This window comes from Leiobunum rupestre, chromosome 11 (genome assembly GCF_980474605.1).
Source record: "Leiobunum rupestre chromosome 11, qqLeiRupe1.1.hap1, whole genome shotgun sequence".
Classification (NCBI taxonomy): domain Eukaryota; kingdom Metazoa; phylum Arthropoda; class Arachnida; order Opiliones; family Sclerosomatidae; genus Leiobunum; species Leiobunum rupestre.
Genome location: NC_143394.1, coordinates 33,441,730 through 33,546,957, shown reverse-complemented (window position 1 = coordinate 33,546,957; position 105,228 = coordinate 33,441,730). Strand labels below are relative to the sequence as shown.

Below are 105,228 nucleotides of genomic sequence, written 5' to 3'. Positions count from 1 at the left end.
TCTACTTTATTTATTGGATAATTTACCCAACGAACAAATGTTTTTTGTTTTATTTTTGTTTTTTTCAGATAGACCTACTAATTAGGTAAACTTGATAATTGAATTCTGATCATACGCGACGGTTTATTTATATGGTTTGAACGTCATACAGATAAGAGGGGTCAAAGGTGAAACGTATAAATTTAAATGTTCCGATTAAGCTTTCTTTTATCTGAATTGGTAGATAATACGAAGGTCTATTTTCATTCAAATATATAAACCCATGGATGATATCGCCATTGATGACTTTTTATTGGATTATTTCTACCAATAGGATATTATTAAGTGCGATAAAACCAATCATTACATCTTGGAGCGCAACTTGCTAAAGAAATGGCACAAGCATTTTTTAAAACATATCACAGGTTATTAAACTCATAAGTTACATAAGTTATGATTTATAAACGCTGTAAATATATTTTAAAAACAAATTATAGTATCGATTGTAATTAATTATATTCATAAAAAAATTGCCACACATCTTAACCGACAGAATTGTTTACAAAGCTTGTCCACTTCATTGGTGTGTACCACGTTTTCGCAATATTGTATAATACGATATTAAAATTACGATTAGTTCCCGCCCCCTCCCGTAGATATTTAGTAAGCTGGAACTGAACCCTCGTAAGACTTTAAATTAAAATTGATTTTATATATAAAATGTATGGTTGATTAGTTGGCAACGACACTCCTACACAATTTTACACGGCCACCAGTCCTGAAAATAAGGCATTAAAAGTCGCTAGCTAACTTGGGACTGTGGTGGCGCCTAGGGTTTTAGCCTAGCTAATTATTATTAAATAACCCGGACAAAAAAAGCATTACAAGCAGGGTCAGGGGCGGACTGGCGCCTTTTTTGTGAGGTGGGCACTGTTGACTTGCGGCCCCATGTCGAACTAAAAGGTAATTGTGGTCGCGGCCCCGTCGTATAGCGCCCATCTTCCTACCGGGTCAGTCCGCCCCTGAAAAGGGTACAGTTTATCCAAACGCCGAATAATCGGCGAAATGAAAAAAAAACGCTATCATTTAAGTAATGTTTGCATATTTGGAATAAAAATTAACAGTGATTAACCGATAACAAAAATTTGTCAGCTGTGCCTTCTAGCGGCAAAATTAGCTTCCCCTTAGGTGGCATTTGATAGCCCGTAATGGCGTTATTAAGCACTTTAAAAATCATATCCATGGGCTACTTTATTTTTTGTGTACATTACATTTTTGTTTCCAGAAATTTTTTATCGTATATTTTGCATTGTTAAAGCTTGGTTCCGATTCATTCCAAACAATGATAAAGAACAAGTTAGCCATTGTAACGTTTCCGGGACGAATTGGGGGGGGGGGGACGACAACAATCACAAAAAGAACCAATAAATATGCCACTGTATTCTAAGCTCCGTTCGCACTATACAATTAATTGGCCCACTTAATTGTATCAAACTAATTGTAAGGAAGAAAATTGTATACAATGAACAGGACAATTGTAACAATTGTTCCCACTTTTTCCGTTCACACTTTACAATTATCAGCCTTACAAATAGCTGGATACAATTAAGTGGCCCAATTAATTGTACAGTGTGAACTAGGCTTAATAATTATAAAGTGTGGAATATTTAAAGTATAACAGTAATGTTTCTATTACCGCCTAGGTATTTCCAATTTTAGAATAGACAAATCGTTGTGTAAACAATTATTCGAACGGCCACTTATTAAAAAAATAATAGACAAATCGATGAGAAAACCAAATATTTTCAATGAAGGTTCGCCTCCCGGTGAACGATTTTCGAGGAAAAAACCACGCCATTGCTAAGAGTGATCAAGATTCGCCCTCTACTAGTTTTCAAAATTGAACATCCAAATCCGTCAATCGGGAAGATATTTCTCGACGCCCCGCTATTCGCTTTCAACTGAAAAACTGCCGCGCCGCTAGAGGGATTATCGCTCAAAAGTGAAAGATTAGCCCGTTGATCGGCCGATCTCGCTCACCGCGCCGTGATTTATCAGACAGTGAAAAAAACTATTCTGCGTTCGCCCTGAGCTTGCTCAGTTTATCTCTCTCTCTGAACAAGATCAGCCGACTTTCGAATTTTAAGTGCTCGTTCATTACTAGTTTATTTTCAAATTTGAGCGCTCGTAATTTTTGCCCATCTCTGCTAAAAAGTAAAAACAACCGGCTAGAGATAGAGCGAGCTTTTCGGGACGGGAGAAAGGGGAAGACGCGGGGGTGGAATACTTGTCTAAGAGGGATAAAGGGCCGTGATTGGCCCTTTCGCTTTTAGCACGCCAGTTGCCATAAGTGATTATTTAGTTTTTAAATCTGATAGTGCAACATTCAAGGTATTTATAATTATATTTATTTTCCAAAAATTACTTTGGTATGTTGAGCCTTGGTACAATTATTACATAATTAAAAAGGCTTCAGTAAAATTGCAAATAAATAAAATAGGAGTCGAGATGGAATTTATTTTGGTGATACCGTGATTTCCGTAAATTCTACCCTACATAGCGCTTATTTTTTAGAACTGACAAGGAAACGGTAAAGTAGGACTCCTGAATGAGCTTATATTGTTAGTTAGACTATAGTATATATATTATTTTAAATATTTTGAAAACGACTACCGCAAACTGCGTAAATTACTTGGTATACGTTTATGCTTAGACTTTACTAAATATAAATTACTTGGTATACGTTTATGCTTAGACTATACTAAATATCATGTTAATCCAAATCTGAGATTAATAAAAACGAAGTTGAATTATGATTATTTCATTACGTAACTTCGAATTAATCAATTACTTAAACAAATAGTCGACATTAATATCAAAATTTTAGCATAATGAAAAAGGGACATATATTATACAAAAACAGTTCGCTGAACTGAAAAACCCGTGTTTATTCTTGTAAATGTTAGGAATACTCTTAAAGGGCTATTCCAGCGTTTAAGTTTATTTCCTACCGACTGAAATAATCCGGGACCGCAATGCGCATGCGTGTTAGTTGAAAATTCATCGGTGTTCCTTAAGTCACTTGGGAAAATTAAACAGAACTTGAAACGCTGTTGTGAACTTTCAATATCTGTCCCTTCTTAGCCGTAACATTTACAAGAATAAACACGGGTTTTTCAGTTCAGCGAACTGTTTTTGTATAATTATAACATAAACTAACGCGTACGGCCGAGGTATTAATAAACTAGAAGACGGCATAGCGATAACTTTGTTTTCAAATTTGTACGTTTCAAACAATCTTGAACCGATTCACGCTTTAATCTTTACAAATGGTATGTCTAAGAGAAAACGCAAAAAATATTTTGTTAAATTAATTAGATTCCGAGTTAATTAGAGTTAGAGAAACCACTCAACTTGTGTTAATCTGATTAAATTCGGAGCGAACTTTGATCTTCGTGTTGATCCCCCATTTCCGTGAGGCTATACTGTATAACTATGGACAATATTTATACATAACTATAAAGCTACGTTCACACTTACCCCTAAATTCGCTTCGTTTAGATAACTGGTTTTTAAAACCAACGTGAGAAATCGCTTCGTGTTTGTTCGGGAAGCAACTCGTCCAAAACGGTCCAAGTCGATTCGCTTAGAATCGCTTTCAAAACGACAAGGCGGGGAAGTCAAATTGCTCGTATTTTCTAAAATAATGGGAATAAAATTCTAAATAATGTCAAATAATATTACTATGTGTATAGTAAACATGATTAACTAATGGTTTTGGGATATATTTTAGTATTTTCAAAATTCTAGTTATAATTTGAAATGACGTTAAGCCTTGGCTATAAGCGAACCGGGCTGAAGCGATTTCGCACGTGTGGACTAAGAATTATCGTAGGCGGTCAAAACTGGCATTCAAACCGACCTAAACTGGGTTTTAGGCTCTAGTGTGAACAAGGCTTAATACTGTTCGTGATAACAACTAGCTGAAATTGTTACGCTGTATTTATTATCAACCCCTAGAAATTTCCGTATATAAAACCGGAATATTATTTGACGCATTATGCATTTAAATTCGAATAGGCGCTTAAATAAATCATTATCCCAGGAAATCGCCAAGACGTAATATTTCCGAGAGCCAGGACCTGCAAGCTACTGTGATATATATAGTGCTGGTTGAAATAATGGAAAATTTTCACCTGTAAACCGAAGGTGGTGTTTTTGCCAAGCCTTAATATGTCAAAAAAGCTACCTGCTGCCGTAAAGATTAAACATTTCCATTATTTTAACAAGCACTATATAAACAGTGGCTCGCAAGTCCTGGCTATCTGAAATATTAATTCTTGGCGATTTCCTGGGAGGATGATTCATTGAAGGTTCTATTGTAAATGACCATAAATGCAATCGAATTATAGTTATTTAGTATCCGTAGCTCGATTTATATTTTTGCAGTACTCTTCAAGATTAACCAATATTTTTTGCAAACTTCCGGTTTAATTAGCAATTTATAGCCATTAAACAGCAAATGTTGAAATAACAGCCAAATTGCAGATCTGCTTTTTTTAGTGAAAATTTCATTTTTTTGATCTGCCTTTAACTGTAGCACTATTGTAGACTGGCAGTCGAATAGCATCACATATGCGGGATAATCAAAGCCAATAATTTTTGCGGGTGAACTTCTCGTTTACTGAATAGGCGCTTAAATAAAACATCTTCCCAGAAATTGCCAAGAAGTAATATTTCCGACAGCCAGGACTCATAAGTTATTATTTATATAGTGCTTGTTGAAATATTAGAAAGCTGGAAACTTTCTCGAACGTAACATCAGTTTTTTGCTAAGCCTTAACATGCCAAAAAAGTTACCTGGTTAAAAGGAAACACTTGTTGCATACCGTACTGCAAAAGTAATATGTTTAGTTCTAAAGGAATGAGTTTTCATCTTATTCCAAAAGATAATTTTATACGAAATGAATTAACTCTGCCTCCATGAGAAGATTTAAAATTGCCCGATATTATAAAAATATTACACATAATTATAATTATTTATACCATAAGAGGATGATAATAATAATAATAATATCTTCTTATACTTACTTTTAGTAATATTATATATTTTACCTTAAACTATCTTATCGAAAATTAACATTAGTATGTTCCTTATACACGTGAGCCGATGCGTTTCTTATCGGACGCAAAATTCTCATGAGGGCAAAAACGCGTCTCCAATTGGCTTTTATATGACTTTTTGGCTAGCTGCCATTCTAACCGTTTAACCGACCGACCGGAAATAGCTCCTTCCCAGATGAATTTGGAGAGGGGAGTAAAAACCGAATATCTTTTATTGAAGCGTCCATTAGGGTCCGCGTTGTAGCTAAATTATGAGAAAAGCGATGTAAACAACTGGCTGCTTTTGCAATTCTCGCACAGCCTCTAAACAAATAATGCAGCCTATGCAGCGAAATTACACACTTTCCCGGTTTTATCTAAACTTCGAACGAAACGACCCGCAGTATTATGGGGCGCCAAACCGGAAAAAACTAAATGAGCTTTCTAGAAATATTTTAACATTTATAGCAATATTTTTACATTTCTAGGAATATTTTAACACTTCTAGGAATATTTTAACACTTCTAGGAATATTTTAACACTTCTAGGAATATTTTAACACTTCTAGGAATATTTTAACACTTCTAGGAATATTTTAACACTTCTAGGAATATTTTAACACTTCTAGGAATATTTTAACACTTCTAGGAATATTTTAACACTTCTAGGAATATTTTAACACTTCTAGGAATATTTTCAAACTCTAGGAATATTTTCAAACTCTAGGAATATTTTCAAACTCTAGGAATATTTTCAAATTACCTATCAATTTTAAGAATCCTATATATTTTAATAGACTTTCTATAGATATTTTAAAGCGTTTCCTAGTTATTTTGAGAGAGACGTTTCCTAGTTATTTTGAGAGAGACGTTTCCTATAATATTTTACGGACATACAATATTTTTCGGCAAAACGCCGGAGAGAATGCAGCGCTTGTAGGTTCCAATCGGAGAGTTGAGTGTGAACACTGTAAAGGCGAACTCTGATGGTACTTGTACCGTTGATTGGATGCTACTTGTACCGTTGATTGGATGCTACTTGTACCGTTGATTGGATGCTACTTGTACCGTTGATGGTGTGGTACTTGTACCGTTGATGAGATGGTACTTGTACCGTTGATGGGATGGTTCTTGTACCGTTAATGGGGTGGTACTTGTACCGTTAATGGGGGGTACTTGTACCATTGATGGGATGGTACTTGTACCGTTGATTAGATGGTTCTTGTACCGTTGATGGGATGGTTCTTGTACCGTTGATGGGATGGTACAAGTATCACCCCATTAACGGTACAAGAACCATCCCATCAACGGTACAAGAATCATCCCATCAACGGTACAAGAATCATCCCATCAACGGTACAAGAACCATCCCATCAACGGTACAAGAACCATCCCATCAACGGTACAAGAACCATCCCATCAACGGTACAAGAACCATCCCATCAACGGTACAAGAACCATCTAATCAACGGTACAAGTACCATCCCATCAATGGTACAAGTACCACCCCATTAACGGTACAAGTATCACCCCATTAACGGTACAAGAACCATCCCATCAACGGTACAAGAACCATCCCATCAACGGTACAAGAACCATCCCATCAACGGTACAAGAACCATCCCATCAACGGTACAAGAACCATCCCATCAACGGTACAAGAACCATCTAATCAACGGTACAAGTACCATCCCATCAATGGTACAAGTACCCCCCCATTAACGGTACAAGAACCATCCCATCAACGGTACAAGTACCATCCCATCAACGGTACAAGTACCATCTCATCAACGGTACAAGTACCACCCCATCAACGGTACAAGTACCACCCCATCAACGGTACAAGTACCACCCCATCAACGGTACAAGTACCACCCCATCAACGGTACAAGTACCACCCCATCAACGGTACAAGTACCACCCCATCAACGGTACAAGTACCACCCCATCAACGGTACAAGTACCATCCCATCAACGGTACAAGTACCACACCATCAACGGTACAAGTACCACACCATCAACGGTACAAGTACCATCCTGTCATGTCCCAGGATAGGTAAATATTGAAAGGAACACGAAGCGTAATTGAAGGTTGTTAGATAATATTCTTTATTTAACAGTCCTTTCCGTTATAAATCCAAAACTAAAAAAATACTCATTTTAAAACCCTTTTTTACTTTCAAAACCAAGCGCGCTCTCCCGCGCGGACCAACGTCATATTGCTCGCGACTTTTAATTTGGCTCTTTTTAAAATTCGAATATATTTTATGTAGGATATCACATCTCCCCCCTTTAAGATAATTTTTTTTAATTACGAAAAGAAAATAATTAAACATATAGAAGAATATGAAAATACAAATTAATTTGGTTGATATCTCTTGGGTGGTACTTTTTTGCGTTGTGAGCGTCGTTGGCCCTGGGCTGTTGTCGCGTTCGGACTTTGAGGACGCGGTCTTCTAAAGGGAAATGTATGTTGAGGTGGTCTTCCGCGAGTTTTCGATGGGGTCATGTCGAAAGATGGTATGTGTGGTTGGTTTTCTAAACTTTGGTTGTCGTTTGCGTTTTGTGGACGGAGTTTGGCACGTTGTTGTTGGGGTGTCACGTCGAGCTGTTGAACTGGAAGAAATATGGTTTGGTTTTCCCATTCTTGATCATAGATATTTTGGTAAATATCTTGGTGAGTTGGGGAGTATCGCGTTGGGTCGGTTTTGATTGGTTTCAGCATTGAACAGTTACGATTTAGCCGCTTTCCATTTTGATCCTGAATTGTGATATTTGAGCCGTTTACGTGTACAACCGTCCATGGCTTAGGATCGAAATGGGGTTGAAATTTTGTGCGCTGGTTGTTTTGAGAGAGAACAATTTCGCCGACTTTAATAGAGTGCGGTTTTGAGTGACGCGTGATGTCTGCTTGTGTTTTCATGCTAGTTTTATTTTCAGTATCTCGTTGTCTGGCTTTTTCATCAAATTGGGAAACTGGAATTATAGTTGGCAGGCGAGTGTTCATTGGTCGGTTAAAAAATAAAGTTGCCGGTGACTGTCCGGTTGTAGGATGAGTCGTAGCTCGATAATTGAGAAGGTGATGAGAAAGTGCCGTAGTCCAAGGTCGGTTGTCCAGAAGAGCCGTTCTTATAACTTTTCCAAGTATCGGCATTTGGCGCTCTATTAATCCATTCGCTTGTGGCCAGCGGGGAGTGATTCTCTGGTGTTCAAACCCAAATTCTTTCGCGAAATCGGCAAATTGGTTACTGTTGAAGGGAGGGCCATTGTCACTCTTTACTTTGATTGGAATTCCAAACATAGAGAAAAGATTCTTCAAGCTGTTGATGGTTGAAGTGGCAGTTGTAGATTTTTGAGTTATTGTAATCGGGTACCGACTATATTCGTCGGCGATTACTAGCACATGTTCTCCAGTAGGCGTAGGGCCAAAGAAATCCATCGATACCGAGTGCCATGGATGTTTAGGAAGACAAGTCATAGATAGCGGCTCGTATTGGTTGTTCGGGGTGTTGGATTTGCATGGTATGCAGTTGTCAATAAGCGTCTTGACTCGGTCGTTTAAGTTTGGAAACCATACTTTGTCCCTGAGAGTTTGTTTAGTGCGGACGATACCTGGATGACCCTCGTGAGCAATTGCGATGGCACGATCAATGAGAGATTCTGGAAGAATGATTTGATTTGAACGTAGTAGTGTGTTTTCGTCTTCGGAAATAACATTTCTTTGGAATTTGTACGCATTCCATCTTTTCAAGTCTGATTCATCTGGCTGATAGGTGTTCCATATCTCGTTATTGGTTAATGCTTTGCGGATAGTGTTTAATAGGGGGTCTTTGGCAGTTTCTATTTGAACTTCCGCAAGAGTAATAGCACCGAGACATGATAAGGTAGCAGTTATCAGGCTTTCTACGGGGTCACCAGTATTCTCGATAGGATGTCTCGACATATAATCCATAGGATTTGTTTTCCCTGGGTGGTAGGCTAGTGTGAAATTATATTGCTGAAGACGTAAAAGCCAGCGCTGAATGCGGCTTGAGGCAGAAGAACGAGGATTATTGAAAATTGGGACGAGAGGTTTGAGATCCGTTATGACTTTGAACTGTGATCCGGCGATATATAGGTGGAATTTTTCGCAAGCGAAAGTTATGGCTAGAGCTTCTCGTTCAATTTGAGAATATCGTTGCTCCGTCGGGGTTAGCGCGCGACTGGCAAATTCAACGATATTTTCTTTTCCATTATTATCAGTTTGCTGTAACATAGCACCTAAGCCAACCGGTGAGCCGTCAACTACTATAGTTGACAATTTGTCCTTATCAAAGAATTGAAGGTTGGTGCATTGAGTTAAGTGTTCTTTAATGGTATCCATTGATTTTTGATGGGTGTCTGTTGCAACGCTAATTTCTTGAGGACGATTAAACGTGTCTATTGGTTTCCCTAGCGTTAGCAAAGTAGAAGGAATCTCGTGAAAAACAACCTTAACGTTAAGTAACCGGGTTCAAGAATGTCTAGGGGTATGATATAGGTAAATATATAACGAGAGTACGGGTGCCCAAACGGTTTTATATATTATAAACCAAAATAATAATAACAATACAAATAACAATAAAATACTTAAACACTTAATAATAATAACAATAAGCATGCAAAAAAACACGAAATACGCGGGGGGGGGGGGGGATACGCGGGCTCTCTCTCTTTATAACAATAGTTTGAAGCCTGTGGCTTTCGCTCACCGATTGATGAAACGGTCTGGTGCCGTTCAACGTCGCTCGTTTGGGTCTCCTTAACCCTTTGGCTCTGTCCGCTCTTTAACTCGGCCCACTCTCTGGCTCGATCCGAACTCTGGCTCGATCCGAATTCTGGCTCTGTCCGAACTCTGGCTCTGTCCGATCTCTGGCTCTGTCCGATCTCTGGCTCTGTCCGATCTCCGGCTCTGTCCGATCTCCGGCTCTGTCCGCTCTCCGGCTCTGTCCGCTCTCCGGCTCTTCCGTCACTCAGGACCCTGAGGACTTACTCAGGCCTCTGAGGACTCACTCCATCTCTCTGTCTGACATAAAATCTCTCTAACTCCCTGGTTTTGTTCAGCACCATTTCAGTAGGCGTGGTTTAATTACGGAAACTGACATTTGGTGGCATCTTATTGGAGAGGTTAAAAGGTTAAGGGTAGCTTGGAGTAGGCGGCTTGGCTTGAAGATTATTGGCTGTAGAAGGTTCGTGTATAAAAGTAGAAAGATGAAATCATCTGGTGTCTTTCCCAGGAAGAAGGTCACACGACGGTACCACATGTCGCCACGTGTCTTTCGGGAAGGGTACACGTGGTTGTAGTTTTTATTTTTAAAGGTGGCCGTTTGAAGTAACACTTCTTTCAATAGTTTACTATAGATGCCCGAACGCCGTACAATAGAGAGCGCGCATCTCTAAGTCATTTACGATACGACGCCGAGTATTTAACAATAGAGAGAGAGAGAGAGAGAGAGAGAGGGGTTATAGCGCACAATGGATGAGTCAAGATGTGCGCGCTTTCCCAGCACCGAACGCTGGTTAGGGGAGAGCCACATGTAGAGAGGATACGATATTTTACACGGACAACAATAATACATTTTACAAGAAAAATACTAATGATACCCTTTTACGACTTGGACCCCCGTAAGAAATTGAAAAATATAAAAGGGACTTAAAAACTAAATGTCATAAGTTTTAAATAACACTAATCTAAATAGGAAATATTTTAAATGCAATAAGTTTTAAATAACACTAATCTTTATATAACACTTTTAAAAATGAGCGTTACACTCCTCCCTCCCCAAGACCGAACGTCCTCGTGAGGTGTTAACTATCGCTAGGCAGTCCCTTTCGGTGGTAGAATATTTACGCATACCCGTGCTAAGGGCGCGACTTAAGTAGTGAAGTACCCCTTCTTTTCCGTTGATATTTTGACTTAAAACACCTCCTATTCCGACGTCGGACGCGTCCGTCCTAACCGAAAATGGAAGATCATACCTCGGGGTCATTAGGATAGGGGTCGTCGATAAAGCAGTTTTCAGCAGATTGAAGGCCAGCTCCTGATCAACTTCCCACGCCCACCTAAGAATCCTATCCTTATGCAATAGCCGCGTGACTGGCTCCGCCATTTTCGCGAAACTAGGGATGAATTTGCGATAATACGACGCCATTCCCAAAAATCTCCGAACTTGATTTACATTTCTGGGAGGGGGGGTACTCTCTAATAGATTTTACTTTGTCTGGGTCTACTGCTATTTATTTGGCAGGTTAGCTTTGAGCGCCTGTAATTTGTTAACCAAAGCAGTTAACAAGTGACCCTCGGCAGTATTTGGTTTGGGGTTACCTGCCAATTGGGAGAGTAGGAGCGAGAGAACTATTCTCTCTTAAGTGGGGAAATTTGTTATACCTCTCTTGGCGTTCTAGGGTTTGATATGCTCTAATACAGGAACTACAACTATGGAATTTACCCAAGCTAGGGATGCAGTCTACACAGAAAAAGGCCTCAAAAACAGAATCACTATCCAGATTGCTCATAAACCCAAATTTTCAAAACCAAAAACAAAATCAAACAATGGAAACTCCTCACGGAAACCTTCTAGAATTGGGAAACCCTTTTATAACGATCCCGGACGGACCCCCAGAATGCAACGCTAATTTCTTGAGGACGATTAAACGTGTCTATTGGTTTCCCTAGCGTTAGCAAAGTAGAAGGAATCTCGTGAAAAACAACCTTAACGTTAAGTAACCGGGTTCAAGAATGTCTAGGGGTATGATATAGGTAAATATATAACGAGAGTACGGGTGTCCAAACGGTTTTATATATTATAAACCAAAATAATAATAACAATACAAATAACAATAAAATACTTAAACACTTAATAATAATAACAATAAGCATGCAAAAAAACACGAAATACGCGGGGGGGGGGGGGGGATACGCGGGCTCTCTCTCTTTATAACAATAGTTTGAAGCCTGTGGCTTTCGCTCACCGATTGATGAAACGGTCTGGTGCCGTTCAACGTCGCTCGTTTGGGTCTCCTTAACCCTTTGGCTCTGTCCGCTCTTTAACTCGGCCCACTCTCTGGCTCGATCCGAACTCTGGCTCGATCCGAATTCTGGCTCTGTCCGAACTCTGGCTCTGTCCGATCTCTGGCTCTGTCCGATCTCCGGCTCTGTCCGATCTCCGGCTCTGTCCGCTCTCCGGCTCTTCCGTCACTCAGGACCCTGAGGACTTACTCAGGCCTCTGAGGACTCACTCCATCTCTCTGTCTGACATAAAATCTCTCTAACTCCCTGGTTTTGTTCAGCACCATTTCAGTAGGCGTGGTTTAATTACGGAAACTGACATTTGGTGGCATCTTATTGGAGAGGTTAAAAGGTTAAGGGTAGCTTGGAGTAGGCGGCTTGGCTTGAAGATTATTGGCTGTAGAAGGTTCGTGTATAAAAGTAGAAAGATGAAATCATCTGGTGTCTTTCCCAGGAAGAAGGTCACACGACGGTACCACATGTCGCCACGTGTCTTTCGGGAAGGGTACACGTGGTTGTAGTTTTTATTTTTAAAGGTGGCCGTTTGAAGTAACACTTCTTTCAATAGTTTACTATAGATGCCCGAACGCCGTACAATAGAGAGCGCGCATCTCTAAGTCATTTACGATACGACGCCGAGTATTTAACAATAGAGAGAGAGAGAGAGAGAGAGAGGGGTTATAGCGCACAATGGATGAGTCAAGATGTGCGCGCTTTCCCAGCACCGAACGCTGGTTAGGGGAGAGCCACATGTAGAGAGGATACGATATTTTACACGGACAACAATAATACATTTTACAAGAAAAATACTAATGATACCCTTTTACGACTTGGACCCCCGTAAGAAATTGAAAAATATAAAAGGGACTTAAAAACTAAATGTCATAAGTTTTAAATAACACTAATCTAAATAGGAAATATTTTAAATGCAATAAGTTTTAAATAACACTAATCTTTATATAACACTTTTAAAAATGAGCGTTACACTGTCCAGATCCACTCGATATCTTTCTTAGTGAGATTACGAAGGGGTTCCGTTATTGTTGCATAATTTGGAATGAAGCGCGCGCAATAATTTGATAATCCTAGGAAACTTCTAAGTTCTTGCACATTTTTAGGTGCCGGAAGGATGTTGATAGCTTCGACTTTTTTTGGATCGGGTTTGATGCCCTTCTTTGAGAAGACGAGACCAAAGAATGTGATTTCCGATTGGGCAAATTCACATTTTGCTTCGTTAAGGGTCAACCCGGAGTTTGCGATACGTTGCATCACAATTTCTAGTTTTTTATCATGGTCATTGATGTCTTTTCCTCCTATCAGTATGTCGTCCGATGTATTGATTGTGTTCTTTGTGTTTCCAATAACGTTCTCTATTGCCTTTTGAAAGATTTCAGACGCAGAGTTAACACCGAAGATTAGGCGTTTGTAACGGTAGAGTCCAAGGTGTGTGCTAAAAGTTGTGATGTCTCTTGAAGCTTCGTCAAGTTCTAATTGATGGTATCCTTTGTTGAGGTCTAATTTAGTGAATATGGTCATTCCGATCATGGCGTTGATGATATCCGCGGTCGTTGGGCCTGGGTGGCGCACACGTTGTATAGCTTTGTTGGGCTCACGCATATCGACACAGATACGAATTTGTCCGTTGGGTTTTGGAATTATGACTGGTGGGGAGAGCCACGATGTTGGACCATGAGCAGGCTCGATGATATCGTTTTCAACTAGGTAATTGATTTCGTTTGAGACTTTGTCTCGAAGATGAAAGGGAATACGGTGGTGTTTTATTATTACCGGAGGAGTTGTTTGATCTAAGTAAAGATGTACTTGAGAGGTTTTCAATTTACCAATGCCTTCGAAGATAGTTGGTAATTTTTTTAAAATAGTTTGGTAGACACTCGTTTCAGAGGTTTCATCGGATTTAGTGAAAAGTGTAGAAATACCTTTTAAGAATCCGAGGTTATGTAGAGCTTGTACTCCGATAATGTTAAAGGCTTGTACGTTTTTGTTCAGCACATGGAAAGTAGTGTGCAAATCGACATCGCTGTATGATAGTTTTGCTTGGAATTTTCCTGAGAAGGACAAAGGAGTGACGGAAGCAAAGGGATAAACTTGGATGGAAGTGTGCTGCAGTTCAGGCTGGGGCTGTAGGGAGGAGTACGTTGTATAGTCCAGAATGTTGACGCTTGCACCAGAGTCAAGTAATGCCGAGAAATTGACCCCGTTGATATGGAACGTTCTAGTTAATAGTAGGTATGGTGATTGGTACGATTTATTTGATATTACTCCTATGTATGTAGGTGGTTCAGGTTCTTCAACAGTGTACGAATCACCATAGTCTTGATTGCTAGTGTCAGAGTTATTCGATGGTGCTAGTGTTGCAATGTGCGGTGGAATATGGATGTGTGCATTATTGTATGTCGAGGTTTGTTGTTGAATCATGGAATTACAAACTTTTTGATAATGACCCAGTTTTCCGCAATAAGTACAAACTGTGTTTCTGGCGGGGCATTCAGATCTACCTCTTTGATGCGGAAATGATCCTCCGCAATTAAAACACGAGAGTTGTTGATTCGGTTGTTGAAACGCCGATTGATAGCTCTGAATTGTTTGCTGATCATTTGGATAACGAACCCAACGATTTGTTGGATTTCTAGGGTAAATCTTTTGATTTACGTATTGTAGTGCTGGTGGAGGTCGTTGAGATGGTTCGGGTGAGCTGGAAATTGTTGAAACTGTTTTGTGGGAAGTGGCTGAATTCTTCGGTTAGCGAGTGAGGTAGAAGTGTTCGGAAAGTGGTTTTTTGTGACGGCGTTAAGCCCTGGGATTGTAGTATGTTTCATTTTAGATTCGATCAACTTGGCTTGCTTTTCCGACTCTTCATATGATTTCGCAATTGTTAGAAACTCGTCCAGAGTTATTGCAGGGTTACGTAACCCTTTTCGACGAAGAGCATTGGAGAGGCAAGTGTGTATTAGGTGTCGCAAAATTTCCTGGTTTGGATTCACAAAGTCACACGTAATAGATAGGGCACGAAGTCGGGTTTGATACTCTTCTATGGTTTCGGACTCGAATTGAGTCGCGTCTTGAAAATTTATAACTTCAAAATTTGGGTTTCGGCGAGGAAGTAAATGATTGTTTAAAGCTTGGAGAAGCGCATCATATTCATCTTGGCCCGCAACACCCTGTCCAGCCGGTTGAGGAGCTGGAACAGTCAAAGTGGTGTAAAGATCTTGAATTTCGTCACCACCATAATGTAAGAGAAGTGATCTTTTCCGATGGGGATTAATAACATCAAGAGCATCTAGAAGGATTTCGAATTTCCGCAGCCATTTCTCCCAACGAGGACCGATGTTCTCACGGGATTCCGAAATAAGAAACGGTGGGAAAGAAGGTAATGAAGTCATAATAACTTATCTTGAATTGTTGAAAGAATTATTTGGAGAGATGGTTTGGAAGGATTGCGCTGGGTTCTAGGCCCTCTCCGTCGCCATTGTCATGTCCCAGGATAGGTAAATATTGAAAGGAACACGAAGCGTAATTGAAGGTTGTTAGATAATATTCTTTATTTAACAGTCCTTTCCGTTATAAATCCAAAACTAAAAAATACTCATTTTAAAACCCTTTTTTACTTTCAAAACCAAGCGCGCTCTCCCGCGCGGACCAACGTCATATTGCTCGCGACTTTTAATTTGGCTCTTTTTAAAATTCGAATATATTTTATGTAGGATATCACCCCATTAACGGTACAAGTACCATCCCATCAATGGTACAAGTACCCCCCCATTAACGGTACAAGTACCACCCCATTAACGGTACAAGAACCATCCCATCAACGGTACAAGTACCATCCCATCAACGGTACAAGTACCATCTCATCAACGGTACAAGTACCACCCCATCAACGGTACAAGTACCACCCCATCAACGGTACAAGTACCACCCCATCAACGGTACAAGTACCATCCCATCAACGGTACAAGTACCACACCATCAACGGTACAAGTACCATCTCATCAACGGTACAAGTACCACCCCATCAACGGTACAAGTACCACCCCATCAACGGTACAAGTACCATCCAATCAACGGTACAAGTACCATCAGAGTTCGAATTTACAGTGTTCACACTCAACTCTCCGATTGGAACCTACAAGCGCTGCATTCTCTCCCGCGTTTTGCCGAAAAATATTCTATGTCCGTAAAATATGTATACAAGAACCATCCCATCAACGGTACAAGTACCATCCCATCAACGGTACAAGAACCATCCCATCAACGGTACAAGTACCATCCCATCAACGGTACAAGAACCATCCCATCAACGGTACAAGTACCATCCCATCAATGGTACAAGTAACACCCCATTAACGGTACAAGTACCACCCCATTAACGGTACAAGAACCATCCCATCAACGGTACAAATACCACCCCATTAACGGTACAAGAACCATCCCATCAATGGTACAAGTACCACCCCATTAACGGTACAAGTATCACCCCATTAACGGTACAAGAACCATCCCATCAACGGTACAAATACCATCCCATCAATGGTACAAGTACCACCCCATTAACGGTACAAGTACCACCCCATTAACGGTACAAGAACCATCCCATCAACGGTACAAGAACCATCTCATCAACGGTACAAGTACCATACCATCAACGGTACAAGTACCATCTCATCAACGGTACAAGTACCATCTCATCAACGGTACAAGTACCATCTCATCAACGGTACAAGTACCATCTCATCAACGGTACAAGTACCATCTCATCAACGGTACAAGTACCACCCCATCAACGGTACAAGTACCATCCCATCAACGGTACAAGTACCACACCATCAACGGTACAAGTACCATCCCATCAACGGTACAAGTACCATCCCATCAACGGTACAAGTACCATCCCATCAATGGTACAAGTAACACCGTATTAACGGTACAAGTACCACCCCATTAACGGTACAAGAACCATCACATCAATGGTACAAATACCACCCCATTAACGGTACAAGAACCATCCTATCAACGGTACAAATACCATCCCATCAATGGTACAAGTACCACCCCATTAACGGTACAAGAACCACCCCATTAACGGTACAAGAACCACCCCATCAACGGTAGAAGTACCATCTCATCAACGGTAGAAGTACCATCTCATCAACGGTACAAGTACCATCTCATCAACGGTACAAGTACCATCTCATCAACGGTACAAGTACCATCTCATCCACGGTACAAGTACCACCCCATCAACGGTACAAGTACCACACCATTAACGGTACAAGTATCACCCCATTAACGGTACAAGAACCACCCCATTAACGGTACCCGAAGTTAGTGTTTCGGTTTTTAAGTCAAAAGCATGTGTAACATCTGGCTTATCTCCCGATGCTAATTTTTAAAATTTTTGTTCAGTCATAACATCGAGAGACAGTACAAGTGTTTTACTGGTTGCTTACTAACGGCTACATTGATAGAGGGCCAATGTAGTACCCCTCGTATGGATTATTAGTTATTAATATGTTAGCTCGCGCCAATGAATATCACCAGAAATAACGAAATATTGTACAAATAAACTAATACATCTGAAGTTAAATTGTATGCTTGTTTCTTTTCGGTATTGGAAAACATTATACCAAAATACAAGCTATCGCGGTGGCCACGTATGTTGAGCTCGACATCCTACACTTTTAAGCGCGTGCTATGTACTAAATGGAAAGGTTTAGCGATTCTCTACCGAAAAGTGCTGGCGGCTGATGTAAATTGAGTAATTGGGTTTTGGCTTATTCGGGTACAATGGTTTATTTGAACACTTGAAATATCTCGCTTAAGAGACTGAATTTTAAGTTTCGGGCTCGGTTTTGGGGCTACGGAATTAATCTGTGGGTAGATCGAGGTTTTATTGAAACCATATGTTTGGAACAGACGCGTTCTGTAGTGTGTATTAAATAGCTCTTCTGGCTATAGCTGGCGTTGTCCAATTATTTAATATTTACAGAGTCGAGCTGCCAAACCTTGGCCTGCTTTCCTGGTTGACAAAAAAGGACGGTTCTGTAGTAAACTCGGAATTGGCCGAATTCCCGGTGGCGTAAAAGCTAGTAACGATCTAACGAAGCTTCCAATACCGCCTCGTACGAGACTAAAGGAGCTTATTCGAAGCCAAAATTACGAGCCCGTAACAAAAACCAAGCTGTGCATTCCGAATTTGCTCGTGCAGCGGCAAAAGGGAGGCTACTACGCTTCTAAAACTCCTTCGAAAAAAAGAGATGCTGGTGATCGTTCCAAGTTAGGTAACCCAGATGTGGCTTCAATCTTGAAGGAACTTTCCTCGACTTCCGCTTTTAACGCTGTAAGTTGAATTGGTTTTTGGCTTTCGATGAAATGTTTAAAAAGTTGTTGTCTATTTAATGAAATCGATGTCCTCTTAAGGGTGGATAACGCGTTGGAATGCGAGTGCTGCTTCTGCCCTTATGACTTCGAGTACATGGTTCAGTGTCTGAGTGGGCATCTGTTTTGCTGCTATTGCCTGGAGAGATATGCCAAGGAGTCGGTCTATGGACAAGGAAAGGTATCGTTGATAATTGTCGAAGACATCTTAAGTTCAGTTGGCCGCTTGCTAGGTGCGCGATACCTTGTAGCCCATTTTTGACTTCGTTAAATGTTTAGTACTAATCAGTAATTTAGGTTTCAATGCTGGTAAGGTCTTATCTTTAATTGAATTCTATGGAATTTTTAACTTAAAGGAGGTTCCAAGTAACGTCAATTTTCCCATGCCAGTGCTCTTATCTCTAAATTTCGTCGTTTTACGCTTAAATTCTGTAATTCAGCCGCGCTAAATAAACCTTCGAAGGTGACGTCATTTCCGATTTTTGATTGGTAATTAAACCTTCCCCCATATACCGCAATATTTTCCTAACCATACGAAATTAACTATTAATTAATTTTGAAGATGGTAACGGATTAAGCGCTAGTGTTAGTAGGAGACTTCCCAATGATAATAAGGCGGACAGAGCAGGGGCAAGAGCCAAGCAGTTACATTTTTTTTATTTCTATCAGGTGAATCTCTTTTGCATGACTTCAAATTGCGGTGCTTCGTTTTTAAGAAGTAATTTTATTCTTACCCTAGTTATTTCTCCATTCTGTCTTCGTGTAGCGTCTAAACACTTTTCTGGTTAATTCGTTCGTTACCCCGCTGTCATCACGGCGACACATTTAAGTTAACTATCCCGTCGTACCTTAAGTATGTTTCAGTTAGTCAATAACACCCGACGCCTTAAGTAAAGTAAGTATAATGCTTGTTTTCCACTAGCGCGCGTCATAATGTTATTTTCTTTACGCGCGTAAAAACGTTTGAGCGTTTCAAAGCTGAGAAACGCGTCGTTGCGCGCGCTAGTGGAAAACAAGCATTTGTCTGATACATTCTTTTATCGCAACGCTGTTCTTTTCTTGATAGTCTGTTTCGCTAAAATCATAAGGTGACAAAGGAATGACAGTTATCCTCTATGCGTCCTAAGGCTGTTGAACGAAGGTCAAAATGTTAGCACAGCTAACCTTTTCAGCTGATCAACCAAGGATTAGGGAAAATAGAATTAAGATACGATGAAATTTTGGATTGAGACGTAAAATTAAATATTTCGTTACTGTAGGTAGATAATTTTGAATTGGAGAACCTACGTTTAAGTTAGTATCTTTGGCATTGAACTAACCTAAAAGTAATTTTAAAGGAAAAAGTTTACTCAAACTAAACTAACGATTACGCAATCGATCTTTGACAAACTGTTATTTAAGCAAAACTTTCGGTGTTATCCTTATTTGTATTTTGTTACTTGTATTACAACACCTGTAATCCTGGTTTTGTTTAATTAGATTTGTGAAGAGTTGTTGGTTTACTTTAGAGCTCGCTGTCTTCCAAAAGTTCATTCTTTTCAGGTCAGATTGAGCGTGCTTTGCCAGACTATCTTATTGCCAAATTCGACGAAAGAGTTCAAGAAGAGGTTATTAATATGGCTGGACTGCCGGATTTTTACAAGTGATAAAAATACTTACTTTACCTATTTATGTAAAATAAAAACCGTAATTTGGTTTTTCATAAAAAGGTTTTGCTTGAAACGGGGTTCAATTTGAAAAATTGATATTATTCTGCTTAGGTGCAAAGAATGCAATACCGGAGCGACATTGGATCCCGAAGTAAAGTACTTCCTTTGTCCAAATGCTCGGTCCCAAAAGGTGCGTTTTGATATAGCCGAGCTTACCTCGCAGATTCCTTTATTGTGTCTGCAATACTGTTACAGTTTTTTCCGTTTTGATAACATTCGTTGGCAGAAAGTAATCAGATTTTAGATTTAAATATTTGTAATTCTATCCACGTGCAGGTGTTTTGTAGGTTGTGTGAGGTTGATTATAAGGATCATCTTGGACTGGCTTGCAATGATATAGAGAAGGAAGAGGAAACCGATATTAGGAAAAACTTGTGAGTGATCCTTGAATTTCTTAAAGCTTTAAAAACAAGAACACAAAGTGGTAAACATACTGAGTTTGTAATAAAATTTTAATCTTGAAAAAAAAAGGAGGGTTCGCGCTGCGTGAGCTTTCTACATTCGGTCAAGAGGCGGAATGTATTATGTCGATAAATATTGCATTTTCTCCTTCGAATAAATCTATATGAACTTGTTAATTTACGGTTTTTACACCTATTTTCTCAAAATACCAGTTTATAATTTAACAGCGAGGAAAAGATGTCTGAGGCAAAGATACGAATTTGCCACGCATGCAAATTCAAATACACCAAAGAACCCAACACATGCAACAAGATCACTTGCAGATGTCAACGTACCATGTGTTACATCTGTCGAACACCAGATGTGAGTGTTTTGAGATGTTTTCATATTTCCTCACAATGTGATTTCCGTAAACCTGACTTTCATTGCAGATCGATTACAAGCATTTTTGCCAGGATGTGAGAGATTCAGGCTTACCGTGCAGTAAATGCAACAAATTTTTTTTGTGGTCTCACGCTGACGAAGACGACGAGTTGGCCATAAAAGAGATCAAGAACGAAGCTCGGAAAGCGAGAGCCGAAAAAGGTTAGTTTCCCTGTTGTGACCCGTTCCGGAATTTTCTATCGATCCTTTCTATGTTCTCAATTAATTTTCAGGTTACAATGAAAAGAAGACAATTGGAGTTCCGAAAGATCAAAATATCGATCACCGTGAAAAATATCAGCGTCCGCAATATCCAGGGATGAATTTGGCAGAGCCCCAAGAACAAGTTAATAATTTAGGTGTTGCTAATCCTGCTCATCGACGACACCGTCAAAGGATTCAACCTCCAGTTCTGGCTCCTCCTCCCGTTAGAGCACGGATACTTCTTAGCCCTCAACCAAGAGCTCGGAATCCATCTCGTCTCGCCATTAGAGCTTTAAACCCACCCCTTCTTCCGGTTAGACTTTAGAATCCGGATAGTCGTCCGGTTAGAGCTCCCATTATCCCGCGTTTACAAGCTAGAGCGCTGAATCCGGTTCAAAATATTGAAGCTGTCAATGTAGCACCTCTGTTTCCAAATCATAAGTTTTAGGTATGGAAGTATCAAGTTTAGTTTTTTTTTTCTTTTCTTTTGAAAATAGTCTGCGACGAATATAAGCTGAAACATTTAGTGGACAACATTCTTCGACTAGAAATTAACGCGTTCAATCTAATTAAACGAAATACGAAACTATAGTCTTTTTATTTTATTAACATGCCATTCCCGAAAATTTGCCTTTAGTATGCCTGTAGTTAACTTCTACCGTTAGTACAGGATGACTCTACTAAAATCTTCGATTAGGTGCTCGTAAATTTTTAAGGTATTCAAAGCAAAGCTTTGCGATAAATACATAGCTCTTAAATTAAAATTCAATGCTATACATTGCATTGATAGTGCCTTAACAATTCCCCAAAACTGAGCCCCACTAAACTTTTCCCGTAATTAATTTTCGTCATGGTAAGATCCAATCTGGTTACAACTTCTAACCCGATTGTTTCGCACTTGTTTGCGGAGGTAGTCTACGATGTTCCGGGAATTGATATGGCGGATTAGCTTAAGCTCTCCCATTTTAGTGAATACAAGAACCTGAAACTATTTTATTATGTGTTTTGACTTGTTATAATTGTATAAAATCAATATTTAATATGTTGTCTTTTTCTATACAGGCGGCGGTTTTTTTTTCCAACCCTAAATAGCTTCTTCATTTTGGATTTTACTTTTAGTTTTTGTTTAAATTTCGTAATGTTTTAATGTTTTATATTTTTATTAAAATTCATATTCATACTTTAACAATGTGATTTGATTGCTTCGTGTGGTATAGCAATAGAAACACTAGTGTAGTATTACAGGGAAATGGAAGCTGCAAATGGTTAAGAAAACCAGCTAATTGATTTCACACGATTCGGATATTACTGTCCCAAGCACTGAAATTCCCACCTGGTGTTGCCCTTTCATTGTAAAGAAATGATTCCGGAAGGTTTTCATTACCCGTGCACCACTTAGACTAAAGCCCAGTTCACACTATACAATTAATTGGGCCACTTAAATGTATCCAACTAATTGTAAACAAGAAAATTGCATAGTGTGAACAGAAATAGTTGGAACCATTGTTACAATATTTCTGTTCACACTATACAGTTTTCTTGCTTCCAATTAATTGGATACATTTAAGTGGCCCAATTAATTGTATAGTGTGAACTGAGCTTTAGGGTGTTCAAATGGTTCGAAGCTTTATGTGAACTCGGATTTTATGTCGCAATTGATCTTTTAAGAGTCTTTGCTTCAAAATTTAGTATTACGAAAGAAATCTACTCCATTCCTTAATATTTGCTGTGTTGAATTATACGCCACCAAACCGGCAAAAATTGTATGAATTTTTTATAAAAATAAGATAATTAAAACCTCTATAAAATTATGAAAGACGTCTATAAATGAGTTTCGTTTACTTCTATAAATGTGTTCCGAAAACATCTATGAAAGAGTCGGAGGCATCCAGCGCGCTCGTTCGTTCGCTCGAGAGAGCTCGAGAAAGAAAGACTGAACGCCACTGCATTTACACTGAACGCACCCGAGTGTAGGTTGAATTTATATAGCGCTAGGAATGCGGCAAATAGTCAAGCTTCTGCCGCGGCCTATACGCGGTTTGCGGATCTCATTTTCCTGTTTCCATCGAACACCAAAATAATAAGTTTTTTAACTTTAATGATTTAAATTCATTTTGTCATCGCAGTTTTGAGAAACAGTATTGTGCCACAAGCTTCCACAATTTAATAATTAATGAATTTAGATCAACAATTTAATCAGAAATTCGTATTTCTCATTTTATTAAATTGAAACTAGGAAAAGTACGCAATTTTATTTGTGGGCGGTAACATCGGCAATCGTATATCGTGGTGGGAAGTGGGAACTCCATAGACAACTTGTCCAATTCTGAACGAAAACCAGTCGGTCATGCCCTTAATATTACCTGTCTTCTATCTAGAAGTTATAGAACAAGTTATTCTCTATCAATATTTAAGCTTGTAAGAAATTCATCAACTGCTTTTTTTTTCAAGCGAAATGCGAAATTTTGTTCATTTAGCTTCTTGAAAGTAGCACCTAAATAAGTAATATCGTAAATAGAAGCAATACCAAATATTTTAAAATAGCAAACAAAATAATTACCCTCCTACGCATTGTAACCCGGCCACCTATTACTTGATCACGCACAAGCAACATTGCTTATGTGGTCGAAGGTGGTGCCTTGGGTATAAGCTCTATTTAAAAAAAAAAAGGTTTGCTTAGGCCAGAGAGCCAAATTTCAAATTTCGTGCTTCGAACCATGGACTAAACACATTAATTAGTCCATGGTTTATATTCCGTGTAAAGTAAAATATATACGTCGTTTCAACGTGTTAAGTAAGTATATAAGACACTTATTAAGTCATGTGTTTCACTACACGTAACAGTGCACATATGAACACATCCCACCCACAGCATCCTTAATCCTAATGTTCACTAACGACTTACTTCCACTCATTACACTCGCTCCGTCATATGTTTGCGCTACACAGTTTGATATTTTTAACCCATTTGATAAAAGAATATTAATAATCGCGGAAGATAAAGATTCAGCGTCAAATTTATGTAAATCAACAAAAGACAAAAACCTTTCAAGAACCTCTCCCTTAGTGGTGGTAAATCGAACACAAACACTTAGTTGTTCTACACCGCCTTTGTCCCTAGTTTCGTCAGCAATTATTGCGTAAAAACCACCCGAATCATTAATATCCTGAATAATCATTCTTTGAACAAGTGCACCACTAGTGTTAATAAGCTCGTTTTGTATTGATCCGTGGGTATATTTTGCTACATTTGGCATGCTATCTACTTTTTTCTTTAAGTCAGGTGAAATGCGCTTTAACAATTCTAGGATTTCAATGAAATTTCCACGATTTTGCTGATCGTCGTTCTCCGATCGATGCCCTCTTAACGCGATATCATGTTGAGCGCATGTTAAAACAATTTGCACATGGGCGGATAAAACTTCTCTGTTTCGAATAGTATCTAAACGGTGTTGCTTATTTATCTGTGAAATTATAGCTCCTCGTTTCTTAGACTGTAAAAAATGTATGTACTTCGTTTCCGCTAATTGGTGGGTCGATTTCTCGGAAGTAAAATGTTCGTGAAATTTCTCATTCATATTTTTCCAATTTTTAAAACCTGTTGTGAAATATGTTTTTTTACCCCTGCTTGGAAAATGACGGCAGCAAAAACAGTATACCATATCATTTTCTACAGAATATTCCAAAAAGGGATATTTTACATAATAAATACTATTGAAACTTCGTTTTTGACCTCTAATAATCGTTTGGGGAAATGATAAGAGCCTTGGTTGAACGAGTGGAGAATCCATGTCGATACTAATGTCAGGAATAATTTGAGTTGCATTTAAATCAGATAGAGCAGGAGTTAAATGGTGCACGATACTGCTATTCTCATGGAGTTCTCGGGAATTCCTGGAAGCGACAAATGAAAGTGCAATGTCATTTGAATTGTTTGATTCACTTTCACTAGGAGCTCCTATTAAGATATTATCAATAACTGATTCTTCAATGCCTTCTACAACTTTATCGAAAACATTTTGACTCGTTTGCAACATAGAATGTTTATTTATAACATCGTTCGATTTATTAGTTGAAAGATTACTTTCAACATGAACCCCTATAACGTCCTTCAATAAGCTTATTTTATTGTCAGTACTATTTTGTTTTGGTTCGGATTCTAGCGATTTGTTTTCGTTGTAGGAAAGTTGATTTTTTTAAAGATTCAGTAGTGGTTGGTAAGTCAAGTTTGTTCGCAATTGCATTTAATTGAGTTTGTTCTAAGACTGGAATTGATGTTTTGAAGTACTTATTTAGAGCCCCTTTTTGAGAATTTAAAAATTCTTGACTGGCTTTTCGCGACTTTGGCTTCCGGACGGAAATTTTCTCCCACTCATTTCTACAATTTTTTTTAATTTGTCAATACTTAAATAGTTAAATTTACCGGATATAATTATCTAAAATGTATCTCTAAAATCCTTCTAATTCTCGAGGAATATTTATCTTAGTAAATAATAAGACTAAGTTTCTAAGATATTAGAAAAATAACTAATAATAGTAATTTGCCTTGACAAAGGCGGTTTGGAAAATATATATCTACTAATAGTTAGCTAGCCCTGAAAAATGCTTTTTGGAAAAATTAACTATTAATAGTTAATTAGCCTTTAAAAGGCTGTTGAAATAATTTGAAATAAAATCAAACTATCAACTAGTCATTTAGCTAAGTGTTTATATTTTAAACAAGCGCATTAGGGCTTCTTTAAACCTCGAGGAGGTAGAAGTCCGCTCTTGCTAAAATATTAGAACAGAAAAGACTAAACTACTTATAATTCGAGAAAGACTTTCAAAATATATATCTACTAATAGTTAGCTAGCCTTGAAAAAGGCTGTTTGGAAAAATTAATTATTAATAGTTAATTAGCCTTTAAAAGGCTGTTGAAATAATTTGAAATAAAATTAAACTATCAACTAGTCATTTAGCTAAGTGTTTATATTTTAAACAAGCGCATTAGGGCTTCTTTAAACCTCGAGGAGGTAGAAGTCCGCTCTTGCCAAAATAATAGAACAGAAAGACTAAAAATCGAGGAAGACTTTCAAAATAGACCTGACTCGTTCTGGAGCTCAAGACGAAATGGAAAGAAATGTTAAAAAAAAAGCAGCTTAGCATATTTCGCAAAAGTGGTGAAATCGAAAAACCGCAGATTTTTCTAGGAAGCGAGAAGAGCAAGGTCGTTTTATTGTTGTGGCTATCGTCGCATTTACTTGACCCCCTTCTGAGCTTGTATCCGAGCGTCGGATTCCGAGCATTGACGTGCATGCCCGCTGGGGTATTTCCCGAAATTCCCTCAAGCCCCTTTCTTTTCTTTCAATTGTTCATTAAACTTTCTCTCCATTTCCGCTCCCTTCGCCTCCCGAATCTATCTGTTTATGGTCTACTATCTTTTTGAGTAAACGAATTGATTTTTAAAGATTTTCCCCCCCGAAAAACTTTACTTGGCAATATAAACATAAAGAAATTTCAAATATGTGGCCTCTTAAATATAAATATGTGGCCCCTCTCAGAAATGCAGGGGGGCTAAAGCCCACTTCAGCCCACCCTTAGCGCCGCTACTGGGAACAGAGCGCTGTTATAGCGCGAACAGCACGTGATTAAAGTCCTAAAACGTCACCCCGAAACAAAATTTGGCTCGTTTAAAAATTAATTTCTCGTCATTAAAAAAAGATACAATTTTACGACTGATATTTTTTAGTTTATTTAAACATGATCTTTCAAATAGATCCAAGTTTTACCCAACCTGGACTTTTCCTTTAAGCTTTTTTTTCGGGTATAAAGCGGTTTTTTTATTTATGGCGTACTGTTTTCCGAAAGGTTGTTTGACTTTCAAACGCTAAAAAGGTCTCCATTTCAAGATTTCAAAAGCGATTTATAAATATATTTTTAAACACTTCTTATCTGAGGTCTATTCATTAATTTAATGAAATTGATTATAAGTATATCTTTAACTTTAATATACAATTTCGTAGCGTACGTCCTTCACGGTATACGGACGTTTCGGTGGCTAGGACATTTCGGGTGCCTAGGACATTTCGGGTGCCTAGGACATTTCGGGTGCCTAGGACGTTTCGGGTGCCTAGGACGTTTCGGGTGCCTAGGACGTTTCGGGTGCCTAGGACGTTTCGGTGCCTAGGACGTTTCGGTGCCTAGGACGTTTCGGTGCCTAGGTCGTTTCGGTGCCTAGGTCGTTTCGGTGCCTAGGTCGTTTCGGTGTCTAGGACGTTTCGGTGTTTAGGACGTTTCGGTGTGATTAAATAATAACAAAATTTAAAATAATAACTTTTATTTAAAATTACTTATAAAATAATAAGTGTGTCTAAAAATTAATGTTGTTTGCGACTCCTTTTAAATATCGCATGCACGTTTCCATGTTAAAGGTTTCCGATATGTTTTTTAACCTGTTGGCACAATCTTCGTACTTCCTTCTTTTTTTCGGTCGTTCTCCTGCATCTAGCATGTCGATGGTCATCTGAGATATGGCTTCTTCTTGCTTCAATATTTGAAGAAATTTCCAAATATTTGGATGTGATGCTGACACGTGAGCATTAAAACCACGGTGCCAATCTTTTACGACGTTGTTGGTTTTTTCCGCCCCAGAGGAAATTTCAGAGTAGTGATTCCAGAGCGTTACAGGGAAACGACCTTCTCTTTGTCGCACTCCTTTACGACCAATGAAATTGTCTTCAAAATAATCCCAACACAGGCAATAGAGAGTCAGGAAGAGAATGGGTTAAAGTGATAAAGACTTCTTTTACGTGGTTCTCTGGTACCAAAGCGAGAGATGCTATCATTCGGCATTGTAAAGAAAACTCATCGTCATTTTGGTAGAGTCCCTGGAGGCCTTCTTTCTGTATAACACGATAGACACACTGGCACAAATGAAAGAAACAACAACGTACGTGGACATCTGGGAAGATTTCTTGAATTGCCGATATAGCCGCTAGTTCAAAATCACTCATGGATAAAGTTCTTTGATTTTTCCAAAAACCTTGGTGTAGGAATCTTTATTCTTCTTGGTCATTAAAATGAATACCAAAGGAACCACTGACGAATGTATTTGGCCATGAATAGTGTAAAGTTGATAAAAAAGATTCGGAACAACTTTGAACGTCCCATCAACAAACCAAGAACTTGAGTGTTCTATAATTTCCATTGCATAGGAACTTGAAAACATGATAAACCGATCGGGGTCTTCTTTACCAGAATCAAAAAGTAAAAATGGTTTGCCAGTACTAGTTACTTTGTACTCATCTGGGATCTCTAAAGTACTTAAGGAAAGAGGCAGCGGTAACGGTCTATTCAGCTTTGAACGGTTCCTTCTATGATATTCAAATTTCATATTAAAAACTATATAAAAGGTGCTATAAGATACGCAATACCTTAAACTTCTTTTAATTGCATCTTTTCGAGGAAGATGTACTCTTGAGGACTCCGTCATTTGACTAACTATATTACCCAAGATGGATTGGTTTGTATTTTCTGTGGTAATAGCTTTTCTATTCGTTTCAGCCACTGCAAATTTAGCTTCCATTTCAGAAACTGTCGAACAATGAGTGTGAGCGCACACAAATTTGACAATAATCCCCTGGGCAGTATGCACTCGTGCTTTACATTCAGACTTTCTTGAACGGTCTATGAAAAATTTAATTACACGTAATTTAACAAATGAAACAATTAAAAAATAAAAGTAACTAAACCTTTTCGTCTTTGATTCTTTCTTTCTTTCACGTATTCAAAATTTTCTTCAACCAATTTAGTTCCTCCCCGATTACTACGTAAATACACAGGCATATTTAACAACTGATTTAGTTTAGTAAAATGTATTGCTTTATATAGAGATAATTAAACATTTTTCAGTTAAAAGTAAGGAAAAGATTATATAGAGATAAAAAAACCTTATTTTTAAGTTGAAAGATAACGAAAAAATTATGAAAACCTCCCTCTGAAACCTCCCCCTGAAAAGCATTTTTTTATAATTTGTACACCGAAATGACCTTGGCACGGAAACGTCCTAGACACCGAAACGTCCGGCACCGAAACGACCTAGACACCGAAAGATCCTACACACCGAAACGACCTAGACACCGAAACGACCTAGACTCGTCCTTCACATATATTTTGTAAGATAATTGGGTAGAATTATAGAGAATGGAATCTATTTTAAAAATTACTGCTTCAAAGAGGTAGAAATTGTTTCTTAGTCATATGTTTATGATATTTTTTTACGTCTTATGCATTCTGGTCCTATAGAGAATGAAAATCAAGACATACACTATTGAAAAAATTAATAATACTATCTAGTATTAGACGAAAACTCATTGCGTAATGTGTACCTTTTCATCGCATAATTAAAAAAACAAACAATTAGTGCACTAAAAATAACCAATAAATGCACCGAAAATAACCAATTAATGCACCCAAAATAGACAACTAATGCACAAAAACTAATTAATTAATGCACGCAAAATAATTAATTAATGCACAAAAAATAGCCACTTAATTAATGCACAAAATCTAACTATTTAATGCTCGCCAAATAACCAATTAATGCACCCAAAATAGCCAATTAATGCACCCAAAATAGGCAACTAATGCACAAAAGCTAACTAATTAATGCACCCAAAATAACCAATGACTGCAAACAAAATAACCAATTAATGCACGCAAAATAACGAATTAATTCGCGCAAAATAACCGATTGACACACAAAAAATATGAAATTAATGTACGGAAACTAACCGCTAAATACACAAAAAATTGCTCCTTAATTCACGCAAAATCGCTAATTAATACGGTATAATTTAAATCTAAAACACGTGCTAACTGGTGACATGATCAACGTTTACCAAACGTATTTCGTATACGTTTTAGAAACCTTGATAAAACACGTAATATGTACTTGATGGTGCTACCTGGGCAGCGACCTTTCGCCTTTCTTGGAACTTGGCCCACGTCATGATCCCCCCGTTCTTCCTTGCGGCTCGCGACGCCTTGCGTTCTTTATGGAGGGGGGACGATCTGGCATCACTTTAACCACCGAATGATAAACCCTACGGTACCAGTAGCGGCGCTAAGGGTGGGCTGAAGTGGGCTTTAGCCCCCCTGCATTTCTGAGAGGGGCCACATATTTATATTAAAGGGGCAACAAATTTATAATTAAGAGGCCACATATTTTAATTTATGAATTTTCTTTATCTCTAGAAATTTGTTTTATTGCCTTTCAAAATCAATTTGTTTACTCAATAAGATAGTAGACCATAAACAGATAGATTCGGGAGGACGGGAGCGGAAATTGAGAGAAAGTTGAATGGACAATAGAAAGAAAAGAAAGGAAATTTATGGAAATACCCCGGGCATGTACGTGTCCCCTCCAGGTTGGATACAAGGTCATATAGGGGTCCAGTAAACCCGACGAGAGCCGCAACAAGAAAACGACCTTGCTCTTCTCGCTTCCTGAAAAATGTATAAGGGGTTACTAAATTTGTAAAATGGAGTGAAGCTACACTCCATGGTTGTAAGGGCCACAAAATTCTTAGGGGCCACAAAATAATTAGCCCACCTGTGAAAAAACCTTAGCGCCGCTACTGTACGGTACCGTATAAACGTTTAATAAAGATGGGGAACCAGCCAAAAATTATTGTTTTAGTTTTAAGATTAGATGTAAGTTAGCTTACTGTTGGTGTTAGGTTAGTTTTCAGTTAGTTTTAAGTTTTAGTATGTTTTAATATGTTTGTGTAAATAAACCTTTTTTTATTTCTTAATGTCGACAGTTTCATTAACCTAATTAATTAGACTAATTATCGAATGAAAACTTTTTAAAAAATATTCGGAAAAATACGGTCATTTTCCGGAAAATTTTTTGACTTACAACACTAACATAAATACATTCGTGTTAAAAACATTTAATTTTAAAATTACGATGTCAACGCATTTTTCCCGCAGTTTATTAACATCCAAGCTACTTTTTGCGTGTATTTTGGATTGACTGATTTTGAATTTTGTTGACCCACAAATGTGAAAATACTTCTACAAATTGATCTTTTTGAAGAAAGGAGGTAGTTAGAAAAACTTAATAAATGCTCCAAGTGTCGTACTTAAGATAATTGTGTTACTTACGATAAAATAAATTTCAACTTCAGTATAAAATTATTATTTTATTCATATTTTCATATTGTAAAATGGTATACATGTCTTAAAGCGCGTGAATTTATTTACACCGGAAGCCCTTTTTAAACATCACCGTTTAGCAGGCGATTTCGTATTGGCTAAACAAAGCCGTTAAATACTCACAAATTGCTTATATATCCATAATATCAGAAGTATATATAATCAGAAGTATATAATAAATAAATATTCTTCTTTCAATATTGCTAATGTTATTCGCTTTAAACTAGTACAAAAGTGGACTAATTCGATGCAGGGGGGAGCATCCTTGATTTTGCTAAACTTCATCTGAATTTTTCTGAGTCACTTAGAGAAATGTTTCTACGATATTTACCGCGTGTAGGTCCCCACTGATAGCTAGTTAGGATAGGAATGGCCTTGATATTCACTAATCAATGGAAAGACCAATGTCACTTGACCAGTTTGCAATAAAGCATTTAAAAATGATAACTACCTTTAATCCTTTTTAATCTAATTATCGACTATTTGATAAGGAAAAACGAATATTCGAGAACTTTTTCAAGCTCTATTCCATTCAACGTATCGAATATTCAATTTAGTATTCGATGGGAGTTATTTGGTGTTACCAAAAACCTATTGCAGAGCGATAATATGATTTATAAATATATTATAAATATAAATATGTTCTATATACTTATGATAAAATATATCTCTTGAGAGATTTTATAATGCTAACGTTATTTGCTTTGAAGTAATAGATAAATATATCATATAATGACTAAAGGGAAAATATGGTTTTTAAATAAGTTAACCCTAAACAGTGCAATTTTAGCGGTTTGGAGGGAAATTCGCGGCCATTTAAAATAGCTTAGAGCTTGCTCGGGTACATATATTTCATTTTTCGGACCTGGATGAATACTACGGATATTATATGCTTCTGGAAATATGAATATTTCGTTAAAAGGCGACATGTACAAGGCCGTAATAAAAGTATATTTTTAGAATAGTAGAAAGGCTTTTCATTAATCAAAGTTAATTTTACTAATAAGCCTATATGATTGTCATTAACAAGCATTTGGTTTAGAATCGTTGTTGGTAACCCAAGCGGCTGACTCGGTCGTTTCCGAAACTTGATTAGACGACCTGGTACTACCGTTTGGGTATTCTGGAATAGTTGGCAGTACATTGACCGCTAATAGACTAGACGTTTTGAGGCGATCATCTTTACTTTCCCGCGAGGAGCTGGCTAATTTGGAAGAAATCCCCGTGTACCAGCGCACTAGCAAGGGCCAATGGACTGCACCCAAGGCTTCTCCGTCGGAAAGCGTTTCCGGGAGCGAAGTATTCAGCGTTTCTGGCAACAGGAGGCACAAAGCGCTTGTAGCTAACGCCATACAACTGAATATCAACATTGGAAGTGGACGGGAATACGTGGCCTAACCAAAAGACATTTCGTTCACACTTACGTTTTACCAGAAGTACATGGGGGGGGGGGGGGAGAAAGCCTTGGACTGCGATCGGCAAGTTCTTTAAAGGTAATCTGTCTCCCTGACAGATTCCAATATTGGCCACTGTCTCCTATTTTTGGCGCTACTTAGAGGTTTGTTGTAATAATAATAATAATAATAATAATAATAATAATAATCAGCTAGGCTAATACCCAAGGCACCACCTTAGGCCTAAGTCATCGAGCGACTTTTAATTGTTATGGTCTTTCATATGTTCTTTAAGTAAAAGTGGATATAAAACAGAAAGTCTGGGAGGAAAAGGGTTCGTTAGCTTTCTCAGTGGTTTCCTTCAAAAATGAGGAGCGGTTTCCCCTATACGATGAATGAGCCAATCAGGAACGACTCTGTTACGATTGGCCTATGTCATCTGACGTCCCGGTCAGAGGAAATATTACAGATTGGCGATGCTAGCTAACATAGCGGTAAAACCGTGAACTCCCGAAGACGTTGGTTAATTTATTCATATTTCAAGAATTTTGCCTCCGTTAAGTTCAAGCGTGGTTCAAGTTCGCCAACTAAGTTCCCAAAATAATTAAATAAATCGTTTATTCCCATTCGACCGAAATCCCATTCGACCGAATCCCATTCGACCGAAAGAATTTTAAAATGTAGCCCAATTGGCGGGGTGATTTGGTATTTTATTTATAAGGTATGTACTATCAAAGATCCATGTTTAGGTTAGGTTAGGTTAGGTTAGAGTTGGTTAAGTTTACTATTTCAGTTTTGGTTCAGTTACTTTTCTTGACTAGGTGAATTGATGTATAAATACCCTCCTTTATTAGCTATCCGCTCCATTGCAAACGACTTCAGTAACTAAATTGAAAACATAGCAAAAGCCAATTTATATAGCAGCGTTCGGTCAAATGGGACACATAAAAGCGTTCGGTCGAATGGGACACATAAAAACCGCACGTTTCGGCGGAATTCGGTCGAATGGGACACCTCAAAAACCGCCTTCGGTCGAATGGGATTTCGGTCGAATGGTACTAAAGCAAATAAATGCCACCAGAAGAGTTAGCTCTAACTAAGCCTTGCCAACATGTGAGTTTTCACAAATAGCAGACGCACGTCACGCACCAAATCCAGCCCAAAGACTATATAATCAGGTGGATAAGGAACAGAAGAAGAACTATAATATATCAGCCGATTTACGCAGGTACATGCGAGTAAAGCGCCAATTGTAATGCTCCGCCAAAGAGGGTATGCACAAACTAGGGGCATGCTAGGGGGATCCTCATTTTTGATGGAACAGGGCCACCTAGCATATAGTACCGCTTGTAAGAACCTTGGTCACCGGGTCCTCCCAGACTTTCTGTTTTATATCCACTTTTGCTTTAAGGGACCAATCGCTACCTGAGAGCCAAGGTAAAGCAAATCAAAAACTACCATTTTGAGAAAAATACGTTTAAACCTTAAATAATTGCAATAGTAATCTAATAATTGAAATATACTAAAAAGAAAGTTAAAGCAACATTAAAAATAAGTAATTGGTTAGTCCAATGTAAAAATGCTCCAAAATCACGTACGTCGAATAGATAATCTTTGGGGCTAAGACAAATGCAGAAAAATAATGCTAAGCTCACGCGGTTGGATTTTATTACATGAAAAAAATCCTTCCTTTTGACGGTTTTTAATCATTTCTTTTAGCGTCTATAGGGCTAAGATTCTTACAGACAATCCTCAACAAGAACATATTTTTGAAGATAAAATGGTGTTATTTCGCAACTAATATAGTGCCATTTTGAGTAAAATGCTGAAGTTTAAAAGTATGTCAAGCACGGTGGAAGCTAGAATGCGATGTCCGTCCAAGACTTTTCCCCCTACTTTGTTTTGGTTCTAGCAGAAATAAATACTACGTACCAAATACACAATCTGAGGGCTGAGAAAACTACCAACGGCCCCAACAGCCTGTCGCACAGAAAGTGCCTGCGTGCGAATCACAGTTGGATAGACTTCGGCGCCGAAAAGATAATTCACATTGTACGCCGTTGTTAGCGTCACTCGGCCAATCATTAAAATGAATGTTAGAGCGACGTAGTTACCTGCAATATTTATTCCACATCAGTCATCTATCATGATCATTGATAAGGTTAGTATAATCACTCGTAAGTATGCCTAAGTTTATATAGGACACTTTAGTGCATTCAACTTCATCAGACTACGTGAAGCTAAATAATTGATGGGATGAGTGAACAGTTATATAATTTTGGAAAATACCGTCTATTGCGTCAAAAAAATGATAATTAATTAATTAACAAAGATAAGATTTAAAAACAGTTGCACTAATTTATTTTTAGTACTACAAGTGAGGCATGCCTAAAAAAATCAGTTTGACGAGTCCAGGGTAAGTATAGAACGGGTAATGCCAAGATTACCAACTTGACGTATATAAACAAACGATTTGAGGATTGTTTAGGATCATAATACTAAAAATACGCTATAATGAAGCTTAAAAATAATAATCTACGTTAAATATTTATTGATCACTTTAAAATTTACGCAATCGGCATTTCTAAAATGGATTAATATAACACGAGTAGGAACCTTCATGAATTCAACAGAAAATAGGCGAAGTTCGAAATTCCCGCCGACGATTTAAAGGAAAGTCGTGCTAGTATCTTTCCGCCAAATGTACTACATGTACATATTTTGCCTTTCTTAAGGGGGGAAAACTACAGTGGCCATTGTCTAGTTTCGCGCTATTTCAAGCTGAACTGTTTTATTTTTGTGTTTTAACTTATAAAATTAATATTGATGTGTAGAACAGCTTCTTGTTTAGTGCTTAAAATAATTTTGACAATTTTAAATTTCAAAGTAATTTAATTATTACGTTTTAATTCGGACCCCCGGAGCTAAACAAGTTGGGCAAGCGCCCAAACTACCCTTTAGTTATAGCCTTATATCTCGTTAACTATTAATATTAGAATTATCAAAATTATTTTAAGCACTAGAGGAAGGTTCAGCCTATTAATAAAAATATAATTCGATTGTGTAATTGTTAAAACTAAAACGTTCAGCTTGAACGAAAAAGAGGCTTTTACTATAGTCTTCCCCCTTAACCTGCAACTGAGTATAGTATTTTGTAGAGTCACCAGGTAAGGTTTTTTCGAGTTTACAGGTCTTATAAAAGGCGCCATCGACATATGATACAGTTCCAAATTTGAGGAAACGTTCTGGGTCGCCGCGAGCAGATTTTAATTATGCCTCTAGGTATACTATTCACAACTCAATGATTTCGTCAAACCCCTTGATCAGGTGAAAATCCTTTACGGCATACTTATGAGCAAATGTAACATAATGGTTCATAAGTATGCCGTAATAGCATTCTCTCTAATGAAACCTTGTTCAAACGGATATGACGTAAATTACGTCATCAACTCAATAGAAGGGAAACGGAAGTTACTAGTAAGTGAAGAGGATTTTGAAAACGTGCAGTTTCTCACGCGTTTCCGGCTTTTACAATGATCTATAGCTGCGTTCAGTAACTCTGCAAAAGCTCAACGCTGAGCTCAACGGTCAGCGGTTTTTTACTGAACGGGTTTTTTGGCTTCCGGTTTTGACGTCACGTTGCCCGTCCGTTAAGCAACGAAGTCTGATCGGCCGTAATAGTAGGTAGGGCTCCCAGCTATTTTTTTTTAATATTATAGGAATTATAGGAAATTTCATAGAAAATATAGGAATTTTAGCTAAACATAGGAATTTATAGGAACATTTTAACTAAAAATAGGAAATTATAGGAGTATATTGAAATTATAGAAATTTATAGGAACTCTGGGACGCCAACCGTTGATGTTTTCGGGAGTACCGAACCTAAGCCAGAGCAAACGTTAAGGCTGTTTTCTAATACATTATTTTTTAAATTATAGGAATTTCTAGATATAGCTATAGAAAAACTAGAAAATTTCGAAAAAATAAGAAATTATAGGAACTCTGGGAGTCCTGAGTAGGTTTTTCCGTTGCTCAACGGTCACGTGACGTCGCAGCACAGAGTAAGGCTAGCTGCAAATGCCGCAACAGACGATATTTTATAATATTTACAACAAGCGTAAAAAGCGTTCAAGATCCTACGTCACGTTAGCAACGGTCTCAACGAAAATCATTTTTCACATATTTCGTTGAGAGTTACTGAACGCAGCCCATAGTGCTCTTCTTTTACGAACCTTGAACGCAGCCTATAGCTTAAAGGAGAAGGGTCAAGCGTTAACCAGTTAGATAGCCCATTAAAAACAAAAATTTATAGCGAAAACCGCATCAAAAAATATTGTGTGGTTAATTTTTAATAAAATATAGAAATTTCGGGAAATCGGAAAGCGCGCGTTCCCCGCGACACCTGGTGAGAAATCGGTGAGACAAAAAAGCCACGTAAAAGCGCGCGCTGCTGAAGACGCAAAAAATATGTTTTGCACGCGCGGCGTGTTCCAGTCTAAATTGCGCGATTTTAAAAGTTAGGATAGTTCGCAAATCGCTCATACGGGGTTAGGGGCAGCCCCTAAGATGGCGGCGAAAATTCAAACCCAAACACCTGGCGTTATTTTTCGTTTCAAGCTATTTTTTCAAGACAAAAAAGGTACGTGTTAGTATATTGAACGTCTTGTTGATCTTTTGATACAGAAATAAGGCCATATTTGGAAAAGCTTGGCCGTTCCCCTTTAACTCATACCACGCGATCACGATAATTCGTTTCCATGATAACAGTTTTCAATTGCGCAAGGATTATAAGAATTTGTGAATTTTTGGGTCCACTTATTGTAAGTTCCGTGCGAAACAAGGTCTCATTGAAATGCTCTCTATGAAAATGTTATACAGAGGCATACTTATGAGTGATTATTTTCTACATATTATGAGTAATTACGTTGCATATGATCGTAAAAAGCGACTAACTTTTGAGGCTTTCGGAGCAGCTTATCAAGAAAGTGACTGCGCAAAGAGCGGAGCTTATAACCATAGTCAACCTTCGGCCGAAGCTATTGGCCATACGGTCACCAATGGCGTTAGCCAGCATGTCCATGGCGGAATTGACAGAAATCATCAAAAATGGGTTATCGGACACGGTAGCGGCGTGAACGTATCCACCAGTATAACAGGAGGACAAGAAAACCCTGCGAAATTTTCAAATGAGGAAGACTACTTTGAAGATGGCGCTCGTTACTAGGGGGCTTTCCCGCTCTGCTTCTACATAATAACGGTGGCCCGTTCCCATTAAGATTTCAGAGCACGATTTTCGTCTTGATTTCTGATTTTTAACCGGTTTTTGAGATTTTGGGACAAATTTTCGCTCAGATTTCAAAATTTCTCTAAACATTTATTTTTAGAGTGTACGGGATTTGCAAGAACGTCGGACCCTCGATTTATCATAATGCGCTTTTAAGTAAAAGTGGTGTTTACATTTTTTTAATGTATGTAATTTTTGACGACCTCCTAGACACCGAGGCCTTAGGCGCGCCTATTGGATAATACCAGAATTAGATAGGAAAAGTTACTACAGACTCTGTACTAAATTCTGGAAGCGCAAATGCCTTACAAAAGCGTGGGGGGTAAGCTTCTTTCTCGTTGAAAATTCCACCCCCCTCAAAAGGAGAGAAGATTCTCGATGGACGCTGGGTAACGATACCGCCATCTAACGTGAGCTAACGAAATTAAAATATCGTCTGCTATATCGTACGTTTTACAAGGCTTAGATATTAAGGGTTGTTAGACATGGAAGCGTGGGACTGACTCGACTGAGATGACACCTATTTACCTAAGTTACTAATATATTTAAAACAAGGTGTAAGTTTATTTGTTGAGTCAAGAACCGCGTTATTTAAAACATATGATTCAATATTCTATACATTTTTCATTTATCTTTAATGCCAAAATTCCTAAATACAAATTTACTTACTTCATAATTTAATTCTACGTGATAATTAAGATTGATAATCTTTGAAATATCACAAACTAATGCCCCAACTACCACTGATTATGTATATGTGTATTAACTCTTCATTTTGATGTCAACATTGGTAAATTTGTTAGCTTTTGAATCGTTTTTCTCTGTAATTTCCGACTTAAGAAACCGATTTAAAACTTGGCGAAGGCTTAGTATTATTTGCCGTTTTGTTTACTATTCGCCAATTTTTGATCGAAATTACACGCTACAGACTTATTTTTCGTTTTAGATTTGCTAATTAAATAATAACTATATTGAGTTGATGCATTCTAGGAGGATGGAAATTCATATTCCTAGATGCATCTGTCTCACTTCCTAAGCTGTTAATATATCCATAATAGATCGCAAAGACTTTTCAGCGGTTATATCGGCTGCCATTTTCCCGTGTTTCTATAAATTTCCACCAGGTACCGATCTCGGTCTTACTCGGGGGCCAAAATTGTCATCCCACCTAGTCTTCTCCCCCCCTCTCTCTCTCTCTGGTAAGTCAAATGTGCCCACAATGGGCTATATGGTTCTATGATAACTTCCTCTAATCTAATTCCATATGTAACATAATTACTCATAAGTGTGCCAGAAAGAACTTTTTCTTAATGAGACCTTGTTGCAAGGATATGACGTAATTGACGTCACTTCCCAGTCGATGACGGTTTTATCGTCATCAAAAGTAGTTCTGGCGGGGAGGGAAGGAAGTTAAAACCAGTTTTACGCCAAGATTCGTAAAAATGCATGACGTTAGTCCGTATTTTCTTTGGTGGCTGTGAAACAAGGTCTCATTTAAATTTTTAATACAGAGATTTTAAGCAGAGGCACACTTATGAGTAATTATGCTACATATGCTAATTCTGATAATACGCCACAGCGTCAAACCGAGCGTCCGCCGCGCGCCGTTAGTAAATTAAGGCGGAAAAGCTCCCAGTGTTTTCTAGCGCCATCTTCAGCATAGTCCTTATCACAAAGATACCCAAAGAATCTTACCAAGTAATGATAGTTATAAAAAAGATTCGTCTCAAATTTGGCAAGCGAACCATGGATATGACGCTCTCTCGTCTGTGACATTTGTTTCCACCAGAATTAAGCTGAAATGTCACAAAAAGAACTTTCATTGGCGATAGATAATTTTAGCAACCATCAAACGCGAGGGTCACCTACGGGGACTACGAGGAATTCGGGAGGCAACGTCCTACCGTTGATCCTGGCAATGTCCGCTAAGGTACTCCTAGCTCGTTCCTCCTGGTTGTTGGCGAACAACCAACGCAAAGATTCCGGAATGAAACTGCGCGTGTGTAAAAAGATAAAGTCAGATGTGGTCAAAAGAATCGCGACCATAAGTTTATAATTACATTCCATATATGTGTGTCAATTCCCTATTACTCGCGTGTTCATATTTTTACTGGAGTCATTCCTCGAATGATCACATTTTTAGCTGACATCGGACTAAATCATTACGCCTACTTAGTGGTCTTTGCCTCGTCGTCACAGTGAGCTCTTGTAAAGGGCGCGAGACCGACGCGTTATAACTTGAGTATAAGTTGCGTATTTTGCTCGCTACAGTCGCTTATCTGTCTGAGTATGACGTCAGTGCTACGTTACTCCACCCATAGGAATGGGTAATTAATTCGACTATCTGAACAACACGTGGAACATAATTATATTACTTACGTGGCAACCAACCAACCTGCACAATACTGGTACGGAGAAAATAGGAATTGAAACGAGGAGGTTGAACTTCCGCCAATCAGCGATGTAATACGCGATCCACGGTAGCACGCAACCAAACAGGGAGTACGAAAACAAGTACACGGTGGATACTGTCAATCTCCACGACGAACTAACGTATTCTAACACTGCCAAAGTAAGGTTAGATATTAAATCCGTGTAATACGTACTTTGGAGAATCACGACTTACTGAGTACATACGTGATCATACTCATTGGCAAAGTGGCGAATCCCATAACAACCCTCCCTATGATGAACTCTGTCTGACCGTAAAAGAAATTGGTAGCGACTCCGAAAATGGCGCAGATGAGATGAGTGACCACAATCACGGGACGACGTCCGTAAAGATCAGCTATCGCCCCAAAAAACAGGACACCAGCCGCGCCACCCGCCCAAAATGCTGTATGCGCTGTATAGGCTTTCCAGGAATCGTCGCATACCCAGTCCAACTGCAGTCGTAAAAACGTTAAGATTATTGCACGATCTTTTTAATGAGAGGTCGGCGCACTCTTAGTTTTTTTTACACCTCCTTCGTCAGTTTCCGGCCCGGATTCACTATGCAATTTAGTGCCATCTATATTGGGACCCCAAACTACATTATTTAAGAAAGTATCTAAAACCAATTATTTTATAGTAGAAATCTAATTATTTTATGGTCATAATTTGTGTAATAATATCCTAATATTTAAAAATATACAGGGTGTCTGAAGAATTCGGCATGGACATTTTTCTCGAACATCACTCATACTAAAAATCTGAAATTTTCAGGATATGTTCCTTAGTAATGGACCTCTTTAATCTGCGAATTTCACAAGAATCGGATAATATTTCTCGGATTTGGAAAAAGTATTTTTCACCGGCAGGTGGTAGACAAAAATGTTCAATGACAAAGTTGAAGAGAATACTCTGAAACCTAAGAATACATTTTGTTCTGTGAATTTAGGGGTGTTTGGACCTAGATAATGGGGTCCGAAAAATAACAAGTTGGTACTACCCAAATTCTGCTTTTTGTTTAAAAGTACTTACTTGTTAGTTTTTAACACATCAAAAATAATAAGAAAGGTTATCAAATTTATGTTAAAATTTATTAATTTACAAAAATGGTCCGATTATTCCCCCTTCTGCTGCTATGCAATTCAATCAGAACGCAACAAGTAAGCCTCGTTATAATCATGAACAGCACGCGTTAATTGTCGAGTGGTGTTTTGGTGAAGGTGATCGAAACGCTGCTTTATTAGACGTTTATTTTGAAAGCCCTATCCCAATAACACTCCAAATAAGCATACTGTTCGTCGTGCTGTTTGTGAAAGTGGTGAAGATGATGGTCCGCAGGGCCCGCGGAGTGAGGAGCTGGGCCCATTGAGCTTTTTGCGGGGGAAGCTTCTGAGTTTTCAGCTACGCTACTGGTTCGAGACTTCAATTTGTATGGAAGAGGTCAAGGAGAAGGTCCTAACAAAATCGACGTGGAAATTAATGTTCTCGCTTATTTAATAGGATTACCAAGGTCGAGCATAAGAATGGCAAGTAGTGAAAATGGAATTTCCTAGGTCACACCTGATATGGTCAGAAGAACTTTCCAAAATCTCGTTTATCGTTGCGAGACTTGCATAGCAGCAGAATAGAAGGGGGAATCATCGGACCGTTTTTGTAACTTTTAAAAAGCATAATTTGGGTAGTACCAACTTGTTATTTTTCGGACCCCGTTATCTAGGTCCAAACACCCCTAAATTCACAGAACAAAATGTATTCATAGGTTTCGGAGTATTCTCTTCAACTTTGTCATTGAACATTTTTGTCTACCACCTGCCGGTGAAAAAATAATTTTTCCAAATCCGAGAAATATTTTCCGATTCTTCTGAAATTCACAGATTAAAGAGAACCATCACTAAGGAACATATCCTGAAAATTTAAGATTTTTAATATGAGTGGATTTTGAGAAAAATGTCCATGCCGAATATTTTCAGACACCCTGTATATACATTATATTAAAATTTTAAGATTCTACAGACGGAACATCGTAATGGACCATAGAAATCATACTTGTTCGATTAGCTTATGACGAACGGCGCTTTGACCTTTCCATAAAAATATCCTTTTATTACAGTAAAAAATCAGAGTAGAAAGTAAAATGTCCTACCTCGGAAACAATAGTACTATAGGTGTTAGAATAGTCGTAATCCCATCCGTTCCGACAGCTGCTAATTCCCGCGATTGACGTTAGGTTCCTAAACGAACCAACATCTCCTTCGAGTTCATGGGTCGACGAATGGACGAACATCGTGCAGCTGCTGTAGATTGCGTTGGAGCTGGACGTAGAAAGGACGCTTTCCAAAGGGATGTCTTCCAATTTTCTTTGAGACGCGGTACGGTTAATTCCAGACGGGTCCTCGGTCGAACACCAGTGCTCGGGGATGACCAGTAAAAGCATGTGTCCGTAGATGACAGCGGCGAGTAAAGGCGCCGCCAAACACCAGAGAAAAGCGCAAAGAAGCCATTGGAAGGGACCAAAAGGCCCAGCTAACTCTAATATCGCGTCCAAATTAACGTTTTGAGGCATCAAAAGCGGGTCTAGGTCGGAAAATTAGCTTGGACGGCTGCCAAAGCTGAGTCTTCCTTGGTGTAAATCTAAAACTGAAGAAACCGTTATCGTTAGGATTCCTATAATAAATGAAAATATTTATCCTTCAAACTACGCGCTGCAACACACGTGCCTTCGAGAATCGAAATATCACACTTCAGTTAAGCCTCATTAACTGGCAAAAGTTAGTCTAGCTTATATAAAAGACGTTAATTTTAATTAAGGCTGAGACAAGGAGGTTTCATTGTCTTCTATCGCTTTTGTGAAAACGGAAACCGTCGAAATAGCTAGTTAGACCCAAAAGAAGAAAACGCGTTTTTTTTTTAATATAATTTATGATTCCGTATCTTTTTCCAGCCAAGGTTAAATGATTTCGAGACCTTTTTAAAGAGAAAAATGAATAATACGTTTAAGCCTAGTAACTACGCCGGTGATGGTAGCTCGAAATTCGAATTTGCCGCATGTTTCTAGGTCTCGACGTCAGGGCGAAAACACGTTACGATTTACGAATATCGCGAGGGACCTAAACTTTTGCCAGATTCACGAGGCGACCGATAAACGTATATCCCAGTTATACAAGGCGATAAATTAACGGTGTTCTAAAAATTGAAACAATTACCTTTGAGACGGAGGATAATTTCTAGCGTCGTATCATTTCTCGATAATTTGCACCCATGCTAGAGAGTGGGAGCGCTCGCTTTTACCTGGACGCGTTTTCCCCGGCAGCCGAAAGTCAGATTAACGTTCGTGACTTCGTGTTGATGCGGAGCGCGCATTGAGAGCAAACCGTTAGTTCTACCACATGACGCAAGCGCGGTAGACGTGACGTAGTCGTTTGAGGACGCGTTTTGATAGGCCGTCATCTCCTCTCCTGACTTCTACCGAAACTCGGCGCAACAGCGAGGGAACGCTTTTGATCGATACTTATTATTGACGCGACGTTGCGAGAGATTTCGCCTCCCGAACAGCCGGAAGAGAATGGGAGCGCGGGGACGCGAGAGGATGAGGGTCTTCTTCCTCTCCCCGTCTTCGCATCCTTCAGGATCATCTTGGCACCGCTTGACTCTTTTCTCTGAAAGTGGAGAGGCCAGACATTGTATCCACCTCGATTACCCAAGATTTAATAACGAAATCATCGTTTGCGAAAGCATTTTTGGCAAGACTGGGAACGGAGATATTTTTTATTTGTTAATTTCGCCATTATAGCGAAGTTAATCCGTCGCATCTTCCATTTCTGGGTAAAGCCGCGTTATTTTGGGAGCGAGGATGCATGCGAATATGCGATTACAAAACCTCTTTAGAAGCCCTTAATTATACGTACCGATAGTGACATAGAATTGGAACTACACCCGGTATAGAAGGTGACTAACCCTAATCGTTAAAACACATTAAATGATTAACATAAGTGAGAATAAAAATATGTTATTGAAAATGCGTATCATGGCAATGAACTCGATGATTTGCAAATTTAAAAAAAAAATATTTCTACTAGGTTAATATCTCTAATAATTCCTTTACGTTTAATAAAAAAACATTTTAATTCGTGTTTTTGTTTTTGGTTATATAATCTGATAGAAATTTCATCTTTTTTTGGATCAGTAATGTTTGTTAAATCAATATTAGGTTTGAAGATTGACTTATATCGCAATTAATTAATTCGTTTCATAATTTATCAGATCTTTAATACGGGTTGAGTTTTTCGATTTATCGCAGAGACACTGAGACTGGCTTTCTAAATACAATGCCTTTCTATAAAATAAGCTACGCTTGCTGAACTTGTTTTTATGTAGCTCGTACGTCACGAAATACGTAGAAGTTCAGTTCAGTTTATTCTTAAAAACAGGGTGCCCCGTCGAATCATGGTCGAATTTACTCTTGTGTCCAGGGCTTTTCGTAGTAAAAGTCCTCGATACGTCACCCGTGACGCAGCAGCAACATCAAAACAAGAAAAGGCCAATTGTTACAATTACGCTGGTAGATTTTTTGTTTGTACATCTAAGGTTCAATTTAATTAAATTATCTGGATAATTTTATGAGGACACATATTTATTTTATCCATAAGGCCAGGTTATCTTCATTTTCTAATATGTGTATTTAAATTAAGGGCATTCAAACTCTAAAACTTTTAAAAGCCAATTAGTTTCGCCACCAAAATTGTCCAACTAGCTGGCAGCGAAATAACCAGTGTGATCAACATACGTTAATTCGTACACTTTTTGGTGGCTCAACACGCAACTTTGTTTCACGTACGTGAGTAACGTGACCGATTTTTGAGTGTACAATTTGTTTGAGATAAACAACTATTGGAAATTCAACCAATGAAATTAAGCTATTTTAACATTTGATCCGTTTGATTGTTATTATCGAAATATCAGACATAAATAATTTTGACAGGCTAAACCTAAAAAATACGAAAAATCCCATTGGAGGAAGCAAACTGTTAGCTCTTGCGTGAACAAAAAATCTTTTGGTGGAAAAGTGTTAACAGCATAGGGTTACCAATTAATTTGAATATCGGATATGAACAACTAATTTGTGAATTTGCTTGTGAGGTATTTATTTTAGAGCGTCAATGGTGCCTTTGAGCTGTACCTTTGTTGAGTGAAAAACATTAACCGTAAGTGTAGGGAGCTTTTATATCGGCTGACATGAAAAGCTTGTCAGCACCGTCCTACGCATTGTAACTCGGAACAATTAATAGTTATTTTTATAGAGTTTTAATGTTGCTCTTACGTCACAGTCACTTACTTTTACCATAAGTGGTATTAGTAATACCACTTATGCTTTTACAAAGCTTTGAGCGCGCGCTACAGTCACGAGGATAGTACCTTTTTCTAGCGCGCGTGCAAATCGCTCGTGCGAGAATACGCTAATAAAGCTGGGTCTTGTGACGGTAATAGTTAGTGTAGGGAGCTGTTGGCTCGCGTGGCTTGCAGGGCTTGCCACCACCCTCCTACGCATTGTAACCCGGCCACCTGAATTAAAGGCTTCAAAAGTCGCTCGATGACTTAGGCCTAGGGTGGTGCCTTGGGTATTAGCCTAGCTGATTATTATTATTATTATTAAGATCAACATTTTAAAAAGTTGGGCAAGACCAATTTCTATTGCAATAAAGGTCACTAGCCGACTTTAGCACTTTTTAGTTCCACGTCGATATATCGAATGGCACTATTGCCATGACCGAATTGTAGTAGTAGCAGTAATAATAATTATAGTAGTAGTTTAATGCCGCGTCAGTATGAGACTCGAAGCGAGCGACACGACGCGAAATTAGAAAAAAACGTTTCACTTGTGTTTTTGAAATAAATTTTCAATATATTCTACGACTCTATCATAGCCGGACACGTAAGCCATGGTTTCCATTTTCGGACGTGCAAGTGTTTTGACGCGCGTAAAGAAAAATTCATTATGACCCGTGCTAGTGGAAACTAAGCTTTACGTGCAAGGACAATATCAATTTTCAAGGTCACCGGAAGTGACGACACGTGGTTCGTATTTCCGGAAAGCCCCCACTTTGACCCGTAAGACAAACAGTTCTTTGTTACAAATCACTAACCTAATTAAAAAATACCTTGACCCATCGTGTACCTTATCACATGCTTATTTTGTCATGGGCTCTTGAGTAACGTGGAATGGAAGTCAAGTGTCATTTTTTTTCTTTTGGTGGAAAGATGGCGCTATAACGTCACGCATCCAGAAAATAAGCGTTGTGTGCTAGTTGTCACTTCCGTATCAGTCCGTCGAAGAATTCTGGATCTATATACTATTTTATATATCAATGATTTACCCGCGAAATTAAACATTTGGATTCACCAGCTGCTACTCGCAATTTTCCATCAGCCTCTCAAATCTTTATTTTATTAAATGTATTTGGAATAAGTATTTACCATTAAAGTTCTAAGTATCCCCTGTTAGAATTAAAAAGCAATAGTTTAGGGCTAATTTCCTTTTATTAATCAATAACATTATTATTTTTCCATTCAGACAATTTGTAAGCTTTAAAAAATGTGCATTTACGGTTTACAAAATTGCATTTACTGAATATAAAGCTAGGTTACATTTAGTCACAAATCAAGCCACACGCGTTTCGCGAAATGCATTATGGATGATCGCTTTCTTTACCATTAACCAAATTATTCGAAAAAAAAATAAAAATGCGCGACTGTGAGTAATATCAGTAAGCGAGGCCGTTACCTACGTTATTAAAGGTCAGTGCACGCCTCCGACCACTTGTTTATTTGCTTATGATTCACGAAAGATGGCTCTCTGGTCTGGACTTAATAAGGGGCTTTCAAAACGTTAGGCCCAACCTTTTCCATTGTGACAAAACTACAATTATTAGTAAAGGGAATATAACCTTGCGCAATTGGTGTCGAACACCAACGTTTACCGCTCTTCCCGCACTTGCTTTAAAAATGTTTGGCGCTACTGTACAGGGTAATTCGAAAAATTGAAGGGGTCTTCCATAAATATTGCTTTGCAGGTTATATTCCCTTTAAAACTAATTAAACTAATGAGATTTACGTGTCCTCATCTTTGTAAACTAAATCCCAAATTTGTTATAATGCCACAGTTCGCCCTTTGCATCGCCATATTTTTTCAGGGTCTTGACTCTTGAAATTTCAAACCTTGACGTTGCCAAGGCAACGGAGTCTAATTATGAGAAAACTTAGTGACTAGGGGTACGTCAAGTGGAGAAGATATTTTCCTTATTATAAGAAACGGTCTAGCAAGACAAATTCTTATTATAAGATTTGGCGAGTTTTGCGTCAAGTTGAAAATATCGCGAAGTTCCGAACAAAATGGCGGCGGTGTCAGAGTATGGACGTAGAAACTAATTCATTAAGCCTTGTCATCAAATGCTATTTCATAAATAGTACGCCGAAATGTTGCTTTAATAATATAAAAGCCTCGATGAACAATTGAGATATATTTACCATTCAAAATTCGCTTAAATTCTTCGGCAAGAACTTTCAATTTATAAATTATTCCCGTATCATCGTCTTTAAGGACTATGGTAAATAATTCACCGCCATTCGACGCCAGCTTGAATTCTTATTTAAAACTACCTCTAAAGCGATCTTACTAATCTTGTAAGATCTCTGACGTCAATCGCTCTTATTTCCGGTTTTAAAAACCATCAAGTTCGAAATCACAAGAAATCTTGCATTTCTTGCAAGAAATATTATCAACTTGACGCACCCCAGAATTGTCGAACTAAAATTCCAGAAATTACTTGAAAAAGTCCCCCTGCACTGGCCTTTATAATAACGTACACAACAGCGAGACAAAAACACGCGACAAAATTTAAAGGGCAAAAACACAATAAAATCGTTGAAAAGTTAGCCAATAAAACTAACATAAACACGTGACTATTTTATTCAGTGACTCGCGTGCATGCGCGTAGGGGGGGGGGGAGAGCGGAATTTATGGAAGCGTAATACCTAGGACTGTGCGAGTACTCGAACATAATCGAGTACTCGGCCTTTTTTGAGGTCGAGTACTCGAACTCGTCCTCGAATAAGTAATTGGAGAATACTAGTCGATTCCAGAATACCTAAAAGTTGCATATTCGGGTACCCGATTATTCGAATAAGTTGCTCTCTAATTTCGTTAAGTATTTTTTTTCTATCCTCATTGCTTGAAAGTTCAAAGAGGGGTTTTTACAATTAATTGGGGGGCAATAAACGGTACCTACAAAGTTGTGGAAAGTCTGTGGTTCATTTAAATTAAATGAACATTTTTCAGCCATAAAAGTTTCTTTATACTCCCTTTAAATTTAATTTCATAATTACTTGAATAAAACCAGCTCCTAATCAATTACAAGTATTCGATAACCCGACTCGTCAAAAATATTACTCCAGTTTTTTTTGTTACTCGAGTCGAATAAGAGAAAGTTCCCCTTAATCAAACACTCGATTACTCGACTCGACTTCAATATTAATCGACTTAAATATTACTAAAACCACTACTCACACAGCCCTAGGCATAAGTAATGTTGCTCCTTTTGAAATATCGTTCTCTCTCATAAACTCGGCTGTCACAGCTTGCTCCCCGAACTGAAACAATAACGATGTTAATCTTTGTGATACTAAGAATAGCAGGTGGCGATTCGGCTCTTAATTTTTCACAGATCTCATTCGCTGCGGCTAATGCATCCATGTTACTGTAGGGATCGCGGGGCTGACCACTACAAGCCCGTAGCTTTGACTGTACTAAAGTGATTACGTAATCAATTACAGATTTAGCACTACCAAAGGCTGTAGTCGGTGTACAGAATTAGCCTCTTGGTAGGGATCGTTAAAAATTATGCCCAGAGCATAACCATTTCATTTCACATGTTATACCGTTATATACTGTGAGTGGAAAGTGACTAAAGTTAGGAATGAAGGTTCTAATTATGGAAACAGTCTAACGCAATCAGTTGCGCATTTTGTTCCTTTGAGGCCCTAGGCTAAAATTTGTTATAAGGGGATTTGTATGTATTAGTTTCACGTACAGTGTAGCCGATGACGCCGCCAATTTCTACAGAACTCTCCAACAGTTAGGTCTAGAAGGGTCAACGATCGCTCAATCGATAAGAAATATCATACCCTCGCTTAAAGGTAATATAAGCAATCTTTATGGAGGACCCCTTCAAATTTTCCTGTACAGTGGCGCCAAACACTAATAAAGCCAAAGACAAGAGCGGCCAGAGCTGCAAACGTTGGTTTTCCACACCATTGGCGTAAATAGCGCCCCCGCAGACCCCGCGGCGCGGGGGGCCCCCAAACGTTTATGATTAAAATCGGTGCTTTTTAAAAGGGCCCCGAGTTATTTTTCGCGGGGGGGGGGGGCGGAGTTCATATTTACGCCACTGTTCCACACCAAATACCTAAAGTTATATTCCCTTTAAGAAATTTTACGATCGGGGCTCAAAAGTCCTTTACCAATTTCTGTGTTTTTTTTTTTCAATTTGCGCTTTGAAATCTACGTACATTTAAAAAACTAATTCCAATTTGGATTAAAATTATATAATATTTTATTTCTGAACTTAAAATGCACACTTTTTCGGTATTTCCTCGAAGGAACAAAGAATAAAGACAGAATAAAATCTTTAAATTGGTACTGGCATCAAAACTTCTTTTGGGGGGGGAAATGTTTTCGTTATCAGCGTCGGGGAATTTTGCTCCCGATACCGGTGAATTTTTTTCATGCAGTCGCACACTATGAGGAAGCACTGCTACAAAATACACGAGACCGGGAGTGCGCGCGCATCCATTTGTTTTTGGTTTCTAGTACTACAATATTATTTTTCTCTTTTCGTATTGTATATATTACGTTTTAATTTGATTTTCTAGACTTATATAACTGTTATATAATTTAGTGAAACATTCTTATTTGATAAAGCTGCGTAGTTAGAATTTACTAAGGTAGGAAAAAATACTAAATTATTTGGTATGGATCTACGAATATTACGTCGGATCGGTCACATCCCTACCGTTTTCTAATAAAATGGACATAATATGTTTTTACTGACCGAATAAGGATAAGAAATAAACCCTTTCGAAAGAAAGAAATATCCCAAGAGGCCGGTGTTTCAAAAGTGGTCTAATATTTTCTTGCTCCCAATTGGTTGAAGAGATAAGGTATGCCGTGACGTCAGAGCGGTTCTCCGAGAGGAGCGACAAAAAGTTGAGGCTAGTTGAACTCGGTACGGGTGACGGATTTCGTCCGAGCGTGTGATCGCCGGTATCAGCCTCATATTTTACTCGCATATTGTGCGATATACATCGCCGATAGCAGCGCCGGTTTTGGTTCGTTCCAGCAACTGTTGCCGGTACGGGAAACTACAAAGTGTGCGACAGCCTTTAAACGCGCCTTCCCAATCGACCGCCATTACCTTACAGTCTACGGGGAGGGTGATGAAAAAACCGGTTTTGGGGGGATGAAATTTCTGCGGTAGAGGGCTGGCTCGTTAGTTGTCTGTACGATAATGGCGGCCCTTAGTAAACGTTTCTAAAAAGAGTGTATAGCAAGAGAAGTTTTTTGTCGTTCATTTTCGTTCTTGGTATTATTTTAATTGATTTTTCTATGTGATAAAAATAGTTTGTTAAGCTCTTCCTTTGATAATGGTCAGGGTTATTGAAATGTTGTTTCTGGGGACAATAGCATTGAGATACCATTGTAATGGATTCTTCTTTTTGGTAAAGTTACATTTCGGCTTAGCGCGCTAATAGCGATTGTTATGTTGATCAAGCGATCCTTCCGGTAAAAAAATACTATTCTCGTTATTAAGTTAATTGAAATATAGTTCCTAATAGACAGGCGGCGTAAGATAGCGTTATACTTTTCCACGTGATATGCGTGTAATATAACCCTACCTACTTTTGTTAATAGTCAAGAAGATTGAAAATTGTTTCTAATTGACAGATTGATTGAGATCGCGTTGTAATTTTTTTCTTTGAGTGCATTAATTACGTTAAATGGGAACGGTCAAGCTCTAACCAGTTAGATAGCCCTATAGCCCATTAAAAACTAAAATTTATGGCGAAAACCGCATCAAAAAATATTGAGTGGTTAATTTTTAATAAAATAAAGAAATTTCGGGAAATCGAAAAAGCGCGCGTCCGCCGCGACACCTGGGGAGAAGTCGGTGAGACAGAAAAACAACGTAAAAGCGCGCGCTGCTGAAGACGCAAAAAAATTGTTTTGCACGTGCGGCGCGTTCCAGTTATAAGAGACCACGGCCAACTTCGATCGATCACGCGCTGTTCGCGCTATAGCGGCCATATCATTCGCGCATTTTAAGTGAGCAAGGATTTTCCCGCTAGGGAAATTTTTTGCTGCACTCATACACATTTTTTACATTGGCGTCTATATAAAAACTGGTGTCGAAACCACCAAAACAAGATTTAAAAACACGTTTTTAATTATATTTTATTAAAACAAAGTAAATGTTAATTTTTAAATGTCGTTGAAATAGTTTTTATATTCCTGTAATTTTTTTTATTATATTTATAATTTTAAAAAGTAAAACAAATAGTCATGTGTAGTTTATTGCACAGTAACATCATGGTAACATAAACCATCTTAAGCCACATGTTTCTCGAAATAAATAATGGATACTGAATTATAAATATAAAATAAATAATTAATTCAATTTATGAATTTTTCTTGAAAGAGGTTTGTATTTAACTTCCTTAACTTTTTCAAATCGTGCTGAAACTGTACGTGTGATGTTATCTAATATGGGTGGAATTAATTTTTTACAGATTATTTTGGCAATGGTTTTGGCATGGTTTTCGTGAAGGGAAGTTAATATATTGCATATCTCTAGTTTGGGTAATACATGCGACTCGATTTCAGAGTACATACCTTGAGAATGTTTTATGAATGGAAACGCATGTTCTACAAAAGTAACAATTGTCGATATGACCAACACAAATTGATGACTGGGATATCGAAGGTTTCCTCTGTCTACATCCTTGATTAAGTTAAGAAGAGGAGAGCTACCACATGGTTGTGAAATGTTACCTATGCAAGAGCTACATAAATCCTTCTTCTCCAGTTCTTTCAAAATGTATCCAGCTATGTAAGCTAAACTAGCTAATTTCAAGGTAGAGCGTTGGTTTTCGGGGTACACTAAAAGGGTGTCTAAAATTTTTAGGCAATCTTCAGAAATCTGCCTATTAGAATTTTCAAGTGGTCTTTGGTCAATCCTCGAATCCACGCAGTTATCTCTGTAGGCTTCAATTGCACAAAAACTATCAGCTGCTACATTTGAAGAAATCACTGATGACATAATGGTTCCCTTTTTAAGAATGTTTTCTATGGAGAAAACGACTGCCCTAGCATCTAGCATGTCGTTGGCTCCTGACATTTGTCTCAAAATACTAAAAAACATCTCTACAGGGTCACTTGTTAGTTTCCGAGTCAACACAAATTCAAATCCATGTTTCAGTAAATATTTTGTGCAGGCTACTGTAGACTCGGTTGTCAATTTAATTGCTTGGTAAGTTTCATTAGTTAATATTTGTTGCTGGTGAACACATATAACTTGATTTAAATATTCCAAAAAGGTTGTCTGAAGCCATGAAAGTCTTTCATCATTGAGGGAGAAAAAATGATTTTTGTTGGGGTTCCTAGATTCAATGCCGTGATGCCTATTACAAACGTTGTGGATATCAAACCATTTTTGAATTATTTCCATGTACTCGATGGTAGGTCCTGCGGTTTTGAAATGTGCTGCTTTAGGGTGACTAAAACTGTATTTTTCTAAGTATTTTAGAGCTGCAATGACTTCTGGTGAAAAAATTACAATAGCTCTTTTGACATTCATTTTCTCGAAATTTGTTGGCTCTACACATTTCCTGGTCAAATTCCTCACGGCTTTGATGTTCTCATGGTTCTGCATTTCATAAAGTTGGTTGACATATTTCCCTGAAATTTCTTTTGATCCTTCTTCTGATTTTGTGTCCATTAATTTGTTTCTGCAGTTCTTAATAATGTGGCTGGGATCAAAGCTAAGGAATTATGTGCGTTGATTGTCCAATGGGTGATGAATTTCTGGTTTTAGATCTCTTGATCCTCCGAGCTTTCTCATCATAGCTACATTTGACTTGTGATTGTCTGTGACAATTCTAATAATATAAAAGCCACAATTTTCTACTTCTCTAATCACAGAAAGAGTTCACAAATACAGGTCATGCCCGGTTAGTTGCTTCGAAAAGAAAAATGCTGCTGGAATAGAGAAAGATGTTGCTAAACCATTTATTAAAAAAAGCAAGAGCTGATTTGCGACAACAGGTTCTTTTTGCTGCTCAGTTTGAAATTCATCAGAGTTTTCAAAAGCAAATTTGTCTTCTATGTGTTTTTTAGTGTCTTTTAATCCGAATATTTGATCCAATTTTTTATCATAGATAATTTGAGACTTTATTGCCATTTCATCTATAATTAGCGATACAAAGAGCTCGTGTAGGTCTAACTTGCTTGCTTCAGATACTAGCCTCTCTTTTATCGCTTTAGTAAAACCAGTTTGACCATCAATTTTACCAACATATCTTTGTAAAGTTGACTTAGAAGGTAGTTTCATAAATCCCAGTTTTCTAGGTGTTTTATAACCTTTCGGAGACCCAATATTCCAGACAGCACATAGTCTCACAGTAGTTGTATTCCATGAAGGACGCTTAGCTTTGTAATTTTTATTTAGATCTAATAAAACTACCGCTTCGTCTTCCCCAGACTGCTCAGCATCTTCTATTATGTCTGATAGTTTCTGGTATGGCTTATTTTGAAATATTATAATTTTCTCTCTTAAGGTGTCAATCTGATCTTGTTGGTCTTGCAACCTTTTATTTTGACGCCATATTTTTGTTTGCAGATTATGGATTGTAATTTTGAGTTTCTGTAGTTGTGAAACTTCCTCAGCATCTAAATTTCGGTCTTTTAAATTTTGTGGAATGTCAGAATAACTTGGCTCTGAGGAGGCTAAAGAAGGTTTTACTACATAGTCTTGTTTCTGAAGTTGTGAAACTTCCTCAGCATCTAAATTTGGGTCTTTTAAATTTTGGGGAATGTCAGAAGAACTTGGCTCTGAGGAGGCTAAAGAAGGTTTTACTTGTTTCTTTGGTATTGGATTTGCACCGCGATGTAACGGTTTTCTCTTTTTTGGAATCTTAGGCTGGAGATAAGAAGGATATACCGGGAAAATACTTGGAATACTCCCTTTTTTCAGTCTACGTACTTTGAGACCTAAAATAAATATGTTATAATAAAATGGTTCAGGTATAAAGGTTCACGGAGAGAGGTAGGATAAAGCAATATTCACAAACCTTCACAGTAGTCAGAAGGCAAGAAATGCAAGCTGCATACAACATCTGATGCACTTTTATCATTTACTGAGAAGTCTTTTCTTCTAATGTTGTTAAGCCACAATTTGCGAAGATTTTCATCCGTGGGAATATAATGAAATGCTAAATGTTTGCTGTCTCGCGTGTTGGATGTGCATTTTGGCACACAACAAGATGGAATTTTCTCTAATTAGTATGCAAAAAAAAACCATTAAAACACATTTTTAAAGTTTTTCAATTATTCAGCAATTAATCTTACCTAACTGTGGACCAAAAAACTTTAAGATTTTACATAATTTATATTAATGTTTGGTAAATAAAAAACGCGTCTCCCATATACATGCTTTAAAAATAGCGCCAAGAACACCGCCCAAAAAAAATCCACTTAGCTTATTAACGCGTTTTTCTCACGGTATTTAAAATATTCGGTATATTTTGGCGTTAATATTTCGGTAGAATATGTTAAATATGTTACTTTAGTAATAATAAAATTTTTGTGATTGAAATTTGGGTAAAAACGACGAAAACACAGTTTTGATTCGAAAGGTTCGAATTTCCCCCCTTTATCCAATATAAAAAAAGATATAATTTGTGTATGATTTGAACGCCCTAGCGGGAGTTTTTCTGCTCACTCGATTACATTGGAACTTACGCGAATTATATGGCCGCTATAGCGCGAACAGCGCGCAATCGAAGTTGGCCGTGAAGAGACCTAAGCCTAAATTGCGCGATTTTAAAAGTTAGTTCGCAAATCGCTCTTATACTCTTTACAGACGAGGCTTATAAACCCGGGTTTTGAACTTTAGATCCCGTTTTTGAAACCAGAGCTTATTTAGCTATACTGAAATGTGCTATAAAAATTTAACTTTGGTTTACTGAACCCAGTTTTATTAGCCTCGTCTGAATAGGGTATTTAGGGGTTAGGGGCGCTGGCGGCAGCCCCTAATGGCGGCGAAAATTCAAACCCAAACACCTGGCGTTATTTTTCGTTTCAACTTTTTGGGCCAAAAGCTATTTTTTCAAGAAAAAAAAAGGTACGTGTTAGTATATTGAACGTCTTGTTAATCTTTTGATACGGAAATAAGGCCATATTTGGAAAAGCTTGGCCGTTCCCCTTTAAGGGTGATTGATATACCGTTCGTTACGTCTTTATAGCACTCTTGTTAAGTTAATCATTTCCCTCTTCAGATATTTCAAGGTTATTAAGGGTGTTATTTTTCTGTCTTTATTTATTGGGGTGGTTTCGCATTCGAAATTGATGCGAAGCAATGGAATCCTCTCGTTGCGGTGGTAATGAATCTAACGCTATTAATTTTAGAGATCGTTTATTTTAATAAACTTTGAGATAATTGTTCAGATTTTTCTTTGACACGCAAAATGTACCTAGTGATGTAAGTCGGGTAAATACCCGGTGGGTAGGGTATTTTTAAATAGGTATTTACCCCATGCACGGGTAAATACCCAAAACTAGGGTTTTTATGATTAGGGCGTTAGTTAGTATCGGGTCGAGTGGAACTATCTGTTATCCTCCTTGTCTACATCTTTTGCTTGGTTTGAGCTTATTAGGTAGGGCAATTTAGGCAAACTACATTTTTAAAAGCAGTTTTATATTAGTCAATTTTATTTCTAGCCTGGGAGTTATTCAAAGATAAAAATAAAGGTGTTGCTTTCATATATATTGCTGTAAAGAATACAAACATTCTAATGTCAACAAAATGACAAAGTATATCAGGAAATGTTTTAATGGCCCACATGAATAAAATCCTTAATTGCTCATGTTACTGTTAGTGTTAAGCCTGGTAATAAAATAGTCATGATGAGGAGTCTGAGGAGAGCCAGGGGCAGCAGAGACTGAACTTTCAAGTGATCATCCAGATAGTGAATAAATAATATTTAATAGTTATCTCATATGTAATGTTACTATGTAAAATTTGCAAAAAAAGTAAAAAAACAATAATTAATATTTAATATGAGAATAACTTGATGTGTTTGTGGGTTTTTCAATTACCATATTCTTAATTGAATAAATTAAAAAATATTTAACAAAGAAATTAAAGGTGTTTATAAACACCTGGGTATTTATGTATTTTTGGGTATTTACCCGGGTAAGTACCTAAGGTATTTACCCTGCGTTATAAATACCCGGGTATTTTACATCACTAAATGTACTTAATATATCAGGGGGATTGTATGTATTCTGAGGTCTCGTTTATATTTTTATGTTTTTTACCACGCAATCGTTGAGGTCCCTGGAAACGTCGAGGCCTTAAGCACGCGCCTATTGATGACGGCAGTATACAAAATCAATCGATATTTTAAGCGAAATATTTACTCCGTCTCGTCGATTTCGATATTTAATTGCAATACTTTGGTTGATTTGAAAACAATTCCGATAAAAATTATTAAATAAATACAAAATTAAACGAGTTACTGAAATGATATTGGAATTTTATTTTCGGAACTATGCGCAAATTAAAAATACTCCCTACTAGGAAGTGCTTTGTTTAAAATGGCGGCGGCCACGTTTTGTCTATACTACTAAGATCACAAGTAATATTATTTAATAAGTATGACAATTAGCAAAAAATTATCATTCGATTGATTTTCAGAGTTATTGAGAAATCAAGGTTTAATTCCGCACAGTGGCTAAATATGTCCAAGCCAAAGCCGGCTGATACGCTTTTCAGACCAGGCTTAAAAACCTGGGTTATGTAAACCGAAGTATAACTTTTATAAAACATTTCAGCACAAAAAAAAATTAACTTTGGTTCCATAAACGGAGGTTAAACCCGGTCTTATGAGCCTAGTCAGGGATTCATTTTAATGAGTCCCTGGCCTAGTCTGTAAAGGGTATGAGAGTATCAGTATTAAACGAAGGTTCGGTTATAAAATTAGCGTTAAACAATAGAGTGCCATTCTGTTCGACGGAAGTAAAGTTATTTGTAAATTAGACAAATATTTTAAACGTAGGGGAATTACTAGAGATATTAACACTGTAAAAAAATAATTTTGTTTAAATTAATAGAAGCATAAGTAACATAAGTATTACACAGGACGAATTCGGTTAATGATAAGTCTGTCGTGGAGTGATTGCGAAATAGGAAGTTTCCGAACGGGAAACTCGTCCCTTCCTACTCTTACCGTTGGCAAAATAGTTGGTTAGTTTGATGGCGAGAAATACGAGCGTACACGCGTTTACGTTGGAAATTCGAAAATAACTAACATCCGAAATGTTGCCAGTGTTTATAATAGTTATTTTTATCTTCCGATTCAATAACTCATCATTATTTTCCAAAAGTAAGCGTTATTAACACTTTTGAAAGCTTTTTAATCTTCAATAGGCCTTGGCTGGTCCGTCGAAAAGGCTGCCGGTGGATCGTCGGCCTTTTTCCGGGCATCCTCCAAATACTAGAAGTACTAACAAGGAGACTACCCGAGGTGTTACACACCGATTTTGTTCAAACTCGGGGCATTGGTAGACCTTCATGTAACTTGAAAAATCCTAAAGGGATTTTATTCAATGGGCAACGGTTTTGCCATGGCAACGAAAAATGTTTTTGACAACTTAAAATGGAAATTTTCCCATTGAAAATAACATGGGATTTTGACCGATTCATACAAAATTGAAAAAAATTAAAATACCAAAATTATTAAAAAAAAATGATAAAAATTGACGAAAAAATTCAAAATTGGTCACATTTTTATCAATTTTTTAAAAATTTTTCACAGGGAAATCGGTCAAAATCCCATGTTATTTTATGTTGTCAAAAACATTTTTCGTTGCCATGGCAAAACCGTTGCCCATTGAATAAAATCCCTTTAGGATTTTTCAAGTTACATGAAGGTCTACCAATCCCCCGAGTTTGAACAAAATCGGTGTGTAACACCTCGGGTAGTCTCCTTGTAAGTTCAGGGAGAGTTGTCAGTCCGTCGGTATACGTAATGGTTTACGTTGTCATTGGCGAAACAGACTATCATTATAAAAATTGCATCGGGTGAATAGGAAGTGTCATACTTAAGTTTATTATATTACGGGCCCCCGAGGCTATACGGGCCCCGGTAAATTGTTTAGGCTCCCCCTTCTCTTGTCGGGCCCGACTTTCAAATACTTTTCATCCACGTTCTGTAAAAATAAATTACAACTACCAAAAATGAAAAATTTGAGCTTTTTATCGGTATAAAGATACCTAGAACGGACATATTTCTTTCGGAGCCATCTTGGAACAAGTTACAACGAAAGAGGCCGTATCTCGAAGTCAATTAGATAAAGCCGTCTTCTCGCCAGATAAAAATAATTGTTTTCTTTCGCGCAAAGTCTGGCGGAGAATGCTGACATGGCAAGCGTTGAGACGCCCGGAGTATCTGGCCTTTAATATTTCGAAAGCCATTACTCTCCCCCTTCAAGTTTTCTTCCTCGCTGAGCTTGGCAGATGCCGAAAAACTGAAAAACGACTAATGGTACTATTAAAGGAGATTTGGAATGAAAAAAGGCGTTTAAGCATTAGGCGCCGTCAAATGTACGTTCGCATTAGGCTCCTCGAGCAACAAAAATTTCCCATTTAAACTCAACAATTAACAATAAATGATATATTTTTTATTATTAATTTTTACACGGTTTTTCTTATATATTTTACATTTTTATTAAGAGTTTTTGACTAGATTATTTCGGAAAGAATTTTTTTAATAAAAAATTAAATATATTTTGATTTATTCTTGCGAAACCTATTCTCGAATTTACAATAAATATAACTTAGATCTAACTGAATTTGAATACGTTAACCGCTCGAATACGCTGAAAACGCACCGACGAAAATTCAACCATCAAAACGATCAGATTGCGAACGGTAATACACGGAACCACGTCTAAAAGAAACTAACTATAAATAACAATTTTTTAGTTCAAAGAATCTTCATTCTTGGCAAATACTTTTAACGCCAAATTTGGTGGAACGCGTTTAAAATAAACATTATGTATCCATGAGACGGAGTTTTTGCTAGAAACCTTATAGTGGTAATGGCACTGTCAGTTATTACACTTTCATGTGGGATTTGTTTATTCTCAGTTGCAACTTTAGAAAGTTAAATATTCTAGTGCAAGATATCAATATTTATTTGTGGAATTTTGAAGTGTTATCTCAATTTGGGTTAATAAAGTCAATTGCGTATTGTTTAGAAGCACTTTCTCTCTTAGAATTTCTCTCTTTCTAAGTTTACAACTGAGGAAAGGAAGAAAGGATGATCCTTACTTTTACCGGGCGCCATCTAGTTGGCGAGAGATGAAATATTTTTTTTAATGTAATCAATATTGTGAATTAGCGAGATTTATTTATAATCTCCCATCAATACTTTATGACGTAGTCTGAAGCTTTGGAGTAATAAAGCCTACAGGAGTAGCGAACGGGTGGGAAGTTCGGAGTTTTTTCAGTGGCTGCCAAGCGGCTGCAGCCCGGTCTTCAAAGATGGGGTACAAACGCTTTTGGCGTCATCCCTAGGCGGTGGAAACAACTAATAAAAATGCACATGGTGTGAAGGCCTTCGCTGCCATATACACCAATAAAGTCTTTCTTATTTTTGAAAAAAAAAATTTAGTTGTCCTCTTCGCGAAGAGATAGCGCCAAAGTCGTTTGAACCCTTCGTAGACTTTATTCCTCCAAGGTTTTAAGTAGCGGCTCAATTAAGTTTGAGGTGAGTAAATTTTCAAAAGCGCAGTTTGAAAATAACGTGGAAATCATAACTAACAATTACATCACCAAAGTGTTACGGAACTATATCAACCATTTGTATTCACAGCTACAAGTATCACAACCACCGTAAAATGAAATAAATTATTTTCACCGGAATGAATTTTTGTACATAGAAATGATATAATATATTGTACATACACATTTCTTTTCTTTCCTTCGAGGCATTGTACTTCGTTTTGTTTGGCCTTTTATTTTATTAATACGCATTTTTAGTAATACCAGAAGTTCATAAGTTTGAGATTGCTTCTTCTATTAACTTCTGGTAGCAATAAGTCCTTAAGTTTCATTCATTTTCGCGCTTTTATCCTTAGCGTTACCATATATCTTTTGGAATGGTACGACTAACCCCCCTTGATTTAAACTAGATATATAGTTCCGTGGCATGTTTCGAAAGTTAACAATATAATAACAACCGCTAAAAAATGGAGACAGCACCAACGAGAAATCGCCTTTTTTAGAATCAGCTCCTGGTGGTTTTTGAGAGAGCGCGAGTATTGGTAATTGATCAGGCAATCGTGATAACGGAGAAAAGGGTAACTTCCGCCAGTTGATACCATCCGATGGTGACCTACGTTAACATCCTATTTGGATCGGAATGTTATTGGTCCTCGTAGTCGGCGGATTTTCGCCCACGAAGAAGCGGACACAAACGATACAGCGGGCGAAGGACTAGAAAATGTAGCGAGTGTCCGTCAAAGTGTCTTCCCATCCCGCGCCAGATGACGACGCCGGATTAGTATAAGTCGATTGAACCGTCGCGGGTACGTCGAGCTGGTGGCTCCGAAGTACGGTACGCTCGCGTATAGAGAAGAGTGGGTAGCCAGAGATTGGAAAAAAATTGAGAGACGGTCTATTGTTGTAGGTAGGAATGTATATGGACGACGAACCAAAGGGTGGCCGCCTCAGAGTAAGACGTCTTTGGTCTCTCGAAGTTTGACCGAAAAAATGGCCCCTATGATTAGTACGGTGGCTGTTGTTAGGATTGGAATGGCTTTGGAAACTCCGATGAAAGCTCCGAACGTTAAGATTCCGCAAATCGCCGCCAATCGGCTTATTGCGCTCAGGAAACCGTACGCGGTACTCCTGTAATCAATAAAGTCCATTTGTTGATTTTTTTCACACAAACTTCGCGAAGGATTATAATAAAATGAAAGCACCGCCACTTTTGAGGAGCCTAGTTGGATTAAACAATTACACTAAATTTTATTTAAAAATATATAATATAATAATAAATAAAAATGTAATAATCTAGATAGTATTTTCCAAATGGTTCAAATATTGACCGGTCTCGCCTATGTCTTTTGACATTTCGGCGCTACTTAGTGGTTTGCTGGTCAGATAATCCCTACAATTATTGGAGTTTTCTGTAAAGAACTAGTTAGAGGTTACATTCCCTTTAATGTATTTCATTAAATGGTCTACTAATACTTTCAAAAAAATAACTACTCTATTTTTTATACAACCGGACAACCCGATTTAAAAGCCTAAGATGGTGCCTTGGGTATTAGCCTAGTTAATTTTGGATTATTAGATTCCCAACGGCATTTTTTTTCGCAACGATAATTCTTTAAAATTTAATAATTTTTAGTGAAATGGTATAAAATAGTAAAATATGTATTTGATGGCATTTTTTACATTGTAATATTTCAATCAATTTAATTAAAGTATCTCTAAGTAGACTGTCCAACTCCCGTTGACAAGAAACGACTAAAGGACTCAATCGAGTTCAAAAACGTCAATTGTAACTTTGTAAGTACACGAGAGCTTCCAACTTTCTTAATACTTCAAGGAACAAGAGCGACCTCGAAGAGAATTACTGTATTTGTTCGATAAATACCGCGAAGGAAGGATGGACGTTTGGCGAGGATTTTTTTTCATTCCATCGTGTGTCGCTTCAACGCGGCTTTTAATAAGGATTCTCCTGGCTTTCTCTTTATTTCTTTTGTCTTAGAAAATGGCTTAAGAGAGAAGTCTGTCCGTTTACTCAATCCGACTCTCCCGGGTTCTTGAGTCTCACCTAGTGCCTTAAGTAGGCAACCAGCGAAGCCTTTGCGGTTCCGAAATAAGCTCAGCGACACCTCGATGTCAGCCAGTGTCAAATTACCCCCGAGAAACGGTTGGTTTTCTTCTCCGCGAGATTTGTCATCGAAGGTACGGGGAAAGGGATTTTCGCTTCTAGATCTACAATAACCTGGACAATTTTACATAAAAACGAAATTCGTGGAAGGGAAAACTTCCAAGAATGATTAATATTGTCAGGTTTGCATCGAAAGGACGTCGGCGCGTCACTCGACGAACCTGTCAAACGTTTTATCGATCGTGTGCAAAACTTCGACTAGAAAGTACTTACGGACGTACTTGGGGAGAATGGCTTATTTTTAACCTTGCTCCCAATCCACCTCGCGTACTGTTAGTACTCTACTCCTCCAAGTATCAATCAAATACTGGGGGGGGTGGGGGGCTGACTACCGATAAATGCATTCGCGTTAGAGGAGGGAAATATGTATGGAAATACGTTCCAACGTAAAGTATCCTCAGAGGCGGGCTATCAGTCATAAGACTAGGCTTAATCCGATCAGAAAGTGAAATGAACTCGCCTCAGAGTCGCCGGATAGCTCTCCGTGGTGATGACGTCAACGGTGTTCCATCCGGAGATGGAGATGAAGTTAAAAATGGCCTCGAAGGCAATGACGGACGCCTTGGTGTGAAGGAACCAAATACAAAACACGCTCACACCCGCCAGGAAAAGCGACGAACCTGCGGAAAACCAATATTTGCTAGTTAAATCGTAGCCTACGTTATTACATACAGCTGACCGTAGAATTACCAGTCTAAAAAAGTTTCGCAAGGACCGGTATATTTAATACATTCGTTATCTTCATTTGTATACCCCCGTACCGTAGTAGCCTCAGTAGGTAATAGACCCATTACCGGGAAATAAACATTGGAGGTTCTATTCTAAGGCTTTAAATTCATTTTAGATGGCGCCAATTTAAACTTTGAGCTGGAACGGGTAAATACGAAAAAAAACAACTTCTAATACTATTTTGACCGATTTTACTATTTATAAACTATAAACAAAACTTAAAGATATATATATTTTTTTAAACTACTGGCGGGTTTTAGACAATTTAAGATTTCAACGTTTGAGACTGTTGGCGCCATCTAGTATTTAAAAATCGTCCTTTAACGGCGTTACCCCTGTGAAATGATTTTCACCCTAGACAAATGCGTATCGGTCTAAACGATATTTGGAAATAGGGGATTACCCATGGTCTTGACTCTTCCTAATCGATCTAGGACGTACGAAGATAGAATATTTCCCGGAATGATGGCCAACTGCGCCACCAAATTCTCCAAGAAGACCTCGGACAGTTGGAAATTGAGGTCAAAGTCCAACTCGCATCCGGCTTTAGTGTTGAGAAAAAGGCTGCTATTATCTAGGTCGCAATCTTTGAACCTGTAGTCGTAGAAATCGGTGTCTACGAAGCGAACTTTCCTGAAGATGGATTTGACGAAGAAAGTGCGGCTGGAACGAACGTCCAAGAAGGAGCAGTTCTCGAAAAGACAATTTTCAAAGACGCAGTGGTTGATGACCAAATTGCTGAACGTGACGTCCACCATGCGGCAGTTGATGAAATGCGTGTTCTGCAGGCTCTCGTTGAAGCGGTGTCCGGGCGGCGCGGTGTAGTTCACCTCCAGAGCCGTCCTGCTGGAGTAGTTCTCCGACTCCAGCCTTTTGATGTACTCCGGAAACCAAATCGATATTCCGTAAAAACTAAGACGGAAACGAACGGGAAAAGGCTACGTTATACTTTTTCCCTTCGTCCTCCCGGTAGAGGGGGTTTTAGTAGCCAGCAGCTGCTTGTATTTCCCTGATTTTCTAGTCCCGTCTCGCGCCCTGAAATTGCCTCATTCCTTTAACGCGTTCCCGCTACTAAGTTCGACCCCATCTCTCCTATATCAGCCTAGTTTTATGGGATGCTTCGGCAGTTTTAATATTTAATAGGTTCTAGGCCTATTTAAGAAGATAAGAAGGGACGGCCAGGACTCTTAATTAACTTTACACCGTTCGAGAGTCAATCATTGGGGAGACGAGCGAGGCGGGATTAAGATAGTTCGAGAAGTTCGAGGAGGAGGGAGGAGTGAAAAAGAGAGTCTGTCTTTACCCGAAGGCGGTGCAGACCCAAATGGCCAACAGAACGAAAGTCACTTTGGTGTACGGCGGCCAGACTATCTGCATAAACGAACTCCAAAACTGGGTGGGAAGAAACGGAAATTTAGCGAGAAACTTTAAGGGTTTCGTTAAGTACTTTTTATAATTACCGATTCCAGGGCGTCGAAGAGTTCCGTGAAAAGACTTCGGTGACCCTGAACGGGAAAGGAAGCGGAGTATCTTCGAACGGGAAGCTCCAATTCGGTTAACTGAGACATTCGCAAATACCGGATGTAAGTTAACATTTATGATTGCGCCAGACACGCGTGACTAAACGTAGCAACGGTTAACAACTTTCAGTGGCCAAAAATTATCTCGCAGCCCAAAGTAATTTTCCAAGCGAAGGACAATTAAATATTAACTTTGTATCTATCTTTATTGTAACATAATCTAAACCTAATGGCGTAGACAGGGGGGAGAGGGGTTCGTGTAAAGCCTCCCGTCTAATCTAACCTTATCATTAGTCTAACTTTAACCCTAGTTTTCCGCGGAAGGGTCACAGAGGTTCCGAGAATTCGCCGCGCAGCCATCTTTGTTTGTGTCAAGAGTCTTTTAAGATAAGTAAAAAAAAATAGTTGGGGTTCCGCCAGAATTAGCTGGATAATTTAGGGTTCCATAGCCAGAGTTGTTTGATTTAAATCAAGTTGATTTAAATCAGCGATTTAAATCACGATTTTAATCAAATGATTTTTTTAAATCGTTGATTTAAATCTGTTCCTACAAAAGATTGTTTAAAAGGTATTAAATTTCCATAAATTAGAGATTTACTATTGAATTATTATATTTTAAACAAATTTTGTCATTATATTACACTATTACCTATCACACCGATAATACTCTTCTACCAAGGATCCTATATGTTAGAAGGATAGGTAGCCCTCCGGCCAGCCCGTGTTTTCAAAACGCCGGCAGCGCCGTCGATATTAAGAGAGCCTCTAAACGTGGGACGTTCTGTTTCTATTCCCTCAAGGACAAATTTTGGCGGCGCTTCCTCCATGTTTTGTCCTTGACGGAATCTAAAGACGGATTCTCTATCGCGCATGACCCACCGACGGCGCTGCCATTTTTCTTCCCTCGCCTCATATCCTTCTAACATATAGGATCCTTGCTTCTACCACGATCCCTTCCCCACCTCATTTTTGTTTTTTTTGGAAAAAAATGGACTCTCCTAACCGGGAAAGTTTTAGTTTTACTTCTCAAGGTTACTCCTGTGATACAAATATCCTTATTTCGTGGAATAAATATTTTTTGACATGATAAAACTGTCTACTATTGAATATTATTTATACAAAAATAATAATTATATCAATAAGCTTATATATTGCTTTTAAAAAGTAACAAAAACCTAAAAATTAATCAATTTTTGGATTTTTTTTTAAAAAATCAAAAAAATCAACAACCATGTCCATAACAAACAAAAATTAGGAACCGCTGAACTAAGCCTACCAAACGATTCGCGAATTCCGTTGAATACTTAAAGAAACAAGATGATCAATGTAATCCGCAGCGGTTTAAATTGAGAACCGTAGCTACGTTGGTCACTTCTGGTCAGATGGAGAACAAGGAAGATTGAACAAAAGGAGAGGACTTCAGCCGACGCTAGCGCCACCCGAATAATTGCGTGGTCCCACTCTGAATTGTTTCTATCCTCCTTGGACGAAGACCAATGAGTGGGTTTTTTTACTTAAAGGGAATATAATCTCGAACGCATTCTTTAAGGACTACCTCCACTAAACAGCGCCAGAAAAAGGGAGAGCGGCCAATATTGGAACCATTTGCGTGCGACCGAAATACTTCGAGGTTATGTTCCCTTTAAACGGTGGGGCCACACGCGCATGCGTCAATAGGAATAAAGTGGAAGGATAAAAACTACGTGGCGCCATCGTTTGTCGAAATAGCAGAAACGAGAATGTCCAAATCTGAACGAAATAGCTGATGCGAGTCGTGCAAAAACGTACTGCCCATAAAGTGCTGCCAAAAACCTGCTTGTTAACAAAAACGATTTAATACCTCAATATCCAAAAATGATTTACAAATATGTTTTGAAGTTGAGTGTGTTGAGATAATCATAAATCTGAGCAGAACGGATAACAAATGAAATGTGCATTGGGAATGAAACGGAACTGAGTTCCAAATAAATGCGAACTGGCACAGCCAAAGCAAAGCGCTTCAACGAAGCATGCACAATCACAAATAGAAACCATAAAGAACCGTGTGTGTTGTCGCAACTATAACGTGTCGAAGAGGAAAACGGGTCTCGTTTTCAACACACCCACCTTCAAAGTCAGGGCGTCATTCCATTGCCCTTTACAAATTATATTACCATCTTTCGTTTGGTAGTAAATCTGAAAGAGAGACGAGATAGGTCCTGGTTTTTTTTCGGTCCAATCACCAAGTTAAATTCGGGACGGCTAAACGCCGACATAAACTGCTTGGTTCTTCTCATACACTCGGCGATCGACGAACCAAGTAGTTTAACCAAGAATAAATTTTTCTCATTAGTTTCGCGTCACTCAAGACGGTAAGAAAAGTAATTTCATCAACGAACACAGAGAGAGAGAGATACGCATGCCACTCCAAAGTAATTACACCAAATCGATTCTCACGTATGTTTAACAAGGAGAGAAAAGTAAGATTTAACATCCCGGATGAGGTCAGAGATTTAAAGGATAAAATATACAAAGTTTACTTGATATTCGGATCCGGGTTTGTTGGAGTGGTTCGATTTGAAAATCTTCTGATAGACGAACATGGCCTCCACGTCCCTTCCCACCTGAAATTGGAGGACAGACCGGTTAGGTTCTACCGGACCGGTGTCTCGCTAAGTAGCGTCTTACTTCTAGCAAGAACCTGGGACTTTCTGGCATGAAAATCAGGCCTATTGTAGAGGCGACGGAGGGCAGGGAACAGACCAAGAGGAAAACCCGCCAGCTGCTGAAATGAGGACCTTCGGAGTCCATAATACCAAAGCCTACGAGAATACGTGACGTGATATTCCGAAGAACCTGGAGATCAGATTGACCTTACCCGTTCGGGGTATGATAGCCCAGGCCATAAAGGCAACGAAAACGCCGCCGATCGCCCAGAATAGTAGAAGCCAACTTAGATGACGACCTCTATCTTTCTTAACCAAGAATTCGCTATAGTAAGAGAAGACGATGGGTAACGAGCCTCCAACCCTAAGAACCAACAGACAATATTATTAATACGCAAATTTCAATATGGACACCCTAATCTATCTCATAACGTATATAAAGGTCTAGATAAAATATTTCAAAGGGAGTGAATACGGAGGTGACAGCTAGTAGAAACGCGTAATTTCTGCAGGCTATCCTTATAAGGCGCTATCTATCGGTAAGAAAGCTCGTGCTATCGTCGCGAGAGTCATTATCTCCTGCTTAAAAATTATACTAAAAGTCACCAACAGATGGTGTCTAAAGACTACGGCCTGCGGAAAGGTCAAGCACTTAGTACTAAAATGCTAAGAGAGCTCGTGCTCTCAGTCACGTGCCTTCCTCGGTGTCTGCTAGGTGTCAATTCCGTATTTTATGTTAGGCTTAGACGCCCCGAAATTTATCTAGACCTTTATATACATTTCTTATATTTATTAATCTATCCGGTTTAAAAACGATATATTGCGCTGACTAAACATATCTTTCTGATCAACAGATTGCCTTGAAACGATCTCTACATTCTATGTATACAAAAACTAAATACTTTTACATGTATAAGTTTAATTACTGTGTATTTCCGATCAATAAGTGATTATTACGTGTCAAAGAACAAGCGTAATAAAATATGAGATTGAAATTAAAAATAATTTTACTAATAGGTCATTTTATAAAGGAACATCGGCTGCGTCCAGTAACTCGATAAAAGCTCAGCGCTGAGCTCAACGGTCAGCGGTTTTTTACTGAACGGGTTTTTTGACTTCCGGTTCTGACGTCACGTTGCCCGTCCGTTGAGCAACGAAGTCTGATCGGCTTTTAGAGCAAGGGTCACGTGACGTCGCAGCTTCGAGTAAGGCTAGCCTCAGACGCCGCAACAGACGATATTTTACAACTAGAGTAAAAAACGTTCAACAAGATCCTACGTCACGTTAGCAACGGTCTTGACGAAAATAATTTTTCAGATACTTTGTTAGGAGTTATTGAACGCAGCTTATGTTACTTAAAGGCCCTATGAACCTGTTTGACACGCAATTATTCGTAGCTTGTATTCGTTGCCATGGTAACGCGTATAGGTCAGCAATGACATTAAGACGTCCATTGCGGTCACGTGATTATTTCGCAGGATCTAGTGACGTTTTGCCTCGTGATCTGTGACGTGAAATTAATGTCATGGCGGTCGTTTCAAGGCGGGGCTTAGCTACGACCATAAGTCTATAATATTATTCCATAAGTTTGTCTCTATGGGGAATATTTTACTGAGAGCTAGTGACGAAGTTATGTCCAAGGCTACGTGTGACGCGTTAACAAGCGGACGAAAAACGGTGATGAATCCCGTAATGCAGTCTGTCTTGTGAATAGTAAAACTTTTGCATGTGAAGAATAGGAAGTGTCACACTTATGTAACAATATTATACACTTATGCTACGACGTATGCCTACGACGCTACGAGAAAACACTCAATCGACCTGATTACGTAGTTCACACATATACGCCGCAAACGAATTTGGCGATGTGTGTAACTTCCAGTTAATTTTAGCTTGAGACCAAGGCCTCTTGAAAAATTGAAATATTTTAAAAATAAAAAACGTTTCTTTCGGCGAAAAAATGAAAAAATGTTGAACCGGAACTTAAAATTTACTGTTATAAACAGACGTTTATTATACGAAGATACTTATTTTGAAATTTGAGAGGAAACACTCATTTTCACTCTTAGTTGTCGCCACCAAAGTAACCCGACCGTTATTCTTCAAAACAAAGTCCTCAGTAGTTGAAGTATTGGCTTTTTCTACGTACACGAAGTTTATAAGACTTTTAAGAGTAAGATGAGGTAATAAGAGACGTAGCTATGACGTCATCGAGTAGCGTCATTTAATAAAGCAAAAGCTTAGGCGTAAAAACGGCGTTTGCGTAAGAGGGTAAAGAAAATTTAATTTTTCCGTGCCTCTCGAACAAAAGGCACCTAGAAAGTAACAGTACTCTCTTTCGAGCTAACAAAGCGCCTTACACCATTAATCAAACGCTATTCACGAAGCGAATCGATGGATCAAGCCGAACAAAACAGATTTAATTTTAAAGAACCCGCGTGTAGGCGGAACGAAAATTATTTATAGCTCGTATCAAAGCGTGGACAGCGAAAGCACACTGAGGTTCCAGGCACGTAGGAACTAGGAACGTTTTGGATTAATAAGGGTACAGTTTGAATATTGAATTGGCGCTTCAATAAAACACCTTCAAGGAAATCACCCAGAAGTAAAATGTCCTAGAACCAGTACCTGCAAGTTACTGTTTATTTGGAGCTTGTTGGAATAATGGAAACTTCACACCTGTAAACAGAACTTCATGTTGTTGCTAAGCCTTAATATGTCAAAAAAGGCTACCTGTTTAAAAGAAAATACTTGTTGCATACCGTCAAAGTGAAAAGTTTCCATTATTTCAACAAGCACTATATAAACGGTAACTTGCAGGTCCTGGTTCTCGGAAATATTACTTCTTGGTAATTTCCTAGAAGATGTTTTATTGAAGAGTCTATTGGTCGTCCAATTTAAAGAGGATTACGTTGTACGTTCCTACGCTACTATGAGGTCAGTGGCGGCTTAAGAAGGCTGGGTCCCCGGGGCGGCGGCAGTGTTTTGTGACACCCCCCAGGACCGTGCAGAAGTTTTCACGGGTCCGTCTTCTTCAGGTTTAATCGTTCTCATTTGCACCCCCCCCCCCTCGAGCTTCCCCGATGGCACCCCCTGCTGCCCTGGTACCCGGGGCGGACCATCCCCTCCGCCCCCCTTAGGCCGCCACTGTGTGAGGTACGTCCAGACACTAATTCGTAAAAAAATGTCATGTTACACAGAATGTTACTAAATATAGCGGACAACTTTCTAAGGCGTATTCACACGAGCAAAACATTTGGCCAAACTTTGTTAAATACTTTTCAATTTCATTCACACTCTCAACCAAACTTTGTTGAGATTTAGCCCATTAACTGGCGAAGAAAATTGCTTGTAACTCTTAAAAAAATTGTCTATTAAAACCAAATATGTCAATCGGTATTTTATAGTTATGTTATAATTTAGATTTATGCAATGTGTACGAAAATTATTCGATTTAAATATTTGGCCAACAATGTTTTGAAATATGCCTTAAGTGGGTTCCATGGCTAAGCCTTTGATACTAAGTATATTTTCTAAACTTAAATGGAAATATATCTTTTAAAAATTATAAATTTAACCGAAATTTGTTATATTTGTATATAAATCCAATAATCCATGTGACTGAAAATTTATATTTTCAAGCATCAACCAAAATAAACTGGAACGTTGGCCACTATTTTAATTTGTAATTTTCTGAAAGCCTTTTTGTCAAGAGAATTGATGATAAAATTATCACAATCAAATTTTGAATGATTAGTATCTTGAGATACTCATGCCTATTAGAACTGTCGCTTACCCAATGCCACTGCACAGCCTGGTGACCATGAAGAGTCCGTAGGTTGGCATGAAGGCCGTGATGATGCCGAAGATCGCGTTGGTGGTCAAGGCAGACAACAGCGTCCTGCGTCTCCCCAATCGATCCGCCAACGATCCCCAGACGAAACCGCCAATCATCATGCCCAAGAAACTGATCGCTCCTAGACCACGGATCAAACAGAAACAGTAACAGAGTGTTACTACTACTTCACTGTCATTACGGGATGTCCAGAAAAAAAGAAAGTTGATTCACCTAGCCATCCTTTATGTTCGTCTTCCATACATAGTTCTTGCTCGGCGCTGGGTATGACGTAAGCTATGACGTAAATTTCAATGGCGTCGGCTGCCAGACCCAGACCCGTCACCAAGAATAGGGTCCATTGGAAGAAACCAAAACCTGCCTGAAATATTTGGCGAGCACGTTATTCTATTTGGGGAGTAATAGCACTATCGAAAGTAAATAAACCTAAGAGTAAGCCTTATAGACCGATACACATTGCCAAAGGAGAAGATTATTTCACAGGGATAACGCCATTAGAGGTCGATTTTAAAATATCTTACCAGATGGAGTCAGCAGTCTGAAACGTAGATATTATTCGAAAAATATTCATTTATGTTTCTTTTTATGCTGAGTTTTTTCGGAATTGAACTTTTGTTTATACTTTTTACATAAAACATCGCTTTAAATAGTGCGAGAAGTGGTATTTATTTAAATTGCCGTAGATATTTTAAATTATTCGAAAAATATTCATTTCTGTTTCTTTTTATGTTACGCTTTTTCGGAATTGAACTTTTGTTTATACGTTTTACATAAAACATCGCTTTAAATAGTGTGAGAAGTTGTATTTAATTAAATTTTCGCCATCTAGTTTTAAATAAAAGAATTAAAATCAACCTCTAAGGAGTTTTCTGTAAATATTTATTTTTCTTTAAGCAATTTTTAAATTGGATTATCCTATGTTTATTTGGGTTACTGTCGAGCTATTTTCTCCCTTATAGTCGAAGTATTTAAGTTATTCATAAGTAAATACGTGCAAGTTTTTTAAGGGTCAGTGGTATGTAGGTTAACATTTTTGGTCCCGGGAAAGCGTTCGGCTGGATCAATTTCGCGGGAGCCCGAAAACGTGATCAATAATCTAGTATAGCGGTCAACGTTTTTAGGACGAAGGAACTCGTAACACCATTTTTCCTTGACTGGTTAAGGCGCTGTTTAACCTGGTTACTTTTCAAATGGTCAGATCGCGTGTTGTAAACACTCTCAAGTTCGTAGTGGACGCTGGCCGATACCTTGACCGCCATAAAGAAATCGACGAGAGAAGGTAATGGTCAAGTTTAATGGTAATATTTCACCCGTTTCTAGGTCACTCTAGGAAATAAATAGAGCTTAAGTTTTATTATTAATGAACGTAACCGTATTCGTTTATTTTCAAGACCTATTTTCATTTTCAAAACATTAAAGGTACTGAAATTTGTCCGGTTCGAGTTCTCGCTACCGGTACATTGGAATACTGTATTGTATATTTATGTAAGAGACAAGTTGACATCTCTATAGAACCTCGACTGATTTCGATGATATATCATAAAATGAATAAAACTAGACTGGTTAAGGGGGAAGACTACAGTGGGCATTGTCTACTTTCGCGCAATTTCAAGCTGAACTCTTTTAATTTTGTATTTTAACTTATAAAATTAATATTTAAGCGTAGACCAGCCTCTTGTTTAGTGACTGAAATAATTTTGAAAATTTTAAAGTAATTAAGTTATTACGTTTTAATTCGGACCCCCGGAGCAAAATAAGTTGGGCAAGCGGACAAACTACCCTTTAGTTAGGACCTTATATATCGTTAATTATTAATTTTAGAATTATCAAAATTATTTTAAGCACTAGAGGAAGGTTCAGCCTAATAAGGAAAATATAATTCAATCATGTAATTGTTAAAACAGAAACGTTCAGCTTGAACGAAAAAGAGGCTTTTACTGTATTCTTCCTTCTTAAAGGAAAATGAAATGCGCTGTTGGAAACTCAGGCAATGGGCCGCGTAAAGTTATCCCACGATAAAAGGCTTTTTTGAAACCATGGCAGTTTCCAATATTATTAAAAAAGGCTTATACATTGTAATTTATTTCCACGGGGTCTATTGTGATTTAGAGTCTAGCGCTTCGCAGTTGCGGCGGCGTAGGCCACTGACCCCAAAAAGTGATATTAGGAAAATTGCATTTTCTGTATCGTTCGAGGATTCATTTTCATCGCTGACATTTTTACCCTTAAAGGGAGCATAAAGTAATAGGTTCTACGCTGGTATTTGCAACTAGGACCTTTGAAGACTAGTGCAAAGTCTGTAGAAGATGGAGCTACACAACACGCTCTGTGTTAATAGGAGCAACAAACACAGCACCCCACACAAGGAGAACGCAGCTAGCCTTTAAAACGCTAACGCAATGTTGTGTACAAATTTCATTGGACGAGCCTTTACGCTGCACTTTTTACGGAAAGGGGGAAGACAATTTTCGAAATTTTCCCTTCCGACGGCAGCAGGCGCTAAAGCGTCTAGCCAATGAAAACTGTACTCGAGAAAATCCACGACTTTTGACGGGTTGCGTTCTTTATGTGTGGGCAGTGCTGTGTTTGTTGCTCCTAGATGCCATCGAGCGTGCATCGCGCGCCGTTACAAAATAGAAGAGTGCAATCACATAATGTTGCGTAGCACCATCTTCATCATAGTCGGAGTGAAAACCTTCCTCATTACTAGCCCAATTTTCATAAAACTTTATACCAAATTAACAAGCGTTCCTACTGGTTATAGCTTGCGCCAATTACCGATAATTTCTGTTAAATCGGGTGGCAAAAATGATAAATTCGTCGTTACCGCGTAAATAAGGACGTTCAGAGTCATAGCTTGCCCAAAAAACCGGCTTTTACTAAACATTAAACCGTATAAATCCACGATAAAACCAGTAAAAAAGTTTATATCAGGCCCTAATATGATATTTTTTCCAATGTAGATGTATTTAGCAGACAACACAAAGTAGAAAACAGTGCAAAATAATTATATCAGGTTCTAATAAGTATTTCTTCTAATGTAGATGTTTTTGGCACGGATTGCGCCATTTTCAAAAAATAAAAAATAAATTAAAATCAATAAAATACAATTTTCCCATGCTATTTTACGTAGAGAAAGGTTAAATTTGAGTTGTGAAAAACATTTTTGGTTGCCATGGCAAAACGAATGATCATTGAAACTTTTTCCTTTAGAAGCTTTCAATGCAAATGAAGGTCTCAACTACTAGTAGTTTGTCGATGGTCTACTTAACCCCCGAGTTTGAAAAAAATCGGGCTTATTCATGCCAAACCTGTTCAGAGTCCCTTTAACAAAGTCCTATACTTTACTATAACCACATGTAACATAATTACTCAAGGGTATGCCATTCAAAAATCTTCACTAACGGTTTGTTTCACCACGAACCAGTAAAAAGGTGGACTACGTTAGATTTTAACCTTTTTATTCATCCTAGTAATTTTGGGAGTCACACTATTGGCTAGTAACATATGTATTTAAGCCAATGGAAAACCTCTAAATTGAGAAGGAATTTTCGGTGTCGGAATTTTAGTCAGCCCAATGTACTTAATTGAAATTCATAAACTCGCTCAGTTTGTTCGGATGAAGTTAATTAATGAGTAGTTTAGAAAAAGGAAAGGTTGGGGAAAATGACCAATACGGTTAGTGATCGCTTTCTGAAAATGGAACAAGTCGTCGAAGTGGGATATTATTAAAACTCGTACCAAGCCTAGAAGAGTTAGGTCTAGGCTCAAAAGAATCTGTAAAGTTCTAACCATGTAGATCCCCCAGAAAAGCTCAACCTTAATTTCAACTATTTTTTCCAATAAACCTGCTTCTTTTATTTGACAATGCAAATTTATTTTAGAACCTGAGTCTCCAAAAACGTAATTAATTTGCATATTAATTGCATTATCAGCACTTGAAAGTATATTGTAGTTCATTTTAGCTCCTAAGCCTTGGTTGTTCAAACCGGTTTGTTTATTAAAATAATGGCCGTCGGTTTATCAGACGTAGAGCTAATTGGGCGACGGCATAATCGGCATTTGAGATTCGATGACGTCAAATATGACATCAAATATGACGTCAAATATAACGTAGGGTGCGGATGACGCAATATCTGTGAAACAAACCGTTAGTGAAGAAATAGAGCTAGTGGCATACTTATGTGTAATTATGTGACATATGCTATAACGAATGATCTACCTGAGTCAAAGCGTCCTCGTGAAACTGCGACAGGATGGAGACGTCCGTATCGACGTAGTCCATCTCTCGAAGATCATCGGTGGCATCTTGGGAGACTCCGGCGAAGCCCCTGGGCAGGCCCGCCCCCCCACCCGGGCCGCCTCCCCCCTCCTGGGTGTAGTTGCCGGAGACGGGGGCCTCCCTGGACACCAGCGAGACGTTCTCGGAGTCCTCCCTGAGCACGCGGGACATGGCGGACAGGGCGCCCGAACCGACGAAGGCGGTCTCCTCCTCGTCCTCCTCCTCGTCCTCCTGCTGAGCGCGACTGTCCTCGCTGGCCCCTGCTGAAGCCGCGGCGACGCCTCTCACGCCACCCCCCGCTTCCTTGATCTCGATTTCCGGTAACCCGACGGTAGACAGGGCGCCGGACGTCTACGACCACGCTCAGCCAAACTCTCGTTCGGAAAGTTCTCCCTGCAACAGAAACAAAACCATAGATATGACCAAAATTGATTGGAAAACTTCTTTTTTCCATTTTTTAGTGTTTTATTCAAAATTTCCAAAATTTGCATAACCAAAAGTGACATAAGACCCAAAAGTGTGTCAACTCTACCTTTGCGTCCGTTAAAATATTTACTGAGAGCTAGTCTCACAATAGACTACGTAACCTACTAGTTGGAATAGTACTGGCAAAGGTATATTTAGTCTATGGTCTATCGCGATTTTCTGTCTTCAATTTATTATCTCGTAGACATACGTTCTAAAACGCCTCACTCGGCGGCGCTGAAGTGGAGAAAATTACAAATTTTGATGACGTATTTTCAACCCCCTCTCCCTTTCCCTCTTTTTACTTGGCCACAAGCTCTCATTAAACATTATACCGTACTGACACACTTTTGGGTCTTATGTCGCTTTTGATATAACTGATAATATAGAACATAAATTTGCCAAGATCTCAGTACGAATACAACGATTATGAGACGGGTTAAGTAGCTGAGTGCAGCTGTACAATCCACAAACTACAAGTTAATAATAATAATCAGCTAGCCTAATACCCAAGATACCACCTTAGGCTCAAGTTACCTAGCTAAGGCCGAATTTACACCCTGAGCAAAGTAGAATTTGAGGCCCCTAAAAATATTCAGACCTTAAGAAAAATATTGAAATAATAATATAAACAAAATTGAAAACACCTTTATTTATTTGCCATGGCAGACTTGGCACATGACTTAATACGGCCCTACACCTAGCGACTTCTAATGCCTTTAAAACAGGTGGCCGGGTTACAACGCGTAGGGGGGTGGTGGCAAGACCTTCGTGCCACGCGAGCCAACAGCTCCCTACAGGCCTACACCAAGGATCCTATATGTTAGAAGGATAGGTAGCCCTCCGGCCAGCCCGTGTTTTCAAAACGCCGGCAGAGCCGTCGATTTTAAGAGAGCCTCTAAAAGTGGGACGTCTTGTTTCTATTCCCCCAAGGACAAATATTGGTGGTGCTTCCTCCATGTTTTGTCCTTGACGGAATCTAAAGACGGATTCTCTATCGCGCATGACCCACTGACGGCGCTGCCATATTTCGTCCCTCGCCTCATATCCTTCTAACATATAGGATAATTGCCTACACTCACTATTACCGTTAGCCTCCACAAGTTTTTATGGAAAGGGGAAACCGAAAAACGAGGGGGGAAACCCGTCTAACTAGTGAGGAGTTTTCACTCAGTGCCACTCGGAAGCTGGGATCGAACCTGGCTCATCTTGCTAACTCCTATACGTTATGCTGGCTTAACATGTTTATTAGCGACCGAATCAAATGTAGGTGGCGCTTAGACCATAGCCAAATCAAAGAAAAGTATCTACCATTTCTGGCTACTAATTGCGTCTGCAATGGACCAAGAATCTAAGCGAACTCACTGTTCCCGATATATTGACACGGTAGGCGTGGCCTAAATCGGAAGGCTTACTGACACAAGGAGAATGCAACCCGTCAAAAGTCGTGGATTTTCTTGTGTACGTTTTTCATTGGCTAGACGCTTTAGCGCCTGCTGCCGTCGGAAAGGGAAAATTCGGAAATTGTCTTCTCCCCCGCCCGTAAAACGTTCAGCGTAAAGGCTCGTGACGCTCGTCCAATGAAATTCGTACAAAACCCTTCGTTAGCGTGTTTAAAGGCTAGCTGCGTTCTCCTTGTGTTTGTTGCTCCTAGCTTACACGACAGTACGTGCGAGAAAGTTAGTTCATTAAATTTTGTAAGTTTAGAAATGAAATTGATTCCAGTGAATTTGATAAAAACACATAATTAGCCATATGCGGCTTACAGATTATTTTTATTTAACACAATAGTGAATTATCATTACTTAAACTTTTAAAGAACCAATAGCTCTTTCTATAAAATAATATATACGCATACATGTATAAAAAGTGTTATTTAATATTTCCGTGTAGAGGGTCTCGTGCGTTTTCGCGCGAGCTCAACCAAAAACAAAAATATGCGCGCGCTCTCTAACTTTAACCGCACGATGAATCTAACGTAATCACGTACCTCTCGTATTTTATATAAAGAGCTATAATTGACGGATCTTAAAATTAATTTTGCGAGTGAAAATACGTCACCATGTTAGGGTACTTAAAGCATGTAAATATGTTTGCTATACCTAAAACGTCATTTTGAACTCGGTCAATTTAAAAAATAAAAGGTCTAAAACTTATTAAACCTAAACATTTAACCGACGACAACGGCGCCATTTTATCAAAATTGAACGTGAACGCTCCAGCTTCTCTACGAAACTACGTCGGAAACAGACTTCAACGACGCCCAGTTGGTCTACATCGAATTGTGATTTTCCTATTCCCAGTATTATCGTGTACTTTTAAAGCCTGAACAGTGAGTCCCCTTAGATTCTTCTTTGCGTTTGCTTACATTCAACGGCAACCAAAAGAGGTCGTAGTGATAGTTTTCGGTAACGAATTATGCCGCTAGATAAATAAGTGTTTCGTGAAACTAGTCCAAACTGTAGACATTTTAACAAATTTCAGGATAATATAGTAAAAAAGTATTTGATAAGACCACTGGGCAGGCTGAAATGAGGCCGTCAAAAAGTTCAAAAAATGACGGGGAAAACTTTAAAAGCTCAAAATTGAAGAAATAATTTGGATTACAAACTAGGGAGGCTTTTAGCTATTTTTGGGTGAGCCAGGAATTTGTAATTTTACGGGCTCTCCGGGAAAGCGAAAAAAAAGTGACGGGATCTTCAAATACCTTTCGTGTTCAGAATCGGAAATTATTAAATGGGAGGATGCTCGCGGTTACCAGGTAGCGAAATGGAAGGCTGTTGGCGCTGCAATTCCTTCAGTAACGCGTCTTTTCTCCACAACCAAAAGTCGTCTGAAAAGCTTTCATTTTTGCAGTCTGCCCTTTTCACAGAAATATTCCTTCTTCCCGCTTTTAATCGCGCGGTTATTCTGATGACGGATTTTTCAATTTCACCGCCTTTTGTACAGTTTCTATTTAAGGGGGGAATGGACGAGAGGTTGCGAAGAGGTTTATTAAGAATTAATTCTGAAAAGGGGAGCTTATTCCGCTAAGTATTAATGGCTTCGTTCGCGACCAGATAAAATACGAAATGGATTAAAAAAAGTGAAAACGTTTTCCTCTCTTGGGACTGCCTGTTCTTTTGATTTCACTTGGTAATGAAATTGGAGAGAAAAAGGGGTTGGATAATTTAATTATACGCCAATGCGATCAGCTCGGAAACCCGAAAGGACTTCGTTAATTTTGTCAGGCATCAAAACTAATAATATTTATAATAATAATCTCGGGGTATGGTATCAAATCTTAACTCATAAACGTAATTTAAATTGGATTATCAAACCCTTAAGCCCATTTCAAATTGAAATCATAACTCATTTCAAAATGAATTCAGAACTCATTAACCCATTTCAAAACTTGAAAACGTTGTTACAACCCATAAACTCATTTCAAAACTTGAAAACGTTATTACAACCCATGAACCCTTTTCAAAACTTGAAAACGTTGTTACAACCCATAAACCCATTTCAAAGCGTTGTTTCAACCCATAAACCTATTTAAAAATGTTTTTACAACCCATAAACCCATTTCAAAACGGTGTTTCAACCCATAAACCCCTTTCAAAACGTTGTTTCAACCCATAAACCCATTTCAAAACGTTGTTTCAACCCATAAACCCATTTCAAAACATTTTTACAACCCATAAACCCATTTAAATGGCAAAATCCCGTACAAAATTTAGATAAAAATCTACAAATCCTAAATCCAAGAATTTCCCCGCCATAGACTTTTCATCACAGATCCACAATAAAAAATCCAGCTCAAATAGAGACAAATGGCCGACTCCTCGAACTTACACTCTTATTTCAAAACGATTTTACAACTGATAATCTCATTTCAAAAGAAATTCACAGCTCATAATCTCATTTCAAATCGAAATCTAAACCCTTAAACTTTTTTCAAATCCAATTCCCAACATCAAAGCGTAGTCAATACAAAATTACATTTCGAATCGTACTCTCAATCCAAAAACGCATTTCAAATCGTACTCTCAATACAAAAACGCATTTCGAATCGTACTCTCAATACAAAAACGCATTTCGAATCGTACTCTCAATACAAAAACGCATTTCGAATCGTACTCTCAATACAAAAACGCATTTCGAATCGTGCTCTCAATCCAAAAACGCATTTCAAATCGTACTCTCAATACAAAAACGCATTTCGAATCGTACTCTCAATACAAAAACGCATTTCGAATCGTACTCTCAATACAAAAACGCATTTCGAATCGTACTCTCTATACAAAAACGCATTTCGAATCGTACTCTCAATACAAAAACGCATTTCGAATCGTACTCTCAATACAAAAACGCATTTCGAATCGTACTCTCAATACAAAAACGCATTTCGAATCGTGCTCTCAATAAAAAACGCATTTCGATTCGTACTCTCAATACAAAAACGCATTTCGAATCGTACTCTCAATACAAAAACGCATTTCGAATCGTGCTCTCAATCCAAAAACGCATTTCAAATCGTACTCTCAATACAAAACGCATTTCGAATCGTACTCTCAATACAAAAACGCATTTCGAATCGTGCTCTCAATAAAAAAACGCATTTCGAATCGTACTCTCAATACAAAAACGCATTTCGAATCGTACTCTCAATACAAAAACGCATTTCGAATCGTGCTCTCAATCCAAAAACGCATTTCAAATCGTACTCTCAATACAAAAACGCATTTCGAATCGTACTCTCAATACAAAAACGCATTTCGATTCGTACTCTCAATACAAAAACGCATTTCGAATCGTACTCTCAATACAAAAACGCATTTCGAATCGTGCTCTCAATCCAAAAACGCATTTCAAATCGTACTCTCAATAGAAAAACGCATTTCGAATCGTACTCTCAATACAAAAACGCATTTCGAATCGTACTCTCAATACAAAAACGCATTTCGAATCGTACTCTCTATACAAAAACGCATTTCGAATCGTACTCTCAATACAAAAACGCATTTCGAATCGTACTCTCAATACAAAAACGCATTTCGAATCGTACTCTCAATACAAAAACGCATTTCGAATCGTGCTCTCAATAAAAAACGCATTTCGATTCGTACTCTCAATACAAAAACGCATTTCGAATCGTACTCTCAATACAAAAACGCATTTCGAATCGTGCTCTCAATCCAAAAACGCATTTCAAATCGTACTCTCAATACAAAACGCATTTCGAATCGTACTCTCAATACAAAAACGCATTTCGAATCGTGCTCTCAATAAAAAAACGCATTTCGAATCGTACTCTCAATACAAAAACGCATTTCGAATCGTACTCTCAATACAAAAACGCATTTCGAATCGTGCTCTCAATCCAAAAACGCATTTCAAATCGTACTCTCAATACAAAAACGCATTTCGAATCGTACTCTCAATACAAAAACGCATTTCGATTCGTACTCTCAATACAAAAACGCATTTCGAATCGTACTCTCAATACAAAAACGCATTTCGAATCGTGCTCTCAATCCAAAAACGCATTTCGAATCGTACTCTCAATACAAAAACGCATTTCGAATCGTACTCTCAATACAAAAACGCATTTCGAATCGTACTCTCAATACAAAAACGCATTTCGAATCGTGCTCTCAATAAAAAACGCATTTCGATTCGTACTCTCAATACAAAAACGCATTTCGAATCGTACTCTCAATACAAAAACGCATTTCGAATCGTGCTCTCAATCCAAAAACGCATTTCAAATCGTACTCTCAATACAAAACGCATTTCGAATCGTACTCTCAATACAAAAACGCATTTCGAATCGTGCTCTCAATAAAAAAACGCATTTCGAATCGTACTCTCAATACAAAAACGCATTTCGAATCGTACTCTCAATACAAAAACGCATTTCGAATCGTGCTCTCAATCCAAAAACGCATTTCAAATCGTACTCTCAATACAAAAACGCATTTCGAATCGTACTCTCAATACAAAAACGCATTTCGATTCGTACTCTCAATACAAAAACGCATTTCGAATCGTACTCTCAATACAAAAACGCATTTCGAATCGTGCTCTCAATCCAAAAACGCATTTCAAATCGTACTCTCAATACAAAAACGCATTTCGAATCGTACTCTCAATACAAAAACGCATTTCGAATCGTGCTCTCAATAAAAAAACGCATTTCGATTCATACTCTCAATACAAAAACGCATTTCGAATCGTGCTCTCAATCCAAAAACGCATTTCAAATCGTACTCTCAATACAAAAACGCATTTCGAATCGTGCTCTCAATAAAAAAACGCATTTCGATTCGTACTCTCAATACAAAAACGCATTTAGAATCGTACTCTCAATACAAAAACGCATTTCGAATCGTGCTCTCAATCCAAAAACGCATTTCAAATCGTACTCTCAATACAAAAACGCATTTCGAATCGTACTCTCAATACAAAAACGCATTTCGAATCGTGCTCTCAATACAAAAACGCATTTCGAATCGTACTCTCAATACAAAAACGCATTTCGAATCGTACTCTCAATACAAAAACGCATTTCGAATCGTGCTCTCAATAAAAAAACGCATTTCGATTCGTACTCTCAATACAAAAACGCATTTCGAATCGTGCTCTCAATCCAAAAACGCATTTCAAATCGTACTCTCAATACAAAAACGCATTTCGAATCGTACTCTCAATACAAAAACGCATTTCAAATCATCCGCTCAAAATAAATGGAATTTCTATACATATTCTCAATTAAGAAAACTATTAAATTATTTTTTTAATTATTTTTAATAAAATATTTTTTATTCTCACTATATGCAGTATTTTTTTATACTCTCAATACAAAAACGTATTTTAAATCACATTCTCAATATAAATAGGATTTCTAGACATATTCCCGATATAAATAGGATTTCTAGACATATTCCCGATATAAATAGGATTTCTAGACATATTCCCAATATAAATAGGATTTCTAGACATATTCCCGATATAAATAGGATTTCTAGACATATTCCCGATATAAATAGGATTTCTAGACATATTCCCGATATAAATAGGATTTCAAGAAATATTCCCAATATAAATAAGATTTCAAGAAATATTCCCAATATAAATAAGATTTCAAGAAATATTCCCAATATAAATAAGATTTCAAGAAATATTCCCAATATAAATAGGATTTCAAGAAATATTCCCAATATAAATAGGATTTCTAGACATATTTTTAATACAAAAACTCATTTCAAATCGCACTCTCAACTTTAAAAATAGTATTTTTATTATAGTGTCAATAAAAATCACATTTTCAAATCGTTAACTACACGCATCGACTTTGAAAATGTTCTAGGATACAATAAAATGGATTTATTCTTCATCCCGCGCATAATTAGGGGCCGCGGGCAACTAAATGATAACCCGCTTACGTTGGGTTTGGAAGCCGTCACAACGCGTGGGAAGCTCCACATCTGCAGGGGACGATCATCATTAATTAAAAATACATCTCGGAGAGATACGCGTACTGGGCCATCGAAAAGGGCGAGCCTTCAAATATGGACTCGCGGCAAAGAATATTTCCCTTCGCCAAATGCCACACTAGGCGCGAGCCGCTGTAAACAAAGACGGGAAACTTTAATCACGAGTAATTACCTTCTAGCGCAAAAATGTGAACGAAAATAAAATAGCAACGCGAATCAGTCGAGAAGGGAGATTTCGCGAGGATCAGGTCGCTGTACGAGCTTGGCTCAATCGCTCAGAAAGATTCGATTAGCTAAATGGAAAACGGAATTAAGCGATTAACGAAGAATCGATTTCAATGAACGGTCAATCGGATCTAGCGATCGAAGCGCAGCCCACGGAGAATTTCCAAGAAATTTGAAGGAAATCGGATTATCCATCGATTTAATCATCGTCCGTAAATTGCAAACTTCGATTTTCTCTCATTTCTTTATTAAATTTTTTCAATTTTTATTATTATTTTAAAACTTTTTAATCAAAAAGTAAAAATAATTAATTTTAATGTAAGTAAATGAAGCGGCAGTAAGATGTTTTAAGAGAGAAGTATTGATCTAGTTCATTAAAATGAACGGTATATGATATAACTTTTTACCAAAGGGAAGGGGGGGTGGGGCGACAACTCAGATGACTAACTTAGACTCGACTGGTTATTTAGCTCAAGTAATTGAAGAGGCATACGTTAGATAAAAACAACAACGGTTTATTTACAACTAGATATAGTTACATGACGATAGCGGAATCAAAACTGAATACGAATAAATTAATTCTGTGATTATTTATGCAAAAAGGGCGCGCGATAAAAAATGAATCGAAGGGTAGATAAAAAAGGCAAAAGGTCTAATTTAAGTTTTAACAGTATATCTTCGCAGGTTCGAGGCACATTTTACACCGCATCCCGGCTGCAAATTTACCGCCCAATTATATAAAATATATATAAATTAAAATCCGTATAAAAAAGCATATTTACGCGGTGTAATAGTCTTAGAAAGTAATCGTTAGTAGATGATGTATTTAGCCTCACACTATAAACGCGCAACATTAGAAGTATAGCAGAGTGACCACAGAATATATTAAAATCCTTTAAAGGAATTAAAGGAAATTTTCAAATTTATTGGGATAAAAAAAGGGAAAAAAATAGGAGAAAATTCATTATACAATAAGAGAAAACGGTTGCCAAAATTGTTTAAAGGCGGTATAACATTAAAAATAAAGTGGATAACAGATAGAAATAGTCGAAAACTATCACCGAACAGTGTTGGAAATAAGCATCTTTAAAAACTAGGACGTTTTAAAGACTTCTAAGGGTAAAATATCAACTATTTTCTATTTCTTCAGACTTTTGATTTAAAATATAGGCAATTATAGGAAATTTAATGATATTGTAGGAGAAAAAAGGGAGGACGTTAAATTATAGGAAAAAATAGGAATACTTCTATCGTAAGTTATATATTATATACTTCTGGTACAACCAAGATTATAGAAATAAAATCCAGTTGTTTTATCTGATTCTTTTAAATAAAAAATTATGAATTAAGCATTCTTGAACTATTTTTTACATTAATTTAAAACTATATTAATTAATGTACCACTTACGAACACCACTTAAAAAAAGTTGGAGCCACAGTCAGAAAAAGTAAATCAGAAACCTAGTTCAATGTTGCTCTTAACGCGGAACTAAGCCAATATATAGAAAACAGGCTCGTTTCGCAAACACATGCCGTTGGCTTGGCCGAACTATTTCATATTGACATTTATTGCAAAGTACGCCTGTTCGCGATACCGTGTCCAACGACAGCGTTGTACAAGGCCGTGTGGGAGAGTAAAGTCCGTATTCCACCGCCTTGAACGTAAAGACCAATAACGATGCGAATATAGAAATGTTGACACTAAAGGCCAGAATGCCGTCACAAATTCGAGATGTTTGTCGAATAAGTCCGCGAGATGGTTTCAAAAACATATTTATCTCCGTGGTGCGGCGATTCGACCGCGAAGTCGGTAAAGCCTTAAACCCGAGCGTGCCCAACGCAAATAATGTACGGCCTTCTAAAAAATGCATTTTCTTTGCGAAACTTTATCTCAAATTATTGGTTACCCAAAGAAAATAGTTCCGTTCGGGTATGTCATGCGCTAATAAAATTTATGTCTAGCATATTGAGGGAAAATAATAAAAAATAACGTATCTTAAATTTTATATAAAGTATCTAATATAGAAATTTAAGAAGAAAGTTTCTTATAGAACCAACGAAAAAATAAAATATTATTTGGAAATTGTATATTTACCGTTGAATTTATAACAAGAGTTGTTCAAACTAAAATAAAATAAACTAAACTAAAATAAAATAAAATACACGAATGGTTTGTACATATTTATTTTTAAAAACTTTTAAAAACACTGCGAGCTTTCGGGTATAACACCCCTTGTCAAGCGTATTTGATAAACTAAAATTACAATGATAGATTAGATAAGAGTTGTTTAAATTTAATTTTCAAGTCTTAAATATCGTATTCTTTAAGTTTTTCTCTCGAAATAAAGGCCAAGAATGTTTGTCTAAATCTACAGCTCGTGCGTCGGGCGCAGTTACTTAATTAGGCCACTTAACTAAATAATATCCTCCATTAACACTAAAGGCGGGTGAACGGACTTTAAATATCAGGGTGCCCTAAATATACGATGAAATATTCAGGGAAATATTTTTAAAGCACTATTGACACATGATATTTCAAGATATTCAGTTGATCATAAATATCTTCAGGTATACAAGAAACTAATAAAATAAATCATTTTGATAAAAATAATTCGAGAAAAAATCAAATATAGAAATAGATTTGACTTGTTGAAAAACGACTTTTAAAAATAACGTAGAACATAACACTTCCTCTGATTCGTTATTTATAATTGCGGCATTTAGTGCAGAAAAATTAATTGAATTACAAATAGCTGGCTGTTTTTATGTTGTATAAAAATATATTTAAAGATATAAAATTCAACAATTAAAAATTTAACGTTCGCTAAAAAAATAATTTATATAATTTTTAAGTAATATTATATAGGGAAAGTATATGCAAATAGATGGCATTAGTTGGCTTACTCCTGTAACTGAGCTTCACATTAAGCACCAGAGCGCTGCAGTTGGAACACTTCTACAGGCGCCAATAGGTAAATATAAATATATTTTCTTAAATAGTGTTATTTTTAAAATAATTTTATAAAATAGAACGTTAAGTTATTTTGAACAAGATGGCACAGACCATAATAGCAGCCTCACCCCTGCCCTTTATTATTATTAATTGTGGCTTCAGTGGTCGCTGAGAAATCAAAGTTACGGGCCCCCCAAGGACCCAAACGGATATGGCTAATGAGAGGTTTTCATACCCCATTCATATTTGTCGCCTCAGTGATCGCTGACAAACAAATTGACCATTTCACGGGGACTTTTACGTCAGAATTTTATTCGGGGGTGGTTAAAAAAACCCCTTTGATCAACAACAAAGCTTCAGCACTGGTATAGATAGATAGAGGGAACTAATAACAATGTAACGAAGTATCAATTAAATTTTTATCGAGTGCCGTTGAGGAGAAATCGCCGTTTCGCGGGGACCTAGAAGTAACTTTTGCATTTGGGGTACGAAAAACCTCCCTTTGATTAATAAAAACGTCGCTGCTTTGGTATGGTTAGATAGAGGGAACTAATACCAATCGAACGACGTATCAATGAAATTTTTATCGAGTGCCGTTGATGAGTAATCGACTTTTCGCGGAGTCGCTTTCGGAGCTAGCGCCGCGGCGTACTCACCACCACCACGTCAAGAGTGAAAATAACAGCCTCAATCCCTCTATAAGTAGAGGCGGTGAGGCTAAAAATAGAATTTACTAAAAATAAAGCCATGCACTATAGAAATGGTCGTAACCCTATTTCTCGAATTGGAAAAGGCTTAAAGTTGAAGAGAAACTCCCAACCTCTTTCGGTATATAAAATAGGACATCTATTTCTCTATTCGGTTTAGAGTGAACGCCTGAGATTTCGTGTGAAATAAGAAAAAGAACCGAGAGAGAATGCCGGACATAGTCTAATGGAAGTTGGACATACGAAGTAAACTTGCTTTATATTATTTTATTGGGTTTTTATCCGGATAGCGGGCTAACCGAAAATATACGGGGTGTAAAAGGCCCGAAATGCAGCCGGGACTTTCGCCGTATAATGTGGCTTTGTGGAAGGAATTTCAAGGGCTTATTCAAAGCCGACCATCGTTATCCGACACTAGCGTAAAAAGAGGATGAATATGTAAATTTCGAGATTTGGTAGAAAATGATCTTGTCGAAGGTACCGTATATACTTGATGAACGAGATCGTAATTTAAATTTCATTTGCATTTTAACTCGCTCGATTTTGGGCCGCCCTGTAACGATCGGCACGTCGCGATTTTCACCGGATGATTTTTTCCTTAATTCAATTCGTTGAACGTCTTGTATTCAATATTTCGGGTAAATAATGCTATTGAGGTATTATCCCCCCCCCCGCGGTATCCATGACAACGAAGTAGGAGGAGTAGAAATCAGTGAACGTAAAAATTAATGGGGTAACCGATAAATAAGAAAAACTAATAAATATAACGCGAAACCAATTTAGAGAAAATTGCTCATTATCTAGAAAAACTAATAAATATAACGCGAAACCAATAATATCGATTTACACGATTTAGAGAAAATTGCTCATTATCTTGAATAATTCTAAGGTCAAAGTTCATCTACTGTTTACTAAATCAACACTACAGCAATTAACTTATATTTTAAAAAAGGCTTGAAGTTGCTAAGTACCAAACAATACGGATGAAATTTCAACTTAATTATCTTAGTTACGAGTTTATTTAAAGCGTTATATAGCATAAGTAATATATGTTATATTTCAATGATGTAACTGCAAATTTATTTATATAAATGTTCTCTGAGCCATTAAGCTATATCTAATACAATAAGTGTATAATATTGTTACATAAGTGTGACACTTCCTATTCTTCACATACTTAAGTTTTACTGAGAGCTATTCACAAGAAAAATTGCATTACGGGCTTCGTCGCCGTTTTGCGTCCGCTTGCTAACGCGTCATACGTAACCTTTGACAGTGCCTCGCTAGGGGGAGATTTTCTTCTGGTGATGACGTCACTTCGTTACTAGCTCTCAGGAAAATATTCCCCAAAGTGACAAACTTTTAGAATAATATTATAGACTTATGCTAATACTTAATTAGTTGATAGCTCCCAGAGTATACAGTTTAATGAAAAATGAATATTTGGCAGAATGCGTGCGGGAATCATGACCACAGAGATTAAAGTTGCTGCTACTTAATACTTGAATACATTCTTGGTTAAAGGACTTCTTTAGTAAGATATATAATAATAATATTCAGTTAAGCTAATACCCAAGAAACCGCAAAGGCCCAAGTCAACTAGTGACTTGTGAAGCCAATTACATGTAGCTGGGTTAAATTGCGTAGTAGGATAGTGGTAAGCCATTCAAGCAACGCGCGCCAACAGCTCCCTACACTTACTATTACCGTTAACCTCAACAAGATTTTATGGTAAAAGGAACCTCTAACAAACTCAATGCGGAAGGAGTAGTTCCGAGTTTTCACCCTGTACCTGCAAGCTGGAATAAAACCTGACTCCTCTTGCAGCGAGGCGAGAGTGCTAACCACTTCACCACCCTACATAAACACTTCTGACGCAAAGTATTTTTTACATTTAACATCGTTTGACGAAGAAAGACAGGCGATACATTTTGAGTCGTGGAACAGGGTTGGCTGATTAAAATCAAGGAGCAACAAACACAGCACCCCACATAAGCAGTGGCGTAGCTGAGAACTCAGAGCCAGCCCCCCCCCCTCCCGCAAAAATATTTATGGGGGGCCCCCTTTTCCATTTTTAAGGTGAGTTAAAATATCTGTTAATTATACAGGAAAATAGGCATAAATGATATAAAAATCAATAAAATAAAAAAAATCGATTTAAATAAAAATAACCGATTGGTTTGGTTTTTATTAAAAAAATCCAAAAAGTGGCAACCCTGTCGTCGAACGTTCTAATGTTTCACTTTAATGACCTTAATCGATACGTCATCGCGTAAGAGAATACGTATTTCTGTTAAAGAGGAAAACATTGATATTCCAAGCAGAAACAGAAACGCGAATGAAAACAAACCTAATATTAAAGAAAATCAGAAAGATTCTAAAGGCAACATCGTTACAACTCCGTACCGGCTAACGAACACTGGCGGAAGGCGGAGATCTAGGCGTTTTTAAAATCGCGAATAACGGGCGGGGGAGTTGATTTGTAGAAGAGCGAGATCCGCGGGAAACAGAAGGAGATCCGATGCCGGAGAAGAGCTCCACGTCGGCCCAAAAAGCAGCTACTCGCCAAAAATGTCCTCAACGAGCTTGAAGCTATTGATTTAAGAATGGAATCTTATACGCGTATAGCCAACACCCCCCCCCCCCCCATTTCCGCTTTCCCTCGTGGCAGCCGCGATTTCCGAATCCCCCACTTATTATATATCGATATATCCCGGAGGCTTTCTGCAAATGGGCCATCTTCGGCCAGGCCTATTTAAGGGCCCCGCCGAAAGGAGGCGCCGAATACGTTTCCTTTACTACCCACTGCATCGTTTACGGAACGGCCCCTGTACGTTCCTACCCAAGATACTCAAAGCACTAAAGAGATCCGGGCTCTCAAATAAGAATATTTTTCTTGAGGTAGAGTTTGCTTTGAGATGTAGTTACTACATGTATATTTTGTTTTTTCCCTTTTTAATAAAAACTCCTAAAAATCGATTCATTTCATTTAAATCGGATTGTTCGAAAAACCTAAAAAATCGATTCGTTTCATTTAACACGAAATTTTTGAAGAAACCTTAAAAAAATCGATGTATTCGATTTAACTCGGATTTTGTTTTAATTTTAATTGGACTCTTTATTTTATTGATTTTTTTAATAAGCTTTTTGCTCTTTTTTTCTTGGAAAATTAATTGATAATTAGCATTCAGTGGAAACGTAAGCTAATATTTAATTTATCCATAATTATATTTAATTACTAATTGTATTTGGGTTTTGCTTTGAATTGGCATTGCTACAAAACCATTTTGTATATTTTCATAAATACAGTGAAGGATCAGAGGCAATTTGATTTAATTTAAACAATATGTTTTGATACGCTTGACGTGTTCTTAAAGGGAATATGAGCTCAATCGAAAAATCTTCAACGACTAGCAACGTAACTAGCGTCAAACACCCCCAAAGCTTACGTTAAACCTGTTGGATTAAATATGAAATTCGTTGATTAGTATGGAAGTTAAGGCTTTAAATGACTTTAAAACGATCAAGGACAGTAGATACTGGGACGAGAAAGCAGGGGAAAAAATTTCGATTTTAAACGTCTTCATATTCACGGGGAGTAAACAAACCGCGGCCATTGCTAATACGTGGTTCACCATGGACAGTATTATTATAGTTAGTTTTTACCATTTTGATGTTAAATTAAAAATAAAACTAAGAGCGTAAATAAAAAAATGCCCATTTGTTTTGAACACTTAAGCTTCGTCAAGAACCGCTAAAATTAGGTGACTGCCATTTTCTTTTGTTTACAACTAAAGGCCTTTTCACACGAGCCAACTTTTTGATACAACTAGATGAGTCAACTTGAGTTGAGTCAACTAGTTGGTTCGTGTGAATAAAAGTTCGATGAGTTGATCCACCAAAAAAGTACGCGAGAAAAAAATGGATCACTGATCCATTTTTGCTGACTCAGCATTTTGATTTGAAAAGTTGGCTCGTGTGAAAAGGTCTTTACTCTCCTTGCGTTTAGGTCGTTTTAGCTGATATATTCCAACAGAGGCCGCCAATACACTTTCCCGTCCCTGTATCTACTGTCCTTGAAACGATCTATCATTAATTGTAAAGCAATTTGGTAAAAGCTAGAATACGGAACCAGATCACAGTTATGGTTATATCTTTGGATTGGTGAACCATCTCTCTGAAACGCAGCGCTTTAATAATCTCAGTAGACTTACAGTCCATTTCTGGTTGAAAAAACTACCCAAACCCAACATCTTCCCATACAGAATCTAATAATTAATAATTGAAGCCCTTGCTTTTTACCTAAGACAATATACATTAAAAGATAAATTCAAATGTAAGAATAAAACTGGAAGTAAACATGGTTTACAACCTTCTTTGGAGTAACCAGGGCCGGACTTAGAGATTCTGGGCCCATAGGCAGATAAGGAGTCTGGGCCCCCTTTTCACGCGCTGCATTTACTCTTATCCCTGGAACTAGGCTGTGCCTGAATTTCCCTGATTCAGCGTAGAAGTCTGAGCTCTACGGTTATATTACTAAATAAAAGCTCTTAACAATCGTCGACTAAATACGCGATAATTATGCAACATTGCGATTTAAGGCTGCGTCCGTAAACTTCCAGGCAGAAATTGGTAATTTTAAAACAAAATCTTCTTGCTAGGAATTTCTCCAATATAAATTACGATTGATATTATAGATTTATGACTTCGAATACAGTAATTACGGTCACTGGAGGGCCCCTAGGCCACGGCCTAGGTTGGCCTAGGCGGAAATACGGCACTGGGAGTAACGCGTCAACCAAGAAGCCAATCGAAACGATTGTCATAGCAGCCTAAATCTCGTAAATCTACTGGTATAGTCATTGTCTCGAAAATTAGAAGAACCACAATTTAACAGACGAAACTTCTCTGAGCTTTATAACACGATTATGCTACACATTTTTTGTGGTATTCGAACGGTATCCAACTGGACTTACTGTTTCGACTTAGAAAAACTCTGGAATTGGGAAATCACGTAAATATTTTGTAATTTTTTGAAAAACGTGGTGTTGCTAATGTCAGCGCTCCTACCGAGAGAATCTCGAAACGTTTCCACCCAAATAAAATGCCTAACGTCGTCCACTCACATTTTGTTCAATACTTGGGTATCTTTCCAAAAATCGTACAGAGTGGCGTTACAACTAAGCGCGCAATCTGAATTCCAGTCCTGTGGTTTAGTTACCCAAGTTTCAACCCTGCTATTGGAAATAAATACAACAGCGCCATCTGTCAAAACTTATCTAACTAAGGCATAATAAAAGCGGCCATGATGCTACGGTGGGACCGTGGGACCGATCTACTACGGTAATATTTATTTAATAACAAAGCTTGGCTGGAAACTGCACCGAGGCAAAGCATATTCGGGTTGGTTACGCAACACTAATTACAAATAATTTATCATAACTTTGAAGTACTTAATAAAATACCAGAATATATCGTAGCATATACGCTAAACATCAACAATACTTAATTAAAGAGACGTCATTGTTAACCATGCTTGGATTGGAAATAAGCGGGTGGAGAAAAACTGCCGGTGATTAGCGCGAATGGCGGAAAAAGAAAAGACAAAGAGTTTTTTGTCTGAAGGGCATTTTACGCTATTCAGTTTTCTCGTGACGTGACCGTCTCTATAGCGAAAGGCTAATGGCACCACCCTTTTCCCCTTCACTGTCCGCCTTCGAGCGATGGACGCCATCTTGACCGAATTTATAATGAAAGCGTATACTGGTCTATAATCGATAGATACGGCGTATACGAAGTTAAAAAGAGGGAAACAAGGCTAGTTTTGCTGATTCTTCTCCTTTTGAAAGGGTCGGTAATTAGGTACAGGGTTTGTATCTTCTTGTAATTGCGCGGGTAAGGCAGGGTGAGGAGCTCCTGTACCATAATTGCGGACTGGACTGGGATTAGTCTTCGGTCGAGTTCCCTCAGGGCCGAAGCGAAATGCCTCAATTCGTTGAGGGGTAATCAAGCCCCTGGATTATCTAGAGCAGACTTAACCCCCTTACCAACCCTTGGCGCTGTTTGTAGATTAATCCAACCACGCTAAGGTTAAAATTAATGAGAAATAGCTAAAAGACGGGTCGTTTTCGTTATTTATCCACTCGCCTATTTTGCATCGAAAAGGTAATTTTTATGTACGATAAGAATTTAAGAAAGTTTCGAAAATTTAGATGACCAATGACTACCTGTAAAATATGTAAATGTCTCTTATTTCAACTCCGATTATGAGATAAATAGTAAATTTTATTTTCGTAGCAGGATCTACTCTTTCATTGGTTGAAAGTTACATCACCCATAACAAAATAGGAATAAGTATAACACTAATCAATAACGTACTCTCTTGTTGGCAAAATTAATGCCTATTAATAAAAGGCGCTTAGCCCTAAAATTTTAAAATTCTATATTCTCAAAACCGAGGCGACTGCTGTTCAATTACGTATAGGATTAATAATTAATTATTTTAACAAATTAATAACGTACCGAATTAATAATTAATTATTGTAACAAATTGATAATATACCGAATTAATAACTAATTTATTTAACGAATTAATAATTAATTATTGTAACGAATTAATAATTAATTATTGTAACAAATCAATAATTAATTAACATAACGAATTAATAATTAATTTTTACGTTAAGAATTAAGAATTAATTATTGTAACAAATCAATAATTAATTAACATAACGAATTAATAATTAATTTTTACGTTAAGAATTAAGAATTAATTATTGTAACAAATCAATAATTAATTATTGTAACAAATCAATAATTAATTATTGTAGCAAATCAATAATTAATTATTGTAACAAATCAATAATTAATTATTGTAACAAATCAATAATTAATTATTGTAACAAATCAATAATTAATTATTGTAACAAATCAATAATTAATTATTGTAACAAATCAATAATTAATTAACATAACGAATTAACAATTAATTTTTACGTTAAGAATTAATAATTAATTTTTACGTTAAGAATTAATAATTAATTTTTACGTTAAGAATTAATAATTAATTTACGTTAAGAATTAATAATTAATTTACGGTTAGAATTAATAATTAATTTACGGTTAGAATTAATAATTAATTTACGTTAAGAATTAATAATTAATTTACGTTAAGAATTAATAATTAATTTACGTTAAGAATTAAGAATTAAATTACGTTAAGAATTAAGAATTAAATTACGTTAAGAATTAATAATTAATTTACGTTAAGAATTAATAATTAATTTACGGTTAGAATGAATAATTAATTTACGGTTAGAATGAATAATTAATTTACGTTAAGAATTAAGAATTAATTTACGTTAAGAATTAATAATTAATTTACGTTAAGAATTAATAATTAAATTACGTTAAGAATTAAGAATTAAATTACGTTAAGAATTAATAATTAATTTACGTTAAGAATTAAGAATTAAATTACGTTAAGAATTAAGAATTAATTTACGTTAAGAATTAAGAATTAATTTACGTTAAGAATTAATAATTAATTTACGTTAAGAATTAATAATTAATTTACGTTAAGAATTAATAATTAATTTACGTTAAGAATTAATAATTAATTTACGTTAAGAATTAATAATTAATTTACGTTAAGAATTAAGAATTAATTTACGTTAAGAATTAAGAATTAATTTATGTAACGAATTAATAATTAAATAATGAATAAAATTAATAGTTAATCAGTATTTTACAAAAAAAGCATATTTATGGTTTTGGAAACTTTTAAAAGCTGTTCAATTTAAACGTACCGAATTAATAATTTTAATCATTATATTACCAAAATTAGTGTGATTTATTTATTTCAATTGTTAATAAGCCTTCGCTGCTTCTTAAAAAAGGCTGGCAGCTGACATCTTCGAGTATCGCTACTTGGCAGTTCCAAAGACTAGGAACACGACTCTTCTAAAAGAAATTATATATAAATATACTAGGAAGGTGCTCCATTGACACCGTGCTGCGAATAAACCCCGATAAACGAGCGCGGCTTAAACCTAGGAGCAACAAACACAAAAATAACGCAGCTAGCCTTAAAGTTTAAACACGCTAACGCAGTGTTGTGTACAAATTTCATTGGACGAGCCTTTACGCTGAACGTTTTACGGGCGGGGGGGGAAGACAATTTCCGAATTTTCCCCTTCCGACGGCAGCAGGCGCTAAAGCGTCTAACCAATGAAAAATGTACGCAAGAAAATGCACGACTTTCGACGGGTTGCGTTCTCCTTGTGTGGGCAGTGCTGTGTTTGTTGCTGAATGTAAGACGTCACACGTGCTTTTAAGAAATGCGAATTCATTCCCACTTTGAAGTTCTTGGATAATTTATGACGTTCTTCGTAAAAATTTTCTACTTCTTCGTAATTTAGACTGTTTTTCAAACATAATAAGGTAAGCCAACTCCTATTTGAGCCAAGCCTTAATGTCTAATCGGTGTCAATCTTAGCGCACCACGGTGCAAACGAAACTATCAGCTACAAACCACACCCGTTTCTATGGGAATCATTAGGGCCACCACAGTGTACATTAGACACTCCACGTGCATCAGAAGTAAATGAACCGAAGTTATAGGAAAGGGCCAAAATTTTAAAAGGCATTTTCCTTAACGTGGGGAGATGAAAATCCATCGGAGTTCCACCCCCTTTAGTTCCCGCCAAACATTGCACTAAGAAATAGTGGGTATCCACATTCGATTTACCCGTCATCACCTTCTAGTCGATAGATGGCGATAGTGGAGCTATGAAGGCGCGAAATTTGAAAGCGTCGATTAAAGGGAGATCTCATATGGAAAATTCACTTAGTATGAGAGATACAGCGGTCTGATAACTTCGGTTCATTTACTTCTGCGTGCATTCATATTTAAGGGGTTGAGGTTAACGGTAATAGTTAGTGTAGGGATCTGTTGGCTCGCGTGGCCTGAAGGGCTTGCCACCACCCTCCTACGCATTGTAACCCGGCCACCTGAATTAAAGGCTTCAAAGGTCGCTTGATGACTTAGGCCTAAGGTGGTGCCTTGGGTATTAGCCTAGTGGATTATTATTATTATTATTATTATTATTTCTACTTAGCAACGAATGTATGTATAAAAAACGAAGAGAATAGCGCCAGTGGCGGCGCCAGGAATTTTCGCGAGGGTAGGCAAACCAAATAAATGGGCCCCCGACCCGGGACCCCCCTTTTCTCAAGGAAATGCTTCAATAAAATAAAGTAGTGATGTACATGACGAACAAAAACGTTCTAACAACAGTAAAACGAGTCCAAATATAACAGAACTGGTTTTATTTACTAGGAGATACCTCAAAAATTTCTAAATACATTATCGACAATTGTTTCATTGTTATTTATAAATAATTTTATCTCTTGGGACAATTTTGAGACCCTTTCTAGATCAATTTGGGGCCCCTTATAGGATGATTTTGGGGCCCCTCAAAATTTTAAGGTAGGCAGTGGCCCACCTGGCCTGCCCCCTAGCGCCGCCACTGAATAGCGCGTGTCATACGGAAATTACGTTATTTATGGTTATAATAGTAATAACAACTTTCGGGTTAATATCGTTGGGCTTTCATACGATTCGTTCCGCACTATAGAAAAGGAATCCAATTTAACTAGATCGCGATCGCGGCTTTGATTCCGAATTATTCAAGTTCTCCCGATAGAAAAAAGACCGCGGATATTTTTAGCCTCTGAAGGGGGAAGCTTTGTTCCTACCTTAAGTGAAAAAATATAGTAACTCAAAAATGTCCGTTTTTAGATAAAATCGTAAAACTGAAATGCTTTTTGAAAATTAGAAGTCCTTTTTGCTTAAGTAAATCACGGAAAACAGGCATAGCCGTGGAGTACCAACCCAGCCCATTTTTTGAAAAGTGGTTGGTAGCAGTGCTATAATAATTTTACCCGTAAGCAAACGAGATGGCGCTATGGATTTGTCGTCTGCTCTTTCAATTTGTCGCATTTTCACTACAGATCATCACTACAATTTTACAAAAGAACAACTGGCGGTAGAAGGTGCTCGCATCGAATTTCAAAAATCACATTTAAAACTTTAAAGGTAGAGTTTTCAACGCGTTGATTAATTAATTAGTTTCGTTAAATGATGTACCTCAAACCGTAGATCTCTACGTTGAGTTTATGTTTAGTTATTGGTTCACATTTGCCTCTACCATTCCCATGGTAACGCTGGACCTAATGGAAGCGCATTTAAAAGCTATATCGTTGTTCGTAACCATGGTGACGATTTTGTTGGCTCCAGAAAACAACTTATTCCACTAGGTGACCTTCGAAACACAAAGCTAAAACAAATATTTACACTAAATATAACGCTTAATTGTATTAATTTAATTTCCCAAATTCGGGTTTGAATTCTGATGAATTATGAAAATGAAGCGCATTTGGTAATCCTCGAACCAATACGTTTATCTCAATTTCGAAAACCGAAAACAAAATTCAGCGAGGCAAATTTAATGAGATAGATTTTGAAGGAACGCTCCGCCACTATTTCACGTCGCCTCCTACGAGCTATAATTTATTAAACGTCTCCTACCACTCCCCTACAAACAGACGCCCGTGGATTTCCTCCGCTACAATGGCTCGACAACCATTAAAATTGATCTTGTTTCGGTTTAGGCTTACTCGGAGGTGGCCTGGTAGCCGCGGCGAGTCGAAGACAAATCTGGCTTTTATTAAAATTTGTCTTTCCCGAATGTCACCAATGAATGCGCAACCTTCCACGTCCCTGACATATAAGGCTCTAAAGCCTAAGGCCATTTAGCTGAAACATCCCGCGGAAAAGGGAAGGACGGGTTATTACTCTTTACTCCTTTTTAACGAGAACACGGGGAGGGTGGAGTGACATATGAATCCTTAAAACCACCGTGCATAGCAAGTAGGAAACGATTTTAATCTACTATATAACCGGAAGTAATTAAAAATAAATTATCAGAAAAATTCCATGTACTCCGTAAGCCGCATTTTTATTCTCTTTCTATCGGACCCGCTAAGACAGGGTTCGTACGAAATTTTCGGGTTTAAAATCCGTGACTTATCCAGGTTATCCCTGACCATTTTTTGGCAATATCCCTGAGCTTTTTGGTAATATTCCTGCTAATTTTTCATAGGTAAAAGTACAAAATGAAACAATTTTTTTTTAAATATCACAGACTTAATTATATTTTAGAGAAGGTAGCTAATTTTTCTTTGCGATGCAAAGTTTATTGCCTAATGAAATCTCTGACTTATTCCTGACTTTTGACGATATTATTTAAATCCCTGACTTATCCCTGACTTTTTACGGAATTATTTAAATCCTTGACTTATACCCGACTTTTACCCCAATTTCAGAATCCCTGACTTTTACCCCAATTTCAGAATCCCTGACTTTTACCCCAATTTCAGAATCCCTGAATTTTACCCCAATTTCAGAATCACTGTTTAATCTCTGACTTTTGACGATATTATTTAAATCCTTGACTTATCCCTGACGTTTTACGATATTATTTAAATCCCTGACTTATCCCTGACTTTTTACGATATTATTTAAATCCTTGACTTATACCCGACTTTTACCCCAATTTCAGAATCCCTGACTAATCCCTGACTTTTACCCCAATTTCAGAATCCCTGACTTATCCCTGAATTTTACCCCAATTTCAGAATCACTGACTTATCCCTGAATTTTACCCCAATTTCAGAATCACTGACTTATCCCTGACTTTTTACGATATTATTTAAATCCTTGACTTATACCCGACTTTTACCCCAATTTCAGAATCCCTGACTTATCCCTGACTTTTACCCCAATTTCAGAATCCCTGACTTATCCCTGAATTTTACCCCAATTTCAGAATCACTGACTTATCCCTGACTTTTTACGATATTATTTAAATCCTTGACTTATACCCGACTTTAACCCCAATTTGAGAATCCCTGTAAGATCATTTACTTTTGATATTGGTGTCGTAGCATATACCAGAGGATAGACAGGTTAAACCCGGCGCTAGAAAACACGTAAAGGGTATTTGTAGGAGGTTAAAGGTGTACACCTTTAACATTACACGTTTCCTCTACGCGTTTTAATTCTAGCTCTAGCTTAAACTGTCTATTAAGACTCGTACAAATTAAACGTTTAAATACATTTCACAACGCAAGTTATTTAATAATTATTAGACCATCTTCTAACTTTAAAATCACTTTGTAAACTCCGCGTTCCTAACGCAATCACTGCCGTAGTTATTAAACTTGTAGTTGAGCGTAGACGTAGCTTTATTGTTTATATTCTACACTCAGCTACAAGTTCCACATACACGTTTTCAACGGGTTGCTTAATCGATCTATTATCTAATTTCGCAGAATGTTTCAGTGTTGATTTGCCCCATGGCATTAAATGATATATATTATTTTCGGTTGAAAGCCGGCGCCATCTTCAAAAATGGCGGATACCATACTAAAACTCTCGTTAATGCGAGGGCTGATCAGCATAGCTTTGACCAGTGGCGCACTAAGAAAATAAGCATGACCGAAGCCTACATAAAACTTTTTTTGCTTATCATTACCTAAAAATGACTCATAAAATAATATATACGCATACATGTATAAAAAGTGTTATTTTTTGGAGCGCGCGCTTCCTAATATTTCCGTGTAGAGGGTCTCGCGCGTTTTCGCGCGAGCTCAACAAAAACTAAAATATGCGCGCGCTCTCTAACGTAATCACGTGACCTCTCGTATTTCATATAAAGAGCTATTGAGAAGCTATCCACTAATTCATTCGACATTTAAATAGTTTATTTCGTATTTAAGTAAAAAGGATTAATAAATTAGGACTCAAATCGCAATAAGAATTGAAACATAAAATAAAAGTAATTGTTGCGACCGATACTAGATGGCATTATAAAATTTAATAAAGGAGGGACTCGCTTTAATTCTAATTAAGTAATACTAGTAAATTATATTCGTATACACTTGGAATATCTGAGAAATCTATGGTGGCTTTGATGTATCTGATTGAAACGGGAGTGGTTTAGAACCATTACGTTAAAACCTGCGTCGATTCTAGTGTAAGTCTTGTCTCGATTAAAGGTTCACTGAATGCTTTGAATAATTCGGGCCTAATTTCAGGTTTAGTTCCTCTACTTCCATTACGTGATTCTTCTTGTTTCCCAAACAAGTGATTATGTAGTGCCACTCTAAACATTTCTACGATACTGTGGCTCTTTAAGCGTTCACATTACCTCATTTTTAGCCATCTAAATACTTGATTTTATGCGGTTTCTTATATTCCAGTTTCTGGTAGGTCTATTCCCGAGTGAGTGTCTTCCATTAGCGCCGGTGACCAGTCAAGAGTTACTTCCCATGTTGTTTAAGCCCCGCCCATTTCTCTATTTGACAATGGACCCTTAGACATTAATTATAATAATAATAATAATAATGAGCTATGCTAATACCCAAGGCACCACCTTATTCCCAAGTCAACTAGCGACTTTTAATGCCATTAAATCAGGAATACAGGGTTGGTAAGAACCAGCCAGACTTGTTTAAACCACCCTGGTTTAAGCGAGATTTAACAACAGAATAAAATCCATGGTTAAAACCATTTTTTTTGCCAACCCTGCAGGGTTACAATGCGTGTCACGCGAAAAAAGCTCCCTACACTTACTATTACCAAAAGCTTTTGCTATTACCGTTAACCTCAACAAGTTTTTATGAAAATGAAAAACTGAAAAACTCTGAAGAAACCCTCTTTAACCAATGGAGAGATAACTTACTTAACTCAGAAGGACATTCCAAGTGTATACACGTATAATTTCTTGGTGATACAGTGAAAAAATCCCCAATACACAAGGCCTATTCGATAGCGGTACCTCAACAGGGTTCATACAATATTTCAAAAAACCATTTTCCCTGATGTTTCCAGGTTTTCCAGTGTAGTTTTGAATATTTTCCAGGTGTACTTTTTAAAACAATAGGGGTCTCTAAAATGTTAAAAGCATTACTGTTACACTTTCTAATATAGTCAAGATTGAACGTATGAATTCAATACTAAGTAATAATTTCAGTAATACTAAAACAAAGTGCACATAATTAGGAGTTATAATAATTATTTTCCCTGATTTCCCTGATTTTTCAGGAAAATTTTCATTATCCCTGATATATGCCTGACTTTTTTGCTTTAAATAAATTTCAGTGATATTTCCAGGTTTTCACTGATTGCCATGTTTGTATGAACCCTGCTCAATTATTTCGGAGCCCGTTGTATCACCGAATGCATTATTCACGACCTCAAAACCCTCCAGAAAAAAATGCGTCTTCTAAAATTTTTTAAATGCGTCATCTCTTACCATTATTAATATACACGAAACTTGGTAGTCTTGGCAACGTTCGAGCACTGCCTGACTCCCGAACGAGGCTAATTATTATTACTTTCACTCCAAAACACACTACGAACGCGAAACCATAATCACGAAACTTTCATTTTCCATCTTGCCCTTGAAAACGCAACATCGGTAATCCTCGGCACGTAGGGCCACTGTACCACGGGACTCCCTTTCTATCGTGAGACGCGTACAAGTCTGCGCACTCGAAAAAAATATATTGAGACCACTCCCTAAAAATTTAGCGCTGGAGTTAACGTCCCAGGTACGGGGTCGAGACCCGAAAAGAGGGTCCCGATGTTTTTGAGCGGATCGTGTCGTTAAATTCGCGGGGAGTTCCTCGCTAAGGTGTCGTAGTCAACCGCGTGAACCAGGGAATGGATGGTGGTAGGAGATTCAAATAATGCCGGTGACGCGCCAGGATTTTAAAACAAGGTAATAGTCGAGAAAGGGTTCGGCGTTGCCTAAATCAATAGTCACGTGATAGCCCAGTCCCGCACGCGAGCACCCCCCCCCCCCCCCCCCAGCGCGCGAGAGAAGGGGTTCAACCCTTTCTCCATTTCTATCAAATTTAGCGGAGCTCCGAACTCAATTTGGCGGTGCCGCTACGACTAAATCCATCGCGTAGCGCGATATATAAAGCCGTAACCTCCCACCGGTCCAACCGAGGTGGTCCTCGAGGCGCCCCGTATAATCTCATTTGCCCCCTCCCTAACTCTAACATTTTTAGAAGACATAATCAAAGAAGGCAACCGGGAAGGTTTAACCGTCGGCATGGCGTTAATTAAAAACGCCGTCATTCAAAGTTTGATGAAAAGACGGCGCTAATAGTGGCCAAAGCTCAAGTACTTTGGGAGTATTCCTACCAGTACGGCGCGAGCAATTTCGAACCTGGTCGGGGGGTCTTTAAGGAGTTCCTAACTTCCTACGCGAAGTGGCGATGGTGATAATAGTTGGCGTCACTTTTCCCCTCTCAGCGGCACCGCGCCGAGTTGACCCCGAGAGCCAAGTCTTAATTAAATAAGTAGATATTGACGCGAATTATCTCCGATGGCTGCGGCTGAAAGCGCCTTCGCTGCCGCCACAGCTTTAATGGGTCGTTTCCTCTCGCCTTGAAACGCTCGCGACCATACGCGTCGTTCAAACTCCCCTCATCCGCCACATTCTCTTCCGCACTTCGCAATACGTCAAAACATTCCGCTAATTTGTCCGATTAAAAATGTACCGGTATATAAGACGCCGTAAGATAAGGCTAGGGTTTCGAATCCCAATCTATACGACATCCCCTTAATGTTGGCGGAGGGGGATATCAATTTTTTTCATATTTATTTATTCCCTCATTATATGGCCGGCGGCGAACGTGCGGGGGCGAAACGTAACAAAAAAATGAATGAGAGATAAAAAATACCTTCCGAAAATCGGCGTCTGCTGCGGAGAAACGGTCCCCTTCCACTGGAACAACGGATACGCTTGACCTTTTAAACAGTTCCGACGTTGTCCGTTTCGGGCCACCGCCGAAAAAACGAAATCCGACTCTCTCGGGATGCCCTACTAAACTCCGGGATACGTGGATTAACGGAGGATAATCGGCAGATACGCTAATCCGTCTAAGCGAAGGTGTCGAGTCGAGGGGAAAAGAACACGTTCTGTCGCGGAGGATAGCCGGCGTGGCTCGCTTGGAGTCTGCTCCCGTCTCTCCTCTCTTCGACTCAGTCCACCAGCGTCGTTATTATTAAACTGAGTAGTCTGACGCGTCTGCGGGATCGACCTACTTCGACCGCGTTCTCGTTCGTTGCCGGAGAAAGTGGTCGGGGCTCGCCCTCCGCGTAACTCAACCTAGCTACTCGATATCGATTCTTCTATTTTTTTAAAGGGCGCGGGTAAGCCGTCAGCGCCATCTCGTTCTAAATTTAAAAAGGGGAACTTGCGGAAAGCGTTCGCCGAAATTTCCTCACAGTCCCGGCATTTTCGAAGTTCTCCATTGGCAAGGATTAGGACATCTCTTAAGCCTATTTCCTTATCTCGCGCGTATTTTGCCATCCCCGTAAATTTCTCCTGACCAAATACATCGGGGTCTTATAATGAACGATTACTTGCCTGCTAAGATTAAGACATACTCGAGAAGAAATCTCATTTCGTGGTCGAATGAACCTGCCGAGATTGATAGCGGAAAAAATCGAAATTACCATCGACGGAAGGGATCGTCTTGGACGGAGAGGATGAAGAGAGATGTGGTACCGTCATCCAAACGGAATTGAGGGTCTAAAATGTAAAAAAAAATAATACCGTCTTTGTTGAAGTGGCAATTCTGGTTTTTTTTTGTACAGAAAAATTGAAAATCGAAATATATTTATGCTCTCAGAGCATCCTAACATTAAAACGCGTGTTCCATTTTTACTCGAGATTGCATGATTTCCTAATCTGGAAACGTTCCGAGAGCGGTAACAGGAAACGTTAGTTCAATACAGGGTTGGGCTACTTTGGAGGAAATAGGCTCAGTAGATAAATCTCACCAAAAAAGAAATGAATAAACCGCATCCAATTCCAGGTCTATAGAATCATTTTAAAAATTCTAGATGAATTTTATGTAGCTCCGCCCCTTCCGTCACGTGATTCAGGTGCTTCTCAAAACACGAGTTTACGTAGCTCGACACTCAACATTCAAACGATTACGCAGCCCTTTAATTTCATGAATAAGCTGAGAGTTTTAAATTAAATGTGTGAAAACTTTCTACTTGTTCAAAACCATCTCTGTACAACAGCTGGAAGTTTCTGCCTAGAAACATTTAGAAAAGTCATTAAAATAACGAATAATTAGTGACTCAAGTCATCCAACTCGCGAGTAGTTAGTGACTCAAGTCATCCAACTCGCGAGTAGTTAGTGCCTCAAGTCATCCAACCCGCGAGTAGTTAGTGACTCAAGTCATCCAACTCGCGAGTAGTTAGTGACTCAAGTCATCCAACTAGCGAGTAGTTAGTGACTCAAGTCATCCAACTAGCGAGTAGTTAGTGACTCAAGTCATCCAACTAGCGAGTAGTTAGTTGAACATTGAAGTTATCCAATTTACAAACAATCATTAAATTAACGAATACTTGGTAATTCAAGT

The 105,228-nt window shown here is 37.9% G+C and overlaps 3 protein-coding genes across 4 annotated transcripts; 1 reads left to right on the top strand and 2 right to left on the bottom strand.

Annotated features, from left to right (window-relative positions):
* The first annotated feature begins 18,344 nt into the window (after window positions 1-18,344).
* On the top strand, window positions 18,345-21,645 carry LOC149922331 (E3 ubiquitin-protein ligase RNF216-like). Its single transcript, XM_090163722.1, has 9 exons — window positions 18,345-18,466; window positions 18,547-18,685; window positions 19,174-19,222; window positions 20,047-20,146; window positions 20,265-20,343; window positions 20,490-20,587; window positions 20,843-20,978; window positions 21,047-21,200; window positions 21,272-21,645. Exons 2-9 carry the CDS (start codon window positions 18,602-18,604, stop codon window positions 21,565-21,567), a joined length of 996 nt encoding a protein of 331 aa, XP_090019848.1. The 5' UTR covers window positions 18,345-18,466; window positions 18,547-18,601; the 3' UTR covers window positions 21,568-21,645.
* A 9,821-nt stretch (window positions 21,646-31,466) lies between these two features.
* Window positions 31,467-44,179, bottom strand: LOC149922330 (solute carrier family 22 member 21-like). Of its 2 annotated transcripts, none has more exons than XM_090163657.1 (9): window positions 43,755-44,179; window positions 42,695-43,188; window positions 40,748-41,006; window positions 40,517-40,685; window positions 39,991-40,114; window positions 39,817-39,917; window positions 37,791-38,008; window positions 34,770-34,951; window positions 31,467-32,837 (listed from the first exon to the last, which is right to left on the bottom strand). In XM_090163657.1, the coding sequence occupies exons 2-9, from the start codon at window positions 43,112-43,114 to the stop codon at window positions 32,466-32,468; spliced, it is 1,845 nt and encodes a 614-aa protein (XP_090019783.1). In that variant the 5' UTR covers window positions 43,115-43,188; window positions 43,755-44,179; the 3' UTR covers window positions 31,467-32,465. The 2 variants fall into 2 exon arrangements, with proteins under 2 accessions (XP_090019783.1, XP_090019784.1); XM_090163658.1 differs by having other exon boundaries at window positions 32,681-32,755.
* Window positions 44,180-59,582: 15,403 nt separating this feature from the next.
* On the bottom strand, window positions 59,583-103,907 carry LOC149922329 (synaptic vesicle glycoprotein 2C-like). Its single transcript, XM_090163325.1, has 12 exons — window positions 103,530-103,907; window positions 75,820-76,272; window positions 71,811-71,958; window positions 71,538-71,718; window positions 67,954-68,105; window positions 67,764-67,897; window positions 67,616-67,699; window positions 65,037-65,135; window positions 64,880-64,968; window positions 63,980-64,488; window positions 63,308-63,467; window positions 59,583-61,793 (listed from the first exon to the last, which is right to left on the bottom strand). The coding sequence occupies exons 2-12, from the start codon at window positions 76,048-76,050 to the stop codon at window positions 61,613-61,615; spliced, it is 1,968 nt and encodes a 655-aa protein (XP_090019451.1). The 5' UTR covers window positions 76,051-76,272; window positions 103,530-103,907; the 3' UTR covers window positions 59,583-61,612.
* Between the last annotated feature and the right edge of the window lie 1,321 nt (window positions 103,908-105,228).

Coding starts and splice junctions, on each gene's coding strand:
- LOC149922331 (XM_090163722.1), top strand. CDS start 18,602: ATGGTTCAGTGTCTGAGTGGGCATCTGTTTTGCTGCTATTGCCTGGAG. Junction 18,686..19,173: donor CGGTCTATGGACAAGGAAAG/GTATCGTTGATA, acceptor TATTTCTATCAG/GTGAATCTCTTTTGCATGAC. Junction 20,344..20,489: donor CAAATGCTCGGTCCCAAAAG/GTGCGTTTTGAT, acceptor ATCCACGTGCAG/GTGTTTTGTAGGTTGTGTGA.
- LOC149922330 (XM_090163657.1), bottom strand. CDS start 43,114: ATGCCTCAAAACGTTAATTTGGACGCGATATTAGAGTTAGCTGGGCCT. Junction 40,115..40,516: donor TCCGTACCAGTATTGTGCAG/GTTGGTTGGTTG, acceptor ACACACGCGCAG/TTTCATTCCGGAATCTTTGC. Junction 38,009..39,816: donor TTTATAACTATCATTACTTG/GTAAGATTCTTT, acceptor AAAATTTCGCAG/GGTTTTCTTGTCCTCCTGTT.
- LOC149922329 (XM_090163325.1), bottom strand. CDS start 76,050: ATGTCCCGCGTGCTCAGGGAGGACTCCGAGAACGTCTCGCTGGTGTCC. Junction 71,959..75,819: donor ACGAGGACGCTTTGACTCAG/GTAGATCATTCG, acceptor CAAATATTTCAG/GCAGGTTTTGGTTTCTTCCA. Junction 64,969..65,036: donor TCTTCGACGCCCTGGAATCG/GTAATTATAAAA, acceptor CTTCCCACCCAG/TTTTGGAGTTCGTTTATGCA.